We start from the raw sequence: 109,006 nt of genomic DNA on the forward strand, positions 1-109,006 counted from the left end.
TCAATGTCAGACATTAATCACAGATGCCCACAGCAACATTTCAGTAAATAGATTTATAAATAAAATAATGCATTCTTGGGCAAGGCAAAAACATTCATGTCCCACAAGGTTTATTGCAAACACGGAACTTGACATCAAAGTAGGCCTGAGTCATCAGGGTTTTTTTTTTTTAGTGCTGCCCACCTATGACTTTTTCTGCGGAGACCAATGAAATATAGAAGAAATTCAGAGTCACCAAAGACTGAAAATAAATGAAGCAGGGTGGATGCAAAAATATCTCCATAAATTACAGGCTGATGATAAACTTCAAGCAAGAAAATTGAGAAATCCTGCTCCATAATCTTATTTTCATACTAATATATCATATGACACTGTTTGGAAATTTAGTTCTTAAACTGGTTATCTAAGTCTTTGACCTGTTTTGTATTGTTTAATTTCATCGGTCCAAGGTTCTGCAGGAAATTGGAACGGTCATCGGCACCATTGGCCAGGCACTAGTGGACCAGTCAGTTTGACTCAGGCCCAATCAAAAGCATAAGTTTACTATAATCTAAACCGTATGCTTGGACACAAGATCTAACAGGACATAGAAAGAGAAAGGAAAACAGAGAAGTACTCACATAACTCACTCTCTGTTGTTCAAGATATCTATGCAGGTGGGTGTTTCATAAAGCTGTTCGTAAGTTGAGAACGACTTGTGAACCTTTCTTACATACTGAGTCACCAAATATGGTGAATATCATTTACCACAAGAAAGGATCACCAGTCGTTCTTAAAGTCATTCATAACTTAAAAACAGCTTTTATGAAACAACCTACAGATAAGGTGGATTTGCCCTATCATATGCTGGTAATGCTAGATAGGTTGGTAATACTAGTCAAGTTGTCCAAGATAGTCAAGATCTACTGTTAAAAGCATGTATGGAAAATCAGTTTTTTCCATAAATCCTGGCAGTTTGGGAAAAAAATACAGTAGAAAGTACTTCTATAATAACAGAGGGCATCTCCACCTGTGAAGTATGCTTAAAAAAGCTCCACTTTAGCCCAGGGAGGGGGGGCACTCAATTATTTTTGATGGGAGTGTGCTTCACGAAACTCTGAAATAGGGGTCTAAGGAACTGACTACAAGGGTAAAGTACAGGGTCTTGGGAACTAAATGTATACCGGGCAGTGTGAAAAACAGGGTCTACAGAACAGGATCGCGGCACTGTAGGTACGGTGCGCACGAGCGCTTTGCATGTGCTAGCCATGCATGGAGCGGCTACTAGTTATATGGAGGGAGTTGCAAAGCCATGCACCCATCTCTCGCATGCAGCGCTTGCGCTTGACAATAGACCAGTTCGTAGTTACTTTATGGACAATTTAGGTCAAATGACCTTTTACTTCTTTCATAATGATAGGCAGATTTCAAAGCAAGATATTACGTAAGCATGCCTAACATAGCAGGGTGAAGAAATTGAATAGACCAGGTGGGTGTTTCATGAAAGTTGTCAGCACTGACTAAATTGTCAGTGCTGACATTTTCAGTGAAATCCTTGGTTTTGATTGGCTGAAAGGCACTGGCCTCTGACTGTTACTATGGTAACTGTCGGAGAAAGACAACTTTCATGAAACGGTCCCCAGGTGACTAGAATAGCACACCAATAGACACTTTATGAAAGTATTCGTTGCATTCCTGCCTTGAATACACATCATAGCATGTTGCACAATGTACTTGGCAAACTGTGAAATACCAGTCGTTCGTGGACGCATTGTTATTTTTTGTGGATGTAAATGGAAAACACGATTCAAAAAAATACATGAATAATAAAGACATCAAAGTTGGTGCTTACCTCATTTGATTTTAAACCACCATGTCACTTTAGTACAAATGACCTTCCTCTGATCATGCGCAGAATCTTTGACCATGTGCAGAAAGGAACTGCGAACTGGCTTATTTTGCCAGGGCTGGGGAACTCATACGGGGGTCTTGCGAGCGGGGCTGGGCGGCTTCTGAACTGAACTTTTATCATTCGTAGTATCTAGAGAACTTAAAATTAGGTCTTAAAAAGGGGGTTGTCAAAGCGGCACGTCCCCGTACCACCAATATATGTGAGTGCCCCCCACCCCCTCTCCCCCGGGCACTGTAGTAATACTAGTACTTTATGACAGACGTCATGACAGATGAACCTGACGATCGGTCTAGAACTCGTCGTGGACATTTCTGGCGTAGTTGTAGACTTTACTGCCCAAGAAAACAAAGTAACTGTTGTTAACTTCCCTGGCTGATAGCTTGCCATCTCCATCTGAATCAGCGACTCCCATCAGATGCCTTGCTTCGCTCTCGGCATGCTGTTTGTTCCTAGGGTCCATGTATTTCTGGTTGGTAGAAATTAATATCAGACACATTCAATATAAGCAAGGCTTAACAGGGTGAGTCAATAAAAAAGGAACCCAGCTTTCATGCCTATTTGTGAGAAAGTTGTCAAATCAATTTATATGAAACATACATCACTTGAAAATGAGACTTATCAGCATGCTAAAGATATCTGAATCTATTTATTCTATTTATTCATTAATTACAGTATAAAAAAAATAACATGTGGCAGCCTTAGGGCTAAATAGTATACAATTTACATTAAATATGATTGATACAAAAGTACAACACAAATACATGTACAATAACATTTAAGAAATATAGTACATACTCTACTCTAGATAATCTAGATGACAAAATGGAAACATTACAGAGAGGGCCCAACAAATATGATTGGTGATCGAAATCAAATTTTCAGAAAGATTCTTATCAAAATTTGAATGATTGTGCAATACAATTTACATCAATGAACCGTTCCCAAAATCATTGACAAGTCATAATTAAGTTTTATATCAGGATGAACAACACTTTTGAAGAAAAAGAGACGGATATTCCACAAACTCTTCAAAGTCTGCTATCTAATTTCCATCCAAGCTGATATAATTCATGGTAACCACTTCATAGAACCATATAGTCCACATCATTGTACCTTTCCCAAAGCTACAGACATGCTTCAATTCAGGGAGAGGAGAAGGAACATTTCTATGATGTGGATTATATGGATCTATGAACTGATGTTCATGAATTATATCAGCTTGGATGGAAATTAGATAGCAGACTTTGAAGAGTTTGTGGAATATCCTTCTCTTTTTCTTTCAAAAGTTTTGTTCATCCTGATTTTAGTTATAACCCTAAAAAGACTGGGGGGGCTGATTCAGCCCCCCCCTCGACATTTTTCGCGAAATATATCCGCCGCGCGAGATTTTTTTACCGTGTCGCTCTCTGACTTTTTACTTTCAAGTCTCGCGCAACTTTTGAGACCAAAATTGTGACCCCCGCGGTACGCGGTTACAAAATTACGCAACATTTCATAAGTGAATGCAGACCCAAAATTACTCAAAAACATGAATTTGTGTACAAATCCAATGCAAACAGTGTTCTTAGCCAAAATTCATATACAATGTATCATTATTTTTCCTTTTACTGCTTAAAATCAATTAATTTTGTCTTGTTTATGGTCAAAATAAAGTCCCCGACAATTTACATTGAAAAAACAATAAAAAACAAAGAGTTGAAAATCAAAGAAATACATAAGAAATTTAGAAAACATTAGAATACATAAGAAAATAAATGTGATTTTGACATTTTTTTAAAATCAATTTGATCAGATGCCTATCTAGAGTATGTGAAACAAAAATTAGCATTTCAGGGGCATTATTTTATTAATTAGAGCAAACTTATGAGTTTATGCATAAATTAGCATAATTAATGAGACATGAGATTTTTTGCAGAATTTGATGTTATAGTTTTGTAGATAATGCCATGGGTAATGCGTGTGCCAATTTTCGTCGCGATCGCGCGATCGACAGCCAAGATCATAAGGGGGGGCTGAATCAGCCCCCCCAGTCTTCTTAGGCGTCGAAATAGCCCAGTCTATTTAGGGTTAACACTTGATTATGACTTGTCTATGATTTTGGGAAAGGTTCATTGATGTAAATGATATTGTGCAATCATTAAGATATTGATAAGATTCGTTATAAAGAAAATGATTTACCGACAACTCTTCGAAGTCTGCTATCCCATCTCCATCCAGGTCAATATTTTCTTCAAACTCCTTCTTTCGTTCTCGGACCCACTCCTCTTTCTCCGCTATCTTATCAACGTCATACTGCTCATCATCGGGAAGGGCAAGGAACTCTCTGAGGTTCAGAGCCTGATCCAAGTTTTTATCTGAAATACACAAAAAAAAATGAGTTAACAAATATCCTACATCAAAATGGAATATCAAAATACTAGGTGAAACAGCTTTTGAGAATAGTGGCACCAAAATTGTTGAACAACCTTCCCCACGATGATAATGATAATATATCACTTAATGCGTCCAAATGACGCCTCTCACTGCTTTCCAGATATCAGATCAATTACAGATTTTGACGGATTCCAATGTATCTTCAAACTATACCATTTACAAAAAAGCACATTTGCCAATTTGAGGATCCCCACAGAAAGTACAACAAGACTTTTTATACGTCCATCACTTGCTTATTCCATAACCGATTTTGATGGACTTTTTAAAAATTGTTCCTCTCATTTACGCTTTCCAATAAGATTGCTTCTCTTCTTGGGCTTTGGTTTCCTTAAGACCATCACTACCACCGCCACCACCATAATCATTACCAAAATCATTCCCCTCAAATGCCTACCAAGTATTTTTTTTAAGTATATCTATACTCACTGAGATCGTGTAGGACTTCTTCCACTAGCATGCTCACCATGCTCTTACAATGCTCAGGATGAAGGAATGCCAAGAACTCCTCGATACTCAGAGCATTGTCATTATCCTCATCCGCCCTGTCCCATCGATCACGATACATGGCATAGTCCTCTGTAAAAGAGATCATTCATACACATTTACCAAGTATTCAGCGTATACTGGCAATATCAATTTTGGCCAATTGGAAATGTTGAAGCCTGTCTAAACATGGCCCAGATGATTGCGCGACCCTCAAATTTTACCGATCACTGGGTAAGTGCAGTGTGGAGGAAAACGTGCAGTGGATGGTGCGCAGAGTGTGGAGGGGAAAATATCAAAGGACCAGCACTAGTCTAAACCTTGTGTTATGTAATGAGTTAATAATGTATACTCGAGAATCACCTAAAATTGTCTTCTTGATATTTCAAAATGCTTCGATTTCATTTCAATTTCACAAATTATTATCAAAGAAATTGAAATGTTATGGTAAAAGCGGATCAGAAAAATAGAATGGGTCAAAAGCTACTTATTTCAACGAACACAAATAGTTTTTTGTCATGGTCAGTTTTCTAAACCAGATCTGTTATTACAGGTGTGCCCCAAGGTAGTGTCATTGGCCCATTTTTATTTTTATCATTAGATATCAGACCACTCAATGATTACATCACAAACCTTAGAGTCAAAATGACCCTAGAGTTATCAAGATTAGGAAATCTGGCTAACTTTCAAGTTCGTTGATTATCATATGACTCATGTCCATGCCACTAGAAACAACAAGTGGGGAACCCCCCCCCCCCTGGCCTGTGGAGAGAGGGCAAAACCACAAGAAATCTCATCATTTTAATCTCCACCTAAACTTAACAATTGAGTTTCGATTGCATCTACAAAAGACGTAACTACAGGTACAAGTAAATCATCTGAATTAATACTGTGAATTGTTCTTTAAGTACAGATGGGGGAGGAGGGTTTGGGGATCATGGCTCCCAAATGTTTCACGTCAAAAAAAGTAGGGAGAAAAAGAAAGAAGAGTAAAGGATATGGAAAGAGTGAAATACTAGTACTCTATTTTCTGACTTTTGTCAAAATCTATCCAAGAATTGCATTTTTGTATCAGCAGGATAAAAATATTTGCTCGCTTGCATACCTTTCCGTCTATCCGCCATACATGTATCTGGCCCCCTCAAATTTTTGGCTCATTGCGCTACTGCATCATGTGAATGTAAACAAATGCCACTCACCTTCTAATGTTTCACCAATGCTGATCTTGCCTTCCCGATACGCCTTTAGCTGCATCTCATCTATACCTCTATACCTGAAAAATTGTTCCCTGTATTCATCCCACTGTAAAAACCCTGGAGAAAAAATAACACACACAAAAAAATAAATTATAACAAGGCATTTGAGTTCTGCACATCACACAAGTGACCACTCTTATAATAATAATAATATGTCCATTTATATTGTGCAGTTACTAAGTGCATACACTCAAATGCGCTTTGATACTTGGTATTATATTCATTACCCCGGCAGTAGTTGAGCCCCCATATTAATAGGCGCTATTGCATTCAAGGAATAAATCCTACCAGCTACCCATTCTCCTCACCTGGGTCAAGTGCAGCACATTGTGGATACATTTTTTGCTGATGGAAATTACGCCATGGCTGGGATTCGAACCCACGACCCTCTGTTTTAAAGTCCGGAGACTACTCCACTAGGCCACAACGCTCTTCTCCATCTATTTCTCCCAAAGCCACCACGCTCAGCGGAACGCGGATTAGTGCCTGCGCCGACGCATCCTGGGACTTGCCCGGGAGAGACAGCTCGCTGACCAGTGCGCCTGAGAGTTTAGTTGAATATACAGTTTTCTGAAATAATGATGTCAGAATATTGGTATGGCGAAAAATATATCGAGTTCTGACTTCAAGCAATATCATATATGGTCACATGATGCTATTTGAACCAATCACTATGCAGGATTTAATCAATGTAGGATATAAAAGAAACTATCATCAATCCACTGGTCACTTCCATTAAATATTTGTAATTCTGATTTGCTGTTGAGCATCATCACCATAGTACATGTACATGTACTTGTCCAACCTGTTCATGTCAGGCCAATAGATCCCCAATTTTTCAATTTTTTACTGGTCCGAACATAAAATTTACTGGTGCCCCAAAGTAAATAAAAACATGAAAAGAGACTGAGTTTATTTTGCTGACTTTAATTAATTTTATTGCCCCCACATAATAATTCATAAGAGACATTTCTCATTTTTGAAGATGCACGATCCATTTTTACTATTTACAAAAGAGGAGAAAATATATATCATTTGTATCAGTAAGATGCATTTTTTACTGGTCATGTCGGACCAGTACATCTGGCTATTTCTAAAAATAAATGGCCCGACAGCAATTTTTACTGGTCTTGGACCGTCGGACCAGTGCCAGTGTTGCTCCCTGCTTTAATGCAGCAGAGCTTTGAAATGACTGAATGACAAAGCAAACCATAATAGTAACTTTAATGCAGCATGTGGGTGTTTCATAAAGCTGTTCATAAGATACGAATGACTTTACGCACGACTGGTGATCCTTTCTATGTGATATCCCTATATAATTGAGTTATGACCTAAGAAAATATTCCAGTCATGAGTAAAATCGTTTGTAACTTTACGAATAGCTTTATGAAACACCCACCAGGGGGGGTGTTTCACAAATATTTAAGTATGACTTAGAGTCGCACTTAAATGACTAGTTGCGCGTGGTATAAAAGGCATGACAGTATTGGTCAGGTCATGCAAAGAGGACGCGCACTACTGCGTATTGATCAATAAGATTGCTTGTTGCATATCATGTACGCGTCGACATTTAAGTGCGACCTAAGTCATACTTTGTGAAACACCCCCAGGGCTTTGATATGACTCACCATCTTTGTTGGTATCTACCGAGGGAAAGCCTTGACGGCTAGATGAAACAGCTTCACTGTAATGCTCGGCTGTCTTCTCCTCGATCCACGCTGTAAGCTCATCATGCGTTAAATAGTTATCCCCATCTTTATCAGCCCTGGAAGACAAATAATTCAAATTATTATTTAGATGTAGGGTTTTAGAGGCGCAGATATATTTTGAGGGTATCTAAGTAATAATAACAATATTGGATGACCAATTTTCATGGGATGTGTAGAAACATTGTTACTCGCTGAAGAACAATATTTCTTCGCATCCCACTCAATTCCATCCAATATTCCCTAAATATTAGATTTATAGAAGGCACATGAAGGAATATGGTCTCAGTAAAAAAGAATTACAGGAAAACATTATCAAAGGATTGAGCAAAAGTTGGTTGAATATCAAATTATGGTTCTGTTACATTTTCATGATGCATGTATGAAAAGGGCACGAGTTGGCAACTTGCTTCTCAGTATGATAGCTTGGTAGAGAAAAGTTCCTGAAAAATACACATATTTTCCTCTCATTATTTTACTCTTCTTCTATGTATTCAGATTTTCAAGTATATATTCAAATTGTACTTTTAATACATAAGAAATGCATCAAGAACAAATTTCATAAAAACTTCAAAATTCAACTGAAAACATTATTTCAGTCTTCAGAATATAGATATTCGATTGCATGAGAATGTTTCAGTCCACGGTTATAAGACACAAGCGGTTGCATTCCATTGGCTACATCGGCATGGGATTTAAGTATGATGCTGAATTCATTTTTCCAAGTTTCTTTGGCAAATGCTTTATAGAATATTATAACAAACAAATTTGGTTCATAATCGCTAGAGGGTATTCATTTGTCTCGCAATCTACTATGGTCAACAAGGAAATTTGTGATCACTCTCGCAAAAAGTGTTCACTGGCTTTCTAGGAAATTTGTGATCACTCTCGCAAAAAGTGTTCACTAGCTTACAAGTTCACGAGCTTTCGAGTGCCGCTGCAACTCTTTATCAAGTGACGAAAATTGTCATATATCGTACTCTATTTATACTTATCTTCAAGACCGTACGCACGAACGCGAGAACAATAGGTGGGCACTGATCCGTTGTGCGATTGGTCAGGAGTTATGCAAATAAGCCGGGGGTATATGCAAATACGCCGTGGGTCGGCAATATGCAAATGAGACCAAAAAATTGGCGGGCTCGCTAGTTTCCCGTGGGCGGGGGTTGACTAGCTGAGCGGTCCCTCGATCGGGGCCGGGAACGATCGGGTCGGCGTGCACTGCCAGGTAAGGGGGTATTGTGCTGTCGGATGGTTCGCATCCAGAAATCGGGGATGTCGATCCCGCTGTCTCTGTTGAAGTTGTTGGGACAAAGACGTATACTAATAGCCTCCTTAATCCTGCGTGTATACCAATGTCTTTCTTTGGCAATGCAATGTACACCCTCCCAATCTGGGTGGTGTTGCTCCTCCCAAGCATGTTCTGCCACCGCGGATGTGTCGGTTCGCTGTAACCGAACATCGCGCTTGTGTTCAGAAATGCGTTCAACTATCGGTCGGGCTGTCTCTCCGATGTAAGACCCGTCACATCCCTGGCAAGGAATGTTGTATACTACGCCATCACGTCTGTGATCAGGGATAGGGTCTTTGGGGTGTACAAGCTGTTTGTGTAAGGTGGTGTCCGAGCGGAAAACCGTTTGGATACCGTGACCTTCTAATCGGCGTTTAAGTTGTTGTGAAAGGCCATCTATGTATGGCAAGACTGTACAAGTCTTGAAAACCTTCTGACCCCTAGGTGGTTGTTTTTTCTTGAAAGTGTTCTTGATAAAACGGCGTGGGTAGCCGTTGCTGTATAAGGCGCCACATATGTGTGCTCTTTCTTTCGGGAGTTCAGGCGGGTGAGTTATAATACGTGCTGCTCTGTCGAACAGGCATTTAACAAGACCCTTCTTGACCGATTTGTACAGTCTTGCCATACATAGATGGCCTTTCACAACAACTTAAACGTTTTCGGACTAACGAACCTTCGGAATTACGAACCTCATTTCGTTTTCGGACTAACGAACCTCATATCGTTTTCGGACTAACGAACCTCATTTCATTTTCGGACTAACGAACCTTCGGAAATATGAACATTTGGAATAACGAACCTTCGGAATATACGAACCTTCAGAATAACGAAGCTTCGGAATTTACGAATGTATGCGGGATCAAACAAGACTTGTTGGATAAAATGTCTGACAAGACCTTTCATGAAATGCTCTCCAGAACTTGGTACGTACAGGCAACTACAAAAATTCATTTTGGATTTATACTCTTTTGCAGTGGAAGTCTGACTGCTGGGATCCACAGCGCTCTTCCAGAATCTCGGGTAAAGGTAAAGATATTTAGTAACTAACCAACAGAATAATGAGCAAAAATTGTTGATTTCATTTCAATTTTGCTGACAATTCATAATATCAATATTATAAACAGAAAATTAGCACCCAAATGAATATTTACAATTTGAAAATTTCGTTGAGCCGCTGCCTCCCTTCCTCCTCCTGCACATCGTTCATCTCCTCGTGGGCGGGTCCCCAGAACAGCTCCTGTTGGAATTCTTTATTCAACGCTCCATTCCTCTCCATCTTAACGGCATCAATGTGGTTGTTCGGAAATAATTCTGGATTGAGCTCTTGGTTGTCTATCTCGTTGCCACTCTTATTGCCATCCATTTTCAGTTTTCCACTGTCTCTCAATACGGCGGGCAGAGCGAGGGAGTCCAAGGTCATGTTTGTAAGGATTATTGCACACACAATAAGGGAAGGCAAAGGCCACTTCATGGTAATGCTGAAAGACATGGTCCAACTTGTTGAGAAAGCTGACTGGAAACCAAATAAAAAGAAATTGTAAGAAAAATGTATATGTAGGTACATAATCAGCTCAGCTTCAAAATTTGCCAATTTCTTTTCATTCAATCTTTCAGCAACAGTATGATTGTGGGAGAGCAGAAATACTCTCATTTATTTCTTTCAATATTATATACAAGTAAAAACATACAAATATCATACATTATTTTGAACATAAATATAAAAATATAATCATGAAACATTGAGATTAAGAAAAAATAATGAAAGAAAAAGGTATCCCAAAAAGCCTCAAAGGCTTGAAAAAAGGGAAACCAAGAATAAAACATAAGAATGATTATAGATAATAGCTAACAAATAGAACACCGGAATGTGTCGCCCCAACAGTATAGCTTGATTGCGATGATCGGCGGGCACGTCGTCAGTATTTTCTTACAAACCAAAACACTGACGACATGCCAGCCGGTCGCTAAGTGAACCATGAAAAAAAAAAACACAAACAGGAAAATAGGGCTGCATTTGATAAATGCAAGCAACCAGCCTGAGATGGATAAAGAATGAAATACTGTTGCGACGCCATACTCCGGCCCTCTAAAATGCCGAGTGGAAAATTGTTTAACGGTTATTTAGGTTGGAGAGGAAGAATTTTTTCAATCGTTTTTTAAAAAGTGAATTGAATTGTGTGCGTTGAATTTCAAGAGGCAAGGAATTCCAAATAATAGGGCCAAGATGACGGACTGACTTTGAGAGATTATTGGTTTCTGTTTTCCAGAGGTGAAAGTTGGTTGACTGCCGGGTAGAATAAGAATGAACATTCACATTTAAACAAAACATTTGAGTTAGATAGGGAGGGAGACGTTTGGTAAAAAACTTTTGCATCAATGAAGCAACCGATAATTTGTTAGAGTCATACACATTCAATGTTGAAAAACGGCGAAACAAGGGTAGGGAAGAAGCTAGGTAATGGGTATTTGCACATATGCGAAGGGCTTTCTTTTGTAAGCGATATATTCTTAATAACTTAGAAGCATGTAGAGAAGCCCACACAACATTACAATACAAAACATGGGGCAATATAAAGGCATTATACATTGTAAATAAAAGTTTGAGTGGTAATATATGCTTAACATTATTCATAATACCAGTAATTTTAGATATTTTTGTACTTGTTGTATTAATGTGAGAATCCCATGTAAGAAACTCGTCTAATTGTACGCCCAGGTATGTGAAAGTAGAACATTGTTCTATTTCAGACCTGTTCAGAAACAGTTTAACACTAGAGTAGTCTAATCTTTTATTTTGCTTATTTCTGAAAATCACAAATTTTGTTTTCAAAATATTCAATGACAATCTATTACAAACAAGCCAGTCATAAACAAAATTAAGTCACCATATCAAATCATGCCAACAAAAAAACAGTTATTGGCCACAAAGAAATGCTGTTATCACTAACAAAGCATTAAAGCAAGGCTCGACATTAGCGGTGGCCCGGGGCCACCAAAAATTCATCTCGGGCAACCATTATTGAAAAAATGTTAAGTTTTGGTGGCCCGAATCGGGCAACCAATAATTTTCAAAGTAGCGCAATTTTTCTCCCGATTTTGCATGTATTTATCGACTTTCTACACTTCAAATTGCAAGCCAATTCGTCATGCGCCTTTTTTGTTAATCTACACACAAATACACACACACAAAGATTGCATAGTCATGACAGTACGTAGGCCTACCGCTAGCATACAGTAACTATTATTCAGCCGGCCGCGCCGGCTGTCTGGCTGAGCTTTGCGTGCATGAAACCACTGCAGCTAGCTAGCTGTGCGCGAGCTGACTATTCAGACTCAGGGAGCTGCGATACGAAATGTTACTGCTAAGAAATCTTCCCCAGAACTCTGAAAATCTACGTCAAAGTCACATTTTACACCAATGAAATGCCCTTCTACAGTCCGTATTACTGAAACCTGATTATCTGCAAGCATTAAAAGGAGGAATTATGACCTCTCTTTTGACTCAAAAAGATCGATTTCCAAATGCATTAATACACATAAAACACATAGGTGAGTACATCACAGTCCCATATGTGCATTTGTATGTATGTTGATATTTGGTTTATTTCGAAGCTGTGTCTCTTCTAGCCAAAAATAAATATGCAGCTTCTTTCTTTCTTGTTTACAAATGACTTCTTAAACCACTCTTAAGGAAGTAAATACTTTGGGAAGGCATGTCATTGATATGAAATGTGAATTTTTCCATCATTTTGTCAAATATAGGGAAGGAATTTTCTCACTGTTTTTTCCAGATAATTTTTGCCGTTTTCTCATTTTTTTCTTTCATTTTTTTTACAGTGATTAAACCATTTATACCCCTTCCCATTGAATATGCCTGATTAAAGAACATGTTTCTACTGAATAATAATAATAATTTTCCCCATTTTTTGATAATTTTGTCTTATTCATTTTTCTTACATTTTCTTTTGTTTTTTCTCAAATGTTTTTTTCCTGTTCTTTGTTTTTTCTTTCTTCATTTTTTCTTTTTTTTTTATTTCACTTATTCATTTTTTACAATTTTTGATTTCTTTTTTCAGTATACTATTCTAAAATTGATTTTTTTTATTTCCCCCTTTTACACATGAAAATAAACTGGATTTGGGGCCTGCATAATCTAGGTTTTATGATCAAAAAGGAAGAAAGGAAAAATAATTGTTTTGTAAATCTATCTGAGTTTGCTACATGTATATGCACTATTTATTTACTTTTGAGTGTGTGTCGATACGGAGATTAAAAGTCCACAACCTGGGAACAATACAATTCTTTTATTCTCTTTCAATCATTTCATATTTACAATGATAGAACAATTTATATATTACCACAAAATAAGCAAAGTAAAATAACAGCAAGCACGATTTACATACAAGATGTACAAAGAATAGTGGTACGTGTTAGTGACTGCAGAATATTTCAATTTGTTTTATTCATTTTAAATTAATGTTTTTCTTTATATTTTTCGGGCCACCAAACTTTACTAATGGGCCACCAAAAAAAATTATTTGAAGGTTTTGGTGGCCCGTTCGGGCCACCACCAAAAAAAGTTAATGTGGAGCCTTGGCTAAAGCCATCCCACAAAAAATAGCACAAAACAGTATGCCCAGTCACATCTTTTGGATTATGATTTCAAACAATTGAACCAGGATGAAAAAAAAAACATATTGTTGTTGTGACTAGACATTAATTAGCATCAGTCATCGCTGTGACATTATCACTTGTGACAGAGCCTCCGTTAGCGTTAATATTTCTGTGCGGCCAGTGCAGGATTATAGTATGCAGTTCTAAAAAACTTTGTATCAAGCACTAGGGGTAAGTAAGGAGATTGAGGCCATGGGGTAAATAAGGCCCCCAGTTAGTTTTTAGCTCACTGCTCAACTTTACAAGCTTCAATGGGATTGCTGTTGGTGAGGTGTTTGAGACAGTTCCCTAGCACATATAATTGAGAATAAAAATGTCATAATGCACTTGGCCAAGAGGAGCACAAACTTAGCAGCACCTCAAAATAAAAACTTTGAAAGAAGCATTGCCACTTAAAGGAGGCGAGTACTGTACCCATCCCATAATGTGCATTAAATTTTATCTTGACTTAGTTTACTAAGATATGATTATGGTACATGCCAGTACTGTTGTGAAATTCACCACTTTCCCTCATTTTTTTTCCGACTGGAAGCCTATGAACTGAACATGCCTGATGGGGGAAAATGAGGCCCCTGGATGAAAACATAATTAACATCTCAACATAATTAGACAATTCAACACTTGCTTATGTACACTAAAAGTTTCTATTTCCAATCACTCATTCAATGAACAAGGTTATGATATAACCTTGTTCATACATTGGCATACCAACCATTGTCCTGAGAACAAGGTTACATTATATAAACCTTGTTCATTGAATGAGTGATTACTCCTAGGGCTAACTGTCAGTTTCTGGGGTTTTATTAAAAAATTCCTGACATTTTATTAACATTAGATTAGATTCATTTCTGTTAAAAAATGATATAATCAAAGGAACAGTGTACGCTCAAAATATGAATATGCCAATGTTTATTTATTTACTTCCAATGTAGTCGATGTTGCTACTGTTTGTCAATTCTTCAAATCACGCGATTTGATTTTTTTTCCTTTTCTTTTTTTCTTACTTTTTTTTCCATTTTATTTTTTTTTAAGTTTATTTTTTCTCATTTGGGAGCATTTCACTTCAATTCAGGCCAAAATGAAATAATAATCTTTATTTTGGTCCAATTCTTTTTATACATTTTTAATTCTACAAAGTAAAAACAACCGATGAGCCACGGCCTTCGCCGTCGAGACTCGAGGGAATTGTCAACCAGAAAGGCAGAAGGACCTGAAATTTTTAGTGGCGGCTGCACGATCGCAATTCGCAAGCCGTCTATGACACCTACACTGCTACAGGGAGAAATTTAAAACAAATCAATAAAAATGTTTAAAACTCCTAGATTAGAAACAGATGGCTGCCAGCTGTCTAGGCTACATGTAACAGTAAGGACAAAGTTAGATATAACTTGACTGTTGTTGTTGTAGGATGGTTATTTTGTCATTTTGCTATTTTGTTTATTTCCTTTGACTTTGTTTTCTTCAGGTGTTTTACATTTCTGTTCTGTCTAGACGTAGTTCATTTGCATTTCTTTTCAGCACTGCCCTTGCAGTCTGAACTTAGGTTATATGAGTTTAATTATATTCAGTTGTCATTCATTCATTCTTCTCTGAATGCCTTTCCTCCAATTCTCTTTTGTCATCTTCATTCCTTCTCTATTAAGGTGTTCCCCTCATTCCATCCCTCTGTTTCTACTTCCATTATTACACAATCACCAGACATCTTTGTCATCTCATCTCATTCCTTATTGGTTTATCTTATGAATTGGGTTCTTAAATTTTAGTTCGATCCTTCCATTGTCCGACTAGTATTATTATCTGACCTGTCGAACAACTTTTTTTAGAACATGTGGGACTGAACTCGTCTCACTCAACTCTGCGTCTCACTCACCAGAGCTGTCATTTTTTTACTCACTGATGCTCATCAAATGCTGGTCGATCAACCATAGTATACACCTCATTCATACTAACCACAGAAAAAAGGTTTATTGAAGCCAATAAGATAAAACTTACATTTTCTGCAAAAGATGTAGGGTAATATTTAATTTTAAGACAAGAGACGTCGTCACAAACATCACACTACACACGTCATGTTTGAAGTAAAGTCATCTAGTCTTGATCTCCCATCCCCACACAGACTTGAATTTGACGCGCGCTTTAACTAATAAAAGTAGCAGACTCCTTTCCAAGACTAGACAGGAATAACCGTCGTTTCTGGGCCTGGGGTAATCCAACGTAGTTCAGAGGAGCAACCAACATACAGAGACTGAAGCTTTTGGTCTAAGCCAAGACTACTGGCAAATAAAAAGAAGAACCCTCAGCCCCCCACCCCGTGGCGGCCCAGGCGGAGGGCACATCGGCCCGTCCCCCCCCCCCCCTTAAGAGTATAAATGTAAAATATGCCGTTTTTATCCAAGTGTGCCCCATACCCCACTTTCTTGCTTAATTGTCATTTTTCAGCAGAAAAATGAACCCCCTTTGGGAAAATCCTGGCCCTTGAGCAATAATTGGAAGTGAATCTTTCGTCTCACTACTCGACAGAAGTTGATGCTATATACTTTCAAACATTATACCAACCCCCTCCCCTAGCTTGAATAGGGGCTTGAATTCCTCAATACTATAGGCGCCTATAGGTACGTCAAACTATTCTTTTCAAAACGGCAGTAAAATCTGTCAAGACTTACTTCCCTTACGACCTTTTATTCCACCTTCACTTTAGTTTATATATATGTTTTTTTTTGTATTGTTTTATCATTGCTTATCTTAAAAAATTGTCTTTTGAAAAGTTAATTTTAGTCTGGGGCACCTGCAGTTGCCCTACTGGCGGGGTAGGCTGCCCCCCCCCCTGGCGAATTTCACCGGAAAAGTTTTTTTTAAGGAAAATGAGAAAAGGGAGAAAGAAATAAAATTAAGGAAGGGGAAACTTTAAGAAAAGAGGAAGAAAGGGAAAGGAAAACGGAATAAAAGCAGGAAAAGGAAGGAAAGGGACATACATAAAGCAACTTTTCGCCACATGCGCGCGGATACTGCTGCACCTTCTCTATTTTTCATTTTTTCATTACGCTACTGCCCATTGGCGGCGGAAGCCAAAATGATTAGGGGGGTCATCCTGAAATTGGGCAGATAAAAAATTTGACAAGCCCCCCCCCAAAAAAAAACAAAAAAAAAAGGTTATCAACATAAATTTTAGGGGAGTCCACGTGAGTTTAGGGGAGGGACGTAGGAAACAAATTTGAAAAGCAAAAAAAGAAAATATATGCAAATATAAGAATTCAAATATGAAAAAAAAATGATGTGCTCTATTTACCAAGACCAAATACGTGATGGACTTATAGTTAAAAAAAAACAGTACAAGTTTCTGATTGATATGTTTATCATTAATTAATAATTTGGCACCATTAAGGGAAGCAAATGAGCAAGGGCGATGACAGATGTAGGGGGTGGCAAAACGACAGGTCCCCGCCCTAAAGGTAAACAATATACAGGCGTGATGATAGGCCTCACGATGTCCGGCAGTCATCCATACCTATATCTTCTTGTCTATACATGTATGTAGTCCCACTTATTCTTACCTTTTTTTTTCTTTTTTTTCTTACTGGGAAGGTCGCCTCTGCACTCCACGGATAACGACACACTTATTGTAATGAAGTTGAAGTAGGCCTATTATTTTCCAATAGGCCTCCCGGATAGGCCTACAACAAGAGATAAGTCGTGATAGGCCTACATCTCTTTTCCCCTGTTGAAAACAGAATGATTTCTCTCTTTCTATAAGATTTATTAAAAAAAACGAATAAAATGGACGTTGCTCTTAAAGGTATTGTTTAACTTTGTGAGCAGCTGATTTAAAAAATTCTTAAACCAAGATGAAACATGTGTACAAGTGCATGTATTAGAACTAATAAACCCTGAAAACAATCATTATTGAGAATGAAAAGCTAAAACTACAAGGCAAACCCCGATTTTGTAAATTGAGGGGTCTTATGGGATGAAATTAAGATGGTGTTTCCGGTCACTTTATATTTCAATTTTTGAAGCACTAAATAATTATTTTCGAACGCAATTTTTTCTGGGCTTCACTATTTTTTGTAACATATCACAGACACAGGTGACAAGTGTGACCTTCTAACTCAGATTTTTTTAAAGTCAAACCAATGTTAACCAATCACTTTAAAGGCCTTTATTCATACAATCAGGAGACGTGTCGCTATTCATAAAATAAAACCGCCAGTATGATTATGATCGTGGATTGCATATTCTCAATGTCCATGATCAGTGGGCTGGAATACCTGTGAAAACCGGCCCTGTGTGCACCCACACTCCCTCTCCGTGCAATGCTCCATCGGTAAACTGCAAATTCGTGGCGGTCTACTGCCAACCCGTCCACGCACCACATGTTCTATACCTTCATTTAGTCTAATATACCATTCCGTCCATCAACATTTTGTGTAATTGGTCCAATAACCATTTGGTCCAATCATCACTTCTTCTAATATAATATAATAGCCAATTTTTATAAAGCGCTTTTCCCAGAATGGCCCGAATAAAGCGCGGTATTTATTGGACCAATAAGAATAAACCGCTCCGTCATCCCCCTTTCCCCTAGCTAGCTCCCCCTCTGTCCCCCTAGGATGTCCCTGTCTCCCCTCCCCCTCAAATTACAATCTTCTGTTTTTTCCCCATTTTACTCACCTCGCACGCTGAGTAATAACATACAGCAATCTCAAGAAATTTCAAAAACGTTTGACTGAATCAATAAATACGATCATTGAGGCAGGTATTTTGGAACAACTTAAATGCTTAAGGTAAACTTTATTTAACAGGTAACAAGATAACACAGTAATCATCATCATCCTCATTTGAGAAAAAGTATTTCACAATATTTCTTAATGGTATTTGATACTCGGGTGAGTCGGGTAACACAAACAAATAAAGTAAATAGATATGAATTATCAGGCACATAATAATTGAATTAATCAAGTTTATCTTAAACTTTTAAAAAGGCAACTCCAAAAGGCAACACGGTATATAAGACCATGACAATCTTTGACATAACAAACATAAAAACCATGCTGATTAAAAATATTACTACGATTACTGCAACACAGAAAAAAAACTTTTTGCAAAACTATTCAAAATAATAAATGATTATTAGCCAAGTTTTTACTCTACATTTACCGCCAAAACAAAATCACGAGCTACAAAGAATTCATGGAGTCATGCATTAATTACTTTCAGTAATGGGCGGACCAATTCAGTTTAGCTTTAAACTTGGAGACATTCCCCTTTTTTCAAATCGCTTGTCTCGACTCTACGGTCCATTGATTGGTCCTCCAGTGGCGAAATCACAGACGCGGTAGTACTTGTCCGTACCTTCAAACTTCTTGTCACACCAGCAGGTGTACCCATGTGGATGGGTGCATACTATAAAGAAAGAAGACAAATTCAATAAACTTTCATTAGACAGGGGCCGCGAAAAGGTTTTCAAAGTGGGGGGGGGGGGGCTGACCATGCAAAAAATCTACATCAGCTCTGTATTAAATTATAAAAAGCGTTTTCTCCCTTTGCAGTGGATTATGAGCAAGTAACTTACATCAGGGACTTATTGGGTTCAGGCTTTATCCAATGATATTTACCTGAAAACCTCCCTCCTCGTTTATCAGTCATGTGTTGACTGACGAGATCGAAGGCATCATCCAATTCGATTTCAGCTTGCCTCTTCTCGAAGTCATTGAAGTCGAAAGCTGATGTGGCAACGACAGCGACGACCACGAACAGAGCAATGATGGTGATTTTGGATGCCATTTTGAGATGTTCAGTCTGGTTTAAAGAAAAAGAAAGTATAACGTCAGTGGCATACAGTGGGTCATCGTGGGGGAGGGGGGCACCAGCAAAGTTTTTGAGTCACTTAAATGAGCGCGTGAAGAGCGCTCAATTGCCAGGTAAAACGACCTAATAGAGACATTTTAAGGACAGTGCCAGTAAAGAGATATGTACGATCAAATAATGCGAGCGTGAAGCGCGAGCTGACATTTTTTTATATTCAAACCTAAAAAGATACATTATAATCAAATTTTTGTAACTATGATACGTACTTGTCTCGGTTTTAAGGACTATATTTTAGGAATCCGTTAAGAGTATACATATCTCACCATGCGAGTGCTAAGCGCTTGCTGATTTTGTTCGAATTACAAAACAAAAGAAGCACTTGTAGTCATTGTAATCACGATCAGGTCCACGCATCTCACTAATCAAATATTGCGAGTGCGAAGCGCAAGCTGAAAATTTAGGAAAAAGTTCAGACCTGAGGAGGGGCATTCTAATTAGGCTTGCTTGTAGGAATTCAATAAGACCAGTACATATACATATACGTATTTCACTAACGAAAGGGTGTGAGCGCGAGCAGAAAATTTTTGATATTCAGATCAGAAAAAGGGACATTTTAAAGACTGATTTCAGTACATGGAGAGCAGGGACCCGTCTTACAAAAATTGGCGAATGATCCGATCAATATTATTGCAACTATGGAAAGCCAGAAAAGTCAACATATAAAATGCATGTTTATTAAAAAAAATCTAGATATGAATGTATATCAATAAATTCATTGATTTCTACACAATTCGGTGTGATCTCCTTTGTTTTACAAAGGATATTTTGCAAATTTCCTGTAGAAAAAAATTATGACACTGATGGATTTCCATAGAGATACGATTGATTGGATCAATCGCAAATCTTTGTTAGACGGGGTTCTGATATATCTCGCAAATCCACTAATGCGAACGTAAGCATGGGCAAAATGGGGCAATCACTTTAAGTTGTCATGAAAAAGAATTATGTCACTATATACATAAAACAATAATAACTTGAAGTGCGAGGAAATATATTTGGTGTATATTGACTTGAAAACGGGAGGTTTTAGTGCAATAGGATTATATACGTATGTTTTCATCATAACTTAGAAATGCGAGCACCAGGAACAATGAAGACAATAGGCCCTGAGCAAATTATGTTTCATGGAAAAAAAGGTTTCTTATATAACATTAATATAAAATGATATAATATGATACAATATAATATAAAATCATATTGAACAACAATTTCTTCTTTCCCACTACGTTTCTCTTCCTTTCTCCCTCTTTTTCTCCTTTTCTCCGTTTTTTTTTGGGGGGGTGGGGGTCAGCCGGTTGTACAGGTTGTTTTGAAATTTAGCTTTGTTCATAAAACAAAACATTCTCTCGCAAAACACAGAGTTCTCAAAGATATATATCAAAAAGGGTATTTATAATATTTAGTCTGCAATTCAATGCACTTTTTTCTTATCTGTGTTGTTGATTAAAAAATCCTTAAAAAAACTGATTAGAAAATGGAAAAAAAATGCATTGATGAAATAATTCTATGATGACCCATGTTAATTGACTCTATCATTTTTGTTTTGTAATAATATTTATTAATTCAGTTTAAAATCAAAGTGTGTACGATACATTGTAAAATATAACAATTCAATATTATTTTACTAAACACTGCTCGCAAAAGTCAAATAATTATCAATTTTTTTATAATACAAATAATCGTACAAAATGCCAGGTTTAACATATACATATTCAGTAACAAAAAATTAACCATTTATAATATAACCAATATAAATTCACAAAATCATACAATAATTATGCAGAAAATTTATTGCTCAACATTGATTAAACTGAATGAAATTAGCAATAGAAAAAAGTGAGAAAAAAATTGGGAAAAAAGCGGGAAGGTTTTATCATGATAAAACGGATACAGTATCGGAAAAATAAATTAAATTGCAATGAAATACATGAAGGAAAACTATGCAAAACGAAGCGGGCATAACAATCACCGTCATAAAATATTGTCCAGAGACTCTAAAGTCTAGACCTACATGTTTTTGCGTTACTTCATACTTGTGAATCATATCATCCTGAAAAAACTTTTTGTTAATACCTGGCAAATTCAAGTCTAGACATTTCTTGCTTAATAATAATATTCCAAACCGTGAAACTCACCGTTTCTCTATCTATTGAAGTAGAATTGACTTTGAAGCCTCGAAATGTTGTTTCTGTAACGACAGCGGTTGTGAACTTACTGCTCTTCTCGAATATCTTGCTGAGATGGAATCGATATTGATGCCTTTCCCAAGAACAACTCGTTATTTATACATTTTTCCATTCTCTGGTTTTCTTGAAAATCCGTTCCACTATAAACATGAAATCGAGCATCAAAGCGCCCCCTCATTCAAAATTGTGAAATAAAATCACCCCGATATCTATAGTTCCCCGGGTTGTTTTAATCGAATTTTATCCATGAGCACCCATATATACGGAAGCTTTAGAATCATGAGAATAGCATCATGTTTTGAAGAGAATGAGAGATATTCATCTTGCCCTGTTAACTTAAAGGTCCTATTTTGTCGAAATGGAAAGATATTATTTTTAATCATGTCAATTCCTAGTATATAAATAGCTTTAGACTTATATTAAAAAAAATGTTTTGATGGCGACTTAGAACTTGTTCTATAACAAAGTTGACTTGTCAACACTGGCGTACAGATGGCGGTGATTGAGGGCCGTAGATCCCCTCCTCCTCCCCCAAAAATTCACAACCAAGATATAAAAAAGGGAGAAAAGAAGACGAATGGGAAGGGGTGTAATATTACGTTATTATTAAGATCACGTAAAAATTCGTCACAAAATTAGATTCCCGGATTAGATTTCGATATATAAAAAAAAGTTTGCTAACTCGCTTCACTCTAATGCAACTTATTTTTTTCCCTATATAAATGTCTGGCCCCCTCAATTCCTTTTTTTTTTTTTTTGCTTGTCAAGATAACGTATCTCGCCATGGTGACAAAAATATCCTCTTGTCAAGAAAACGTTTCTCGCCCTGTCGACATACTAATCGACATGATTAGTCCAGAAGCTGACCCTTTAAAGGACAAGTCCACTCCAACAAAGTGATGATTTGAATAAAAAGAGAAAAATCTAACAAACATAACACTGAAAATTTGAAAATTTCATCAAAATCAGATGTAAAATGAAAAAGTTCTGGCATTTTAAAGTTTCGCTTAAATATGCACATCCTGAGCCCCGTAACACAAAGATTAGCGATGAATAGCAAACATGAGAGAAAACCTCTGATTGGTTCCTGGTCAGTGTATTGCGCCAAATGCGCGTGTAATGTTGATATTGATTGGTCAGTTCATTTAGCGATTGATCGCTAATCTTTGTGTAATCGCTAAATGAACTGACCAATCAATATCAACATTACACGCGCATTTGGTTTAAAATACTGACCAGGAACCAATCAGTGCGGTTCTTTCATATTTGCAATCCATCGCAAACCTTTGTGTTACGGGTCTGTATGCAAATGAGGAGACTGATGATGTCATCCACTCACTATTTCTTTTGTATTTTATTATATGAAATATGAAATATTCTAATTTTCTCCTCATTGCCAAGTGGAACAACGATTAGTTCCTCCCAGATCATGTGGAATTAGCATTGTTTAATACTATATAGTTCAGTCAAGTTGGTCCTTATTGTCAAATTTGTAAAAAATGAAATATTGTATAATTCAAACAATAAACAACAAAAGAAATAGTGAGTGAGGGACATCATCGACAATCCTATTTGCATGTCACTCAGTTGTGCATATCAATGTTTTGTGAAAAATAATCGAAATTTTAAAATGTCAAAACGTTCTTATTTTACATCCGATTTTGATGAAATTTTCAGTGTTGTATTTTGATTTTTTTTCTCTATTTATTCAAATCAACATTTTTCTGGGGTGGACTTGACCTTTAAAGTTTCCATATTAAATGAAAATAGATGACTAATGAGGATAGACATAATAGATGTGGTTAAGTCATTATGTTCCTTGTAAGACGTAGATAAAGGTCTGCTCTTGTCATTATGATTTGTGACAAATGACTCTTTTCCAGTCAAGCCTGTAATAATGTGAAAACGTGGGATTTGTTTAGCAAGTAATACTCGTCCATGGTCCATGTAACATCATACCCACTGAATAATGACTTTTGCAATTAATATCATTTGTATTTCTTTTTTGTACTTCCTGCCGACATGACCGAGTAAAAACGACAAAAATGCATTATAACAGACATGAATTTACGTTAGACTTACTCATGCGTCGCAGGTTTGTCACAACAAACAACTTTTAAGAGTGATAAACATCGAACCGTGTACTCACTCTCTCTAAAAGTATCAGAAAGTACAATAAAAAATAATAAAAGGAACTTTGTCGATAGTAGAGTCCCGGTGGGGTCACTCAATATGACTTGGGGACCGCATGACCGTTACCAAAATCGCGGGAAAAGGGGTCAATTTCAAGGAACGTCCGCGGACAGAACACTCCTTGAAGTAGTGAAAATAGGGGTGCTCACCGTCCTCGATCTGATGGAAATAGGGGTCAGGAAAAAGGGGAGAACGATTACGGGAAGTAAAATCCGTCGCCGAGTCACCAGCCGCAGAGGGCGCGCGCATCATGCTCTGTATCTTTATATGGACAACTCTACATTTATTTTTACAAAGAATTCTACCGTTACTTTTCTTATTTTTCAAGAAAAATAAAGTTCTTTTGGATTATTGTATCAGTATGACTTGGCTCTTGGTCATCTTTAAGAACTGAGCACTCTGACGCCTGTGTTGCAATTTCCTCTAATGAGGAAAGGGTGTTAAATGCCCTGTCCTTGAAATACGGTAAATAGGGGTAAATTTGCGAAATGGGCAAAAGTGTCCTTACAATCTTATAATTAGGGGTGTTTCAAGGTACCATTTTACCGCAATTTTGTCCTTGTTTTGCGTGAAAATAGGGGGGTAAATTTCACAAAATGTCCTTGAAATTGACTGCAATAGGGGGTCACTTGCATTTGTGGTAACGGTCATACGTGTCCCCCTCTGCGGCTGAGTGACGTTGGCTCTAATTCAAAATTCATGATGAGTTTAAAGAAGAAGCAAAAAAAGCTTACTGAGAGCTGTCAAAAATTTAATAACAATATTCGCATATTTTCGATAAGAAAACATAAAAAAAAACAACGATTGTTGATTTTATTATCATTGGAAATTCATCATCGATTTATTTTTTTTAGGGGGGACCAACCAAAATTTTTGACAAGCAAACAAAAATGTAATCAACAAAAAATTTAGGGGGGGTTCGTCTCCCATGCACCTCAAATTTAGGGGGACACGTCCCCCGCCCCCCCCCCCTCTTCCGCCGCTTATGCTACTGCCGCTTAAAGCTAATTCTCCCTATAATGCTCACGCAATACAAAAAAAAATCCTGTTCACAGTGGCATAGGCCCTACAAACCAAGAAGAAATAAAAAAAAAAAAAAGAAAAGGTAAGAGAAAAGTTGAAATATGATATTATTTTCTGAATACGTATTCGAAATCTATCATAAAGATGGATTTTTGTAATAAAATTGTCGAATGTCTTGCTGGTTTGCTTACCTCCCAACTTTTTTTTAAATATATTTTTTCCCCCGATACGCCATATCTGGCCCCCTAAAAAATTTCGCACATGCACATTCGTAATTCCGAAGCTTTGTTATTCCGAAGATATTCCGAAGGTTCGTAATTCCTACGTTTCGTTAGTCCCAAAACGAAATGAAGTTTGTAATTCCGAATGTTCGTTAGTCCGAAAAAGAAATGAAGTTCGTAATTCCGATGGTTCGTTAGTCCGAAAACGAAATGATTAACGAACCTTATTTCGTTTTCGGTCTAACGAATCTTCGGAACATCGAACCTTATTTCGTTTTCGGTTTATCGAATCTTCGGAACATCGAACCTTATTTCGTTTTCAGATTATCGAACCTTCGGAATAACGCCACAAATGTTCCGATTAACGAACCCTTCTACGTTTTCTGATTAACGAACATATAGGCAATTTACTTGTTTCGGAATTACTAACCCTCGGAATTACGAAGTGTAACCATACCTCTTTACGCCATGCACTGCCTGTTCATACCATGATATGACAGGGACATTTTTGGCTCTTCCCCCCCCCCTCGGAAATTCTGTTACACCTCTGTGGGTCAAAGCCCCAACATGCACGTTTTGCTTCAAGTCTTTTTTAACTTTTGCAGTAAACCAATTCCATCCGGTTATTTTTCTTGTATTTGAATTCAATCACATGCCCTACATAGTTATATGTATATTTATTTTTTTGAATAATAGTATATAATATTCATTATAATTACCAATAATAACAAAAACAAAGGCAGTGGTGGCGATTCTTACATAATCTTGATAGTAAGTTGTACACAATAATGAACATTCATTACACTTAAAAATGGTTCATAAATCTAATTTCCATTAAATTGATATGGAGTTTTCTTTTTCGCCTCATAAGGGAGCGAAGGGGGAGGCAATAAAAATATAAAGGAATCTGCATGGGGCCGAAAAAATATTGTCCCCACGCCATTGGCACAGATCCCCCCTCCCCGCAAAAAAAAGACAGAGTGTAAGGTGTCAGCATATAGACGAGGGTTCGTGCGGCTTTTCCCCAATATAGTTGTTAGACCAAGGGGGGGAATAAGAAAAGGGAAGGGTGGGGTATGTATGACTTTTAATAATGAAAATATTATGAAATTTGTTTTTTATTAAAAAAAGGACATAGAATTATGAAAGAAACCGACATTCTCGCTCCTTGCATCGCTTGCTCGCTCTCTCATGATAATGGGGCAAACTTAAAAGGGGCAAACTACTTCTCCAAATCGGCTGATAAAAAAAAAACGGGGAAAAGGGAAGAGAAACGTAGTGGGAAAGAAGAAATTATTTTTCATTATAATGTCATATTACATTATGTTTTTTCATAACTTTATGAAACATAATTTGCTCTGGGCCTGTCTTCATTGTTCCTGGTGCTCGCATTGTCTGAATAATGATATTTATAATCCTGTTGCACTAAAACCTCCTATTTTCAAGTCAATATACACCAAATATATTTCCTCGCACTTCGAGTTATTATTGTTTTATGTAGTGACATATGCTTCTTTTTCATGACTACTTAAAGTGATTGCTCCATTTTAAGGTCTTAATATTCATGTAAACGATTTCCTGTCCGTGCTTACTTTCGCATTATAGTGGGTTTGTGAGATATATCTGCTCTCCATGAATTCCTGAAATCAGTCCTTAAAATGTCCCTTTTTCTGATCTCAATATCAAATTTTTTTTCAGCTCGTGCTTCGCGCTCGCATCATTTGGTTAGTGAAATACGATAGTGAATTCCTACAAACAATTAAGCCTTAGAATGCCCCTCTTCAGGTATGAATTTCCTAAATGTTCAGCTCGCGCTCGCAATATTTGATTAGTGAGATGCGTATATCATGATTACAATGACTACGAGTGCTTCTTGTATTTAGATGTAATTCTAAGAAAATCAGCAAGCGCTTGGCATTCGCATTAGATGACTATGGTGAGATATGTATACTCTTAATGGATTCCTGAAATGTAGTCTTTAAAATCTCACTGTTTGGGGTCAATATAATCAACAATTTCAGCTCGCGCTTCGCGCTCACATTGTTTAGCGAGACAGGTACTTATCATGATTACAAAAATTTGATTATAATGTCCCTTTTTAGGTCTAAATATAAAAAATGTTCAGCTCGCGCTTCGCGCTCGCATTATTTGATCAGTGAGATACATATCTCTTTAATGGCACTGTCCTTAAAATGTCTCTATTAGGTCGTTATGCTAGCTGGCAACTGAGCGTGCTTCGCGCGCTCACTAAGTGACAAAAAATTTATATATATATATATATATATATATATATATATATATATATATATTGCAGTCAATCATAGTTCAATAAATTGAAAACTGGACATTCTCAACATGTTTTGCAATCATGAACAGGATGGGGAACTCAACAATCGATCCGAGCTCGAAGCATGAGCTGATTTGATAACAAAATGTTATCAAATAATTCATGCTTCATGCAAGGGCAAAATTTTGATACTCATACCGCAAACGCACATTATTTTTTTGAACCAGCATAAACAGGAAAGATATCTATACAATTAATTATGATGCGAGCGCAAAGCTCGAGCTGAAAACTTTTTAGTTTCCTTCCTGAAAACTTGCCAGTTAAACATGCTCAATCACGTTTTTAATAAAGAGCATTGTTTTAGAGTGCAAAGCGCGAGCTGGGTTTTTGGTCGGACATGTAATCTGGATATACTAAGCCCTTTTTTAAACAATAACGGATATCGAATAAAACAATGCGAGCTAGCTGAATTTTTTTATATTTTGACCTGACAATGGACAATCTAAGCACTTTTTTAAAAATAGAGATTAAGATACATGTATCTCGAAAATTCTCAATAAACAGTTATTGCGAGCGCGAAGCGCAAGCTGATAATTTTGTTTAGATCTAGACTTACAACGGGACACTTTTTGCATGTAATAATGAAAGCGAAGGGTATTATGCTCAACATATCTTGATGTTCCGAGTACTTGATCAAAACTGAAAGTTGTATAAAAAAAAATCAATAAAGAATAAACTATGCAGGTATCATTGAGATACCTGCACAGTTTTTTTTTAATGAGAGCATAGCGTGAGCTGATTTATATTATGCATGTTTACTGACCCGAAACGGAACCTTTTCAGCACTATCCAACACGAAAGAATATATTGTGAAGATGCATGGATGGATCACACTAAATGAATGATGCGAGCGCGAAGCGCAAACTTAATATATTTCATTGGTGACTTGATCTACAACCGGGCCTTTGACTGTCGTTACAAAAGCACGTTTTTTTTTATAAGGCGATTTAGATATACAACTGGGACCTTCTTAACACCGTCGGAACATGAGGGTGTTGAAACAGCCCTGAATGACCTGATAGTTAATCATTTTCAGACAGGCCTCGGTCCAACAGTCCCTGCTTTTATTTATTTTTTCCTCTTTCTCTCTTGATCATTCTTCCTCTTTCCCAGTCTTTCTGTGATTTCTTTTTTCTTCTCTTCTCCTTTATTTGTTACGTTCATTTTCCCGACGGGCCAGCAGATTTACCGACGATATCCAGATCGAGTAGGGGGGGGGGGGGGAATCGCACCCAACACCCCCACCACTTGTGCGACGGCCCTGACCGGTCCCGCAGAGCCTGGAACCATTGCTTATTCGCAATGGCACTAAATTATTCAAATGCAAGCGTTATAATGAATTGTAATTTAATTTTAGTTGCTTACATTTTTAATGAATCATCGATTTCATCCTAATCATGATGCCTATATACCTGTCCCAAGAATGAAGTCCAAGAAAGGTCAACAATGCATAGGTTTCACAGGTCCCAGTATTTGGAATAATCTCCCTATCAACATCCGCTCATGTCCTTCACTGCAATTATTCAAAAACAAACTAAAGACCTATTTATTTTCTTTGTAATATCCATTTGATTAATATTGTTAGCACTTGGAGAGCAGAATATTCAACATAATTATAATATGATACTGTAAAGCGCTTTGAGCATGTTTACATGGAAAAGCGCTATATAAATATTAAATGTATGTATGTATTAAATGTATGTATAACCATGGACCTATCTCGTAATAGGTCCATGATATAACTAATGCCAAGCGAAGCGCGACCTGAAATTCGTTGATAAACTAGTCAATTTGTCAACTTTGTTATTATTGCCAATTCATTCTCTCCTTTCCAGGCCCTTATTGTTACATGTCTTCTATATCCCTTACTTACTTCTTTATATATCATTGTCATCTATGGATCAGTTCTTTGTTTGTATAAAATTATCAACATTTCCGTCTGTGTGATTCATCTTCCATCCTTCCTTTTCCTTTGCATCCATTTTCCCCCTTTTCACCTTTCCTCTTCTCTTATTTCTCTTCCTTTCCTACCTACTTTTCTCCTCCATCTACATGCATATTCTTTATTATCCTTCTCTGAATTCATATGATAATTTTTTTTAAACAACTGAACTCATATCATATATAATTCTAAATTGTGTTCAAAATGTATTCTCTCTTTATGAAATTATGAATATATCGTCGGCCTTATGCCAAAAGGGCCTTAACCCGATTTCAGGGGTTCTGAATATTTTATAATAAATTTAACACATTTCATGTAAAACTTAATAACTTAACACGTTTATCGAAATTGGCTTCAAAAGCAAAAAAACGACCACAAAATTTTGATTATTAGAGAGGCCAAAACCTTTAAACGCCATTATCTCGGAATGGCCAAAAGCAGTTAAGGTCCTTTTGGCATAAGGCCGACGATATATGATTATGTGACATATTTTTAAACTTAATATTTCAGTTTCCTTTTTTGTATCATGATGTTTTTATGTAATGCCTCGAACATGATGTTTTTTATTAGTAGACCATTTATCTATCTTTATTTTCACACCTTTCTCCCCCTTTTTTTTTTACTTATTTCTTACTCCAATTGGGGGCGTGGCTGCATGCTTCACCCCACCCCCCCTTTCATAGTACATAACACAACAAAGGGACTAATTCTCGAGTTGTTCTGGAACACACTTCATTTTCAACTAAGTAAATAATGTTTAACTTAATAATCTTACTTAGTGTCAGAATAAAGACAATATTAATTTAACAAGTTATCATTTTCCCCGGCCCCTGCCACTCGTTACCCCCCCCCCCCCCTCCCAATGAATGGCGGAGGACACCGCACACCGGATAAGGGTCACGTGACACAACATTAGCATAATACTGCTGTAGCCATCTTGAATGTTGGTGATATCTACGCCGCAAATCTTCGTTCCTGACCTTCTGTTTTTACGGTTTCTGAGGCCGTCGCTAACACTCTTCGGTATTCAAACGTGAGGTATGTTAGGCGAGAATATGAGTTCTCATGCAATTATGTTCGATTTTCTTTAAATGGTCTGAATAATGAAGGAATTAGCTTTGGAATGAGGAAAACAACCCGGGTTCGGGCGCACAGCAACACACGCACACATGTATTGCCGTGCCACTAGTACGGTACATAGGCTCTGCATGTAGATTTCCTGCATTGCCTCCCACGCACACACAGCCCAGATTGGATTCGTTGGCAAAGGGGGGTTGGACAGAAGCCGGTTCACTACTGCACTGCTGCACATGCACAGCAACTGCTGCATGCAGAACCGAGTTCACAAAAAAATGCAGTGGCACTGACATTTTTTTGGGGGAAATAAAGTATATTTTTCTGAGCTTCGAATATATTTGTTTAAAACGTGAATGGAAATTGAAAACAAAATAAATTATTGGTCAGTCATCAATGACAATGTTTGTTTGTGTGGACTTTCACTTTGTCTGTGCTCAAGTTGTGCATCATGTTCAAAATGTTTCTTTATTTTTGTAGTTTAGTTTTAAGATGTTTGCATGAATTTGAGGATCAATCAAGTCTAAAACGTTAGCTGAGCTGAGTCAGTGTCTTGCACTATTGCTGCTGGTTTGAATACCAGAACTTCAGAGTTAGAAATAAGAAAAAAAATTCTATATTATATGATTATGAATCAATGCTTGTGTATATTTTTGTATTTGGTGCATCAATATGAAGTTTCATAAACACAATCCACTTTGCATTATAATTACTGCATTGTTATTTTGGTTGTCACATTGCTTCGAAGAGCAACATCGCGGGGGGGGGGGGATGGCTCTCATGCTCATAAGGGGTCTAGACAGGGTGACCAGACGTCTCGTTTTTCCCGGGATCGTCCTGTATTTTGCTCCTTTGTCCCGGCGTCCCGACAAACCCTTCCCGGAATGCTTATTTGTCTCGTATTTCAGAATATTGAACAAAATGTAGTTAATACATTTAAAAGTGACAAATTTTTATCAAATAACCAACAGATGACAAAACAGAGACAATAAAATCAATTGAAAACTTTTGCAAGTTCTGCAGCGATTTTGATGCAAACATCTTAAATGATAAATAGTTTTTCCACCAAAATAATCACAAAGTCAGCTGGAAATTTTTAGAATTTTATGGATTCTCAGATAACTGATTTGGAGCAAGTTATTGAGCTATCATAACGAGATCTACATGTAGTTGTTTCAGCTTTCGTTTTGAGTCTTTGTGTGTATGATGCCGCGATTTTTCATCTAATGTTTAAGTTTGACAATGTTTCACTTTGAAATTTTATTCATTTCTCCTTTTAATTTTAGTTTTTAAAATATATTTAAAAACACCAAATATAATGATTTTTGTTTTTAATTAGATGATTGAGTTTTTTATGCTTGCTTGAAGTTTGATTTTTTTTCCTCTTGCTTTCTTTTAAATCTTTTCTTCATCCTTCTCTCTTGCCCTTTTTCCCCCTCTATCTTTCTTTCCTGAACCTTTCCTCTCTGTTCATTTGTCTTTCTTTCCTTCTTTCTCTGTCTTCCTTCTTTATTATTTTTTCCTTCATTCTTTCTTTCCTTAAAATTTTCTTTGCTTCCTTCTCCCTTCCCCTTCATCTTTTCGTTCTTTCTCTCCTTCCATTATTTTCTATTTAATTCGTTCCTCCCTTCATTCTTCCCTCTCTCCCTTTCCTCCTTTCTTTCTTTCATTCTATTTTTTCCTTTTATTTTTCCCTTATTCTTTCTTTTTCCTTCCTTCCTGTTTTCCTCCTTTGTTTCTTTCTTTCAAAGAATGAAGGAAACATTTTCCTTTCCTTCATTCTTTCTTTCCTCTTTCTTCCTTCCTTTCTTTTTTTTCCGTTCTCTCCTTTATTTTGTCTTTAACACATTTTTTCATCTTTCCTTCCTTCCTTTCTTCTTCTTTCTTTCTATATTCATTTAATAGAATGACGGAAACCTCTTTTTTCTCTCTTTTATTCTTTCTTTCATCCTTTTATTATATTTCAAAAAAATTTTCCTCAATTTTTCCCTTCATTTTTTCTTTCTTCTCAATTCAACTCTATATTTCGTCTTTTCTTTCTCTCCCTCCACCCCTTTCAATTCTTTATATTTTTTCACAAGTCTAACACTATGTAGCATTCTTTGTTGATGTTTGTCGATTGTCCCGTATTTCATTTTGCGAAATCTGGTCACCCTGGGTCCAGACTAAAATTGAGGCATTATTTGGTAAATAAAAATCATTGGCAAATTTAAAGTTTCTCTCAATAACGCTTGGCTTTTCATCTCGCCAGGAGGTATTTGAAGAGTAAATATCATTCGCTAATGTGAGGTACTTATTTTGTTTATTTTATTTATTTTTCTGGCAGAAGGGATAAAGAATAATTGTAAGTTAAAAGTACAAGAAAATTGAAAGACCCATTTACCGATGGTCAGGGAGAGCCAAAAGGACAGTAGTTCTTATTAAAGGTTCTCCCATCACCGGTTGATAGTTTGCAAACATTTATGAATTAAAATTAAAATGAATAAAAATACATAGATCTATTATAGATCTAGATTTAAATGTTATCAGAACACATGTACATGTAGATATATCTCAAAAGGAACCAACACTGAAGCATTGGAAGCAATGAGGAGCATGTGGGAACATGCCACCATCTTGCAATTGTCTTGGTAAGCAGTTGTGCTATGTCCTGCTCGCATGATGAGCCAATCATTGTGAGATAACTGAAACACTTCATGGTTTCAGATTTAAAGAAATGATTTCTGACAATGTCTTACTCTATAGGCCCTGTATTACTTCATTTAGCCCTCATCCTCAAATGACCAAAATAGCCCCTCCCCTTCCCCTTTCCCTATACCATATTTTTTGGAATATAAACCGCGGCCGTGTATTAACCGCACCCCCAAAATTGGGAGGCTCTAAAAAAAAAAAAAAATTGGCAAACCGAGTTTGTTGTTATTTGGATGAGCAAATTAAACTTATAATACCTTGACAGACCAAAAGATATATTCCTAATTTTTGTATTTTAAAAAATGGTTACTACATTCTTTAACTTTATTTTTCAAAGAATATGAATTATTTCTTTGTAGAATAAAGAAAAAAAAAGACCATGAAATGGCAGTATTGTATATCAAACTTATAGTCTAAAAACGGAAAAAGAAAACAAAAATGTTGAGATAAAGTGAGGGAGAAAAAATGAAGAATAGAGGACATTTTTATTGCCTATTTTCAAACCGATTACGATCGATTACGATTACATGCCTATTGTAAAGCATTTTCAATGCACTTTTTAGGTGTAAAAAATAAGTTTTCATTACAAAAAAAACAGGGTTTTTTTAAGGAAAAGGTGACCATAAAATGGCATTTTTTAATATCAAAATTATGGTATAAAAAGGGAAAGTTTTTTTTTTTAATATTGAGAGAAAAACTAGAGAAATAAAGAATAAAGGACATTATTTAATGCCTTTTTAATAACCGATTACGATAACATGTCTATTGAAGAGCATTTCCCATGCAATTTTAGTTGAAAAAAAAAAGTTTTCATCACAAAACAATCAGGTTTTGTTTTGGAAAACATTTTTAAATTGATAGTTGTTAAATAAATAATATAAACCAATCTTTACAAAGAAGATTTTCAAAGAAAACTTCGCAAAATATACTCCCTATTTTTAGTAACCAACAAATAATTATACATTAAATATTCTATATTATTGTTGGTTCACATGAAAGTAATACTACCGATAAAACGTCAATTTTCCGATGAAATTTTGTTGTTTCTGTGTATAAACCGCACCCAATATTTCAAGATTATGAAGCAGGAAAAAAGGCGCGGTTTATACACCGGAAAATACGGTAGTTGCCGATGGGTTCAGTATAAAATGTAATTTGTAATGAACAGCCGAGTGTTTCATGAAGCAAATAGTGATTTTCTCTTATCATTTTATTCAATGCCAAAAAAATACAAGGATTTCAGTAGCTTTTTTTACAGATGTCAGAGAAAGTCACTCACAATCAGGTCTGTTGATGACATGACATTTGCTCCTGCAACTTTTACTCCAGACTTCATATCTCAGAGGGCGTACAGTTAGAGTTAGGATTTTAATTAGATTTTTGGTTCAAAATTATGCAAAGGTAAGGATTATGGTTTATTCAGTTTATTATGTTGGGCTTGATGTGCAGATTTTCCATCGGAGCAATTGTCGCCAGAGCGAAAGTCATGGAACCATTCTATGAACCCCTCCCTCTACCTGGAGGGAAATAAATTCCGTACACATGTAACAATGATGCACATGCAAGAATTACCAAGAGATATCCTTACATTGTTTCATACTTTACAGACGAAAGAAACTCCATCCATCAATATGTCTGAAATGCTGAACTTTGGACCAGAGTGGCTTAGGGCCCTCTCTGGCGGGACAGGAATAACATCCCCTCCTCCATCCCCTCAGTTCAAGCTGGCGGAGCATCGGTATGGTCGAGAAGAGATGTTAGCGCTGTTTCGGAAAACAGACAAGGCTCCCCCGGAGCTGGAAGAGTTCTCGTCGATCTTGCAGAAGGAATGTCGTACTCCGATGACGCTAACACCGTTAACAGAAGATGAACAGGTAGATAAGAATTCGCCCCTATGACAGTCCTTCACGTTTATAATTTCATGGAGCTCGATAAATTGCTCTCCTTGTTTTCTTTGAGGAGATCAATTGAGCTCCTCAGAATCGCTCTCCTTGAGGAGCTCAAATCAACGTATGATATAAATTGTAGATTTTTCTTAACATCGTATTTGAATAACTGTGTAGCTATTAATTAATCTTTGGTGCAACTAAAAAATGAAAAAAAAATGGCTAACATTTCATATTTTACATCTTTAAATCCATGAAATGGCCATCTATTTTCCATAATTCCTTAAAATTATTTTTGATTTATTTGAGAAATATCAGAAAAATGAAAAATATTCACCTTTTTGAACTTGATTTGAACTTCTTCTCGGTAAATTTTGTGTTCCCACATGTAGACTTTCATGGTGTTGACATGAAAATCTACATATGGGACTACAATATTTACCGAGTTTAAATCCAAATCAGAGTCGGGAAAGAGGTGAATTTACTTCATTTTTCTGATATTTTTCAACGAAATAAAATAGATTTCAAGGAATTATGGAAAATAGATGGCCATTTCAGGGATTTAGAGATGTAAATTGTGAAATTTTAGAATTTTTTTTTTTTTAGGAGCGCGGTAGGAACGCCAGCGCGATCGCGCTCCTCAAAAATGAAGGTCTACTATTAACTTGTTCTCATGCCTTATGTGTCAACAGTGAAAGGCCACTTTTTAAAGGGGACATTCTTATATCCCAGCACAAATATGTTAAAAAATGTAAAACGGGCAAAATATGCAAGGCCCATGAAATGGACATTGAGGCTGATCAGTAGGTCATCAAATTCAATGGCTTTCGTTAAATCGTGCATTCTGTTGATGTCCAGTCACCCACAATCAGAACACGTGCAGATTTACAAAGTTCATTTGAATTAATAATTCATACTTACTGACAAGAAACTCTTAGTTAGAGAATGGCATGACATGGAAACAGAAAAGAACAATGTTTGCCAATTACAAATTGTCTCTAGGGGTAATCCAGTGAATGTTCTTGTATGTGAACTCCCACACAAAACGTGCCCATTAACCTTATTTCAAACTATCATGATTTTTTTTTTAAATTGGATAGACTTCAATAATTTTGTTAGGTGGTAGTAGTATTGCTACTGCTTTTGACTAACTTTTGTGTGAAAATGATATTGATTTGTCAAGTTATGCATCAGTGAGCTCACACTGAAGGCAAAAATGACAATTTCAAAAGTCTTATGGGTCATTTAGACCTGTACAGTATAAGTTGCCAGTGACCACTCTTTCTGTTTTCATAGATGGCCTTCATATACAGGCAGGGTGCTACATAAGCACTTGCCCGATTGCCCGGGGCAAGTAAAAGTTAGAGTCGGGCAAGTGTTTTGAAGTAAAGACCAAAACTACTTGCCCGAATTGGGCAAGCAAAATTCTCACAGTAGAATGACCAAAATAAGGGTCGATATGATATGATATTTTGGTCATGGCAGATAGATCAGTTCATGTCAGAGAGAAAAAGGTCAATGGTTTATGAAACCGAAAAACTTTCTTTTGAAGAGGTAAAACTTTATATAAAGGATTTTTCGGGCAAGTGAAATAGATTTTGGGGCAAGTATATTCCAACTATTTACTTTCCCAACTGGGCAAGTGCTTCTAAAAAGTTATGTAGTACCCTGACAGGTTTGACTCATTTTTATTTTTCATTTTGCAGTGCTACTTATCTCAGAGTGTGAAGAGTGCATTCTGTTTCACTTGGGTGGCATTTATAGACGTTTTTTTCTTCCTTCCTTATTTGTAGCGCTACTTATCTCAGTGTGTGAACAGTGCAGCAGTGATGAGACTAAGAGGAGGCCGGGGAGCAGGTCCCCCTCCTGCCAGGGGGAGGGGGACGGGGAGAGGAAGAGGTAAGTCGATTCCATCTCCGTAATTGATGCATGCTTTGAATATTTTTTCTTTGATTTTGCGGTAACCAAAGAGTCGTTTAAGCTGCCAACTTCAAAAAAACGTAGTTATAATACAAAAGTCAATGGGGAAAAAAATTGCTTTCTATAGCATGTTCAATATCTTCCATCAGAGCTTGACTTTAAAAAAATTAAAATATTTGTTCGATGATGTGTATTGTCAATATTTTGATTGAAATGAATAGGAGAAACAGGTCTGCAATATAAAATTTTCAAGTAATTAGCCTTAGAATGTTGAAATTTTGTATAAATGTCATGGGAATTGCAATGGAATGTCTGCTATATTTTCTATTTCTACCTCACATGTGCGTATGTTGTTTGTGTATTACAAAGTCATTGGTGTGTTTATTTTCAGGTCGAGGTCGTGGTGATTTCCAGCGAGGGGCAGCGGGCTTTGAAGAAGACGCGTTGAGTTATCCTGGTAGAAGAGAGTTCACAAGAACTGTTAGTTGGGACGAGAGGTAAGTGTCTAGGATGTCTGGTGCGGCAAAGACATTTTTTTAAAGAGAACACTGACTCGAACAAGACAGGCATGTGTCAGTAGTAACTGAAACACAGTATTCTCACTACATTAGATGTATTGCTTGTGTTTAAATCAAAGAGAATAGTTGCAGCCTCCGCTTAGGTTATTGGCTAGTGTGATGGTAAAGGATGCACTGAATCAGGCAGTGTAGAACGGAAGTACGGATGATTGTTTCAGGTCAATCTAACCATCATTCGTGGGAGAAAAATTATTGAAACTCGTTGACTCAAAAGAGTACAGTGATGGGTTTAAAATTCAATTTCTTTTCAAATAAAATGTTGAATGTTTGAGGTAGCATTTTCCTTGTAGCTGTTCTACATGCAGTCTGACCTTGCTTATCCAAGCACATTGGATGAGTGCATACCTGTATGAGGATATATTGGCAAATTAGAGTAATAAGAGTTGGACAGATTTATATGAAAGTTTATTCAGTGCATTATTAACATATTTGTTCTTATTTGATCTGCTATAAAGCTCATAGGCTATGATTATTTAAAAGTGTACATGTATATGAACCCTGATTTTTGTATGAGTTTGCATAACTACTGTTTTAATACAGATTATGTGACCTTCTTTGCTGCCTCTTCCCCACAATATTTTCTAATCTTTGTAAATGTCACCTGTAATTTTCTTCATATTTTAAAATAACGCTACATTACGTAATTGTATCCCCCGAACAGAGTTCGGAGGATACTATGGATTTGGCTTTGTCCGCGCCGCGTCCGCCGCCGCAGAGATTTCCTTGTGAGCGCTCTATCAGCTTCATTTCTTCTCCGATCATCTTCAAAGTTGGCATGAAGGTCGAGTATGTATAGCGAGGCCACCTATTGATTTTGGTGTGGGCGGAGACATCGTTGCCCTGGCAACAGGTCAACATTGAAGTTTACATGCAAGACTTTCTTATGACACCTAACTCTGCAACCGTAGGTCACTTTTCAACCAAACTTGGATGGTAGATGAACTTGCAGTCAGAGGTCACATGGTAAGGTCAAAGGTCATTTCAGGTCAACGTTTAAGTTTACATGCAAGACTCTCTTATGACACCTAACTCCGCAACCGTAAGTCACTTTTCAACCGAACTTGGTTGGTACATTTACTTGGGGAACCTGCATGTTATGCTGCAGTCAGAGGTCAGATGATAAGGCCAAAGGTCATTTTCAGGTCAACGTTACAGTTTACATGCGAAACTCTCTTATGACTCCTAACTCTGCAATCGTAGGTCATTTTTCAACCAACCTTGGATGGTAGATGGATTTGGGGTACCTGCATGTGATGCTGCAGTCTGAGGTCACATGGTAAGGTCAAAGGTCATATTCAGGTCAACATTTAAGTTTACATGCAAGACTCTCTTATGACACCTAACTCCGCAACCGTAAGTCACTTTTCAACCGAACTTGGTTGGTAGATTTACTTGGGGAACCTGCATGTTATGCTGCAGTCAGAGGTCACATTATAAGGTCAAAGGTCATTTTCTGGTCAACGTTGAAGTTTACATGCAAGACTCTCTTTCTCCACAACCAGATTAGTCAGAAATTTCCTTCTGAGCACTCTATCAGCTTCGTTTCTTCTCTGATCATCTTCAGAGTCACCTATTGATTTTGGTGTGGGCAGAGACATCGTTGCCCTGGCAACAGGTCAACATTGAAGTTTACATGCAAGACTCTCTTTCTCCGCAACCATAAGTCACTTTTCAACCATACTTGGATGGCAGATGGGCTTGGGGGACCTGCATGCTAGGGTCATTGTCGCCATGATAATTGTATTTATTTGTCAAATTTTTGTGTGATATATATCGCAATGACGGATGACGCGTTGGGTTCGGGGGATACATGTGCTCGGCTTCGCAACCCGCGGAGCATCTCTAGTTTAATCTGATTCTGAATGAAAACCTAGATAAAAAAATTTAAAAAATAAGATTTGATTGTTGTTAGGCAACTTTCATAATTCAATCCCATTTTCAGAATCTAAGCTTTATTTCTAATCTTGTATTATAAGGAAGTATTATTCTTTTTTTTCCAGTAACCATGGTGAGGGACGAGGTATACGCACCGAGTCTCCTCGTAGCAACTTTGAGGACCCTGGTCCTCCTTCCCCTAGAAAAGTCATCGAGAGAGGGAGCTCCAGCGACAATTGGCGCTCCCCGAGGGCACCCGACAAACCGTCATCCTCGTCGTCTGGGAAGGAGGAGGAAGATGAAGCATGGCGTCAGGGCTCTACGAAGCCGCCTCCAAATCGTTCGTTGTCCACGCAGGATGAGAACTGGAGAATGACATCAGGTATGATTAAATGTCAGATCTACTCTAATACCAAATTGATTGGTACAGATAACGTAGTGTAGTGTAGTGTGCTTCATAAAATGCTCTGTTAAAATATTTTCTATAAAACCACATGATCAGAAAAAAAAAGATTTCTTTAATGGGCATCTATGTTAATTACTACAGACCAAGCTCAATTAATACAGACCAAGCAGGTCTTTGCGCTCATCCACCTCTGGCTTTCTTGTTATTCTAAAAGTTTCAATAACTTTGGGGGGGAGATCATTTGCTTTTGCATGCCCCACTTTGTGGAATAGCCTTCCTGAAGACGTAAAAAAATGTACCTCTGTCGGAACTTTCAAAAATCTGAGCTCTTTATGCGCCTTGAGCACTCTACCGACTGGATTTGGGCTTTATAAGTCACATTATTATTATCATGTTCAATGTTGTTTTCTGTAATATATGATCATTCCAAAAATGTACGCTTGATCATTATGAAAATGATCTCAAAATATAAAAGACAAAAAATGTTGGTGACAAACATTATGATTGCAAAATTATCTCCAAAGCTAATGAGGGGAGGGGGTTGATTTAGCATTTTATCCATGTTGTGAAGTGTTTTCTTGGGTAAAAGCTTGTTTATTACAGTATCGAACACACTTTTGTTACTTTACAGGTCAGTCTCGCGCCAACTGGAACAGCCCAAGAGAACGCGGACAGTCATTTAACGATGGCGACCATCGCGATCACTTCGACCGTGAAAGTGGTGGTCGTGAACGACGTTACAGCGGTCGTAGCGGCGGGGGCGGTGGACACGGTCGAGGTGGTTGGCATGAAGAAGAGGAGTTGCCTGAGTGGTCTTTAGATGACGCCTTTACAATGAGTGATGGTCCGGGAACCTTTGATGCTTCCGGAGCGTTCTTCTCAGGCAAGGTATGGTGTACAAAGACAAGCTCTGCAGTATGTGAAAAGTATAAGCATAATGCTGCTGGAGAGAAAAAAAAACGTTATATTTGATAACGTCAAGTAATAATAATAATGCAGTTCTTGTATAGCGCATTTCAGACCTGACAGGACTCTCAGTGCACTTTGCAGAAATAAAAATCATTCAACATAGGGAATTATAATATCACTTAAACAACACCAACATTAATCTCTTACATATGGCATAAGTATTGGGAAAGGTCCATTTGAATGCTTCATTAAAGAGAAATGTTTTAAGTTGGGATTTGAAAAGTCCAGGATTATTTCGTGATCGGAGAGTACTGGGGAGGAAAAATATGTGAAGGTGTATGTATTGGCATATCCTTCCGTTTCAAACAAACTCTGAGATTCAAGGCCCAAGTCATTTCAGAACTCATATCTGTCAGCCGCACTAAGTATCTGCTAATTAATTTGATTTGAGAGTAAAGTGTCAAGTATGCTTTTCATTTTAGCTATCTTGCTATATTGATATCATTAGCTAAATATCTGCTTAAAATGGGTTAATTTCTCTCACTAGTTCTGTCATCAAACGACACTGATAGACTGAAGAAATCCTTGCCGTATTTGGAATTGATGTATTGGTAATTACATGTAATGGAATCTTTGTGTTTCAGGATGATGAGCCTTTAGAACCATTGGAGGGGGATGGATCAAAAGAAGATGAAGACCACCAGCATAAAAACAATGACATTGATCAACCAAATGATAAAGAGCAATCTGGAGATAGAGACTCTGATGATCGCAAACTTTCTTCCAAACACACAAGTGCCGATCACAATAATAGTGATGTGTATACTAGTAGTTTAGACTCTCGCGAATTGGCGGAGAAATTAGATAAATTACGCAACTTCAACAGTACTTCTTCCACAACTGCTGCAAAAGAGGACACATTGCAGACCAGTGTACTAAGCAATGCCAAAGGTGCAAACTTTGCAGGATCCAAATCAAAAAGCAATATTAGTAATCAGGTGTTAGCCGGCTCTTCCTCCGATGGCAAACTGGACAAGCTCGCGGAGAAGGGGGTGGAGATGCTCCCCGGCGTGGTGATCGGAGGGGCGCCCGGGGAGGGGGGTGATGAGGGTGGGGCGAAGAAAACGGACTCAAGGAAGAGCATTGAGGAGATTGTTGCCAGTAGTGTTGCTTCGGCCGTTGCGACGACCGGCGGGTTGCAGGCGGATGCAGCAGGTTCAAAGATGGAGCCTTCAGCACCTTCTGCAGCAGGAGCAGCAGGTCAAGGTGTGGCCGTTAGTGCTGCTGCTGCCAGCGCTGCAGCCAAGGAAGAGGAGGATGAAGAAGATCAACTCAAACATCTTGAAAAAGCTGCTGAAAGCTTGATGGCCGAGCTTACGGAAGAGGTGAGTGGTTCTCAGTGGGCTTCCTTAATGTTTATATTGAAAAACAGACATGATTTCTTGCAGAATCGACGATCTCGTACAGGCAATAAAATTAGCAGGTGGTACATGGCCGATGCTTACCCTAAGTGATGTCTCACTTTCACATCCCAATTTTCTAAATTCACTTAATCAAGTAGGAATTTCCCTTTGAACAAAATTGGAGTGCTGATCATATGACTGTAATGCAAAAGGACCCAGTGACAAAGCAACAAGGAAAGTTAGATTAATATTACATTGTTGACCAGTGTCAGATTTAGGATATCCAATCTGAATATTCTCAAATTCTCTCCAGAAAGTCCACATACTTCACACACAGAAAGAAGTATGTGGTACTACATCTAAATCTAGGAAAAAAAACCTCTGTTCTAACTCGTCCATTATTAGCAATACCATTACCAACTTCTCATTTTATGTCAGAATTTGACACATAATTTCATTCTCTTGGGGGTCATTTTATTGAATATTGTGGGAATTCATCTTTTGTTCGTTACCACAACTGAAAGTCGTCTTTACGCAGAATCTGTGGTTTGTTGCAGGATGATGACAAACTTGGCAACGAACTGACGATGGACGGAGGTCTTAAAGTGAATATCAACCCACCTCAGCTGCCACCCACTCATGAGCATGCACATAAATGGTTCTATAAGGACCCTCAGGGACAAGTGCAAGGTAACTACTGGGGCAGGTTTCATAAAACTTGTTATGATATCAAATTTGCATTAACGGTTTTAGAGCTACTGAAATCATTTGATTTGATTGGCTGGTAGTAAACTTGATGTAAAGATTGTGCATTATTTCAAGTCTTTGTGAAACAGGATCCAAGTTTATACCCTCTTACTATTCTAACATATAGCGTAGTTCTCAGAATGTCGTACTCTCGTCATAGCCAAACCAGTCTAACTGTCATTTAGTTTAATTTCCACTTTGTCAAATGACATTTAGGGCTGATTTTATGATTGATTGCATGGATTATTGTGTATTTTCAATTGTAAAATTCAGCCTCAATATCAACCACTGAGCTTTCTGTTAAATGGGGACCTGGGGGGTGTTTCACAAAGATTTAAGTATGACTTAAATACCTAGTTGCGTGCAGAATAAAAGGCATGACCGCATTGGTCAGATCATGCCCAAAGAACGTGCAATGTTGCGTATTGATCAATAAGATTGCATGTTTCATATCACATACACGTCCGCATTTAATTGGGACTCTTCAGTCATACATAAATCTTTGTGAAACATCCCCCCCCCCCTCGATGTGAAAATTGCAACGACTTTGATAGTTACTGAGGTTATGGAAGATCCACATATTCAGACCCAACTATACTCCTATTGGGCGGTCAATGAAAATGGATATAATTTTGTGTTCATACAATACAGGCCCATTCACGTCAGCAGAGATGGCGGAGTGGTTCAGTGCCGGCTATTTCACCATGACCCTTCAGGTCAAACGGGGAGCTGACGAAGAGTTCGAACCCCTCGGAATCCTCATCAAGAGATGGGGGCGTGTGCCATTCTTGCCGGCCCAAGAGCCTACACTTAACCATAGCTCGGTGAGTACAAACCTGTCAGTGTGTCATTTTTTCAGGCAAAACCCTGAATTCAAGCCTGATATGTTCACCGATAACAATGATATGCAACATTATATACTGTTCCTTTGCATTTATTATTTTAGTACTCAGCTTTAGCACAGCTACTATGATTAGGTTCTTTAGCATTCAAGGAATTCTTTGTACTGGGTTCTCACTGCACCTAGGTGGATAGTGGCCAGTGTAGATAAATGTTAAATATCTGTGTGATGTATACAAAAATACATGGTTAAATGGAATCTGATGAAATGTAATTTGTATCCCCACTATTCCAATACCTGCTTTATTATTGGCTCTGTTGATCCATGGATTAGGAGGGGGTTATCAGTCTTATACTGAAGAAATGGGAGTTCTGCTTGATTCTTTACTTCCTTCTATTGGCCATCGAAACAAAGAAGGTTTAGAAGAACAAATATGGCACTCTTAGGTATCAAGTTCTATGAAACATCACTCAGATGTTAATACCAGAAAACATATGGCATTCCTTAGAATCAAGTTCTTTGAAATATTACTTGATTGTAATTTACATGCTTGTATGCAATATTATTTATTTACTTCAGAAACCTTCAACTCCTACCGGTAACCCTACCGTAGCACCCCCTGCCGCTCAGGCACCGGGAGCACCTTCTGTCAGCCCGACTCCGACCGCAGCTGCTATTGCTGCCGCGGCTGCTGCAGCCAACTCTGCCGCCGCCAGCTCGGCCGCCCAACAACAACAGTCGGCGACCCAACAACAGCTGGCTCAGCAGCAGCTTGCCACTCAGATGGCCCAGCTCTTCAGTCAGCATCAGATCATGCAGCAACAACAACAGCAACAGCTCATGCAGCAACAGCAGCAGCAGCAACAAGTCTTCCAACAACTTTTGAATCAACAGCAAGCTCTGATCAGGTACAGTTCTTGCATTCTTTTAGATCCTCTTTCACTAAACTTGCTCCTTTTTTACTGAAGTTTTATATTCAGTGTTTGGGTGTGGAGCGTTGTGGCCCAGTGGATTAGTCTTTGGACTTTGAAACAGAGGGTTGTGGGTTCGAATCCCAGCCATGGCGTAATTTCCTTCAGCAAGAAATTTATCCACATTGTGCTGCACTCGACCCAGGTGAGGTGAATGGGTACCCGGTAGGATTTTTCCTTGAACGCTTTAGCTCCTATTAATATGGCGGCTCAGCTACAGCCGGGGTAATAATATGATACCAATTATCAAAAGCGCAGTAGAGTATATGCACATAGTAGCTGCGCTATATAAATGGACCTATTATTAGTATCATCTCCGTAGTACTTCACTTGTACTGCAGTTTTGATAGCAAGGACATCACATGGAAATTGAACAGAGATACCACACGCACACAAGGAAGACTTACAGCACTTTGTGAGAATGATTGGAAAGAGAAAATTCATTTTCAAAAAGTGAAATGTTAATTGTTTTCGACTACTGTGTTGCTGCATTATTAGGATTAATAATTTAGGGATCTGTTAGTACTTGATTCCAAGTCTTGGAGCTTGACATGCATAGGGAATTTAATTTGCTAGTGACTACGTTATACTCTCTGCATTTGTACCTGAAATTGAACTACTTTGCTTGTTATTTTGTATACTTGTAAAAGTGTATCTTCCTCCATGATTACACAATCTTTGAAACGAGTCGCTACGGAACCAACAAAGAATTTTTGGCATTGAATGATTTTCTCCTTGAAAATGTATTTTTGCCTTTGTAGAGTTCAAGCCAGTCGTATCTACCAGGAGCTGATCCAGAGAGGTAAAACCCTGACAGTGGCCCAGCAGCAAGTCCTGCGCACCAACCTGGGCACCCTACAGCAGCAGCACCAGCTAGTCATGCAGTATCAACAACAGATGCAACGTCAGAGAGGGTTATCCCTACCAGCCGGTGTGTCCCTTGACCAGACTCCAACCAGCCTCTCTGCCACCAGTGTCGCTGGAGTGTTGCCACCGTCTGGAGCAAGTGCTGCTGCGGCAGCGGCAGCAGCGGCTGCTGCAGCTGCAGCAGCCGCCGCCAAGGATAAGATTGAAGGACCAGAGATTGGTGTCTGGAACTCTGTCCCCACGAAAAGTAAGTCTTCTATCCACTTGAGATTACTGGTTCATATGGTGATAATGATAATAGTTAAAAAAAAAACACATTTCTGTAGCAGCATCTGCTTAGAAATTTATTTTCCATTGTACACTAGAAAAATATATAAAATGAGAGTTTGGATGCGTTCTATGGAACCAAGAAATGATGACCTCGAAATGTAGGTTAGTATGTTTAGTACACATTGCTTGATTGAAAATGTAGCAATTCATTAATGAAATTTCAGTACTTGATTTTTTAGAGAAAACTGTAACATTCACAGTGGACTTCCATCACTGGATGCAGTGGCCTTTGGGTTTGATGGTATTTAGTAATATAAATGTAATTTGATATCTGATATTTTTTTCTCTATGATAGGAGCCGATTGGGACATCGGTGTGTGGGATCCAGCTATGGCTAGAGAAGTCATGGAAGAGGTATGTATTATTTGCCCACCTGTGTCCCCTGTAACTCAAAAATGTTCAAATATGAGCAAGTTTCAAACAACCATTATGATTGGTTGATCATTGATGTGCTTATTAATATAAGCATGCAGCTGCAAATTTGATTGGTCATTGCAGGTTTAGCGATCAATTTCTACTTATTGTGGTGTTTTGGATCCCTGATTGACTTGACTTTAAAACTTATCAGTTATTATCTGTTGCATCTTTATCATCCAGTTTGTATATTTCATGAATGAAATATTATATGATCTTGTGCCCCTATAAAATATCTTAATGTAAGTGGTTTGCATTCCTTTTCAGATTCTTGCATAAACACCCTGAACAGTTCATGTGATGACAGTTATCTTGAATGTAGGCAAAATTAGTTCATATTGAAAAAGTAGTAGTTGCAGTAAAAGTTATCTGATCAATCAAGAATTTATTCAAATACTAGTAGCCAGTTAACATTTGAATATATTAGTAAGTAGGTTTAAGTTTCCTTGTGCTCTAGTGAAGGGTGTAGGCCTATATTTTATATCTAATGAATTTTGGGGGTCATTTCAAATGTAATTATTTTCTTCTCTTATTCCCTCCACCCCCCTCCCAAAAAAAAAAGAAAAAAGAACAAATTGAAACCCAGAAAAAATTGCAACATGTATGATTTCTTTTTTTTTAATAAATACAGTAATGGACATTTTTAGTAAAGAAACTTGATGATTGATTATTTTTTCTCCCCACCCACAGGAGCGACGTCAACAAGTGCGTCAGAAGGTGGAGGAGGAGAAGAGGAAGACGGAAGAAATGCACGAAGAGGTGGAGAAACAGAGGGCGGAGGAGAGGAGAATTGAAGAGCTCAGGAAACGTGGTGTGAACCCTGAAGAACTCAAGTAAGTTTCCGATTCAAATTCAAGATAAAAATGTAATCAGGCACAAGGAAAGCTGCCAGAAATTCGTTTCAGATTGATAAAGATAAAAAATACAGAATAAAGATAGATTTTTATAAAAGAAATGTAGTGAAACCTGTACCTGAACACCAGCCAAAGGAGACAAGAAAAGTGATCTATATTAACAGGTGTTTGTTATGGGCTTATGCATGTGGCAATTTGGGTATTTGTACACAGGTTTTTCTTCTATACATTGTCATTGTATATTCCTTTCATTGATGGAAGCCAATTATTGGATTTGAATGACAACCAATCCCCATTAAATTAATGGAAATACAAAAATCCTAATGTGCTACAGTAAATGTAAATTTGAAGCATGTTTTCTGCCTTAATTTCCTCTCAACACAGGAGATTAGAGGAAAACAGAAAACAGCAAGAAGAAGCGAGGAGAGCTGCTGAAGAAGAAAGGAAACAAAAAGAAGAACAACAAAGAAAAATGGAACAACAGAAAAGATTGGAACAGCAGGTAAGAAAAGAAACTAGTTTGATAAATTAACAGTCAGGGTTCCCTGCCCATCAGGGTATAATTATTTTACTTTTTTCCAGTCAGGGAATGCGATAAGAAATACCCAAATTCAGGGAATTTTGATCACCCCCAAGTTGCTTCATTAGTTCATTTCCTTCAGCGTGAAAATTTTCCACATTCTTCTCTCAAACCAGGTGATGTAAATATGTACCTGGCTTGAATTTATTCCTTGAAATGCAGTGTTCACAACAACGGATGGGTGTTTCATAAAGCCGTTGGTAAGTTAAGAGCGACTTTAAGAATGGCTGGCGAACCTTACTTATGCGCTAAGTAATCACCAATGAACATATAATGGTGAACATCATTTACCACAAGAAAGGATCACCAGTCGTTTTTGAAGTCACTCTTAACTTACAAATAGATAAATTCATGATAATTGTACTGCATTATTGTATAGTGCTTAGGAACTTCTGATAAAGTAAGTAATAAGTACTATACAAACTGACACTACACTTGTTTCTGCGACAATTGCTCCAGGCTTTTGTCCAAGATGTAGGGTTAGGGATATGGTTGCAATAGGGTTTGATATACGGCTAAGGGTAGGGTTTAGTGCCAATCCAGGGTCGAATTTAATGTTTCGATTAGTGTGTGGAATTTATGGCGAAACAATTGTCGCCAGAGCAAATGTCATAGAACCATACAAACATGTATGCAGATTATTTATCATTCATTGTTTATTTTCAGCATCTTGAAGAGATGAGGAGGAAGCAGGAGGAGTCGGTACGACGCGCCCAGGAGGAAGCGGCCAGGTTAGAAGAAGCCAATAGGAAGGCCAGGGAGGAACAGGAAGAGAGGGCTAGGAGAGAAACTGAAGAGAGACAGAAGGAAGCAGCGGATAGACATAGGCAGGAGCTGATCAGGTTAGTGCTTTTTACAATGGGGCAATCGGATTGCCGCAATCCCATCAATAATAATGTGGGCTCGTCATGGTCTAGTGGTTCTGACTCTCGCCTTTCAAACAGAGGGACATGGGTTCAAATCCCAGCCATGGCGTGTTTTCCTTCTGCAAGAAACTTATCCACACTGTGCTGCACTCGACCCAGGTGAGGGAATGGGTACTGGCAGGAAGTGACTCCTCAAAATGCTGTGCGCACCGGAATCGGTAGACTAGCTTCGCCGGGGTAATATAGGAGTGCCTTGTGCACCTAGCAAGGTGGATACTTGCGCTATACAAATCCTAAATTATTTTATATTATCAAATAATCAACCATTTTGTATGTCCAACCTCCATTTTCCACCTTTCATATGAACCAAAAACAGCCCAAATTAGTTCAGGAACATGTTGAGGGTTGGATATAATTTTGATTTGTCTTGGGTTATTGGTGAGGATTAAGTGCACTTCATTCTGCATGACCTGTCTGCAATAGAAGATCAGATAATTGCAGTAATTAAAACTGTACTGTAAAATGGCCACAAAAGGAAACCTTTCTTAATTACAAGATAAGGAAACTGCAGTATCATGCTTTTTATAACAAGCTTAATAAAACTGCTTTGACTAGGGAACATTTACCATATATTCCCGGATGATGTAGGAAGGGATACGGTTCCCTGTAGAATTGTGACTGCACTTTTATACAAGAAAACCTGTGAATAAAGACCAGCCGATAGAGACAAGAAAAGTGGTCTTCATGAGCAGGTGGTAAGTACAAAGAATGGCCCAGACCGCCTGCCATATTAAAAGTCCTTATCTCAGTCAGATATAATCCTTGACAAACAGTAACACTCATGAACTCTCTAGAGCAGCTATGAAATATGGGACTGAGGGTATTGCGCAATCACTTTGCACATGATTGTGCAATACCCCAACTTTGTTTGTAGATGAAATCATATGCATGCTATACATTGTGCCGTGTACAGTTCGGAGTAGACAGGACATGCAGGCAATATGGGATGTGATGTCAATGATGTTGTGTGAATTTTTCGGACAGGACACCATAGTAGTATTTTTCACAATGGAGCTGCTCACATGAAATTGAAAACATCTTTTGTCATCAATTTTAAAATGTGTAAAAAGGAGGTGATGTGTAGAATTGGTCTTCATGAACCAGTTCACTTAGTGAGTTTCTCCAAAGTTGTGGGTAATTTGACATTTTTCAGGCAACAAGAGATACAACGACAACAGGAAACGCTACAGAGGTTGCAGCAGCAACAAGCCCAGCAGCAAGCACAACAAAAGCAACAGCAGCAGCAGCAACAACAGCAGCAGCAAAACCAACCCCCAGCTGTAAGTATTTTAAAGAACTCAATTCAAATTCAATTTATTCTTGATAATGATTAAAACATCATCAAATTAAAATTCAATATATTCTTGATAATAATTAAAACATCAAATTGTACATTCCTATATAGAAATATTACAAGAGAAGGAGGGCAACAAAAGGTTTACACTTGAAAATAAGAAGCCTCTAAAAAATACAGTAATTAATATGGGTACACATCAGATGAAGAGGGGGGAGTGAAATATTCTCATTCACACACAGACACACCCACAGAGAAACATCGTCATCCCACACAAAAGCACACCCGAACATCCATCATCTTGGTTCATTCATTAACACAAATAATACATGTATAAATGAAGTGAGTTTGAATTCAAAATTGTTTTCTTGATTTTTTTGTTGTCAAATCATGTGACTACCTTATTGCAATCAATACTGTATAAATCAGCGTTAGGTTTTGGCACTCTATTCTATCTTTATTATCTTGTGATCATTGCTATCATTATCATCTGTGCTCATTGTTGTAATATTATCATGGCAGTGGCAATTGTGCCACCAATATTTGCATGCAATCCAATATTAGATGACGGTAATAACATATAGATCTGTACTGCGCTTGGTGAGGTTGTTGCAATGTGATGAGCACTTTATTAAAGAAGAATATTCCCAATCATAGTATTTTTGTTTTTATCTGTGTAACAAATAATGTGCCATTTCAAGTATTCATGATAAATGAATGTTTTTGTTGTTGCAGTTGCCAAGCAGTGCCATGTGGGCTCAGCGCAATGCTACAACTTCCACCAGTGGACCAACTCTACAACAGATACAACAGATGCAGAAACAACAAGATGAGATAGAGAGAAATGAGGTGTGTTGCTTTGGTAGAAGAAATAGTATTTCTAGTGCCAAGTCTCATAGTGGAGATCAATTCTGAAATGTTAACTTTTAAAAAGTCTTTGAGGAGATTCATGTTCGCATTGTAAAGATCTGGAAAGGACTGTTCCTCTCGTGAGAAGAATTGGTTGGAAATGGAAGACATTGTGTATTATTAGTAGTAGTAATAATCCAGGTGGGTGTTTCATAAAGCTGTTCGTATGTTAACCCTATCTAGGCCGGGGTATTTTGGGAGTTCATATGGCCGGGGGGGCCTCCCAGGCCCCCCCTAAGATCTCGGCCGTCGACCGCGCGATCGCGCCGAAAATTGGCATGCTGGTTGCCTGGGACATAATCTCCAAGATTGTATAGTAATTTTTTTCGTGCGAGTCGCTATTAAGTGATTATGCTAATTTATCCATAATTAGTATGCGAAATCATACTTTTTCCTCTAACTCCCTAAATAAAGCTCCAAATGTACTAATTTTTGGTATAGAAACTCTTTGTGGTGTTCTTAGCAAGTGTACATGAAAAAAATTGCGATATCAAATCATTTTCTTTTTTTTTTATTGTTTTTTGCAATTTCTTATGTATTTCTTTGTTTTTTGACCTTTTGTTTTTCATTGTTTTTTCAATGAAATTTGTTGGGGACTCTTCTGTGATCATAAAAAGCATAAAATAAATACATTTAGAGCAGCAAAACTAAAAATAATCATACATTTATGAATTTTGGTTGAAAACACAATTTACATTGACTTTGTACACGAAATCACGTTTTTGAGCAATTTTCGGTCTGACATGCACTTACATAATGTTGCGTAATTTCGGAACCACGTACCCGGAGGACGCAAAGTTGGTCTCAAAAGTTGCGCAAGACTTGAAAGTAAAAAGTCAGCAAGTGGCGCGGTCAAAAAATTTCGCGCGGCGAAAATATTGCGCGATTTGTTGAGGGGGGGGCCTCCGAGGCCCCCCCCGGCCTAGATAGGGTTAAGAGGTACTTTAAGAACGACTGGTGATCCTTTTGTGTGGTAAATGGTGTATACTAAAATGTTAATTGGCGATGGCTTAGTGCGTTAGAAAGGTTCACCAGTCGTTCTTAAAGTCGCTCTTGACTTACGAACAGCTTTATGAAACGGCCCCTGGGTTCTAAATTAGGTTTGTTCTCCGACTACGGGAGTGACCAAATTCAGCTCACACGCACACCACTTGCTTCTTCCATGTCTTTGGTTGCCCCCTCTGGCTTTCTCAACACCAGGTGGGTGTTTCATAAAGCTGTTCGTAAGTTAAGAGCGACTTTAAGAACGACTGGTGATCCTTGTGGTAAATAGTATATTCACTGGCGATGGTTTAGTGCATAAGAAAGGTTCACCAGTTGTTCTTAAAGTCGCTCTTATCTTACGAACAGCTTTATGAAATGGCCCCAGAAACCAGAAAAGTGATAGATGAAACGATGGTATTCTTTTTGTGAGAGAAAAAGTTAAGTTCTTAATAGGAGTTTAAAACTATATATGAGATAGATGGCTAGGAGAAGAAGAAGAACTGACGACAGGAATCTGTGCAGCGAAGAGTAATTAAGAAAAGGATTTACGTTACGAGCAGCTTGACTGCCCATCTTCAGGAGTGAAATGCTACTGGGAACCCCTTAAACTTTCCACAACGCAAAATATCCGCAATAGTTTTACATTGATGATAAAATTGTTGTTGCAGAGGCAGAAAAAGTTGCAGGCACAGATGTTGCAGCAGAAGCAGCAACAGAACGCTCAGAACAGACAAGCAGGATGGGGTGCGACCAATCCAAGGTAACATATTACCTCTCATTGACAATTAACACGTGTGTGGCTTTTTGAAGAGTTTACTCAGTAACTTTCACCTTCACCAATCAGAAAATCAAAGATTTTTTGTATAATGATAATAATAATACATATGATTTATATAGCGTCTTTTCCATTTTTATTAAATGCTCAAGGCGCTTAGAAGAGAGCAAAACATAAAAGTAAAGAGAACTAAGAGAAGTACAAAAAAGGTAAATTAAAAATGAGGAAAATGACTGTCTTCAAACCTAGTACCTGCTGGTGAACAAATGCAATTTTAGGTTGCCCTTAAAGGATGTTGCAGAGTTTGAGTTCTTCAGCTCCTGTGGTAGTGAATTCAACAGGGCTGGTCCGGCATGAGCAAAGGCTCGATCGCCCCAGGATTTTTTAGATAGTGGGATTTGAAGGTATTGTATCATTTGGCGAAAAATCACTGATAAAACTCTTCATGAAATGCTTCCCGGGTTTCACTCTCAAATCACATTGATGTCCATACCCTACATTTAAAATCTGATCTTTGTAGATTGATATTCTTGTTGTTGACTAGCAACTGAATACAAAATTTAGAAATTGTCAAAAATTTGTATAGGATTATAGAAAACTCAGCTTCGTTTTGTTGAAGAAACACCAGGAAAAACTGGGGATATTTTGTTCTGCGCAAAAACTTGTCATCAGTCGGAAGTCACTAACAGCTCTATAAAAACGAGATTCACTTTGCAACATCAAGGGACTTTAATACGGCAAGCAAGTTCATGGCCGTGCATTTGATTCAACCTTGCCCCTGAGCTATCTGCTTGTGATGAAGTATTTCATTTTCTTCATTTGTTGGTCTCTTTACAGCAGCAGTAGTAACAACATGAGTCAGTCTACCAAGTCGCTACGTGAGATTCAAGAAGAGCAAGCAAGACAGCAGATGGAAAGAGGAAAGGCCAAACAGAATGAACAGAATAAAGTAAGTCTTACTTTTTTTTTTCATTTTGTTTACCAAACTACTTTTGCATTTGTAATGTAATTGCAGCAGGCAATGGTTTCAAAGCCTTCACACTGACTCTTAAATGACTACCTCTAATTACACTTTCTAATTGGGAGTAGTGCCCTTTTCAAAAAATTTGAATATATATTGAGCTCTATACATTGTGTGCACTTGGGAGTTAAAGACATTTGGGCGTATTAATGGAGATTGTAACAATTGTTCGTGACATGCAGAATTTTGGCTAATCATGTTCTCCAGAGAAATAAGTAAGAGTTTTTGGGGCTGTAAATATTACAGTTCTTAAATTGGCAAAAGGTCTCGAATGAGAGCATGAAAATTTCTAAGAGTAAAGTATTTGTCAGCATGATCACACCTTTCCACTCAGATGAATGAGACATTGTGCTACAGATAAGAGAAAAAGTCCACCTCAAAAAATGTTGGTTTGAATCAATTGAGAAAAATCAGACAAGCACAATGCTGAAATTTTCATCAAAATCGGATGTAAAATGAGAAAGTTATGACATTTCAAAGTTTCGCTTATTTGAAACAAAATAGTTATATGAACGAGCCAGTTACATCCAAATGAGAGAGTTGATTATGTCACTCACTATTTCTTTTTTTTTTTATTGTTTGACTTATACAATATTTAATTTTTACGAATTTGACAATTAGGACCTTCTTGCCTAAAGCACAAAATGTTAAAATAATGGAATTCCACTTGTTCAGGGAGGAATGAAACTTCATTTCACATGACAATGACGAGAAAATAAAAATATTTCATATAATAAAATACAAAAGAAATAGTGAGTGATGTCATCGGTTCCTCATTTGCATGCCGACTGAGATGTGCATATAACTGTTTTGTGAAATGAAGCGAAACTTTAAAATGCCATAACTTTCTTTCTTATTTTACATCCGATTTTGATGAAATTTTCATTGTTATGCTTGTTGAATTTTTCTCTTTTTATTCAAATCAAGTTTTTGTTGGGGTGGACTTGTCCTTTAAAAATACCATGGGTATTATATGCTACTACTACATGTATATGGGTCACTCTATCAAGTATATAGTCCTTATAATAACACACTGACACCGTTTAAATCTCTTTTCAGGGAATGACCTTCTCTTCAGCTGCAGTGTGGGGTAGCAGTGGGGCAAACACCTCCCTTGCTTGGTCCGGTGACCATGCTAGCAGCGATAGGGGCAGTGGTGGGGGTGGTGGCAGTAATGTGTGGGGTGACCAGCCCAGGACCGTGACATCATCTTCAGCCAACGTGGGCTTCTGGGATGAGTGTGCTAGAGATAACATGAGCAAATCAAAGTGAGTAATAGTGTCATCCAGTAGTTTAGTTGATTGAATCCATTTATTTCATTTCGATAAAAGACATTTACAAAGTATAACATACACGATTATCACATAATATGCCAATATACAAGAAAATGAAAATATGAAATAAAATAAGAGAACTTACAGAAAGGCCTTTAAGGCTTTATGGATAAAAGTTCCCTCAAATACATGTACACTGTACTACATTTTACATTGTGTTACAGGCATTAGAATCTTCAATTTGTTATACCCCACCCCCTTTAACAAACATATCAGAATAGTCTTACAAGGGTATTATGTACATCCACACACACACACCAAAACACACAAAACACACTCCCCACATTCGACACATCCATCAGCTATCAGAGGAATTAGATGCCAAGGTAAAGTTAGGTGTATATTAATGTAAATTGATAAATGGTAAACATTGTAATACTCAAATGTGAAGAGATAAAAGATATTTTTTCAGTACCCTCTTAAACTGTAATAATGTGTTACATTCAATAACATTACTTGGGAGGGAATTCCATATAATAGGTAAACTATGACAATCAGTTGAAAGCTTGATTTTTCCCCTATTTTCTTGAGTGGGTTGGATTTGCCTGAGAAATTAGCTCTACAGATTGTTAAAAAAAATGTATGATTTATTTGTAACTATCATTTTGCCCTAAGAAACGGGGTGATGCAGGCTGATTCAACAATTTTGTAAAGCAAAATACTCCCTTCCATTCTGACCCTTTCTCTCACATATTGTGAAAATGTTGAGACCTGTTTTCGTAATGAGCAGATATGAGGTTCCGGAGTAGATCATTTTTAGGGACGTATCATGACATGCGAAAAAAAAAGAAATGTACAAGAATTTCTGATCTTGACCCAAAGTTTCACTACATGAATGCATATCGTAGATAAAACTTAGAATAAACAAAGTTATATCCTACTTAAATTAAATCATGTATGCTGATTGGTTTGAATAGATTTTGTGACCAAACATATTCTCACTATTTTGCGATGGTGTTGAAAATGATAACGCCCACGGAAGAAAATGTGCTATTCCATGACATCAATGATGGAATAGTCGACTATTCTGTAATTGATGTCACAGATCATAATGGCGCCTTCTGCACGCTGAGCGCGTGGCTAAGCGCTTTAGGAAAAGTAGGTCAGTCAGCGCAGCTGGTTTGGTTCAGATCCACTGTAGTATCTTTGATTCAGATTAAAAAAGAATGAACTATGAGTACAAGAACTAGATTATCAAGATCTATTGCTCTAACTTGTTAAAGTAGGATATAAAACAATACCAGGCCTTTATTTCGTAAATATAGAGTGACTTATTTATCCCCGATTGTACTGGCAAAATCACTACCGGTGATTTAAAAGTAGTAATGCCAGTCCAACCTCGGATGAATAATTCCCGCTATACTTACTCAAAGCCTGGTATATTTGTATAATATGTTTTTTAAAAAGCAGAAAAAATTAGTCAGATCACGATGTAAGGCTATGTGATAAGTAATTTATTGTACTTGGTAAATTAGATATTTGATAGATGCATAGAAATTCTTTGAAACAGTTTCTTGTTTGATTTTGAATGTGAAAATTGAAAGACAGTAAGACACTATAAGATGTATTTTAAATCGATTTGTTTGTTGACAGCAATACAAACTTCCCATCTCTTAGAAGTGTAGCAGCCAATATCAACCCGATTTCTGCCCCACCAGCTAGGAACACTGCCCCTGTTAACAGCAACAAGGCTAGGACAAAAGAAGAGGTAAGGAAAATATATCTAGGGGGATTCCCGAAGGGATTGAAGGGAAATACCCTCTGAAATGGAATGTAGGGGATTACTCAAGGAGATTGATGACATATACCAACTTATGAAAATCATCTCAAATACATGCAACAAAAAATGTGTGTTTATGACAGATTTTGACAAGGTGAAACTTGTCCTTGAGGGGAAATACCCTCTGAAATGGAATGTAGGGGATTACTCAAGGAGATTGATAACATATACCAACTTTTGGAAATCATCTCAAATACATGCAAAAAAATGTGTGTTCATGCCAGATTTTGACAAGGTGAAACTTGTCCTTGAAGGGAAATACCCTCTGAAATGGAATGTAGGGGATTACTCAAGGAGATTGATGACATATACCAACTTATGAAAATCATCTCAAATACATGCAAAAAAAAAAATGTGTGTTTATGACAGATTTTGACAAGGTGAAACTTGTCCTTGAGGTTCAGCAAAATTCTTGTTGTAATGGGAATAGTTTTTGGGCAAAGGCATATACGATGAATATACATGGATTACTATGTATAAGATTGATCTGTCACTTTTGCTCTCTTCTGTGGAGCGTTGTGGCCCAGTGGATTAGTCTCCAGACTTTGAAACAGAGGGTCGTGGGTTCAAATCCCAGCCATGGCGTAGTTTCCTTCAGCAAGAAATTCATCCACATTGTGCTGCACTCAACCCAGGTGAGGTGAATGGGTACCTGGCAGGAATCTATTCCTTGAAATGCCCAAGCGCTGTAAAAGGCTGCGGGGCTAAAGCCAGGGTAATAATATCCAAGTCCTTTGGAAGCGCATTGAGACGTTATTTATAATGTGTTATGCGCTATACAAGAACTGTCTATTATTATTATTATTTTGAATTTGCATGACATTCTAGGGTTCTGTGAGTTACATTATCCGATCATGAATATTCATAGGGAGACTCTCAAATTGTTCCTATTGATATTCATGTTGAAAAATATTCATGTATTCATTAAATCATCAATATTCATGTTATTTCAGGAGGCTGTGAGGAAACTGTTTCAAACCAACCCTGCTTCATCGGAATTTGGTCAGTGGTGTGAGATGGAACTGAAGAGAATGAGACCACCTGTGGATGGTAAGTCATTGGGTGCTTTCACCTTGGGTGTTGATGTTGGTGTTCAGTGTTGAAAATGGGAACACCAAAGGAGACCAACTTAGGTGTTTTCACCTTGGGTGTTGGTGTTAGTGTTCAGTGTTGAAAAAAGTGTTGGTGTCTGGTGTTAAAACATAAACACTGAATGTTGGTTGACTGAAAATAACAATTTATTTTTTTAGCTTGTGTTAAATTACAAAATATGCTGTGACCTATTGACCCCTTGTCATTTTTCATAACAATATTAACAAATAAATGTTAAATGTATATGTGTGTGTTTCATTCTGTCATGAATTCATTCTTTCTGCCTTTCTTTCTCTTTCTACCCATGCAGTTCCTACCTTTGTGTCATTCCTGCAAGACATAGATTCACCGTATGAGGTTCATGAATACGTCAAGATGTACCTGGGCGACACTCCGGAGAGCTCCAACTTTGCCCGGCAGTTCCTTGAACGGAGAAGCAGACAACGGGATCAGCAACGCCAGCAGAAAGAAGTGGTAGGACGCTCTTGGGATCTCATTAATTTTGTGTTCGTGTGTGTTTGTATTGATATGTAGATGTTGGGAACCCTTGTCATTTGCTCCTGCGATAGTTTCTCCATTGTAAAACTCCATCTTAAACCAAATTCATAACTTCAAAGCCGAGTTAGTAAAATTGCAGGCCTAACCCTAATCCTTAATTTAATGAAACCTTGCATTACCCTTACCCTGAACCTGGAATCCCTGGCATGCCTTTGAACATAATTTTCTTTGGGCTAATATACCTTGTCGATATGTTCCCTCCTTTTTCGGTAAGTATATTAGAACAAAACAACTGATGTGGAACCTGCACACTGCCCCTTTCTACCTAAAAGGATTAGAAATTTGCGTACTTTCATCATTTTTTTGTAATTTCATGCAATCCCTTTTTATTCAACAATTCCTTCTAGAGATTTGTATGTTTGTTTTCTGTCTTAAGCCCTGGTCACACCGCCCGGCGTTGTTAGAGTGGTTGTGGAGCGGAGAGAAAAAAAATCATCACCGCTCGCTACCTTTCACCATTTTCGATTTCGATTGTTTTTTTTTTTTTCATTTTTTCCCCAATTTTGTGAGCGAAATTCGACCCTCTCTCCCCACCACTCCAAGACCGTTCCAACAACGCTCTGGTGGTGTGATCAGGCCTTTATGTGTTCACTATTGTAACCCTTTACCTCTTACAAATTGGTAGTACGCTCCTATCAAAAATGATTTTTCTTTGTTACAGGTGTTCGTTGGATCTCCCTCAGTCTTTGCCTCCATTAACCTCTCAATTTCCAATATTTCCCTTCACCTATACTCTTTTGAGAGACAAGAAAATCAAACTTGTACCGATTTCAATTGATTGTACATCACCCTTTTACCATCTTTAATAAGTAAAGATATTAACAATGACTGTTGTAACTAAACACTTGCTAGTCATAGCTAGTTGAGAGACATAGTTGCAGTAATTACTTCTCGCTTGATCAACCAGATTATCATGTTCCAATAATGCCTCCCATTGAGATTGCATGTAGTTAGGTTCATCAAAATGGGTTCTAAAAAGGAACCTGGTGTCTAACCTAAAAGGGAGTTTTAGAACTGCATGTCAACGTAGAGGACTGCTACACAATGACGCCATTTTAAGACACTGCGCATGTGGGATGTCCTCTCTTTCGACAGCTAACGAAATTAAGATCATGGCCACCTTCGATGTGCACGTAATGTGACTTTATTTCAACAGCTCAGACTCGCCTGAAGATGAATTGGGATGGAATCTTTTCTCAAAAGCTATAATTTTCAATGACTTTGCCATGAATTTCAAGGAAGCTATGAACCAATAATTTTTTTTTTAAATCATGATTAAAATAAATGTATGGATAGTTAGCAGTCATAAAATTTGAAATAGAGTGAGTGAAAGTGTAAGAATGTACATGTCACACTCCCATATTACCCAACTGGCTGGTGACATGGTAGTATACCCCATCCTCCCGGTTGGCCTTGAGTTATATAACCCACTTGCCATTGATGATTTGCATCTGCACAGTGTTGTGTATCTTTGCTTGGGACACATACTCGTCTAGTGAAATCTAATATATTCATACTTGTAGTGAATGGGGGCGGTCAACAGCTTTAACATGGTTGGTCAGTGAGCGTGGGTGGACACCACCCCCCATCCAATATTTCTAAAACACCCTAATATTGATTGCAGGTTGGACTTTCCCACTTTAACCTATGACCTTTGACCCTATTGCAGGGGCGGATCCAGGATTTTCCAAAGAAGGGGGGGGGGTATTTTTGTACAGAAAAATTTTGACAAGCGCAAAAAAAGTTTACTAGCAAACCGAGTGCATTTCACCCAAGGGAAAATTTGACTAGGGGAAAAAAGTTCCTCACTTGCTAATGCATGGCAAATCACCCTAATATAAATTTTTGCCCCTCTCAAAATGGGGAGGGGTAGGGGTATGGCTGGATGTACCCCCCCCCCCCCCCGATCAGCCAGTGCCGTATTGGTTGTCCCAACTTTCTCTCTCAACACGCTATGATTCCACTGTTTGAAAGATGCATTCTCTCTCTGTTTTGTTTCTGTAGTCTCCATTCTATCACTTACTCAGGAAGATATAGAGAGAAGAAAATAATGAGGTGAATTTATTCAATTGAATCAAATTTAATATCTAGTTTGCTCAGCAATAAATTATATTTACATGGCGGATCAAATGCATTTATGTTGTCATTATTCCATACATTTAGAAATGGCATAGGAAGGCTTTTTGAGGATTATACTCGTATAATTTGTAGCTGTTACAAGCTTAAGAAAGAAGAGGATAGAATTTATTTTTCCAAAATATCATATGAAACTTCTTATATGAATTTAGGAGATTTGCACAATGAATATATTAAACTTGTGCAACTTGGTCCTATTGTAGTATATCCATTTGGGCCTGAAGTTCATATGTATTTTATTATAGTTATAATGGTTGTGTTCCCAATATACAGTTGTCTTCTACACCTAACATAGGTTGCTACATGTGGATGTGTATTTAGCCCAAAATGTTTAGTAAATCAAGCAAGTCTATTTTTTGTATGGTTGTTTGTGAGAATTTATTGCAATTTTAACAATCCCAACCCTCGTGTAGCATCCCTTCCTGTTTTTTTTTCTTTTCTTTTGTGATTAATAAAATATTGTAATTGTTTACTTGTACTGTTACAATTTATTTGATTACGAATGAGAGCTTCTTGCCTGTTTATGTAATGTGTTAGATAGCATTAAAAGACTATTCAAGTTTTAGTTCTTTGATTCAAATTCATGGCGAGAGGAAAAACGTTTACATTTTCTGGTAGTTTGCTGTAGATTTTATTGGACTGTGAATTTTGAAAAAGAAAAGTTGAAACGGAGAGCCAAAACATTTGTTAAACCACTCTAAAATGGCACGGAAGATGCCAACATGAAATTTTTTTCCCAAACTAATGTTAAATCATTGATTTTGAATGGATTTTCAAAAAGACAAGTCCATGACATTTTTCAAAATATAAAGTAGTAGGAAGCTAAAGCATTTCATAGCATTGCTGTAATGTACAGTAATTTTGCACTATTTCCAAACTGATATAATATGCAATATTTTTGTTCTCTTTTTTTTTGCTTGCACCGTTTGCAGGAATCCGCTTGGCTTGGGAACAAATCGAGCCTGCCCGGCCACCACATGCCGACCGCTACGGTGCCCTCTACCGCCCCTCACCAGCAGACACAGATGGGAGATTGGGAGAGCGTCAGTAGGAACAACCGCAAGCAGAAAAAGAAGATGCAACGTGTCGACCCCCGCATCCTCGGATTTAGCGTGAATGCCGCCGAGCGCATCAACATGGGTGAAATCCAAACCATCGATGACTGAACAGGGTCCACTTGAGCACGAAAGTTATGTGAACGCGAAATAATGTCATTGTTTTTTTATCGACTCTACAGGGCGGCACTGCTGGTGGGGAATGCATATGTGAACTGGTTTGTCATTCCCACCATGCAGCTGGGAATGGGTTGATGCTTGTGCTCTTCACATATGGCGGAGTGGTAAAGAGACTTGTATGATGCTGAAGGAGTATCGTTCCAGCTGCCACGTATCACTAAATCATTAGGAAGGAAAAAACGTTACCAGTAAGCAAGATGAATATCCCTTTTTGCAGAGGTACAGAGAGAATTTAAAAGAGGTTTGTCGAGACATGATTTTGTATGGGTTTGCACAAAAATGAAGAGTAAGCAGTAATTACGGGGAATTATATCTAATTATGGCTGGCACAAGTATTAGCCAGGCAATCTCCTCTCATTATCTCCAATACAGTCGTTATTATGAAGAGAAAGCTCAGAGCAAGAAATCATCAATTATCTGGTGTTTAAGTCTGGTTAAAAATTGAGAATAAGTCTTTCTGTTGAGAAGCATGTGTGTGCATCATTGTACCTTGTTTTATTTTCCAAACGGGACTGAAATGGGCCTCGAAAAGTGTTGGGGCTCTCTTGGGCTTGTGTCATAAAGATTTACGAATATTGTTTACTGGCCAAATGGCAACTACCACGGTAGCAGGGCTCAGCTGCCAATTATAATCAAGGTTACCATGGTAGTCGGCATCATGGCAAAGTTACAATAGTTTTGACTCTACGTGAAACCTGGCCCCAGTTTATTGCTACAATCATAATACATTAAAAATCAAACATTTTTTCATATTTGACCAATATTTGGATGATTTTTATTGAGAAATCAAAAAAGACATGAAGTTTCGGTGAATGATTTGATAATGAATTCCACAGTATATCTTATCCCTAAATATTATATTTCAACAGTTAAGGTTGAAGTAATGGGAGTGTTCATCTCTAACTACGTCATGGGACTCTAATGTACGGGGGCAGACTGCCCCCCCCCCCCCCCCCCCCGATGAGTCACAACCCATGCAAGGGACATATCCCTGCCCCCCTGACAAGCCACCAGTGGCCCCCTCCTTTGAAGTTGAAGCCCTTTTTTTGCTTGTCAATTTTTTTTCTGGTGCGAAATGTCCTTCATATCCGGTTGAGGATCTTTTTTTTTTTTTGCTTGTCAAATTTTTGGCGGAAGATTTTACCCCCTTTGGAAAATCCTAGGTACGCCACTGTCATGGGATAATTTTTGGGCCTGCTCAAAACTAATTTGGACAGTATTTATCTACAATGTACTATCTGCTGTATCTATCTACATATATCCAGGCTGTGGTTTTTGTAAAAGTAAAACATTACTCACCCATCTTAACTAAAATTAATCTCTATAAATTCTAACATAATTAGGATCTGCTTAAAAATGTTCAAGTTGTTTTGAGACACCAATTTGGATTATATATCAAACACATTTCTCGCTGTTCTTTTTGTTTTGATGTTTTATTCAGCACCACATACATGTCCATATTATATGATATTGACCTATCACTGAGTCAAATCTGCATAACCTATGTAATATAACTGGTGAACTGATAATTGATTGTGATCACTTTGACGATTTCGCCAAGTGAAAGTAGGGGATAAGAATGCCTTTAATTCTTAAAGAGACCAGTTAAATTCAATTTGAAAAGTTCTATAAATTCGGAACTCTGATTGTGCTATTCGCAAATACCCGGTAATGCATCAACTTTTGAGATGATTTCATGGATGAATTTTATGAGATTACATTGAGTGATTTCTAAGTTTTGAGTTGATAGGTGGTATTGGTGTGTGGCCAACACTAAACTTGAAATAAGGCTAGTGCTTAGTCTGACAACACAGGGTGTTAAACTGTCTAGAGATATGATTGGTGTGATTTCTGTCAACCCCATATTCAGTATTGGTGCTATGATGGGCATGCTGCTCTCGTCACTTACACCAAACCTTCAATGAGTGTTGTGATTGTGTCACCATATGTTGAGATATACCATTTTTTATAAGCCCACATCAGCATTGGAGATGCATTAGGCAGCAGCAGGTTTCAAGAACTAACACCAACATCAACACTTAATGTGAAATGAAGCTTAGCTGGTGCTTGACTGGTGTCACAGTGTGCTGAACCAGCAATGATGAGATATGTATCTTTTTTTAAATAAATCAGTGTTCAGTGTAGCTGTTATGTAGGCAGTCTGCTCTTGACACCAACACCGACACTGAACTTGAAATCACCCATTGTACTCTTGAAGTGTAGTGTAACCTGGCTTTCTGCTTATTGAAATGCATTGATTTGAAAGGAGAAGTTTTGATTTTGTATGTCGTAAAATGTTCTTGAAAAAAAGAGAAAAAAAAACCTTCTGAAGCAGTTGATTCATTCCAAAGAAATACAAGCAACCTTTTGTGCCAATTTTGAGATAAAACAGGGATTTATATGACCAATGCAATTTGTTTATTGTTAATGTGTTAGGGTATTTATCTGCCTTGGTTAAGGCAAAATATTAAGAGTATTTGAAAAAACAATTAGAAAAATAGCTTTATGGAAGCAAATAATTGATAAACTGGGCAATCGGTATTTCTAGAGAGTCGTAATGTTAGATTTTTTCTCGGTTTGTAGCATGGCTCAAAGTAACCATGTAACAAAACAAAAGGCGTTTATAGAATTGATGAAATTGACGACTATATATTCGCTTTCTTCTTGTTTACATTGCTGGAAGAAATATGCACTTTTGAGAGCATTCAAACCTAACAAATCTTCTGATTTTGATGTAAGATCTTATTGTCTGAAAATGTTTCCTATTGTGCTGAGCATTAACTTGATGTCCTTTCCATAATGAGAGTAGATTTTCACAGAACTATGTTTCATTATGATATTGATGTGCAATGCCAGTCATCATTGCCCAAGAAATTTATCCATGATCATTTGCATCACCCGAAAATCTCATAGCTTTAAATAAAGAAATAAAATGAAATAATTTATTACATTTCTTCTCCATGAAATATCCATGATGTAATATTCCAATATTCATATATATAGTCAAAATAATCTATGGATCCATTAATGTGTGATACAAAATATGATTACAGCAGTCATGCAGGCATACAGATTAAATAAAGATAATATTTTGACAGTTGAGAATAGAGGGCACATCTCACAAAAAGATGTGATTGATCCAATCAGTCTCAACTGTGGAGAGAGATTGATATTCGTCTGCATTCTCCTTTATGTTAACGGGACGTTGTGATATTGATGTGCTGATCCACGATACTTCCATCAAAAGAATATGAAGAACATAAATAGTGGAAAACGTTATCAGCACATGTTAGAAGGACATTGCATGTGTCTCCTACCTGAAGAATCTGGCTGAATCTTGACATAATGGTCTTGATGTAATTTAAGTCTTGATACAACTCTGTGATATAGCTATTTGATACCTTAAAAAGGGAAATGGGGAGAGATTTATATAAAATAAACTTATAGGATGTAAAAAGTATATTAATTTTATATGATTTTGAAGTACACTTGATATGCAAAATTCACAAGTTTATTCCTCTCTATTAGTTTGAAAGTAAAATGCTCTGCTCCACTTCACATGACTTATATGTGCTTAAATCATGAATAGGGTGCAGGACTTATACTAGCTTTAGGGGAATCCATTCCAAATAAGAAGTTGTTGTCAGAGGAAAAGGTAAATGAAGACAAGTTGATAGGTGAAAGTTTGAACAATATCGGACAAACAAATAAGAAAGCTATGAATTTTTAAAAGTTGTAAAAATTGGTAATCACGGTATCAATGGAAACTTCAAATTGGCCGCATTTGTGATGTCATAGTGATGTAAGGCAAGGACTACGGTACTCTTCCATGTACTCCAATACAAATAATGGTCTTTAACGTGACCACTGAAGAATCCTTATGGTTATCATATTCCAATAAAAATACCACCTTCAAACCATTTAACATTTAGCAAGAGACAGAAGCGAAGCTTTCTCTTCATTGTGTAGACTTCATCTCACAGAGTTTTGCAAATAGAAACTGAAATAACTTTGCTGTATTCTGAAAAGAACCAAATGAAAAACCACCTTTAAGAAGCTTTCTACTGAAACAAAGTATTTTTTTGTCCAAATTGAGAACACCGAATTTGTCAATGGAAGAACTTGTTTGGATGTACATGATTGATATGACTGATTCTGAGTTACCTCCTCTCTCAGCCCTGGAAATGTATCTTTTTCTCAGTATTCTTGTCCGTCTATTTGTTCCAGCACCTTTTGGTGCAATCTATCTCGAGTCTTTCTAAAAAAAAAGAAGATATTTGGTTTCCAAGATGTGATGCAAGTTTTAGCAGTAGTGCACTAAAAATGCACTTCTTTTGTTTTTCTTCATTTTTCTGCAGTGGGTTTAATCACCATAGATTTTTTTTATGACCATTGTGCTAGTCAGAAATATTTTATATGATACAGGTATATATATATTGATTATATACATGACATTTTAATTTGTTGTGAACTATTGGATTTTTAATGTATCGCTCCCACAGGCGCGGGATATACTATGCCACAGAAAGGAATGAAACATAAGATGGTTTGTTTTGAAAATATCCTCCAAAAGCATTTTTTTTCAATGTATACAAAGATGTTCCCAGAAATGCCAGATTGATTGAGACTGTATTTTATAGAATTTTGGTTCTTGAAAATCTGTATTATGCCGTAGAAACATATTGACAATCTAATTTCAAGGCATTTAGGGCTGTTTCTCAAAGTCATAAGTCTTACATCATGGACAATCCATTGAAATATGTGTTTTAAGCTTTAAACACATTTCCCTTGGATAACCTTGAACTTATCCTTATGATATATTTGTGCAACCGACCACTGGATATTAATACCGGTACACACTCTTCTTCAATGTGATGAACAGAACCTTTTCAAAGGTGCCACTTACATGCATATTGAGGTCATTTTAATACCAATGCCTGTGGGAGCAGTACCGGTACTTGAAAAAGAGGAGATTTGTTTTCTGGGAAGGGGGATAGGGTTGGGGAAGGGGATGCTTGGTTCTGTCTCATGTTGAGGCTGTAAATATGTACAAGGTCAACTCAAGGTCATAAAACCTCTGTTCTGTCAACTGTTGAGAACCAGAAGGGTGTTCTAGGAGCTAACGTCCTTACTGTGAGCATACAGTAATGCTTGCCAGTTATCAGGGGTGATAGAGGTGTCTTTCAACTTTTCTTGTATTCATAAAATGACAGGAAGTTGGCATCTCTGTTTTAACGTACAATAGTTAATTCTGATTATTTGTCTAATGGACTTGATACCTTCTTGATACCTTCCTTGCTCTATAAATTTTTTGCACAAGACCAAAAAAAGAGAGGAAATTACATTAAAATATTTTTTTTAAGAATCAAGAGAATTTGTAATAATATTCCACTTTACAAAGTGCATATGTCACGTCAGATTGATATGTCTAAGCACTTTCCAGGATTTTTATTGTGGAAAGTGGATGTGTATAAATGCTTTGGTTTCATTGGTCAAGAACTGTTACTATGGTAACAAGCAACATGTTAGTGATAACAACGTTCATGGAATATAGTCTAGAGTGCTACTGATTTATGAAAGCTGTCAGCACTGACGATATTTTTCCACAAGTACATGTACCATAGTAACTGTTGATGACTTACATGTAGGCTTAAGATCAGCCAGTCAAAACATGCATTTGTACTGAAGTCAGAAAATAAGAACTTAAATGTAGATGAAATAATCAATTGATTATAAAAATATAGGAGTAGAAAGAGATGTGACCGAATGGTCATTTCATAAAGCCGTTCAACTTTTAATGCAATCTTTACTCTGGACTTTATGCATGATTTTTGACATGTTCTTGGACTAGGTGATGATTCCCTAAACAGCAGACTTGGCACCTAAGAACGTGCTCCTGTGGTACGTACAGTGGTGGGTAGTACTGTGCATTATCTGGGAATCGCTTTATGAAATGCCACTCATGTGGGCGTTTCATAAAGCTGTTCCGAGAGGTAAGTACAGCATTACGTATGACTGGAATTTCTTATATGCTGAAGTCAGCTACATAGGGATCCTTTACCATAAGAAAGGATCACCAGTCGTGCGTAAAATCATTTGTAACTCACAATCAGTGTAATGAAAGACCTGCCAGGTCCTTATGACATCCAATCTTATGATGCGAGTTTCCTAAAGGCCACCTCACACCTTACGACCTGACCGGTCTACAACTTAGTGAGTGGAGATGAATGGCAAGGTAGTCATAAGCTTCGACACTGCACATCTTGTGATCCGACAATCCTGCTGTCAGCGACTCACACATGCGCTTTTTGCATTTTGCCACAGCAACTGAGAAAATAGCACTTACTTCTACGTATGCACATTGCATATCATGTACGCTTTGGTTTTTAAGTGCGTCTCTGCTGTCTGATTGGCTGGAAGTTGGAATCCAGTTGCAAGGATTCGACATGTCAAATCCTTACGATTTTCCTGGCGATCTGTCTCTGAGCGGTCTGCGACTCTCAAGCTGACAAAAGCTGTGACATCACATCTCCCCTCACTCAGTCGCAGACCAGTCATAGACCAGACGGGTCGTAAGGTGTGCGGTGGCCTTAAAATGTAGATGGTCTGTCAAAGCTAAAATGTCATAACTCTATAATTTATGAGGTCATGAATTAATGCCATTCTGCCCTTCTGCAGCTGATCATCTCATGCCGACCTTTCCTTGTGTGACCTTGGCCTTCAAGTTTACCTATCTTAGTACTCTGTCCATGTTTGTAAAAATTCATGCGAGGTGACGAGGATAATACACGTGTGACTTGTCATGTGGCATGTTTTGTTGCATTTCTTGAAATAATGATATGATACCTTGTGACAAGTAACTAAATTCAGTTGCACACGTTTCTAGTGCACTGTAGAAATGACTTATCATTACCTTATTCTTATGTACGGTGTTGGGTTTCACCCGAACAGTATTGAGTTGTTATTGCTTCCCTTTTCTTCATGTTGTTTCTTTCATTGTTCTTTTGAACCATGCAAGATTATATTCAAAGAGATATGTTCACTTTTATCAATTCACTTTACTTGTAATATTATGGCTCTGTGGAGTATTGTAATTCACTTTTCTATGATAGATTACTTACAACCTTCTTGCTCTATGATTAGACTTTTTATTGTCTCGATTTTCTAAGGAACAGACAATTTACTTTTTAAGAGGAAGTTAGGTCAGTGTTTTCCAATCAAATCGGTAAAGAGCTTTACCTTGATTGCCATCTATTCAGCAGTTCAATTATAGTTTTCTTTGTTATTTTTAATTTTTCCAAAAATTTGTCTAGTTCTTTCCTGGTTTTTATAGATTACCTTCTTTTTATATCATCTATGAAACTTTATGTAGTGTTTGACCAGCAAGCATTAAGTTTATCCAATTAAGCGAGTTCTTTGACCATGAATATTGCATGTAGAATCTTACAAGAAAGCACTCAACTTTGGGAAGTTTTATCTGTGGAGAATTCGACAATGGACAGGGGTTGAGCAGTTCAGAAATTAGTTCAGATGGAATTTGCGTGGTCACATTATCTAAGTGTTTTCTTCATTTATCGTAACAATAATGAAAACTTGTGCCTATAAAAACGAACGAGTAGAGGGGTAAAAACCCAGGTCAGCAGTACCTGTGTATGTAGGCAAAAGATTAAAGTGTGTGCCTGCATTGTTATGTGTGTTTGTCTGTCTGTCTGTGTGAAAGAGTATATTTTTAGTGTGTGAGGGAGAGAGAGAGAAACGAAAACGAGCGCCGTACTTTGTCCGTTTGACTGTACAAAGTGTAAAACCTACAATATCAGATGATACAGATACAAATATTGATATTTCCTGCCATGTTTACCTAAAGAGAAAAAAAATATGATTGTACATGTAAAAAGAGAATTCATCATGTAACTTTTTTGCTTCTTCTGTGATTTTGTTTTCCTTAACACAGTGTCATGATGCCACGAGTATGGTTCAACAGCATATATGGGTTTATTGCAATTAAACAAATTGTACTTACTCTGTATTTCTGTCCAGTGTGTGTGGTTTATTGCGAGTCTTTGTTTTAGTAACATAAGGAAGGGGCTGCGGCCATGATCTTTGCTGTTATGCTTAAAGGACAAGTCCACCCCAACAAAAAGTTTATTTGAATAAAAAGAGAAAAATCAAACAAGCATAAACACTGAAAATTTCATCAAAATCTAATGTAAAATAAGAAATTTTTGACATTTTAAAGTTTCGCTTAATTTCACAAAACAGTTATGCACATCTTGGCTGGTATGCAAATGAGGAGACTATGACGTCATCCACTCACTATTTCTTTTGTATTTTAGTATGTCAATACGATTAACTCCTCCCTGAACATGTGGAATTAGCATTGTTTAATACTATGTTTCAGTCAAGTTGCTCCTAATTGTCAAATCTGTAAAAAATGAAATATTGTATAATACAAACAATAAAAAACAAGAAATAGTGAGTGATGGACATCATCGACTGACCAACCTAGTTATGCATATCACTGTTTTGTGAAAAGCAAAACTTTAAAATGTCATAACTTTCTTATTTTACATCCGATTTTGATGAAATTTTCAGCACGATGCAAGTTTGATTTTTCTCTATTCAAGTCAGCATTTACCAGGGGTGGACTTGACCTTTAATGTCTACTAATATTCTGCGAGACGAGAGGGTACAAACATGGATGTCCCATAACCAGTTTGATATCTCGTCGCATCAGACATATCACTTCAACTTAGCATAATAGCAAGGACAATGGATGCAGCTTCTGCAGAGATAAGGTAGAGTAACAACATGCAATAAAAAGACAGAAATAAACATAAGAATTAATTAATAGAGGAGTTTATTTCAATATATTCTTGAATATAAAAAAAACATTTCTTTACAACCGTTCTTTATAACAAGACCTTTGGAAGACATATTAGAAGTTGATATTAAACAATTTTAGATAAAACCATGACATTCAACTAAACCCCTCAAAAAAGTTTTGCAACTCAGTTTTGAGGGATGAAATCTTTTTGGTTAATGAAGTATATAAGCTGAAACTGGTATCATTGGAAAGTTGAATTATTCTTCTTTACAATGACATGCCATTTGTTGTGATTATGGAATATGCAATCACCCTGAACATCGAGAAAAGTCAGAAGTGAAATGTTGCAAAATGCATTTCTATAGAATTTCCACCATGCAGGTGACAGTGAATGCACTCGGTCAATCCTCGAAACAATTGGAAATTCGCTATTGCAAACGACGCATTTTGCAACATTTCATGTCTAACATTGCTGCGTATCATCATGTCTGTGTATTTCATGATAACACTAGCATTACAAATGACACATGATTGAAAAGAAGAATAATCATGCTTTCTACAGATATCACTTTTACACATGATGATGGCACATTAAGAAATTTATTAGCACTCAAACTTGCAGTTTGAGTTGCAGAACTCAAACATGACATGGCAACGAATTTTGCAACATTTCATTTTTTACATTGCTGCATATTTATCATGTCTGTGTATTTCATGATAACACTAGCATTACAAATGACACATGATCATAAAGAGGAATAATCATACTTTCCAATGATACCACTTTTACGTATGATGATGGCACACTAAGAAATTTATTAGCACTCAAACTTGAGTTGCGGAACTTTTTTTGAGGGGTTTATAACAAACAAAATCAGATGTGTATTAATTAGGACTTTATTCAATAATACAGTAAATGACATCACATACCCTAGCCAATTTGAAACAAACAACAAATCCATCAAATTTGATTATTTCCCAATCCAAAATGTAGGATGTTGTAAAGGAACATATTTCAGCCCTCTGCTTGCTCTCTTTAGAGTAATACTGTACATAAGAATACTCAACAATTTGATGATAAAAGTAAACACCTTACAAACAAGAATGATATATATTACTAAACATCAAAATGCCTTAGCAGATACCTTTCATGAGCATAAATGTTCAAAGTTTCATTTGTGAACTGATGAGCTTAATTTCTTTTCATGTGCATGCATACTGTAACTTAAGATTGGAAGAAATCATGTAACTGGTAAACACTTTACTAACATATCAGTATGTAGGACTAGAGTGAAATTTCATGGTATCTTTGGAAGAGTTTTAAAAGGTGAAGAAAAAAATATTGATTTTAACATATTTTGTCAATATCATAATAATAATTAACATACACAAAAATCAAATTAAAAAATTATTTGACCAATTGGACTTATTTTTTGTTTTGTGCGTGGGCCATGGTGAATTTTATGTTTATCAATTTACAACAAAAACTGAGAGGATCGGGTGCAAAATTGCACATTCATTGGTTGAATTGGCATGGAATGACCCCTTCTTGTTACTCAGATTTGGGGCATGTGAGGGTAAATAGTGGCACTTCAATAAAAACACTTGTAATATTAATTAAAAAATCAATAACACTTGTTCTGAAGCCAAACTCTGGCTTTAAATTGTCTGCCCCCCCCTTTAAAAAATTTACTTAAGCCTGCATTAGGCCCTATTCATTGATGATTCAATACTTCTGCAACCAAGATACAAATGAGGGCTAGATGTGACATTCTCAAAATAATTGTTGACCATTTTTCAAATCTTAATGGTAGTGAGTAACTGTGAACAAGTGTTATGAGACCAGGGGCCGGTTTCATTAAACTGATTACAATAACAAACCTGCAATCACATTTCAAAGTTACTGAATTCCTTCTATCTGATTGGCTGATAGTAAATTTGTGATAGACATTGTGCATTTGTTACGAGACAAGTCTTTATGAAACCGGACCAAGGTATGGTGAACTGTTAAAGCCTGTGTATAGTTTTGGTAAATCCACCAAAATGCACCTATCACTATTCCAATTCATTGCTAGCTAATATGAATGGATATGCCCTATAACAGTTATGATGTGGAGGATATGAAATGAAAATGTGTTTTACAGGATAAATTTTGCGATTTTACATGGAAATTTAACTTGATCGGGTCACCCGATCAAATTAAAATATCTGTGTGTTTTTGTCTTTCAATTAAATCCTATTCCAAATCATGGAATGGGCTGAAACTTTCAAGATATGTTCTTTGTCTGTAACTTTTGGATATCTAATCACTAAATTTATAAGATAAGTGCTTGAATGCCCATTTTCTAAATTTAAAACAAGCATCGCCGAGAGAGGGCGCTATATATCCAAGATTTGAATATTTGAAATTTTCTCAGAGAAGTGCAGTTGGAAAAATATCTAACGGTCTCTACACTTCAGTAAGACTGTCATATTAGATGATATTCGATTATCAATCACATTATTGACCCTTTACCAAAGCTATACACAGGCTTTAATCAATGTACTAGCCTAGACCTCATAAAACAATTGTCAATAACTGTTACTTACAAATTCACTCTCAGCCAATACAATGCCACCATTTCAGTAGCTTACAACAGTAAATTCATCACAGTAAGAATAGGAAATAGTCCCTCCCGCCCCTCTATTGATTGAACAAGCACACTATCAGTTTAGAATGGGCACAGTGAGGAAGAATCTCTCAAATACGGTACCATCAAATGGAAATATATCAAAGTAAAGAAAGTAAGGAGAGGAATTCTCTCCCATCTCCAAGTAAGGATCTTTACAATAATTTTTAAGAAAAGATCAAAGTAAACAATTCTTGCTAATTATCACCTGGTAATTTCATATTTGATTTGGTAGATTTACTAAGCACTCGCTCCCCCCCCTGCTTTTTTTGTTAATGATTTTTGTGTTGTACCTCATTTGATAAGGTACACATGTTAACATTTTTTAAAATGATATATATTGTAAGGTTGGCTGTTTGCAATGCTGCAGTAACATTTCTCCTGCGGTGCACACACGGCGAGTCAAAAACAGCCGTTTTATTATTTTCTTATTCAAACCACCTACGGTAGTTCATGGTCAGTCTGGGCAGTGAGACTGACCGCATCCATGAGCACATAGAAAAGAATGTGATGTTTAGATTTGTTCTTACAACATTGGCACAAATGGGAGGACAGTAGTCTCTCTTTGTATTAGCGGGGAAGGGATTTAGTTTAAGAAATTTGTTTGTTGTTCATTTCTTTACAAGATGGTTTTAGTGATTTTAGGCGCTTGGGTTCTGGCTATTGCTATGTATGCTAGGGGCCTGTATGTATCAAATCATATATTGTAACCCGCCCTTTTACATGACTGCATGAGGGGTTATATAGTCATCTGGGGTTATTTACAATTCTACATGAGCGCCTGGTTCATTCTGGCACATTCCTATATATACTTGTTTACTTCTCTCAAAATATTTTGTATTCTTAGTATATAAGTAGGTTGTTAAATTAATGCAGTCTCTATTAGTGAATCTTTAAGTTCTTTTATTCATTCCATGATTGAGCTTATACTCTATATTAACGTCTATAGTTTCAACCTTCTTGTCTAGAGATTGTTTAGCATTTATGCAGTTATGTTTGTACTTATCCCATTCAAATAATAGTAATAATAATGATAATAACAATAATAATAGTAATCATCATCGTCATCATCATTAAAATAAGAACAAGAATAAGAAGAGCAATATCTTCATCCTCTTAGTTTTTGGTCACCATTGCCGATATATTAACGCAAGTAGATCTAGTTTCTGATTGATGTTAGTAGCATAACCTTATCATAATCCTTTATTGGTATTATCCGAATATTTGTCGATATATTGTTTGTATATAGCTATTTGGATTGGAATGCCATGCCAGTAGGCTAGGATGGAATTCCTTGTTGGTGTGTTGATACCAGTGATTTATGTGTTATATGAATGTTTAACTGATGTATTGTCGAAGTAGTTGTGATTAAAAGAGGCAGTCCGTTTCACGAGTTTCAATCTTATAACATCTTCTACTTGCCTCCTGGCTCCTGTTTTACAGACTCATCTCAAGAACTATCTTTTCTTTGGTAACCAACCTCTAATTATTACGTGGGCTACATTTGGCGTAGTCGGCAGGATCGTGAACGGATTGCGAGTCTCTAAAACAAGGACGGCAATTTGCGAGGGAAGGACACACGACCGTGTTCCGACATCGACAGAGTCACAGAGGTCTGGATCAGAACTGGCAGCAACTCTGGAGTCTTGTTGATCAGAACTGGCATCTTCTGAGAAGGAATAGGAACCTTTATAAACTGATCTAACAAAAGTATTTTGTTTTAACTTAAGAATTGAGTTAATTGCTCTGGACTATCATTTGTATATATAATTCTTCCATTTTTTTCTTATGTACTATATGTTTAGCCTGATCTCCTGGTAGGATCTTTACTATCTTGAATTTAATAAGTAATAGTCCTCCAATTTATTTGTACGACGTTTTGGTGGTTTATTATTTTTTTCCCCTGATCATACCGAACCACAACTTCACTTTCCCACAATAACCTCGATTATCTATTGGAATTCACTTCATTCCTAGTATCTGATTTCTTACATTTAAATCAAAATCATAATGGCCACCCGAGCAGAAGCTGAGCTGAGTTTCGACTCTCCTCTTAACCTGACCACCCAGCCCGAGACGCAACAATCACCTGGAACCGCTGTAACTCAAGTAAGAGGAGTTCCAATTTTCAATGGGAAAGACTCCAAGATTTCAATTGAAGACTGGGTGCGAGACATCGAGTACTTTTTCATTGCAAGTCGCACACCAACCTCGCATCAATATTCGACGGTCGTTAGGAACCTGGGTGGGGAGGCAAGAAGGTTAGTACTCAACCTACCCCTGGAAGAGCAGACTGCGTCGGATGCCTTCACAGAGTTGAAGGCGGAGTATGGGGATTCCTACACGGATGACCCATTCGCCGCCTTCTACGAACGGGTGCAGAGAACAGGAGAGTCTGCGCAGTCCTAGCGATTGGACTGCAGTCGTTATTCCAGGGAATCGAGGGGGAATTCCCCACCGCCATTGGCGACATGCAGAGGGACTCATTCCTCTGCACCCAGTTCATGCGGGGCCTCAGAGATGAAGATCTCCGCACCCGACTAGCTCCAATGAGGCCCCGAATGATGACATATAGGAGTCTGCGGGAGGAGGTCAGGCGAATCTCGCGGAAGCGTCACCCGAAGAATTGAAGGCCTGCGGCCGCCTATTCCCAACAGGTCGCCCAGGATGACAGAAACCAGGCGCGGCTAAATCAAATTAGCAAAAACACAGAGGATGTGCTGCGTCTGGTTTCGAATATAAGAAAACAACAAGGCAAGACAAATGAGAGGGTGGCCTCCCTGGAAAAGCGCATCAGCGCAATAGAGATTCAAGTGCCTTCATCAGCCAACAGACCGTCAAAATGCTTCGAATAAGGGCAAAAAGGTCACTGGAGACGGAACTGCCCAAATAGGAGGCCGGCCCCATCCAGCAACGACCTAGCCAGGGGCCAAGGGGAAGAAATCTCCCAAGCAAGCCGTTTAAACGGATACGGCCCGCACTAGAGGTCGAGGAACAGAGTGCGGGCAAGGAAATCCAATATAACACGAGCAGTGCCCTATACCATGACCCTATTCCCATTGTTGGCCCCACAAATCTCAACACAGTAGTCATCAATGGTGTTCCCGTCCCAATGTTGGTTGATTCGGGATCGCAGGTGACTACTGTGTCGTCTTCCTTCATCGCCTCTCATCCATCCCTCGGTAAAGAACACCTATTTCTTCTCCTGTCCAGATAAACGGAGCTGGTAGTCACCCTTTGTCCCATGAAAGAATTGTCCTTATTGAGGTTGAGTGTCTTGGCCAAACTTACCCTCGAGTACCAGCCTTCATCGTTCCCCCAGGGAGCTACGGGCCTGGTATTGAAGCTCTAATAGGGACAAATCTCAGTAGATGGCAACATGGCACACTCTATCTCCAAGAAGTTTCCAGACAGAGCAGAGTATGGTCTGCTGCATGCTCTGCAGTAGAAAGACATCAACCAGGAGATGATAGGGAAAAACTGGGAGAAGCTGTCCATCGAGGCCGAAACAAGCGTATAGAGCCAGGAGTTGAGGTGGAGGTGATGTGCCAAGTAACAAGAACCTGCACAAGCTGTACAGCCTTGGTGGAACCTTTTCGACAGTCGACAAAAGGGACACGTTTGATGGTAGGCAGGACATTGGTGGATGTGTCACCAGGTGGGTTTGTCCGATTCAGGTGTGGAATGTTTCGGATCGACCAGTCACAATTGGCAAAAATGTCCCTCTCGCTCAGCTGTTTCTGGTCTGTGCCATTGAGGAAAACCCAGCGAGACAAGTCTCAACCCCACCCTGAACCCCTTCTTTCATTGGCAACACTTCAGCATCAATTCCAGACTTGGATTTGACCAATTCACCCATCTCTGAGGCAGAAAGGACGAGATTGGAAAATCTTCTCGCTCAATTCTCAGGCGTTTTCTCTCAATATGACTTTGACTATGGATGTGCCAAGGAGGTTGAACACGCTATCCCCCTTGTCGACGATGACCCGTTTTGCCTTCCATATCATCAGATACCGCCTGCCCAGTTCCAAGAGGTGAGGTAACACCTTCTAGAGATGGAACGAGCTGGGTCATCAAGAAGAGCCACAGCCCGTATGCATCACCAATCGTAGTGGTACAAAAAATGGACAGCTCCTAGCGTCTTTGCGTGGACTATCGTCACCTCAATAGTAAGACAAGGGGAGATGCTTTCCCCATGCCACGAATCGACGAGGCGCTGGATGGCCTGGGAAATGCAAAATATTTCACCACCCTTGACTTTACAAGTGGATACTGGCAAGTACAGGTTGCCGAGGAGGATCGACCGAAGACTGCCTTCACAACACCGATGGGACTCTTTGAATGTGTCCGCATGCCTTTGGTCTCCAGAACACCCCTGCAACATTCCAGAGGTTGATGACATCATGCCTAGGTGACCAGCAGTTTAATTCGCTGCTGATCTACCTGGATTATATGATCATCTTCTCCACCACATTTGAAGAGCATCTGGAATGACTGAAGTTAGTCCTTGGGCGACTACGTCAACAGGGTCTGAAACTCAAGCCAAGGAAATGTCACCTTCTCCAAACAAAGGTCAAGTACCTTGGTCATATCATCAGCCAGGAGGGTATTGAGACAGATCCGGAGAAGACTTCCTCGGTGAAAGACTGGCCGATCCCGAAGAACAGTCGAGACGTGCGGCGATTTCTAGGATTCACAGGATATTACCGGCGGTTTGTCCCTGGGTACGCAAAAGTAGCCAAGCCTCTGTTCCAACTTACTGAAGGTGGTGGATGACACAGGGGTGCTAGAAAACCTCTCCCTCCTCCTTTAACCGACAACAACCCATTTCTCTATGTAACCAGTTCAGCAAAACTTGATTCTACTGGGCAGCGGTGGGTGGCAGCCCTGGCTGATTTCGACTTAAGCGTGGAATACAGAAGTGGAAGACTCAACGCAGCAGCAGATGCACTCCCCAGGTTGCCGGAGGCCACAGCATCAATACAAGATGTTAAACAGACCAACTGCAATCTTGTCAGTGTCAGCAATATTGTGATCTCGGTACCACCCACCTGGATCTATTTGTCCTACAAGCCTCCAGCTAACTGCTGGACTTGCCAACTCAGACCGAATCGGGAACACCCTCCGTCGAGATGATCCCCCTAGAAACACTCGCTAGGCAACAAAGATCAGACCCCGATCTCTCCGAAATTTTCAAAAAGGACTTGTCGGACTTTTTTTAATAAAACAGTAAGGATTTGTTCATCACCATCAAGCAAAAGGGTCTTGAAACGTTCACAACAATGAGAAAGAAATTGGAATCAAAGAAACAATAAAGCAGACACAGGCAGACAAGAGCATGTTTGCAAAATTGTTCATTGCATCACGAAACTGTGATATAGGTATGCGAGATCTGATGAAATACATGCTTTTATCCTACCCATTAGCTTTGGATACAGACAATGGAACAACAAAGCCAGTCTACTTAGACATCTTGTATTCTAAAGTCAGGTTGAACTTAAACTTGGGTTTAAAGTTGTGGTTTAAGGTAGGGAAGCCAAAAGTATCAATTTTTTTTATTAAGTTGATAGTTTATGTCTACTGCACTCTTTCCTGATTCATCGAGGTTGGCAGGTCTGATAATGTTAGAATGATTGACGTTACAACAATTCACGGTCAGTTAGGAACTGATGTTTCAGATGCTTTAATAGGACTTCCTTGTTTTACTGGTTGCGATTCTGTAAGTGCTTTTTATGGGAAGGGCAAAATCAATGCCTTTAAGTGTTGGATGAACACCATAACATTGACACATTCCATAATTTAGGAGAGTATTATAATAATAAAGGATTTGTATAGCGCATGTATCCACCTTGCTAAGTGCTCAGGAGCTGCTAAATTACCCCGGCTAAGCTAAGTCTACCGATTCTGGTGCGCACAGCTTTTTTGAGTAATGACTTCCTGCCGGTACCCATTTACCTCACCTGGGTCAAGTGCAGCACAGTGTAGATAAATTTCTTGCTGAAGGAAAACACGCTATGGCTAGGATTCGAACTCACAACCCTCTGTTTGAAAGGCGAGAGTCAGAACCACTAGACCACGACGCCCCCACTATTATGAATTGTCTACAGAAATGTTTGAAAAATTGGAAGAGTTTGTCTGTGCCCTGTATGAAAGCAAGGAAGAAAAAGACATCAATGTTGTTCGTTATGACTTGTTCAGACTGGACTGCAAATTTGAAGACGCACTCCCTCCAAACGGACTCTTTGCACAAACACACATCAAACGAGCAAATTACCAGGCTACCATCCATAGAAGATCAACAGATTCTTCTGTAAATCCGCCTAGCCCTACAAGCAATGGTTGGAAGAAAGAAAATGACAGTCTTGTCATTAAATGGGGAAATCTCCCAACTGCACCAGGTAACTTCCGTCCACAATTGAAGTGCGGTTGCAGGAAAAGTGCCTGTAGCACACAACAATGTGAATGTTTAAAAAACAACATGCCGTGTACAGACAAGTGTAATTGTCAAGGATGCGAGAATCAAGGAATTGACAGTATGGAAGATGAAGAAGTAGGCTCTGAAGACTCAGACTGAATAAGGTCATGGTTATGATGTAAAACTGAAGGTTAGGCAGTATATTCTCCAACTACATGTATATATAAAATGCCCTTCTTAAGAAATGTAAACTATTGATGTTTGTATTAAACTACAAAATCACATTAGTTATTTGAATGCCATATACTGTAATTGCAAACAGGTTATATCTTTTAGCAAAAGTATTTCGTTAACAAGCGGTTATCCAGAGTCTAGACATCAAGGGCGTAGTTGGAAATCTCCCCGCCTGACGATCTTGGCGCGGACAGGTGGTCCAGTTTTAAACTTTGTTGACGAAAAATTATCGGCGAGGAGATTTCGTTCCTACCTCCTCACTTTTCTTGGTGGTGTTCAGAGTAGCAGGTCGTATTATTTTCTATCGCTTGTTTGATTATTTCCAATCCTACAAATTTTCATTTCCTACAAATTTCGACGCTTTGCTGGTATTACTCTTTTCTTGATTTAAGTTAGTTTCTTTGGACACTTTGCAGGATTTGAGTCTTATTAACTCGTCGTTTGTTTATTCTCCTTGCGCTACTACGACCTGCCTGATGTTTAATACATTCTAACTTTTGACAATTTTTCGAAATTCGTTGAATTTACCTCAGTACACCATCCCCTATGATCGGATTCCTCCTTTTTGACTTTTGTGAGTACTTGAATATACCACAGTTCATCATTATCCTGTCTGCCTGTTTTCTGTGCTCGGATTCTAAGTTTACTATAACTTTTGAGCGGCCTCTGTCTTTCAAAGTCATCTTTTGGAGTAGTTGAAAATGCCGAAAGTCAAACGGAAGAAAATAGGCTATCAAGCCTGCAACGCCTCGTCGCACGCGAAAGGCTGGGACTGGGAGTGCATCGTCCACCTTGGTCGTCAAAGAGGACGTCGCTGGAGCTGGCATGAGTAATATAAACGGTGAGTCTGTTACTGTAGGGGCTCCCTCGCCCATAGTTACCCCTCCCGGCGCTGCGCATAGTTCTGAGGCAACTCATAAAATTCAGGCGCCTTCAAATCCCCCCCGATACTCCGGTTACCCTCCCCATTTATGATGCTTCTGGCATTACCCCTCCGACACAGCCGGCTATGCTGAGCTGCGTATGCGATGAGCTGGGTAGTGAGGTTCCTCTTGGGATTAAAGAAAAGATTTGGAGTGGTGAATACTTTGATCTCGGTTTGCTGCTAAAAAGAGACGGCGCGCAGGTAGATTCCGCTCAATCATTCAGCCTCTGTTCTAGGGGGCTGCAGTAGTTTTGCGGCCACATAGCAAGCCCCCTGTGCTGTCTAATATTGAACAGTGGACATCAGCTTTTCTGATATTCGTGTCGATATATCTAGAGCATCATCCAGCTCGAGCTCGGGAATTATTAAAGTACATGGACATTGTACGTTCCATTGTTAGATATGGGGGGGGGGTCAATTGGCGGTCTTATGATGCGCAATTTCACCTCTGTTAGGTGCGTCACCCCTTTAGATCCTGGGCGTCAATCGACTCTGAACTATGGCTGACAATCGCAACAGCGAGCCACGGTTTTCAATATCCAGCCTCGTCATCCCTCGCCTCCAGGAGTCAGCCCTTTCGCCCATACGGGCGGGGAGCAAGCCGCATGCCCCCGTCTCGGCAATATGGTTCAAACCGCGTCGGCAGCCCCCGACCCCCACTGCTCTGTTACACATTCAATGACACCAGGTCATGCAGCCGAGTTAACTGCCATTTTCTGCACAGATGCAGTAACTGTTTAGCAACTTCCCATGGCGCCCACGCCTGCGTCAAACCCACCGCCGCCGCCAGTAGCAAACTGATGCCCGGCCCAAACACCAATTAATTTGAAATGCATGCTTCCTTTTCTTAATAAGTACGCCAGAGGCGTTGATGCCGCGCAACTTATTTCTGGGTTCCGATTCGGGTTCTCTCTTGGTTTCAATGGGATCCGTCACCCCGTTTCTTCACGAAATCTAAAATTGGCAGGGGAGCTTCCTAGTCACAAAATCGAATCCCAGCAGACAGTGTTGCGTCACTGCGAAACGCAAAAGAAGTTGACACTGAGACAATTGCAATCGCTTATCGGCAACCTTAACTTTGTGTGTAAAGCTGTTGCTCCAGGTAGGGCATTTCTTAGGCGTCTCATCGATTTGACTCGAGGCGTCCGCCGTCCGGAGCACCGAATTTGCATATTCAAAAGGGGCAAGAGCTGATTTACAGGCGTGGGCTCTGTTTTTATCCGAGTTTAATGGCACCGTCATGTTTTCTCATCCAAACTGGCGCTCAAATACCGAATTTCAGGTTTTCACCGATGGTGATCATAATTTTAAAAATGTTTCATGGCTCATGAATCATTATTACATAATTGTTATATATACTATACCATCACCTTTCATTTCTATGAATCAAAAGTGATTTGTTATGAAAATTTTGAAATGCAATTTATGAGGAAACTGCTAATTATGAGAATAGCAAAAAAATTAGAATAATCGTACATGCCTCCTAAAACTTGATTTCAATTTTGTGTTGCTTTCCTAGCATTTGTTTCAATGAATACCTATATGATACACAGGCGGTGGTGTGGATGGGATGAATGAGCAGGTGGGTTAGGTGTGGGCATAAGTTTGTGTGTTAACAATGGATGGGTGTGTGGGAATCGTGTGTGTTAATATAATGTGAGATGTGGGGGTTAAGCCTAGTGGGGGAACAGTGGTGTGATTCTCTAATATAAGTATAAGAAGCACTATAATTTCAATTTTCTCTAGTGCTTTCCAATTCATACCTGTAATTTATGCTGAAACATTTACAGGTAAATATGTAGATAACCTGATTTTTTTTAAATGAGGAATGCACATCTCTTTATTCAAATAGGGAATACAATGACCTTGAACATAACATTCTTTTTTGGTTTGCCTTAACAATATGTGATGGTTCAAAGGCACTGTCAAATTGTTTGCATAAATTCCTCATAAAAAATAGACATTGTGTAACGTGGGCAATCTAAAGATGAAGATTATTTACCTCATATTATGCAATGACATACTAGCAAGCTATTGATTGAAATTGTATCCAGCAATGTCATTAATAATGATACTGACATATATTGGCTTGGATTTGCATAAATTATTAATTTTTGGGGATGGCAAGAGGAAAAATTGAAATCAGCATTAAAAGTTACCCTACAACACTGATTTTGGCGTGGTTCAGTTTTGTGGACCACGAAACTAAAAAAACTAGGCACATTGTTACAGGTCAGCCCACAGGCTAGAAGTTTTATTCTCTACATCTATTGAGCTCTCTATTGCGCAAGACATACATGTGTGCTTTGGCACCTGTGATATCTATTCTATCCATCTTCTTGTAAAGTGTAAATATATTTTGTGGGATCGTGCAATACATGTACATGAGCGGCATCTGCCATAGTATTAAGTGTCATCCTAGCTCAGTGCCCTGTATTCATTTGCAGCTTTCATTCAAGGCATACCAAAGTAGGACACAACTTTGTCTATTTTCTATAGATATTAGGAGATCGGCTTTGCCAATTTCATAAACTGGTGACCCCGACGCGATCCTGATACCTTAATTTTTTTTTATCGCCTTCTATTAATTTCTCTCTCATTTCGCCATTATAGCTTCCTCTCGAGCTCTCACTTCGCTATTTTTGTCTAGCTTTCTCTTCTAATTTTTTAGTTCTTTTCAATCCTACAACATGACTACTTCTAATGTTTCCTCTACCCCTGAATCCCTTCTTTCTCCTGTTTCACCCTCTATTGCACCAGTAAGCATTAAGCTTCCACCATTCTGGACAAATGATCCAGAAATTTGGTTTGTCCAGGTGGAGGCCCAATTCCATACTAAGGGAATAAGCGTGGAGATCACAGAATTCAATTACGTGGTTGCCTCACTACAACAGGAGGAAGCTATGGAGGTGAGGGACATCATTACTGCTATTCCGAACGATAACCCATATCAGATATTGAAAGCTGCATTGGTCAAGTGAACGACTGTCTCCGAGCAGACGCGCCTCAATCGCCTGCTTTCAGGAGAGGAGCTCGGAGACAAATCGCCATCGCAACTCCTTCGGCAAATGCAGCAATTGATGGGGACGAGTAGAATGGAGGATTCAATTTTTCGGCAATTATTTTTGCAACGCTTGCCCACCAACGTGCAGGTCATCCTAACCGCGTCAAGTGATGGGGTGAGTTTGGTGGACTAAGCGGCACTAGCGGACAAAACTGTCGAAGTTGCCGGCCCTACTATCACATCCAATATATTCAATATCCATATCCTGCGCAACCTCCTCCACTCCCAGCGCACAAAGCTAATAAAGTCGACCAGCTCTCTGGGTAGGTTGCCCAGCTCACTGTGCAGGTCCAAGCGTTAACCGGCTCCATGCTGGAGAACTGGAGAGGTCGCAGTCGGCAGCGCAAGCAGAAAGACTCAAGCAAGCGCCAGTCGGTTTCGCGTAGCCTGCATCGCAGTGAGCAGCATGCGGGTGCCCAATGCTGATGTCACTGGAAGCATGGGAGCAGTGCTAAAAAGTGCATCAGTCCTTGCTCTTTCTCAAGACAGGCCCAGGGAAACAGTCCCGCCAAGGAATAGCGGCGACTAACCCCCTTGGCACAGCATGCAAGCTTCTCAGGTGAGTGATATAATGGACCAAACCCAAATGGATAAGTTTAATGGTACACTACCCTCTAACATTGCACATGAAAATGAGGTGGTGAGTCATTTAAAATTTTTGCAACTTTCCAATCATTAGAAAAACAAAGGAAGTTCTGATACAAAAACAAGACACAAAATTTAGGGTCTGGTTCATCATTTTTGAAAATGGATAAGGATCAAAACCATCTACAAAGATGGAGGAAATGTCACTTTTGAATGATATGAAGTGTATGGCCCGTACGTATTCTGAACACTGGTTTAAATTAAAGCTTGGTTTGAAGTTGTGGTTTAATTATGGAGAGCCAATTGGAGCACAAATCCCTAACAGTAGGGGAAGGCGGGGTAAGTTGTGACAGTTTTTGCTTTTTGCATGTTAGAATTGATATGATTAATAATCTTGTCGAAATAAGTACCTTGCCTTGAAATTTAATTCTTCTGAAATATTTTCCACCTATATATAACTTTCTATCCCCACACTGAAAGTCATCGTGACCTTTGAAAAAAACGATGTCAAATGGCTCAACTTGCCCCATATATGGGGTAAGTTTGAGCCACCTTCTGGGGTAAGTTGAGCCATCAAAACTATGTACAAAATGTATGGGGGAGAACCAGCATGTCAATTTTTTGTTTAAAGCTTTTCACTTGCTAATTCTCTATAAATACTAATATCCTGTAAAAGGAAAAGAGCAGTCATGTAAATTTGCTCCTTTCAGCCTGCATTTCAATCAATTCTTATGGTTTGTTTGTTTTTTAAGATACATTACCATAGGAATTACCATGACTCAACTTGCCCCATGCTGTTTGGCTCAACTTACCCCAGTCCGAACTTAGTGCGATAATTTTGTATCCACACATTTATTATGCATCCATCATATAAAAGACTATGACAAGAATGAAGATCCATACCTGGACTAATAATGTTGTTATCATGTCTTTATTATATTTAAAGACGTGTGTATTTATAAAGCACTTATCTATTTCACACTCTTTTTTACTTTTTTGGCTGAAATTCATATTTTTCCCTCTAAAAAACTACTTTTTGTTTCAAAGTTGGAAACAATGTGGTGGGGTTAGGGGTTATGCTATGGGTCATCAATACATGACACCACCACAATGTCTGACACATTCATTATTGGCCTGGGGCTGGTGGCTCAACTTGCCCCGATGCTCAACTTACCCCGCCTTCCCCTACTTATCCGATTTATCAACTCATTCGAAACTCAAATCATATTCATAGTTATCTGGGAATGAAGACTGAAGTATTTTTCTTTATCATGAAAGTGAAAGGGAAAAAAAAGAGTAAACATAACAAAGGTACAATATAAACTGAATTTTTGGCTCCCCATAATTTCAGCAGACTTGAACCATGGAGGAGAAAAAGACAAATACTAGTGACACCAACAGAAAAAAAGAAAGAAAAAACCTGTGTCAAGCGAAGCTGTCGTGAAAGCATGGGATTTTGACTGGCTGGAGTGGAGTGCTCCTCTGACAGGGCTCTCCTGGGGGGCGTTTCATCAACATTTTTGTCTGACAAGTTGTCAGATCTGACATCTTTCCTTGATTCTGATTGGCTGAGAGGCACTGTTGCTATAGTAACTGTCGGATAGAATGGGACTTGTCGGATAAAACGTCCGACAAGTCCTTTCATGAAACGCTCTCCAGGTCAACTGCCAGGCATGCTGATCCCACCACCCCAAAACATGAAGAACAATTACAGAGGATCCGTGACCAATTATCCTTTCATTTGCGGGAGAAAGAACACAAAAAAAGTTTTCAGCTGTCCGAAACAGCCAGAGAGAGGGACAGGTCTTTGCAAATAGTAAGTGGACTTTACTTGTTGAGTTGAGCGAATTCCAAACGATAGATATAGAATAACAAGCTCACTTATGAATGCTTTCATTTCTGATCTCATCCAAACGGCTCATTGACACGGGTGTAAAGATGATTCCAATGACTAGCAAGAGTTAAAGGGTCATCTCAGAAATATACATGACTCTGATCTAACCTATAAATGCAGGAGACGTGACTTAGAAAATGAAGAAGGAAAAAATCCTTATTAGGAAGTACAGACGGCAGCAAGGGATAAAGGGAAGGAAATAAGATATAACAAATATGATGAAGCCTCAATAATATTTCTTCGAAGGAGTGATGCCAAGGAGCTTCAAATGAGGAGGAAGGAGGAAAAGAAAGAGTTGTGCTGTGCACTGGTCACATCAACCCTACTGGGGGATAAAGCCTCGATGAGATTCCTTTGAAGGATAAAGGCCAAGGAGCCTTGATAAAGTTTCTTCAAGGGATGGAGGCCAAGAAGTGCTGTGTGCTGGTTGCATCAACATTGGGGCCTTTGAGATAAAACTGACCTCGAAACTCAGTTGGATTTGTTTGGAAGACTGTGAGTTATAGTAACAGGTCTACTCGGAGATAAGCTATTGTCATAATGGTTGCATGTAAGATACCATGTTTGGAATGTGATAGCTATTAAATGTACATAACTTATCAACTTATAATAATTTTAACTTCTTTTTAGTAGAGCAAAAAAGATTTCTATGACCTGAGCTCAATGTAAAGAGATGTACAAATGCTGAAATTATGTGAACTACAACTATATTCCACAAACCCAAGATCAAACTATTTTGAGAATGTCACACCCGAGGAGGGATATGCCCATGCCTATCCCTTTTCTTATATGCCTTGGTTGCAGAATTACAGTAAGTCAAATTATAACCCAAAACATTTTATCAAATGAGTGCATTCATAGCTCTTATTTCACAACTCTTTGGCAACATGTGGTTGATATGTCAAACTAACAAATACTACCATAACATATATTTCAAGAGTGAGCAAAATATACAATTGAATAATCCAATTTCTATGTATCTTTCAGCATATTTTGCACTGTCTCAGACCCACTCCATAATATCAGAAGTGGATATCTATACAATCTGAAATAGGTAATGTGTTTAACACTTAACACTGTTATTCAACACTATTCCTTGCTCAATCATTTCTAGTCTTCAATATTTATATTATATTGGATGGCTCAGAATGGAATACCAGAACTATTCCAAGAGTTCGGGAAAATATTCCACGAATCACAGATGAGTGGGATATTGGCCCTAACGAGTGGAATATTTCTGGTATTTTATGAAATAAAGCCATCCAATATAATCATTATCATCTATCCCGCCCCCCATAAAAAAAGCGGGAGCAATTTTATTTAACAAGTCATATCACATTATGCCATTATCACTTCACAGGATCAATTTTGGTCGTTGACATGCGACTTGCATGTAGTTCATTACGACGTCATTGAGCGTAATTGTGATCTATGCCACGTACCACCTTGCCTTCATTGTTGTACGTGTTGTATATTTCATACATTCGCGCACGTGCCCTGAACTGTTGAATATGCTCTCATATTCAATAGCAAATTTTGTACAGGAGCCTATGGGATATTTGTCTGATTTCGGTCCTTTTTTAGGGATACGCCCCTGATACTGCACGGGCAAAAAAATGATGCAGACCAAAATACACGTTTTTAATGCATCATTAAACACTCTATATAGATGATAATACATTATACATGTATCTATCTGGCACTTGATATAACTTCTCTGTCTCTGGCAATGCTACATATATACAGACACATAAAGATTAATAACATGACACAGTTACAATCAACAGAAAAAAAAACATGATGAAAGACAATTCGATACCCAATCATTCCTTTTGCCATCCTCTCTACCCATATTTGCATAGTAAAACCTCCAACAAAATACAATATCAAGTATATACATATATTTCAGAATATAATATATAACATGCAGCACTATTCAAATGTTGCATATCATTATTAATTATAATTGTTTGAAGTATTTAACCCCTTTTCAGTATTAACATGCAAAAGTCACCATCTAATGTCAAATGATACATATAAATCCTGCAAAGGTGAAATATTTTGGGAAAGTTAAGTATACCAACATTTGAATGAGTCAAATACCAAGTGAATCACAAGGCTATAAAAATATTTGTCCTTTTTTTTGTAAATTAGAATATTTTCTACAAAAATTGAAAATGCTACTTTTTTCAGTTTGCGACTCTTAGTCCACTTACTCCACTGCGATTCTGCAGTGGAGTTATTAACAGTCGCAAACAGACAAAACAACATGGCCTCACTAATCCACATGGATTATAAACACTGATTACAGGCAGAAAAATTCAAGCAACAAATTGAGAAATCCTGCTCGGTACTATTATTGCCATAGCTCCTCTTTGTTAATTAAAAGTTTTGAATAAAGTATCATATATCAAACTACATGTAAGTATAGGCCTCAATGTGGTTGACATTCATAGTTTTGGCGACACTGAATTTCCTAAGTTTCTTTATTCCAGCGGTTTCCTGGGGCCCGTCTTACAAAGAGTTGCAATTGGTCAAATCAATCGCAACTATGGAAAGCCAGCAAAGTCAACATATAAAATGCATGTTTGTTAAAAAAATTCTAGATATTAATGTACATATCAATAAATTTCTTGCCAATTTGGTGTGTTCTCCTTTGTTTACAGAGGACATTTTGCAAATTTCCTGGTGAAAAAATTCCGACACTGATGGATTTCCATAGAAAAATCACAAGCAGTCGTCAGTAAAAGAAAATCCAGTAATGACTCGGCCTTAAACTATGCAATACATTACTATTTGTCCCCTTTTGACGTGGTAAAGATGACACACCAGCTGACGGCATATCCGGGTAAACAGTGCCCTCTATTGTTCGCAAGGCACGCAGTGTCACCTGACATCCAACTTGGATGGGGCTTCTTCAACGTACAACTGCATCTATACACAAGAAATGGAAAGATGATGTATGAAGCAAGATCATACCAATGACGAGGTCATCAATATTCATGGTGAAGATAGTGGCTAGTACAACACTGGGGGGGAGGGCTCACAAAGATTTAAGTATGACTTATAGTCTCACTTAAATGCCGACACGATGATAGGCAACGATCAATCTTATCAATTAATACGCAGTAGTGCACATCCTCTTGGTACAATCTGACCAATGCGGTCATGCCTTTTTAACCAATCATAACTAGGCATTTAATTAATGCTTAAATCTTTGTGAAACATCCCCCAAGGTGTTTCATAAAACTGTTCTTAAACTACGAGCTACTTTACAAATTACCCGTGATCCTATACTGTGGTAAATTATGTGCACCAAAATTTTGTTGATGTTGATTAGGCTCCTAATAAAGGATTACCACTCGTTCTGAAAGTCGCTCATGACCAACGAACAACTGTATGAAACTCCCAATCGTACCAAAAATGCCAGGCAAACATTTGGCCTTTAGACGAAAATGAAACCCTTAAAACTAGTTTAATTCCCATGAAAGAGAAATATCACAGAAACAGATCAATGAAAGTTTGGCAAAGATGATGAACAGTAAGTAAGTTTTGAGCATTTGATTATTGAGATCACTAAGGCCCAAATTCAGTAAGGTGGTTTTGAAAACCCACAGTTGAGTTCATGGTTTATGCAGATTTCCTGTATAAATTACGCTTGATTTAGCGCGTATGACAAAATTGTCCAATACTGATGCGCGCTTTGGCTACAGTGCGCCAAATTGACGCCTGTTACCATAGTTATCCATGTTATTCATGAGTCCACTGTTTTTATTCATGAGTCTACTCTTCACACAGTGGACTCATGAATAAAATAGCGTATCTAACCGTGGTAACAGGCGTCAATTTTGGGCACTGTGACAAAAGCGCGCATCATCATTGAACACATTTTATACATGCGCCCGATACGCGCTAAATTAAGCGTAATTTATACGGGAAATATGCATAAACCATGGTTTCAACCGTTGGTTTTCAAAACCACCTTTGTGAATTTGGGCCTAAAGCTTTATAGATCCTCCAATTGGCAATTTATAGAGTTTCAGCTTAATATACAAATTTCTATAGGGTATAAATTTCCCACTAGAGAAAACTTCAGGAAACCATTTATCATCATACCTTCAAGAGATCTGACGAGACAGCTTTGAGTGGAACAAGGGTTGCATCATCCATAGTACACATGTGATCATCAGCCTCTATCCAGGGAAACTCCTTTATCAAAATAAAGAAAGAAGAACAGTGTCACAGGCAACATTGTCAATAGTCAATAATGAGCTAGGGCAGCTGGCGATTTTGCCCATATGACAGCCAAATACTTCCTTTACTCTCCACAATTCCTCATTCTTCATCGTAACCATTTTCTCCAAATTGCCCCACTCTGCCCAAAAAGTTGTCAAAACATTTTGCTCTACAATAGTTTATGCAGGGAACAATTGTGCTTATCAAACTGGTCAGAAGAGAAAAGCTCTCGGCTATTTTTTTCTAAACAGTCTTGTGTCAAATTCTGCTAGACAATAGATTTTTTAGAGTAGAAGTCTTTAAAAAAAATAGAGCAAATTGCAACAAGGTACAAAGAAAATTATTTCCTGATATGCCATGAGACTTCTATCTGAGTAAGTCCAATGGTTACATGTATGCTTTTACAACTATGAATTACCTTTATGGGTAACAAACAAGTAGCCCCCACTTAGCCCTAACAGTTTGACTAAAACTAGCTTTGTAAGATTTTGTTCACATCTCTCAATGTCATAAGTATATTGTTGTGACTAGGAAAAGCACAGTACATAAATAATTAATGTTTATAATTCTATTTTCAGAATTATACTCTTATACAAATGAATCAAAGCCTTACCTGTAAAAGTTGCCTATCATGTGACTCCATTGTTGCAGATCCCTTTGTGTAAACCAGTAAAGAAAACGTGCAATCTGAAAAAAAAACATCAGGATTTCATGCTTAAACAAAGTTTTAGAATTCCTTGTTTTTTTCCCCTCTCAGTCAACAAGATGTCAATGGATTTCATTATAAGTGATAGTATTAACACCATTTGTCTCTCACCTCTTGGAAGTGAATGCAAGACGGCATCACACGTATTCAGCCTCAGTAAAAAAGCTCTTAGACTCTGCTCTAGTCTCTCCAGCCGATTCTCTATGCTGTAAAAAGGAAAGAGAATACAGAAAAGCAATGGTTCAAAAAACAATTAAAATCCATTACTACAACGCAAATGTAGTAGGAGGAAGTGGAAGAGGAAAAGAGAAGAAAGAACTTTTTTAAGCACTAAATGATTTTCAGGTGCAATTTTTTGGGGGACTTCATTTTTATAACGAATTTTAAAAAACAGGTTACAAGTAAAACCTTGTAGCTCAGATTTTTATAAGTCCAATCAATGTTAGAATATGCCTTTAACTACATTTTGTTTAAATAAAACCCCCAAAACAGGAACAGAACTGCTAATATATATCAAAATTTCATTATTTAAACAGAAAAAGGGCATAAAACATGATAAAACTATGAACTCAGTCATGACATACCTATCAACTTTCTTTGTTGAGGGCCTGGCAATCTCAAAGACGAATCTTTCAACAGCAATGTGTTTGGAATTCAAAATAACAACAGTAACACATTGGACTTCATCCTGTTAAAATCAGATCAAGGAAGAAAATTTAGTAAAAGCATTTTAGACAATTTCATATCACATTAGAAAAAAATCATTACAGATTTTTCAACATTACAAAATGCACTCTGTATTTTTCTCCTATGACCTTATTTTGTATATATTGTAATAACAATATACAGTGTCTGCAGATTGAAGGGGTATCTGGCCATGAGCTGTGTGAAAGGTAGAAAATAAGACCAACTCGAAAGTTAAAGTTTGAAAAATACTGGATAAAGAAAGTCACATTCTTCATGCAAAATGGAGTATGTAAATCTAATTGGCAATTTGTTCAGTATATAGTGGTAAATGGTATTCTTTCTCATCTTTTATTTGTTCATCAGGAATATTGAAAACAAAATCTTTCCTTACTACTTTTTAAACAATTTTACGACCTCTCCCCGCAGATTATGATTATCATAGGAAGAATACTGATGTATCCAGGCAATGGGCAAGGAGTCAATAAACTACATATTATGTGGCCAATTTTATATCCCCTTAGGTATGTACAGATTACAACTTGATATATACATGTAGCTTCTGAAAAATCTTACAATTTCATATAGTTTGTCTGATTTGTTCAAACTAACACAAATTTTCCTCTTTTTTCATTGAATACAGCTTTTTCAATTGGGCAAAATACACTTTTAACTTATTCATTTTTTTAATAATAAATGTTATTACCTTGATAACATGTGGTTTGATACCCATAACAGCATCTGTTATGTACTGATTCAGCTCCGGATGATGGGATAGCTGTAAAATGTAAAAGAGGCAGAGACCAGATAGTCATCAGATTCCACTTTAAAGATAAATGAAAGTAGTTGCAGTAAACACTGATTTCACGAGATAGTCTGTAAAACCAGGCTTAATTGTCACTTTATCATCAAGGATCTAGATCTGGTACAGTGAACTTGGTGAAATCTTGAAATCTATGCTGAAAAATGTTCACACTGAAGATCACCAACACAGATAAGTGCATGTGGGACAGTGTATTATTATTGCCTTATTGACAGAATCCTGGGAGCAATTACACAATTTCTTCCAGAATCCTTTGGCACATATTTCTTATTAATACAAACAGACACTTTGGTGGTCATTTCATTGGATTCTGTACAAACTCATTTTGAAATCGTTACAACAACTGGCATTTATCTTTAAGGAATAGTAATGATGAAATGGGACATTGAATATTTTGAATGTGAATAAAAGGCCACATAAGGGCCAATCAATCAATTAAAAGAAATCTATTTGGGGAGAGGAATAACACTTAAAAATGCTAATGTAGACCTATATCTGACAATGATTTCATATTAGCCTGAACAGTGTTACTATTACCTCATAGACCCATTTACTTTGAAATAATTTTTCATTTTTTTTTAAGAGATGATACAAGCCTCTAGAAATTTCATTACTTGCCCTGTTGACAAATGATGAAAATTTTGCTTGCCTGATAGAACAAGTGGAATGCCTATGGCCGTCTCACTTGCATCACGCGATTCAATATAGCAGCAGTGCTGACTTTGAAAACTAATCTAACTCGCACAAGATGTTCAGTGATACATGGTTACTCCTATGTCCACTTTTTATAAACTAGACCAATAAACTTAGAGATATGATGGTTATTCAACAAAAAAAAACCCAACATGGCAAAAGTTCATTGACCTTACATGACCTTTGACCTTGATCATGTGACTTGAAACTCGCACAGGATGTTCAGTGATACTTGATTACTCTTATGTCCAAGATTCATGAATTAGATCCATAAACTTTCAAAGTTATGATGGTAATTCAACAGATACCCCAATTCGGCAAAAGTTCATTGACCCTAAATGACCTTTGACCTTAATCATGAGACCTGAAACTTGCACAAAATGTTCAGTGATGCTTGATTACTATTACCGTAAGTAACGGTGTATTAACCGCACCCGTGTATTAACCGCATACATATATGCATTTACATGCATATTTGAAGTACGAAGAAACAAAATCGAAGTTTTTAATATTTCAAAGTATCCAAAGAGATCACCGGTATGCGGAAATCTGCTGTTCTTGATCAATTCATCTACAAATGTTAGAAAGAAAGAACGGTCCCGACAATATTGGCAACTTACACACTCACTCACCTCACAGTCACAGTGTACACGCACACACATAGCACTGCCATTACATTGCAAACTACGATACAGTACCAGTCATGCCAGTACATCAAATTATGATCTGTGTCTTTCCCAGCGTAGGAGGAAGAAACATTCACATTTCTTGCATCACAACCTCACAATCACTTTCGAAAATTTGATGTCTTAGCATGAATTTTGGATACGGGATTACAGGAAGATTCAAGAAACAAAGAAATTGACATTTTGTCCAGTTGTTTTTTTTCGGCTTCGTGCCGTCTCTCTCGTGCATGGTTTACATGGTATCTTATGAAAAGCAAACAGGAAGGCAAAAAAAAGCTGGCGCGAAACGGGACTTTGAATAGCGCCAGCTTAAGTCGCATTATAACCACATTCCAACGCAATCTAAGCAAGCTCACTCAACTCTCGCTCATCGGTGACAAAAATATTACCGAGTATGCTTGGCGTCCCTTTTAAATTAGCCAGGGAACTTCACTACTTTGAATCGAGAATAAAGTCAAAATTAGTGTCATGAAGGTGGGTGCGTTTGTTATGGACATCATTTAATTAAGATCGTTCGCTTCCCATTACCCGCGGCTCATACCCCTCAAACGACATTGCCTGGGCGGCTACGCCCGGCCACTCGACGTGTTGTGAACTGGCAGACATCGTACATGTACGGGAGGGGTTACGGCGGGCTGGCTCGGACCCGTCACCGTGTATAAACCGCACCCCCGACTTTTGCTCCTATCCCGCCGAGAAAAAGGTGCGGTTAATACACCGTTACTTACGGTATGTCCATGTTTCATGAATCAGATCCATAAACTGTCAAAGTTATGATGGGAATTCAACAGATACCCCCAATTCGGCCAAAGTTCATTGACCCTAAATGACCTTTGACCTTGTTCATGTGACATAAAACTCACTCAGGATGTTCAGTGATAATTGATTAACCTTATGTCCAAGTTTCATGAACTAGGTCCATATATTTTCTAAGTTATGATGACATTTCAAAAACTTAACCTCAGGTTAAGATTTCGATGTTGATTCCTCCAACATGGTCTAAGTTCATTGACCCTAAATGACCTTTGACCTTGGTCATGTGACATAAAACTCTAATAGGATGTTCAGTAATACTTGATTAACCTTATGGCCAAGTTTCATGAACTAGGTCCATATACTTTCTAAGTTATGATGTCATTTCAAAAACTTAACCTCAGGTTAAGATTTGATGTTGACGCCGCCGCCGCCGTCGGAAAAGCGGCGCCTATAGTCTCACTCTGCTATGCAGGTGAGACAAAAAACTGCTAGCCCAATTTTTTTTCATAATTCTTTCGGTCTTAAATATTTTTTTTTTGATGATACTTTACTTAACTTTAAAGGTCAAGAAAAATAACTACAAATGCGAATCATAGTTAAGAACACACATACAGTGCATCCCACATAAAAAAAAAAAACGAGATTTATCTATGATTTATCATAACTTAATCACAAATACAATAGACAAATGACCTATCATTTTAAAGCTTAGAATTTCCTCTTTCATCTGAAATTACTTAGATTATTTCTCATTCACACATGAGTGAGCAAAAACAATTTGTAAAGGGGATACCAAAAAGTCACTTGGCGGGCCGTATCTGGGTTTTAAAAAGAAAACCGCATTTTCAAAAAGTTTAATATCTGCTCTATAATTTGATACCTCAATTACAGAAAATGGTCGAGAAATAACAAAGTCCTGGTTATATGAAATAAGCCTTGAATTTCAATAATTTCATAAAATTAAGAGGTTTTACAGGCTTGCATTCAAACTCACTCGACACTCAGTTTTGTTGACGATCAGCCATGCATTAAGTCTTTTGTTAACGTGCGATAGCTTCTGTGGGAAACGGGTGAAAACACGTTTATTTAATGAAATTATGGAAATACAAGCATTGTTTCGAGGGATCATAAATTTTTACTTCTTGACCATTTTCTGTGATTAAGGTATCAAAGAAAAGAGCAGATATTGAACTTTTTAGTCATGTGATTTACTTTTTGAAATTCAGATACCCTCCACCAAATGAGCTTTTGGCATCATTCCTTCTAATTGTTTTTGCTCACTCATGCGTGAATGAGGAATAATCTAAGTAATACCAGATTAAAGAGGAGATTCTAAGCTTTACATTGGTAGGTCATTTGTCTATTTTATGTATGATTAAGTGATGATAAATCATTGCTAAATCTCGGTTTCGTTTTTTCTGGGACACACCGTATAAGTCTATTTTTTCATGTTTTCATGACATCAGTTCTTATTGCCATCATAGACATGGATCTGCTAATTTCTACTCAGTTTCACTAGTAGTAGCTTCACTTAAACTACCTTGTGGAGCTATAAAACTAAGTCACTGCAGATCATGACGACATAAATTGCCAATATCAGTCTGACTCATTATTTACTCGGTTAGGAACAGTGATTCCTTGGAGGACAGACCTTTGGCATTCATTCTCGAGTCCCCTTTTAATAAGACTTAAAGGAAACCAAAACCCAAGAAGAGAAGCAATCTTATTGGAAAGAGTGAAATGACAGGAACGATTTAAAAAAAAAGTTTCATCAAAATCGGCAAGGAAATAAGCAAGTTATGGGAGTTTGAAAACTCTTGTTGTACTTTCTATGGGCATTCTCAAATTGGCAAACGTGCTTCAAAATGGCCGATTTTGTGGACAACTCTCCATTTGATTTGTACACAAATTTTCGGATTTTCCTCAATATCTTTCAAATTGCATCTTGCCTCCTTCTGAGCACAACATATGTCATAGAAAAATATAATCCACACCATATATGTTGAGGTCAGGAGGAGATAATGTGAAATATGTAAAATAAAGGGGAAAATCTGAAAATATGTGTACAAAACAAATGGAGAGTTGTCCACAAAATCAGCCATTTTGAAGCACGTTTGCCAATTTGAGGATCCACATATTAAGTACAACAAGACTTTTTAATCTTCCATAACTTGCTAATTTCACAACCAATTTTGATGAAACTTTTTTAAATTGTTCCTCTCATTTTACTCTTTCCAATAAGGTTGCTTCTCTTCTTGGGTTTTGGTTTCCTTTAAGAGTAATACCTGAACAGGAACATTGTATTTCTGTTTCCTTTCAAAGATTCCAAGAGGGTAGAGCTCCCTGATGTACAAGATCTGATGAACTGCCACTTCCAGAAATTCGCACAAAATGTCCGCTGAAACTGAATTGAAAATATTGTCATGAATGCATCATGAGGTCACCTAAATTAAAGTGTGATACTGTTACTTCCAAGATAAGTCCACCCTAACAAAGAGTTTATTGAACAAATAGAGAAAAATCCAAGCGGCATGACACTGAAAATTAAAGTTTCGCTTAATTTCACAAAAAAAATATATGCACATCCTGGTCGGTATACAAATGAGGGGACTGATTACATCATTCACTCACTATTTCTTTTGTATTCTATTACATTAAATATGAAATATTTTAATTTTTTCCTCATTGGAAGGTGAAATAAGTTTTTTTTTCCTCAATGAACATAGGGAATTACAATTGATCTAACATTTTATGGTTCAGTAAAACTGGTCCTTGTTGTCAAACCCATAAAAATGGAAATATTGTTCAATTCAAACAATAAAACACAAAAGAAATAGTGAGTGAGGGACATCACCAACTATCTCATTTGCATGTTGCCGAGTTGTGCATATAACTATTTTGTGAAAAATAAGCGAAACTTTAAAATGTCATAATAACTTATTTTACATTGGATTTTGATGAAATTTTCAACGTTATTTTTGTTTAATTTTTCTATATTGATTCAAAGCAACATTTTTCTGGGGTGGACCTGACCTTTAAAAATTTGGGTGTATTGATGAGTGTTTTTTCCAATTTTTCTCAAAACCAATGAGGCTACTCCCACACATTTTGTATCATGTTAAATCTTAATTCATAAGCTAACAATCTAGAAAGTTTTGTTGCTGTATTATCTACAGCAACATGGAACTCAACTTACAATCAATCCACTCACTCAATGAACAAGGTACGATATAACCTCGACCAGACAGCAAAGCATATGGTTTTTATCTGGGATATCTTGATTACTCTGATAATGTCCAAGTTTCATGAACTAAAGTCCATATACTTTCTAAGTTTTGATGACATTTCAAAAACTTAATCTTGGTTAAGATTTCAATGTTGATGACGACGCCGCCGTCGGAAAAGCAGCGCCTATAAAAGTATAATCTCGCTTAACCCAGGGAACTCCCGCCCGCATAGCGGCCGGGAGCCCAGGACCTTACGTGTAATTTGGCATACTCACCTGACAAGCGTGAAGTATGGTCAAAATAATTCTCCGTATAGTTAAAACAGAAATCAATGAATGAGTGGCACTTACCACGATTATATGGATGAAGGTCTAACGAGTGGCAGTTTCCTGGGCACAAACTGGAACCTAAAAAACCCCGAAAAGTTCTCTCCTTCTACCCCCGTCTCGATCAGCCATTTTTGTTATGAATCATAACAAAATGGCCGATCGAGACTGGGGTAGGAGCACCCATGGGTTCATATCGTCTCGCGAGTGAAGGATTATCAGTCATACGCACGCGACACACCACTACACTTCGAAAATACAGTGGGCTTTTGCCCACATAAAATATTATGTTTAAATAAACATTCCACATCCTGCTATGACACTTACCGAATCATTTAGATCCTTCTGTGACTTCTCCTTGAAGTTTCTTTCTAAAAATATGTATATTTTCTTGATCTTTAGTGAAGATTTTACGGAGATAGAAATCAGTCAGCGTTGATATCAATTTTCTCCTGAAGAGGGCGCGCGATTTATATTCATATCAAAGACACGACAAGGGAAAGAATAGGCACCTACACTATTTTACACGCATATCGACGCAAGGCATTACGCAAAGTCCGTGAAGTGTCCAATCTTTTCATTGTATAGACTTTGGTACACCGTATACGTATTATTGACGTTCGTCAAAGCTTGTACTGCTGGTTTCTTTCCAGGCACGTATATTATTTTCATTTTTTTTTATCAGTCATCTTTTTAAATTAATGCAAATGAGTGTTATCATCACCAATAATAATCATTAATTATGTTTTTTTGAAGGCATTTCATTAATTGGTGCCCATAATTAGTAAATTAATCATGAGGATTGCGCATTCAAAGAATTTAGATACAGTTATAAAATTACCGAGGAGCTGAATCAAGGTTGTGAAATTATTAGCGCCACCAACGGGCTTCCTTGTATTTCCGTGGAAGAGACAAGCGAAGTCACTTTCGAGGCCGAGGTAAGCAAAATGTGCTTTTTTTTATCGGATTATTATTTTATTATTATTTTATATTCAACAAACTCTTGCTACTTACCGGCAAGAGCCCCGGTGCGTAGCGAGAAGGAGCTTCGGCAAATATTACTTCAGCAATGAAGCGATGTTTGCCGACTACTTCGAAATCCAGGGTCAAACACGGTCTATTGTACGAGGTTAGTACATACTAACCTCGTACAATGTGTGAGTGGGGTAGGAGAGAACTTTTCGTTTTTTTGAGGTTCCAGTTTGTGCCCAGATGTCAGGAAACTGCCACTCGTTAGACCTTCATCCATATAATCGTGGTAAGTGCTTGATTTCTGTTTTAACTATTTATTCGGAGAATTATTTTGACCATACGTCATACTTCACGCTTGTCAGGTGAGTATGCCTTACAGTTACACACGTAAGGTCCTGGGCTCCCGCCAGTGACGCGGGCAGGAGTTCCCTGGGTTAAATCTCGCTATGCTATGCAGGCGAGACAGTCAGTGTAGGCCCTAAGCCTAATTCATTTTAAAATGTGCAAATTTATGTTTCAAGTGAATAGTGATAGGATCCAATAAAATGTCCTACTACTAGATCATATTGTGAACAAGTTTTGTATTGATACAGCTGTAAATAAAGAATATATTAGCAAATATGCTTCAAAAACAAAGAAAATAATATAAGAAATTTTTCAATTTTACATGTTTTATTTAAAAAAAAATGAGCACTCGCTAGCTTCACTTTCACGGGCGCGGACACCGTGGGCGTGCCGTGAGGTTACGGTTCCCACTACCAGTCTTTTCACGCCGGAATCACCGATGCAAAATTCAGGACGCGAAAGCACCAAATAGTGCCCCATTATAATACATACCGTGTGACAAATTGAGATCTTGACATCCTTTTGATTCCATTTTCCCTTCCTTTAAAACTTGGTATCTGACGTTACATAGATTCTGTAATATTGTTATACTTTTCAAGTTCCAAAATTACCTTGTCGCAAATTGTCCTCCAACAAGGGTAAAGTATGGTACCCTTCGATTCTAAGAAAAAAAGGAAATTTTGTTTTAAAAAAATGCACCCCCCCCCCCATCTTTCTCGTATACCTATATCTGCCAGTGAATCTCGATCAGTTTAGATCTCATTTACTTCTGACAACCTTTGTTTAGGTTTCGAAAACAAAACATCTTAAAAGACATTCACAAATTCCAAACATCATCAATAAAGTATTGTATCCAGGCCTATAGTAAAGTTCGTAAATAGTCAGCAAAGGACTACAGTGCAAGGTGAAATATAAATTTAAGTGACAATGTTATAATTCTGATACACCACGTATAAGCCTACATTTGGATAAAGGTTTAAAAAAGCTTGCTTTTAAATCAGTAAATCATACTTACTTCATAAAAGGCAATTTGATCCAATGCTAATTACTATAGAAGAAAAGTTTGTCATTAAATTCCATCTGAATTTCAACACAGACCTACTAATTAGAGATTCTTATTTCACCAGGGTAGAAATTTGAACTGTTCTCCCAGTGGGCTTACATATGGCGCTCATGTTGAATACTTCAATTCTTAGAATTGTTCGTCCTGTATACAAATATAGGAATAATATCCACAACTAAAGTCAAAGTAATGGGTTTCCTCATAAGGCTATATACTCCCCCCCCCCCTTCGAACTGACCGTATATTAATTTAAGTCAACAAAGCAAAATATCAAAAATTTTCAGCCCGCGCTTCGCGTTTGCATTATTTAATTTAGATACACAGCTTTTTCAAAAGATGCGGAACTCTCAGTTTGTTTTAGTGTAAAAACATGTAAAAATTAATGTTTAGTTTTGATTCAAACTATCCAAAATTTTCAGCTCGCGCTTCAGTCGCGCTCGCATTTGAGATACACAGCTTGTTTAATCAAAGATGGAGAAGCTGAGTTTGTTTTAATGTAAAAAGATGTTTAGTTTTTAATTCAAAACATCCTTTTTTTAGCTCGCGTGCTTCGCGCTCGCATCATTCAGTGACACCCTTCCTTTTCATGGTTACACAAACTGCATGGAATATCCGATTTTAAATCTGAATTTGATTGCTGGATACCTATCATGTTCATGATTGCAAATAAAAAATATATCAAATTTTCAGGTTGTGAAAAAAAAATCAGTTCGCGCTCGCAATAGTTGCTTAGTTCTATGCCCACATTCTTCTTGGTTACATTGCTTGTTTACTGTATTCTTAAATAAAGTAAAAATATGCTTAACCAGTTCAGTTTTCAGGTCCAATGTCTCAAAAATATCGGCTTCCCTTTGCAGCGAATCCAGCGATGCTTGTTTTCTTTGATCAGTGACAGTTGATTAACATTGATTAAAAGTATCAACTTGCGTTCGCATGAATCATGCAAAAAGTGCTTATAAAAATGTCCAGTTTTCTGGTTGGAAATCTAAATTTCAGCTCGCATCAATTGTTTGGTTGAGATATCCACTCTCTTCATGCATACAATTGAGTTTTCTGGTAAAATATTTTTCAGCTCGCGCTTTGCACTCGCTTTATTTGATTAGTAAGAAATGTGTTATATTAATGATTTGATCACTGCAAACAGTTATACATGTTCCTGTTCAGAGCAGCTACTTACAACTTTCAGCTCGCGCTCGCATGAATTGCTTGTATATTTAAATTCAAAAAGTGCTTGTTAGCTCGCACTTCGCGCTCGCAGATTATTATTAGGTCAATATATCCGTCCTGTTCATGATTGCAATCGAGTTTTCGGGTCAAAATATGAAATGATTTAGATAGCGCTTTGCGTTCGAATTTATTGAAGAGGAATTGGTTCTTTCATAGATGACTGCGAACAGTCTTTAAAAGTCTTTTTCCTGGCCAGTATTTTAAAATTTCAGCTCGCACTTTGCGCTCGAATCGTTTAGTTAGATACCACCATGATAATTACAAACGAATGAACATCATGATTTCTCATCTGACATTTATGCTTAAGATCTCGTCTTAAATTTCATAGATGGAAATATAATAATAGAAGTAAAAGAACTGTACTTTACTGGCCATATCTTGTGGAATTCAACTTCCAACATAATAATTCTTTTAAAAAGACCTTCTACTTCGTATTGAATTTCTCCTTTTAACTCTTGTTTGTATATTAATATTTTTATTTCATTTGAACATAAATATTAAGAAGGAGATTTAACAAAATCTTCATAAATAGGGGAAGAGGGTACACTGCAAAAACGCCGGGTGTTGACTTATAACACCAGCACGGAATCCATATATGTCCACACCAGTGTTAAAGTGTTAAACAACAACGGTTTGGTATTAGTCTAACGACATATAGGTGTTTATACAACTCCAATTATATAGTTTTAAAACTGCATCGGTTTGATTCCAAACTGGTGTTGTTTCAATACTTCTCTGAAGTGGACATATTCCGGGCTGACGTTAAATCAACACCGGAGTTTTTGGAGTGTAGACTTAGTTACAGTTAACCCTTTCTATTTTTTTTTATAACACTTCACCCATGAGTACGGCGGGAGTACGGTCTCGATTGTTCTAATTCTTAGAAATTTATGTAGAAGTTGGTCAAACTTATCATTTGAGGATACATAAGGGATCTGACATCGGGGTATCAGCCATAGAGATATAATACTAGTATATTATCTCTATGGTGTCAGCTCAGCGGACCTTATCAAATTATTAGCAAACTGTTGGGTTGGGTTACACTTCGTAATTTCGAAGGTTCGTAATTCCAAAGGTTCTTTATTCCGAAGGTTCGTAATTCCGAAACACGTGAATTGCCCATACATCGATGTTCGTTAATCCGAAAACGTAAAGGGTTCGTTAATCCGAACATTTGTGGCGTTATTCCGAAGGTTCAATAATCCGAAAACGAAATAAGGTTCGATGTTCCGAAGGTTCGTTAATCCGAAAACGAAATAAGGTTCGTTAATCATTTAGTTTTCGGACGAACGAACCTCCGAAATTACGAACCTCATTTCGTTTTCGGTCTAACGACGAACCTTCGGAAATACGAACCTTCGAAAATACGAACCTTCAGAAATACGAAGCTTCGGAATATCCGAACCTTCGTAATAACGAAGCTTCGGAAATACGAATGTATGCGAACTGTTGCGTTGAATGGAAATATAGGAAATCATGGGAAATAGTAGATAAGTACTGAATCGGCCCAATCAATTAGCAAAAAATTACGTTTTGTCGATATAGGGTAAACAGTATGGGATACAGTAGTTGATCGATGATACCAAAGTATTTATTTAATGACGTAATCAGTAAGGTGTGAACCAACATAGACTATATAATCCAAATTAGTTTTAATGTGAAGGTCGTCGATATAAAGTACATACTGGCCTGCAGACTCATATTAACTCATTTATAGGTACTATTTCATAACGATGATTACAGCTATCTTACCTTCAAATTTAATAAGTTTTTTTTCGATGGTAATTTCCTACTTCTCTTGATTTGTTATAAATCCTACTCATTATATATATATAAAATATATTACAATATTTTCTCTCTTAAACTGTAAACACTGTGGTGTTAAAACTGACACCAGTTGGTGTTAATAGAGGAACACACCCTGAAGTGTTAAAATTACACTCTAGAGTGTAAATGTAACAACCAAGGATGTTGTAATAACACCCATACGTGTTAAATTAACACTGTTCAATTTAACACCGGTGTGAAATGACTGGTGTGGTCATCTATGTACACCGGTTAACACCACAGTTTTTGCTCTGTACGTTCTCCTCTATGCTCAAGTAGGACTCCCCGGAAATCATCTTCCAGGGAGGTGTTTCATAAAGTTGTTCGTTAAGAGCAACTTTACGAGCGACTAGTGAACCGTTCTTACGCGCTAAATAATCACCAACAAACATTTAATGGTGAATATCATTTACCACAAGAAAGCATCACCAGTCGTTCTTAAAGTCGCTTACAAACAGCTTTATGAAACACTCACCTGTAGTACCTACCAGGTGATTGTCAACCCCCGAGGAGATACCATTCCATTCGCGACCCCTCCCCCCCCAAAAAAAAAAACGTAAAAAGGATGTCTTTTACAAGATAGGGCACGTTACGTACGTAACATAATAACGATGTCACAAATACGAAAATAAAGAAACATGGTATGCATTTTGCTTGGAAAGCTACGTGTAAAGGGTCAAATTTGGAAGGGTATACAAGACAAAAATGTTTTATAAAGGGTGCACTTTGCCCCAACAGTGAACACTTGTTTTACGATTTACGCGAAGTGTGGGATATGGGGCCGTACTAAACCCAATGATGTATATGTAAGGTAAACCCTACGACCGGATTCCATGACATGTATAACAAATAAAATATCGCTGTATTGTTTAGGGGTTCTTATAGTGTATCGTTTTTCTTCTAATACTGTCTTGTTAACGGTCGATTTTTACACGCCAATACGTGTTAAGCATGTTAAGGGGTGCATTTTCAGCATATTATGGAAAATACGTGTTTAGGGTACGTGCTTTTCGATACCCCATGGTCGCGCATGGTATCCACCCGTCAGGAAGTGCCCCCCCCCCCCCCCGGGTTGTCAACTTGTTATAGAAATGGTTCATTTGTAATTATAAGTCTTTATGAAACCGCACCCACATGTAAGTTGCTCGATCTGCCGGCATCCTAACCACTGGCGTATTTGCTTGTGGGAAAGGGGGGATCTCTCCCCAAAGGTAGGGGGACCAGGGACTTGACAATTTGACAAGCAAAAAAAAGGAACGTATATCACCCCAAATGTAAGGTCATTTCGACCAAAATAAATTTGACAAGCAAAAAAAAAAGTAAAGTCCAAAATACGTATTTTATTGGATTTTGAATGATGTCCCTGGGATTTTCGCCGCATGCTTGTGGGCATCATCTGGACCTGTACACTGAAAATCAAAGTTCCATGACCAAGAAAAAAGAAAGGGTAAATTGATATTTAGCTCAGTCAGATTTGTTGTTGATAAATTGCTACCTTTTTAATTTAGCCACTGATTAAATTACGTGATATTATGTTTATTAGTTTACTTTTATGTTCGATTGGAAATTCTGTAAATATTTTACTTGATAATATTTATTTTGCATTTTGTTGACGGAAATGATCTTATATCGAATAGAATATTTATATATAGTGTCACATTCAAATTCCTTGGTTTCTTTTTTTTAGTATATACATGAGGGTGCAATTCCAGTCGCACAACCCTAGTTTGACGTTGTTTTAATACCGTGACGGTAGTTGTTTTTTAAATGTAGACCTACAATTGTCTTTTTGTAGTATTAACACACAGATGGCAGACATGGCGACAGGTAAATAAAAAACAGGGGCGTAGATAGCGGGGGGGATGGGGGGATGCATCCCCCCAGAATTTTAGGTGGGGGGGTGGTGTGTATAATCATCCCCCCCCCAGGGTTCTGTGGGGAAGAAGCAAAACTATACAGTAATAAAGCAATGAATGCTAGTTAAAATCAATCAATAATAATAGCAGTAATAATCATAACGTACAGCAATGACAAACATGATCAAAATTGGACTTTTGTTCAGAGTCAATCATCTTATATGCATTTACAACTTGCAAGTTTTAAGTAATAACAACTGTCTTGCGTCGTCATATACATTTAAGGATCGTTATTCAGAGTTTCACCAAGTACATTTCCTTATAATAATTATGTATTTGCAAAGGAGATAAGTTCAAAATATTTCATTACAGATTTAAGAAAGTGTCGCTTAATCACTCCCTTTCAGAGCAATTGCTTTCATAACACATTAACACTGTTCAAACGAATTAATAAGAAATTACCTATACACATACACTGACCCTTTTCCCTGCTGGCCATGTCCTCAACCCCTACTTTGCAAAGGAAAGGTGAAAATTTTCAGTCTCTAAGGAGCGAATTAGTAAATGAATGATTTTGGAATGAAAGTGCAAATTTTGGATGGCCTCAGTGATATCCGAGGTTTTTTTCACTCAATATTCACTCTTTCATATATTCACTCCTTAAAGAGTGAACTATTTCACTAATTTTTTCAGAGTACTTTGCGCTTTTCAAAGAAGGTAGAATCATCCAATATGTAGACATGCCTTAATTCACGAAGGCAGATTGAATCAATCCATGGATAAGATTAATTTATGGTCTAAGATCACAGAACAAGCCTAACTCGACCCTCAGCGTGTTCATTGTCGGACCTTTGACAAAAAACATACTCATCTCGCGCATTTACGCGATAAAAATTTGACTAATTTCTAGACAAGATTCAATTCAACCTTGTGAATTTCGGTCAATGTAATGACGTGAAATTGTCCAAGCATGTCGCAAGCAAAGCGTTTGAAAACGTCTTTTATATATATATATAAAGTATGACCCAGCTAGGGATCATCCCCCCAGGTCTAAGGACCTGTCTACGCCACTGATAAAAAACAATGAAAATCGAGGGAAGCAAACTGAAGATCTTGCGATCAAAATGACCTCGTGAGTTGCTATGTCAGTGTCTAAATGATCTTTTGTTCATATACAGACATTCTTGACGCCCTAACGAAACAGCTTCGAAACCGACTTGGCCTTTATAGTTTTCAACTCGCTGTCGGCTGTAATTAAACTGTGAAAAAATATGTACAGAATTTCAGCAGATGACGTAATGATAGAAGCATTGGTTCATGAACTACAACGTTGTCACGTGACAAATTCTTATATCCAGTACTTCTCTTGTTTCGCTGTCGACGAACACTTGTTCAAGTATGCCATGAGTAAAAAAAGGAATGATTTTTGCCCACACCATTCCCCCTATACATGTCCCATTGGCGGTCTAAAACTTGGTCGGTCAGGGGGGGGGGGGCACATTTTCCCTATGACAATTTGACAAGCAAAAAAAAGGAACGTATATCACCCCAAATGTAACGTCATTTCGACCAAAATAAATTTGACAAGCAAAAAAAAAGTAAAGTCCAAAATACGTATTTTATTGGATTTTGAATGATGTCCCTGGGATTTTCGCCGCATGCGTGTGGGCATCATCTGGACCTGTACACTGAAAATCAAAGTTCCATGACCAAGAAAAAAGAAAGGGTAAATTGATATTTAGCTCAGTCAGATTTGTTGTTGATAAATTGCTACCTTTTTAATTTAGCCACTGATTAAATTACGTGATATTATGTTTATTAGTTTACTTTTATGTTCGATTGGAAATTCTGTAAATATTTTACTTGATAATATTTATTTTGCATTTTGTTGACGGAAATGATCTTATATCGAATAGAATATTTATATATAGTGTCACATTCAAATCCCTTGGTTTCTTTTTTTTAGTATATACATAGGGTGCAATTCCAGTCGCACAACCCTAGTTTGACGTTGTTTTAATACCGTGACGGTATAGTTGTTTTTTTAAATGTAGACCTACAATTGTCTTTTTGTAGTATTAACACACAGATGGCAGACATGGCGACAGGTAAATAAAAAACAGGGGCGTAGATAGCGGGGGGGATGGGGGGATGCACCCCCCCAGAATTTTAGGTGGGGGGTGGTGTGTATAATCATCCCCCCCCAGGGTTCTGTGGGGGAAGAAGCAAAACTATACAGTAATAAAGCAATGAATGCTAGTTAAAATCAATCAATAATAATAGCAGTAATAATCATAACGTACAGCAATGACAAACATGATCAAAATTGGACTTTTGTTCAGAGTCAATCATCTTATATGCATTTACAACTTGCAAGTTTTAAGTAATAACAACTGTCTTGCGTCGTCATATACATTTAAGGATCGTTATTCAGAGTTTCACCAAGTACATTTCCTTATAATAATTATGTATTTGCAAAGGAGATAAGTTCAAAATATTTCATTACAGATTTAAGAAAGTGTCGCTTAATCACTCCCTTTCAGAGCAATTGCTTTCATAACACATTAACACTGTTCAAACGAATTAATAAGAAATTACCTATACACATACACTGACCCTTTTCCCTGCTGGCCATGTCCTCAACCCCTACTTTGCAAAGGAAAGGTGAAAATTTTCAGTCTCTAAGGAGCGAATTAGTAAATGAATGATTTTGGAATGAAAGTGCAAATTTTGGATGGCCTCAGTGATATCCGAGGTTTTTTTCACTCAATATTCACTCTTTCATATATTCACTCCTTAAAGAGTGAACTATTTCACTAATTTTTTCAGAGTACTTTGCGCTTTTCAAAGAAGGTAGAATCATCCAATATGTAGACATGCCTTAATTCACGAAGGCAGATTGAATCAATCCATGGATAAGATTAATTTATGGTCTAAGATCACAGAACAAGCCTAACTCGACCCTCAGCGTGTTCATTGTCGGACCTTTGACAAAAAACATACTCATCTCGCGCATTTACGCGATAAAAATTTGACTAATTTCTAGACAAGATTCAATTCAACCTTGT

General features: G+C 37.7%; 3 protein-coding genes across 6 annotated transcripts; 1 reads left to right on the forward strand and 2 right to left on the reverse strand.

The window, feature by feature from the left end:
- Window positions 1–1,823: 1,823 nt before the first annotated feature.
- LOC121427798 (45 kDa calcium-binding protein-like) lies at window positions 1,824–15,830 on the reverse strand. Of its 2 annotated transcripts, none has more exons than XM_041624359.1 (7): window positions 15,727–15,830; window positions 10,212–10,573; window positions 7,692–7,828; window positions 6,007–6,120; window positions 4,751–4,900; window positions 4,070–4,245; window positions 1,824–2,357 (listed from the first exon to the last, which is right to left on the reverse strand). In XM_041624359.1, exons 2-7 carry the CDS (start codon window positions 10,547–10,549, stop codon window positions 2,181–2,183), a joined length of 1,092 nt encoding a protein of 363 aa, XP_041480293.1. In that variant the 5' UTR covers window positions 10,550–10,573; window positions 15,727–15,830; the 3' UTR covers window positions 1,824–2,180. The 2 variants fall into 2 exon arrangements, with proteins under 2 accessions (XP_041480293.1, XP_041480292.1); XM_041624358.1 differs by lacking the exon at window positions 15,727–15,830 and adding an exon at window positions 15,605–15,631.
- A 14,605-nt stretch (window positions 15,831–30,435) lies between these two features.
- On the forward strand, window positions 30,436–62,854 carry LOC121427487 (GRB10-interacting GYF protein 2-like). Of its 3 annotated transcripts, XM_041623909.1 has the most exons (25): window positions 30,436–30,549; window positions 34,884–35,150; window positions 36,956–37,061; window positions 37,474–37,579; window positions 39,661–39,917; window positions 40,573–40,829; window positions 41,495–42,235; window positions 42,811–42,943; window positions 43,652–43,824; window positions 44,421–44,749; window positions 45,574–45,926; window positions 46,305–46,363; window positions 47,114–47,256; window positions 47,662–47,779; window positions 48,524–48,699; window positions 49,937–50,063; window positions 50,813–50,926; window positions 52,639–52,730; window positions 53,583–53,694; window positions 54,826–55,034; window positions 56,694–56,808; window positions 57,834–57,930; window positions 58,283–58,446; window positions 60,535–60,585; window positions 61,599–61,685. In XM_041623909.1, the coding sequence occupies exons 2-24, from the start codon at window positions 34,908–34,910 to the stop codon at window positions 60,565–60,567; spliced, it is 4,257 nt and encodes a 1,418-aa protein (XP_041479843.1). In that variant the 5' UTR covers window positions 30,436–30,549; window positions 34,884–34,907; the 3' UTR covers window positions 60,568–60,585; window positions 61,599–61,685. The 3 variants fall into 3 exon arrangements, with proteins under 3 accessions (XP_041479843.1, XP_041479840.1, XP_041479842.1); XM_041623906.1 differs by lacking the exon at window positions 60,535–60,585 and having other exon boundaries at window positions 61,599–62,854; XM_041623908.1 differs by lacking the exon at window positions 60,535–60,585 and having other exon boundaries at window positions 53,586–53,694; window positions 61,599–62,854.
- Window positions 62,855–89,194: 26,340 nt separating this feature from the next.
- On the reverse strand, window positions 89,195–100,606 carry LOC121427778 (mitotic spindle assembly checkpoint protein MAD2B-like). Its single transcript, XM_041624337.1, has 8 exons — window positions 100,458–100,606; window positions 97,381–97,499; window positions 92,844–92,915; window positions 92,038–92,141; window positions 91,565–91,659; window positions 91,361–91,434; window positions 90,628–90,720; window positions 89,195–89,445 (listed from the first exon to the last, which is right to left on the reverse strand). The coding sequence occupies exons 1-8, from the start codon at window positions 100,495–100,497 to the stop codon at window positions 89,398–89,400; spliced, it is 645 nt and encodes a 214-aa protein (XP_041480271.1). The 5' UTR covers window positions 100,498–100,606; the 3' UTR covers window positions 89,195–89,397.
- Window positions 100,607–109,006: the final 8,400 nt, after the last annotated feature.

The sequence above is a fragment of the Lytechinus variegatus genome, chromosome 14, assembly GCF_018143015.1.
Source record: "Lytechinus variegatus isolate NC3 chromosome 14, Lvar_3.0, whole genome shotgun sequence".
Classification (NCBI taxonomy): domain Eukaryota; kingdom Metazoa; phylum Echinodermata; class Echinoidea; order Temnopleuroida; family Toxopneustidae; genus Lytechinus; species Lytechinus variegatus.

Coding starts and splice junctions, on each gene's coding strand:
- LOC121427798 (XM_041624358.1), bottom strand. Junction 6,121..7,691: donor GGTAGATACCAACAAAGATG/GTGAGTCATATC, acceptor TTTTTTCTCCAG/GGTTTTTACAGTGGGATGAA. Junction 4,246..4,750: donor AGAAGTCCTACACGATCTCA/GTGAGTATAGAT, acceptor TGTGTATTTCAG/ATAAAAACTTGGATCAGGCT.
- LOC121427487 (XM_041623906.1), top strand. CDS start 34,908: ATGTCTGAAATGCTGAACTTTGGACCAGAGTGGCTTAGGGCCCTCTCT. Junction 42,944..43,651: donor CCCTCAGGGACAAGTGCAAG/GTAACTACTGGG, acceptor CATACAATACAG/GCCCATTCACGTCAGCAGAG. Junction 56,809..57,833: donor AGGCTAGGACAAAAGAAGAG/GTAAGGAAAATA, acceptor ATGTTATTTCAG/GAGGCTGTGAGGAAACTGTT.
- LOC121427778 (XM_041624337.1), bottom strand. CDS start 100,497: ATGGAATCAAAAGGATGTCAAGATCTCAATTTGTCACACG. Junction 92,916..97,380: donor AATACAATGTTCCTGTTCAG/GTATTACTCTTA, acceptor TACATTTTACAG/CTATCCCATCATCCGGAGCT. Junction 89,446..90,627: donor TCTCGTCAGATCTCTTGAAG/GTATGATGATAA, acceptor TCTTGTGTATAG/ATGCAGTTGTACGTTGAAGA.